At 38.4% G+C, this 144,179-nt stretch overlaps 1 protein-coding gene across 1 annotated transcript; it reads left to right on the top strand.

Moving 5' to 3' along the window:
• Nucleotides 1-64,324: 64,324 nt before the first annotated feature.
• Nucleotides 64,325-67,168, top strand: LOC135637210 (WRKY transcription factor 44-like). Its single transcript, XM_065149754.1, has 5 exons — nucleotides 64,325-64,666; nucleotides 64,791-64,934; nucleotides 65,088-65,720; nucleotides 66,220-66,378; nucleotides 66,523-67,168. Exons 1-4 carry the CDS (start codon nucleotides 64,463-64,465, stop codon nucleotides 66,226-66,228), a joined length of 990 nt encoding a protein of 329 aa, XP_065005826.1. The 5' UTR covers nucleotides 64,325-64,462; the 3' UTR covers nucleotides 66,229-66,378; nucleotides 66,523-67,168.
• Nucleotides 67,169-144,179: the final 77,011 nt, after the last annotated feature.

Here is a 144,179-nt window from a genome sequence, read left to right as displayed (position 1 = left end):
TTTGGCATAAAAGAATAGGGCATCAATCACATAAGTTGAAACAATAAAGAGGAAAGCATTTTTCTTTAAAATTTCTCAATCCCTACCTTATCGAGTTTTCAAAAAGGGATATTGTTGAATCTATTTATATCAATTTTATGAATCTCTTGGATTATGAAAGTGATTTTGATGATTATGAATTTGAATTTAATGGGTTTTATCAAAATCATGATGTTAATTTCTTGAGAATTATAACTTGAAATCTTTTATGAATCAAGATATCTTATTATGTGTTCTCGTATTGTTTAAGAGGAGATTTTTTTTTATTCATGATTTATTTAATTATAACTTGAGATTTTTTTTAATCATGAGTTTTTCTTATGCATGAATTGAAATATTTTTCTCCTATGTTTCTTTTTGTGATTTACTAATGAGAAAATAAATGATGAATGTTTGGTACCAACAATCATGAAGTGATAAATGTTTAAAAATATTGATTTAATATTTGGTATCATGAATGCTTTGGTATCATGCTTGAGAAAAAAAATGATGAATGTTTGGTATCATGATTAAATTGTTGATTTAATGCATGAAGTGAAAAATGCTTAAAAAAATTTAATGTCTTATTATAATGTATGATATGCTCATAGTGATGATTGATTTATTCGTAACATGCATAGTAGGATGTAATGTAATTTGACATTTCGATACCATCATGATTTGAAATATTTATGATTTGTATATCGCATGATATGATTGAATCATTGTTGTAAGAGAAAAAGGAAATTGTTAGCTTGCACATTGCAAAAGAGAATAAAAAAAATATGCTAGCTTGAATGATAAAACTTGAATTATGTTTATAATGCAAATTTATTGTTTATCATTGTCATGATGTCAAAATTGATGTCAAGGGAAAAGAATTATAAAATTATATTCTTCCCTTCTTTTTGACAACGACAAAGGGGGAGATAAAATGTACTAGCTTGCATGATGATATATGGAAGAAGCTAAAACTTGTTAGCTTGCACACCACAAAGAGACCAAATCTTGCTAGCTTGCTTATATAAGAAGAGAAGCAAATAATACTATCTTGCTTATCTCAAGAAGTAAAATATGCTAACTTGCACATCTAGCAAAATTTATAAACTTGAAAAACACAAAGTTATTGCTAGTTTGCATGTTCTAAAATGTCCTAAAGCTTACATATTAAATACTTGATAGTTGCACTTCTCCTTTTTGTTGATGACAAATGGGGAGAAGTATGATAATGTTATGGATAATTTTATCATAACATGTTTCTTGGATTTTTTTAATCCAAGAGTTCTATCAATATGGAATATTAATAGGGGGAGTTAAGATTAACTTCGTCATCAATTGGTTATCATCATCAAAAAGAGGAAGATTGTTAAATCTTAGATTTTGATGATGAAACCAATTGATAGTGTTTATGATTTGATCTGAGTTTTGAGTGATGCAAGAAGCTTCGATCAGGAAGAGACAATTAAAGCAGGAAGAATAATGTTGGGCCAGAGAGAAACGTGGCAGAAGATTGGACGTTGAGCCGAAGGCTCGGTCGACGTATTGGCAGAAGGCTTCGGGCCATGAGTTCGAGCATTGAGCCAAGAAGAGTGGAAATTATGCCAAGAAAATCAGAGTTGCAAAGGTCAACTGGCCGATTGGGCAATAGGCTTTAAGAGAGGACGATGCACCAAAGAATCGACGAAGCGTCGATTAACCAATGATATGTCGGACAACATTTGATTTAAGCCTTGTAATAATTGTCTAGAACGAAGTAGATTTTAAGTGTGCAGGATTAACTATGATAGTAAGGCATAAAGCAAAATGAAGTCCCGGAGTCAATAATGAGATTTCATTGGGAGTTCGAGAGTTCATCGGAAGTCCGGACATTTGTCGGAAGTTCTGTCGGAATCGCCCGAGAAGTCTAGGAGCTTGCCAAAGAAGCTCATCGGAACTTGCCAAGAAGATCGTCATGAAGTCCAGAAGCTTGTCGGGAGTCCATTGGAACATTGCCGAGAGATCATCGAAAGTTCACCGAAAGATCGTCGGAAGCTCATCGGAAGAAACCTAGACTTTTCAGATTTATTTAGCTTAGTGTATGCCTTAATTTCATAGTTATCATAAAATTGGGTTGGAATTGGGCCAACTCAATTAGGGGCCAATTGGGCCCAAGTTTGGGCTATGTTGGGCTAAGTTAGGGCTATGTTGGGCCAAGTTAAAAGGCCCAAGCAGTGACCAAATAGGTGGAACCATCGTAGCACAGTCTCCGAGACTATGTCAGGTAGTGGTATCGCCCAGACCCAGTCTCCGAGACTATCAGGCAGTGGTATCGCCCAGTGTTAGTGCTGTAGGCGGTGGTACCACTAAGACCCGGGAAACCCGGGCTGAGATCTTTTTAGGCTCCAAGTTTGAATCCACTTGAGGCCTATAAGTACCCCTCTCATCCCTTGTTAACTTACACAAGAATTGAGAGTGAAAAAGGAAGAAAAAACTATTGTAATCTTGTGTGAACTCCTCTAAAAGCTCTAAGTATTAGTGTAGTTTAAGAGAGGAGTAAATGGGGTTATAAAGGTTCTCTCCCGAACCTGTCAAAAGGAGAATCGAGTTGTAAGGGTAGTTGATCTTCGCCCATTGAAGGAAGATCGTTAATGGATGCCGATGGCCTCAATAGAAGAGGAATCAGCGGAGTGGATATAGATCACGATGATCAAACCACTATAAAATTCGGTTTGCTGCCTTTTACTTTGTTGTTTACCTGTGCTGCAAATCATTTTACCTACTCACTACTCTACTTCCTCATTACATGCTTACAAAAGTGTTTTTAAGTTAACATCTTTCTAATCGATTTTCAATGAATGAATATTTTTCGAAATCGATTTTTATCCTAAGAAGATTTTCAAACAGAAGTATTTTTATTCGCTGCACTAATTCACCCCTCCTCTTAGTGCCGACTCGTTCCTAACTGACATTGCTAGTCATAGGTGCCCCGCAAACCAATCAAGTGAGTGATAACACCTATGACATGACACACAGTCTTTTAGCTTATTATTATTATGATATTTTCTTACTTTATATTACTTATTGCATATATATATATATATATATATATATATATATATATATATATATATATATATATATTATGATGTCCATGGATTTGTGTAATGGGAATCGAATCGTGATGAGATCACGATAATGAGACCGATTCACCTTTAAATATAGACCATAAATAATCCTAATCATAGGTTACTCAAGAGGGACATCAAGATAACCGGATAGACTAGTGTGCTATATACCTATCCATATGATAGAGGTCGCTAGTCTTATAGATGGTCATATGGGGACACTAGGGCTATAGTACAAGTGTTCATTGGAGAATGAGTTAACTAATTAATCCGTTCATGGAATGCTAGATGGTTAATGATACCTCATTATTAGATAGTGATTCTATCATTCCAATAGTATACTTGATTCTTAGACTTATGACACCCAGGATGTCCTATATGAGTCTCCACTCTTTGATACTGGACTTACAGGTTTGGAAGTTCCAAATCTAGTACAACCGGTCATTGGGAATGACAGCCAATCTTACGATGGCTATTGAGTGTTGATAAAGGATCATTTGCTCTCAATATCATGAGAGGAATATCCCATGTATTCTTGCTCAAACAAATCCTTGGCCAAGATCATTTGGATTGAGAGAAAGAGTTCTTTAGATGAATCCAATTAGAGCAAGACTCAAGGAGAAACTATATGGGCTTAACAGCACCATGCCTAGTATACGGTCTCTAGGATATTAAATGGATAAGGGACTATAAGTATATGGTAATTGAGGATAAATAGGTCTAAAGGATTGGATTCCCTTATATCGTTTGGGGACTACTACATAGTGGCCTAATACGTTTGTAGTCGATGAGTCGAGTGAATTATTATAGAGATAATAATTCACTGAGCCAGAAGGAGTTCTGATAGGTATGACTCATGACCAGCTCGATATTGGGCCTAGAGGGTCATACACATATGGTAGGTGTTGCGACGAGTAGAAGTTCGAATATGAGATATCCGTCGGAGCTCCTATCCTATTGGGTATCAATTAAGCCACTGAATTATTGGATCCTATAGGTGAGATCTAATAATAGTTGATAAGAGATTATTGGGTAGATACTCACTAATCTAAGAGGCTTGGGTAATTGGATAGAGATCTAATACCCAATAGGGTAGGATTCATTTGGGTTAAGTTGACAAGGAGGGAACTAAAGGGCCAGAGGCTAGGATTCTTCATTGCATTCTCCTATTCTCCTCTCGCATTCTCCTCCTCAGCCAACAGGTTTGAAGATTTGGATAGTGATTTGAGGAGCGTCTTTGCAGACCTTGCCGTGTGGATCCCCGCTAGAGAGGAGGACACTTGACCTCCTTTATCCTCTCCCACAAATCTACAAGAATTCAAAGATATATGATCTCCCTAGCTAACACAACTATCTCACATGTGATTTTCATTTTTGTGAATTTTTGCGTACCAATCTTTGCACGATAATGAACCCCTTTTTTGAAATTTGGGATTTTTGCTTTATGTTTTTCTACTGCGCATGTAATGTCGCCTATAAATTTTTCTACAATGAAATCAGAGTCAGGTTGTTCATGCGAACATTAGATTTTAAAGTGCATGTGTTATGTTTTAGATAGGCTTTTGATATCAAAATTATTGATGCAAAAGGCTAGAGAGGGCAGCGCAACCGTAGCAGGTTGGCCAATGGCTACTTGTAGCCATGGCCGAGTGCTCCCAAGGGAGCTCTTAGCCTAGCCACCTACATGCAAGTGGCCGATGGCATGCGGCCTGTGGGTTGTAGGTAGGTAGCCGCATGGCCAGCACCTGTGGGCGCTGCACCTATGGGAAAAGGCCCTCGTGAGCATAACCGCACACAAGGGCGGTGGTGATCATCGGGGCGCCTGCCCATGGGGATGCCAGCATGCAGGGGTGGTGCCGCCCGCAACCACACCGCCTACAGGAAGGGGCGGTGCCTTCCCCCCTCCCCTAATGTAGTGGCCACTAACGGCAAGGTGGCAGTGGCCGCAACATAGAGGTAGGGGAGGACACAGGTTTTTTATAGACAAATGATAGTTTTGCCCCTTAGAATTTTAAAAATTTTGAGTTCTGCCCTTTCTATCTAAATTCCCTACATGTCTTGAATTTTAAAAAAAATTAGTTAATTAAAATATTTAATTATTATTATTATTATCTAGTAGTCCAACATGGTGATGTGTACATGTGATGTGTGATGTGGACGAATGATCATAGAATATGTGATGTGTGTGTACATGTGATCATTATTATTATTATTATTGAGACCTATAGGTATCTATTTTTTCTCATTTATTGTCGGACTTACATGCCTGTGATTATGTTGTAATTACAGAAAGAGGCATAGGGGGAGTGTGGAAGTGATAGCGGGACCAACGAGGCTGAGACGGACGATCGTGTGATGCATGGAGATGCACCGAGATGTCGACGGAACTGATGAGGATGAGATGGATGATCACATGGCATGGAGATGCACCATTACACACATAGATCTTAATGTGAGTGATTGGGCCCACTAGCTCGGGCCTGATCACATTAAGATGTGGTCCATGATCATTTATTGTGATTGCTCATGTAATGTGTGATTACTTATATACCTACTATATATGTATATATATTTGTATGCGATTTAGATATATATTAAATATGTATGTGTGTGACACATCATAGGAGATCGAATCAAAATACTCTTTCTCTATAATATTAAATCGGTAAACATGAGGCAATTAGATTGACCCATATGGCCTTCTATTATTATAGAAAGAAATCAATTCCTAACGTAAGTTGAGTTGTTCGAGTCCCTCGAGACTCACATATACCGTGATTTGAGATCTTGCCTATAATAAAGAGATGTCACTAATGAGTAACATATCCATGGCGAAAGAGGACAGTTTTAAACAAATAAGGTACTAAATACAAGGCAGGGATACAAGAGTTCATAGATAGCCACTTATCGAATGCAGATTTACAATTTCATTTCGTTCGAAGTATGTTATGTTCATAACAATTGAGTAAAGATTAGTTGGAGCAAATCATTAATGTAAGGAGCATTTTGAGGCATGTCAATAGCATATGAAATGTTATGGAGCATATCAATTGCATATGAAGCATTTTAGAGCATATCAAAGGCTTATGAAATATTTCAGAACATATCAATAGCATATGAAACATTTCGGAGCATATCAATAACAAATGAAATATTTCGGAGTATATCAATTGCATGAGAAGAATTTCGGAGTGTTGGGCCAGTGGAACATGTCAGAAGATTGGACGTCGAGCCAGAGAATCGGTCGACGTATCGACAGAAGTCTTCGGGCCATGGATTTGGGCATCAGGCCAAGAAGAGTGGATATTACACCAAGGATATCGGAGTTGCAGAGTCAAATGGCCAATTGGGCAATAGGCCGCAAGAGAGGACGATGCATCGAAGAATCGGACGAAGCGTCGATGGACCAATGACATGCCAAACAACATGATTCAAGCTTAGTAATAATTGTCTAGATCGAAGAGTGTTTTTAAATGTGTAGGATTAACTATGATAGTAAGGCATAAAGCAAAATGAAATCTTGGAGTCAAGAACGCGATTTTATTGGGAGTTCTAGAGTTCGTCGAAAGTCTAGATGTTCGTTGGAAGTTCTATCGGAACCAACCAAAAAGTCCAGGAGCTTGCCAAAGAAGCTTGTCGAAACTCGCCAAGAAGATCATTGTGGAGTCTAGGAGCTTGTCGGGAGTCCGCTGGAACATTAATAAGAGATCGTCGGAAGTTCACCGAAAGATCGCCGGAAGCTCGCAGGAAGAAACCTAGACTTACGGACTTGTTTAGCTTAGGAAATGTCTTAAATTTTGTAGTTAGCATGTAATTGGGATTGGATTTGGGCCAACCCAATTAGGGGTCAGTTGGGCCCATGTAAGGACTGTGTTGGGCCCAAATAGTGACCCAAGAAGTGGCACCATCGTGGCACAGTCTCTTAGGCTGTGTCAGGCGGTGGTAACGCTAGTCGGGGCAATGGAACCACCCCTGGCAGGGTGCCAAGTGATGGTACCACTAGTTTGGGTAGTGGTACCACCTAGTGCAGGGAGCCAGGCAGTGGTACCGCCCAGTGCAGTGTCAGTGTCAGACTGACACTAGTGGTGGTACCGCCCGAACCCAGGAAACCCAGGATGAGATATATTTAGGCTCCAAGTTTGAATCAACTTGAGGTGTATAAATACCCCTCTCATCCCTGGTTAAGATACACAATCATAGAGAATTTAAAAAGAGAAAAATGCTGTTGTAATCTATTGTGAGAATCCTCCTCTTCTAGTCTAAGTGTTAGAATAGTTTAAGAGATGTGTGAGTGCTTGTAAAGGTTGACTCCTAAACTTGTGAAAAGGAGAAGAGGGGTGTAAAAAGGAGATTGATCTTTGCCTATTAAAGGAAGATCAATATTCGATACCGGTGACCTCGACGGAAGAGGAATCGGTGAAGTGGATGTAGGTCACGATGACCGATCGACTCTAAAATCTGGTTTGCATTTCATCTTGATCAATTTACTTTATTGCAAACATTTTTACTTGCTTACTGCCTTCAATACATTTATGAACATGAGATTTCAAGTTATCTTCTAAGTTCGGTTTTTATCATACGAAAGGATTTTTCGAAATCGACATTTTTACCACTACACTAATTCACCCCCCCCCCCCTCTTAGTGCCGACTCTTTCCTCTTTCCGAACAATTGGTATCAGACCCTCACTGTTTCTCATTTGGTTTAACACCTAAGAAAAATGACTCTTTTCGGCTTTCAAGAGGGACTTTCTCTCATTCATCCTCCCTTTTTCAATGAAATGGACTATATATATTGGAAAACTTGAATGAAAATTTTCTTGCTTTCTTTGGATTTAAACTTATGGAACATTGTTGAAAATGATTTTCGAAGGTCTTCTCTTTGTTAGGATTGGAGCGGCACTAAGAGGGGGGGGGGGGGTGGGGGGTGAATTAGTGCAGCGGATTAAAACTCATAAGTTTGAAAATGATTTCATAAATGCATAGAGATTTCGATTCAACAATGAATGACTTGTTGAAAGTAACTCGAGTAAAGTGAGAAGATGAAAACCGAAAGCTTGCTACTATGTAAATAATAGTTTCAGAAAAGTAAATACTCACACATTCAAAGAAACATACCAATTTAAAGTGGTTCGGTCAAAATGACTTACATCCACTTGTTAAGCCTTATTCAATGAGGCTCCCAACTTCCACTAGCAAATCACTTTGAAGGGGGAGGACAAATACCCCTCTTATAACCTTTTACAAGTGGTTCACACTCTTACAAATTTTTAATGAGAAAGAAGGAGGTGAACACTCAAGCAGTTAAAAACAAGACTTGCTAAAGCCTTTGCTAAGGCTTTATCTTAATCTCTAACTTCTCAAAGGTTATATTCTCTACCGAGAATTGAGGGGTATTTATAGGCCCCAAGAGGATTCGTATTTAGACTCCAAATTTTGAATTCTCTTGGGTTCCCAATGCTGGCGGTGCCATCGCCTATCAGTGGTGGTGCCACCGCTTGTCAGTGTTTGACACTAATAGTGTACTGGCGGTGCCATTGCCCACTCTGGCGGTGCCACCGTTGGACCTCTCGGGTGCTGGGTGGTGCCACCGCCCAGTCCGTCAATACCATCGCCCAATCCTCGGGTTCTGGGCGGTGCCACCGCCCAGTCCGGCGGTTCCATCGCCCGGTCCTACGGGTCACTAGATGAGCTTCAAAACTGGCCCAAACTAGGTAATATCGGGCCCAGTTGGCCCCTAACCAGGAAATAGGATTATCCCTTAATCCTAACCCTAATTACATGCAAACTACGCAACTGAAAACATAGTCCTAAGCAAGTTTTCAACCGACAAACGTCGAGTCTCCTTCCGGCGGACTTCCTATACACCCTTGGATTTATACCGTCAGACACCCAATAGGCTCCCAATCTTGTGGCGAATTCAGCGAGTAGCCGAGCCTTCTCAGTGATATTCGCAAACCTCCGACGATCTCTTCGGCGGACTTCGGAAAACTCCAACAAGTCCCCGATTTCTTCTGGGTTGGTTTCGACAACATCTTCGACGAATCTTCGGACTCTCGAACACCCATCGAACTTGACTCCGATAGACTTGCTTTATGTCTTCAAGCTATCGTAGTTAATCCTGCATATATAAAACAAAAGTTCGATCTAGACAATTACTCTTAAGCAATTAATCAAGTTGTCTGGCATGTCATTGGTCCCTCGACGCTTCGTCCGATTCTTCGGCGCATCGTCCTCTTTTGTGGCCTATTGCCCAATCAGCCAGTTGACTCCGCAACTCCTATATCCTTGGTGCAATACCCGCTCTTCTTGGCCCGATGCTTGAATCTATAGCCTGAAGTCTTCTGTCGATACGTCGACCGATCCATTGGCCCGACGTCCAATCTTCTAACATATTCCTCCGACACAACATGATTTTCCTGCTTTAATTGTCTCATCCTGACCGAAGCATCCTACGTCACTCAAAACATAAATAAATTGTAAACACATATCAAGTGGTTTCATCATCAAAATATAAGATTCAATAATCTCTCCCATTTTGATGATGACAACCACTTGATGACGGAGTTAACCTTAACTCCCGAAGTTTAAACAAACTTCCCCTATCAATATGCCATATTGATAGAACCTTGAATTCAAGCCGAATTTAAGTCATTGTAAATATTCATCATGAATATTTACAACACGTCATCATACATAACATGATCATACTTCTCCCCTGTTAGGACTCTAGCTAGAGAGTCCTAATTGAGAGGGACATTCTGTTAGGATTCTAGCTAGGAGAGTCCTAATTAAGAGGGACACTCTGTTAGGATTCTAACTAGGAGAGTCCTAATTGAAAGGGACATTCTGTTAGGAGGTTTTTTCTTGGAGAAGAATTAGGAGTTGTAAGGGAATATGAGTCTTAAGTATGAGTCATATTAGGAGTTGGTTAGAAGTAAGAGTCTTAAGTAGGAGTCCTATTATGAGTTAGGGTTTAGAAGCCCTATAAATAGCCATGTATTCCTTCTCTTTTCTTAAGCAATAGATGAATATTTTCTGCAGCCTTTGAGCAGCAACTTGGAGGGAGGAACCCCTATAGAGTTCCAAGGAGGCCGATCCCCTAAAGAGATCAACCCCAAGTTTAGAATCTGCAAGGGTTCTAACACCTGGTATCAGAGTAGCGTTCTTGGCATCTCTCTGCCCTTCCACAGCCATCCATCAACCCTCCACAACCATCCAAAGCAATTCCCACAATTGCTTAAAAGATCGTCGCCGAATTCCACCATCATCTCCACCACCGCAGATCAACCTTTGATCTCCCCGTGAATTGCAACAGGTTCTGGTTTCCTACCTTACTACTGCTGCAATTTATTTATCCCTATCCGAAAATCCAAAAAAAAAAAAAAATTTCGTTCCTATATTGCTGCAAATTTTCATCGTAAGTTGCTGAAATTTTTCGACGAGAATTCTGCTATCGCAACTTACACCAATTTTCTTGCTGTTACTATCGAAATTTTTTTGATGGACATCCTTGCTATCATATAAACTAAGATATTGCTGTCAACTCTCTCCTCAAATCTCTCAAATTTTTTGTGGAGATTTCGTCGAGAAACCTCTATTTCTTCGACGATAATTCTGCTCTTACAAGACAACACAATTCTGTAGCAAACTTTCACTGATTTCTATCAAACCTATACATGCCTTTAACTCATCAACAAAAGAGAGATCTTAACATCACAAATTTGGAGTCATATACTATGGCATCTGAGGAGGCAATCAAGGGCTAAATTTGAAGCCTTTGAGGCACGAATGGAGGATAAGATTCAGACTCTCCTTACCGAATTCAGTTTGGGCCGACCACCAAGCCTGAAGAAATCACATCAAGGAGAGAGCTCTAACCAATCACATCATGCCCAAAGAGATGACTTCCAAGAGAGGGGAGGCTCTATGATCGACCCCAACTATTCGCGCATGAGAGTGGACTTCCCTAGATGGGAAGAAGGAGACCCAATTGGTTGGATCTCGCGCGCTGAGCGATATTTTCGGTACCATAAAACTGCGGATGCATCCATGGTGGAAATTGCAGCTATACATCTTGAAGGGGATGCCATACAATGGTTTGACTGGTTTGAACACACTTATGGAGCCCTTTCATGGCGACAATTCAAAGAAGGACTATTGATTCGCTTTGGACCAACTTATTACGAGAACATTGACGGACAACTAGCAAAGATCCGACAAACCTCCACCATTCAGGAGTACCAAACCAGGTTTGAAAGGTTATCTAATCAAACTTGTGATTGGTCTGAAAAACAGTTATTGGGGACTTTTATTGAGGGCTTAAAGCCGGAGATCCGGGGAGAAGTTAAGGCGCGACAACCATACATGCTTATGGCAGCCATCTCTTTCACACGACTTCAAGAGGAGCGATTGAACCATGAAGCCCGGAAGACAAGGATCACTCCACAACCTACAATACTAAAGCCCTCAGCCCCCCCTACTATCAACCGAGTCCCTGCACCGAAAAGGTTAACAAGAGAAGAACTTCGGGAGCGATCTGCAAAGGGGTTATGTTGGCATTGCGACGAGCCGTGGAGCCGCGAGCATCGCTGTAAAAAAGGTAGACTTCTTATGATTGAACTAGTAGAAGAAGAGGTCATTGAACATCTAGAAGAGAGCCTTGAACATGAAGAAGAAGATATGAAAGAAGAGCCACAGCCGACCGACATTACGGTACACGCACTAGCCAGCTATTCAAATCCGCAAACGATGAAAGTTGGAGGCCTTCTCAAACAACAGCCGATCACTGTTCTCATCGACACGGGTAGCACTAATAACTTCCTGAATAGTAAGGTTGCTGCTCGGATGGCACTGCATATTGAAGGTTGCAGCAAGTTCGATGTAAAGGTTGCTTACGGTAGAATCCTAAAGTGCGACCAAAGATGCCCGCAGGTGAAACTATTACTGCAAGACTAAGAAATTATCACTGATTTCTTCCTCCTACCAATCGATGACTATGAGGCAGTGCTTGGTATAGAATGGCTGACTACACTAGGTGATGTCTCTTGGAACTTTTCTAAATTAATTATGAAATTCTACTGTAAGGGCAAACAGATCATCCTACGCGGGAAGCGCGGAAGCAACGTTACCACTGTTTTGACCCAACGAATGGAAAAAGTTTTACACAAGGTAAATGGTGCCTTTTTGATGCACCTCCAGCAACAACCAAAGGGGAAGAAAATAGAATTTGAAGATCAAAATCTTGCCCAATTGCTTACTGAATTTGCCGACATATTTGCTGAATCGCACGGTCTTCCTCCTTCTCGGCAACATGACCATCGAATTCCAATCCTTCCGGGCAAGCCACCAGCGAACACTCGACCATACCGATATCCTCACCTCCAGAAAGATGAAATTGAAAAGATCGTAAAGGAGATGCTTGAAACAGGGGTGATTCGACCAAGTTGCAGCCCCTATTCCTCACCGGTGCTACTTGTATGCAAGAAGGACGGAACTTGGCGGATGTGCATCGACTACCGAGCTTTAAATGGCATCACCGTCAAGGACAAATACCCAATACCAGTGGTGGATGAACTTCTTGATGAATTGAAAGGAGCTCGAGTCTTCACGATGTTGGACCTCTGATCCGGTTACCACCAAATTCGGGTATGTAACGATGACATTCCAAAAACTGTATTTCGCACACATGATGGCCATTATGAATTCTTGGTAATGCCTTTTGGACTCACTAATGCTCCTTCAACCTTTCAAAGTCTCATGAATGATATATTTCGGAGCTTTCTTCGTAAATTTGTGCTAGTATTTTTCGATGATATTCTCGTTTACAGCCCTTCTCTTGAGACTCACTTTCAGCATTTATGGATTGTTTTGACGATCCTTCGGGAGAATACTCTTTTTGTAAAGCAACCAAAGTGTAGCTTTCTCCAGCAAAAAGTAGAGTACCTTGGGCATATAATATCAGAAGAAGGAGTGGCGGTAGACCCAACAAAAATTGAGACAATGCAAGGCTGGCCGAAACCTACAAACGTGAAATTACTACGGGGGTTCCTTGGACTAACGGGCTACTACCGAAAATTTGTTAAGGACTATGGGAAGATCAGTGCACCACTCACTTCTTTACTAAAAAAAGATGCTTTCCAATGGTCGGACAAAGCCTCTGCTGCCTTCGACAAACTTAAAGCAGCCATGACAACGACGCCGGTGCTTGCGCTACCAGATTTCAATAGACCCTTCATCATTGAGGCCGACGCATCTGGAGTCGGAATTGGAGTTGTTCTCATGCAAAATGATCGACCACTCGCATACACTAGCAAGGCATTATCTCCCTCTCATCAAAATATGTCAGTATATGATAAGGAGATGCTTGCCATTGTACACGCAGTAACGAGGTGGAGACCCTACCTGATCGGCCGGCGATTTCAAATTAAAACTGACCATAAAAGCCTCAAGTACTTTTTGGAGCAAAAGATATCATCCCCTGAGCAGCAAAAATGGGTAACCAAACTTCTTGGATTTGATTATGAAATTATTTACAAAAAGGGGAAAGAAAACGTTGTTGCAGATGCACTCTCACGGCTACCTGAACAAGCTAAGGTTTCAGCCATCTCCCTTCCTACCACCGGTCTCCTCGAGGACATTAGGGAAGAATGGAAGAAGGATCCAGAGATCAGCAAGATCATAAAAAAATTGGAGGAGGATCCAAGTGCAATAGCCCACTACACTTGGGATTTGAGGGATTTACGCTACAAAGGTTGCATTGTGCTTATACCTGACTCCCCTTGCATTGCAATCATCTTGCATGAAATGCACTCTATACCTTCAGCAGGGTACTCTGGATTCCTAAGAACCTACAAAAGAGTGAAGCAAAATTTTTATTGGAGAGAGATGAAAAAAATTATTACTGAATATGTGGCACAATGTGATGTATGTCAACAGCACAAGGGTGAAACTGTGGCAAATCCAGGGAAGCTACAACCACTACCCATACCAGACTCAGTATGGACTGACATCTCCATGGACTTCATTGAAGGGCTGCCATCTTCCAAAGGTAAAAGCACGATTCTCGTGGTGGTTGATCGACTTACGAAATATGCTCATTTTTGTACTGTGAGAAATCCCTACACTACTACTATTATTGCTCAAATTTTCATAGAAAATATTGTTAAACTGCATGGGATGCCAAGGTCCATCGTAAGTGATCGTGATAGGATCTTCACTAGTAAATTTTGGACCGAGTTATTTCAGTTACAAGGCACCAAACTCAAGATGAGCACAGCATATCATCCACAAACTGACGGCCAAATAGAGGTGGTAAATAGGTGCTTAGAGACGTACCTCCGGTGTTTCGCTAGCGACCGACCAAAAGAGTGGGCAAAATGGCTTCCCTGGGCCGAATGGTGGTATAATACTACATATCATTCATCTACAAAATGTGCCCCTTATGAAGCATTGTATGGTCGACCAGCACTTGTGATTCCAAAGTATGTAATTGGCTCGGCCAAGGTAGATCAGGTTGACCAAGAATTGATTGATAGGGATAAACTCTTACAACTGTTAAAAGACAATCTCTCTACCACTCAAGCTAGAATGAAGTAGTAAGCCGACACACGACGAAGTGAAAGAGAATTTTCAATGGGAGATTGAGTTTATCTTCGCCTACAACCATACAAGCAACTCTCTATCAACACTCGAGCCTCCATGAAGCTATCCACATGTTTTTATGGGCCCTATCAGATCACAGAGCGTATTGGAGCCATGGCATACAGACTTAAATTACCTGAAGATGCCAAAATTCACCTTGTCTTCCACGTATCATGCCTAAAGCCCAAGTTGGGAGAACACGAGTCACCCCAGATCCAACTGCCCAACACAACTGAGGATGGAGTTATTCAAGCCCAACCACAGGCCATCCTCGATCGCAGGATCGTGATGCGTCGCCGACATCCCTCTACTGAAGTACTAGTGCATTGGAATAATCTACCACTTGAAGACGCCACATGGGAACCATATGAGGAGCTGAAGACCCGGTTCCCTGAGTTCATGGAATCTCAGCCTTGAGGACAAGGCTGATTTGAAGAGGGCGGGTCTGTTAGGACTCTAGCTAGAGAGTCCTAATTGAGAGGGACATTTTATTAGGACTCTAGCTATGAGAGGGACACTCTGTTAGGATTCTAACTAGGAGAGTCCTAATTGAAAGGGACATTCTGTTAGGAGGTTTTTTCTTGGAGAAGAATTAGGAGTTGTAAGGGAATAGGAGTCTTAAGTATAAGTCATATTAGGAGTTGGTTAGAAGTAAGAGTCTTAAGTAGGAGTCCTATTAGGAGTTAGGGTTTAGAAGCCCTATAAATAGCCATGTATTCCTTCTCTTTTCTTAAGCAATAGATGAATCTTTTCTGCAGCCTTTGAGCAGCAACTTGGAGGGAGGAACCCCTATAGAGTTCCAAGGAGGCCGATCCCCTAAAGAGATCAACCCCAAGTTTAGAATCTGCAAGGGTTCTAACATCCCCCTTTGTCATCAACAAAAAGGAGAAGTGTCACTTTCTATGTGTTTGAGATATAAAGTTCAATACATTGTATGAAAAATATAGTGTTAAATTTTATCATCATGCAATCTAGCAATTAAAGATGTGCAAGTTTAGCATGTTTGCTTTTCTTGAGATAGCAACTGTTTGCTTCTCTTTAGACTACAAGTTAGTAATTTTTATGATATGCAAGTTTTGCTACATGCAAGTTAGCAAAAATTTCGAAAGTAAATGCAAGATAGCTTTCTTGTGTAAGCTCATGATTCTTGCTTCCTATTGCAATGTGCAAGTTGCAAGTTTTTGAAATATCCAAGTTCAACACATTGCATAATTAATATAATCTCCTAGTTTTATCATCATGCAATTTTGCTATCATCATAGATATGCAAGGTAGTATGATAGCAATTACTACAACATACAAGCTAGCAAATTTTACAACACTTTTAGAGCATGCAAGCTAGTAGTTTTGAAATGTTCAAGAAAGCAACTCTTTTGAGATAGCAATTTTAGCAAATTTTACATCATGCAAGGTAGCAAATTTTTATGATATTCAAGATAGTAAGTTCTTTCTTCTCTTTTGAGAAGTGCTATTTTTGCTTCATTTACAAAGTGCAAGCTAGTAAAGTGCAAGATAACAAGCTTGCACGAGACAATGTTTTACATGAAGCAAACTACATGAAGTATGTTTGTATCTTCTCTTGACTTGTGCAAGCTAGCTAGCAACATTTCCCTTTGAGATGACCCTTAACATCAATTCAAGATAGTACATTAGCAACTTTTTCTCCCCCTTTGTCATTGACAAAAAGAAGGGAAGACCCTTTACATTAATTTCAAAATTATGACAAAGGTAAATAGCATATATGAAAATTCAAGTCATAAATATCAAAACAATTATTTTATCATGAATATTTCATTTTTGCATGCATTATTATCATAAGTTAAAGTATTGCATGTATAATTCCAAATCATCATGTATATAAAATGTAAAATCATCATTACATACATAATTCCAAATCATTATTTATTTCACATCATGATGGTACTACTTTTGTCAAATTATATCCTACCATGCATGATTGAAATTTCTTATTTGTATACACCAAAACAAATTAATGAATATTTCATGTATTCATATCATCACATAAGGAATATCAAGAAGAGTTATTGGGTGATAAGATAAATATTTCATAAATATAAGGAATTGCATTTAAATCATATCATGAAAAGATAATCCAAAAGACATGTTTTCTTTTGAAAAAAATCTCCTCTTAAATAATCAAAGGAAAATCTTAGGAGATCATAATATAGATAAAATTCATTCAATTTTGTAGGAGAACAAGATATTAATTCAAGCATATCAAATATTCAATCATCAAAATCATGATTCATCTAAAAAATTCTCCTCTTTAAATATTCAAAGAGAGATCTTAGGAGATCAAATAATAAGAGATTTTCAAATAAAAGTTTAAGTCAAGAATTAAAAAAAAAAGATATTCTCTTTAGTAAATCACAAAAGGAAACATAGGAGGAAAAGATTTCAATTCATGCATAAGAACTCTTATGATTCATATTGAAAATTTTCTCAAAATGTAAGAGAATAAAGAGTAAGAAATCTTGATTCATAAAGGATTTCATGTTATAAATTTTCAGAGATCAAGATCGTGATTTTGATAAAACCCATTAGATTCAAACCATCAAAATCAATTTCAAGGTTTACAAAATTAATAAATAGATTCATGATTTTAAACCCAATAATATATTTCCCTTTTTATGTGATACTTTTTAAGTGATTGATTTCGTATAAGCATGCCTTTTTCATTTATGTCAAATAAAAACATGCATCAACATTTAGGATCGAAAAATAAATTTCATCATAAAAACCATCAAGATCAATAAACCATAAAGATTATCATGTATAACTTTAAAATCTCATGCATAAAATCATCAAATCATGGTATCAAAATTTTAATATTTTCATTATAACTTTATGCATCATTAAGTATACAATCGTCAAACGTCATTTTTAAAGTATACAATCATCAATCATCAAGCATGCCTATTTTATTTATATCAAATCAAAACATGCATTATTTTTAAAGCCACTTTTATCACGGTATAAATCGATAATCCATAAAACATAAAAGATCATTATGGAAATCATCAAAATCAATAAACTATAATTTACCCAAAACTCAACATCATCATGCATAGTTTCAAAAAAAAATAAATTTATTAGGCATGATATCATATTTTATAAGGCATTTTTAATCAAAATCATTTTGTTTATCATAAACATACAATTTTCATGATTATTTTCAAAAATACTAGCATGATTTCATTTATTTTCAAAATATTCATCATGATAGGACATATAAGGCAAAGAAATCATTAAACATAAATGATATTCATCAATCAATGTTTCATTGAGCATAAGGTATTTTCAACCAAAATCATTTTGTTATTTGTTGTAGTCATGCATTTTTCTTTTTAGGTGAATCTATCTTTTCATGCTTAGTTTTTCATACAAAAGTCATGCATTATCATTAAGCATGATATTAAACTTCTTAATATTTTCATTAAGACATCAAGCATGGTTTCAATCAAAATCGAAAATCATCAAGATACACATTTTTTCTTCTCAAGAAAAGCATACATATGATCATTAGATTTAAATCTAACATTTTATTCCATTAACATAAAACATGTAATTTTCAAGAAAAATAATTACTCAAAAAAAAAAATGTATCATGGAAAACATCAAGTAATTTCAAAATAAATTAAGGGGGTTTCGATTACCTCATCATTGAATGCCGTTGAGGCGTAGTTTGCCACCTCGCCTTTCTTAATTTTCTCCTCGTCTTCAGAAGCTTGATTCATCCCAATTTTTGTTCTTCTTCTTGCATTCAAAGTAAGTAGTTTCGTTCTTTTTGTTCTTTAATTTTTGTTTCATTTGTAGTTTAAGTTTACTATCACTTGAGCTTATGCTCGAGTGATCTTCAAATGTTCTATGTCTCAAATCCTTCCTATCCTTTGGAAGGTGGTTCTCAAGTTCTTCACGTGCATTACACGTTATTCTGTAGGTCATTAGAGACCCAATAAGTTCTTCGAAAGGAAATATTTTAAGGTCCTTGGCCTCTTGAATGACCGTAACTTTTGGATCCCAACTCTTTGTAAGGGACTTTAAATTTTAGTTACTAGTTCAAAGTTAGAAAAATCTTTACCAAGAGCTTTAAGTCCATTGATGACATCCGTGAAACGGGTGTACATGTCTCCGATTGACTCACTTGGTTTCATCCGGAAAAGTTCATAAGAATATACAAGAATGTTGATTTTGGACTCTTTCACTCGGCTAGTGCCTTCATTAGTGACCTCAAGAATTCTCCAAATATCAAAAGCCAAATCATAATTTAAAATATGATTAAATTCATTTTTGTTAAGTGCACAATATAAGGCATTCATAGCCTTTGCATTTAGAGAAAACATCTTCTTCTCCAAATCATTCCAATGGTTCATTGGAAGAGAAGACATTTCAAATCCATTTTTGACTATGTGCCATAAATTCAAATCCAAAGAAAGAAAACTCTCATTCGAGTTTTCCAATAAGTGTAGTCCGTCCCATTGAAAAAGGGAGGATGAATGAGAGAGTAACCCTCTTGAAGGCCGAAAAGAGCCATTTCTATTTGGGTGTTAAACCAAAGTAGAAAACCGTGGCTCTGATACCAATTGTTAGGATCGGAGCGGCACTAAGAGGGGGGGGGGTGGTGAATTAGTGCAACGGATTAAAACTCATAAGTTTGAAAATGATTTCATAAATGCATAGAGATTTCGGTTCAATAATGAATGACTTGGTGGAAGTAGCTCGAGTAAAGTGAGAAGATGAAAACCAAAAGTTTGCTGCTATGTAAATAACAGTTTCAGAAAAGTAAATACGTATACATTCAAGGAACACACCAATTTAAAATGGTTCGGTCAAAATGACCTACATCCACTTGCGAAGCCTTCTTCAATGAGGCTCCCAACTTCTACTAGCAAATCACTTTAAAGGGAAAGGACAAACCCCTCTTACAACCTTTTACAAGTGGTTTACACTCCTACAAATTTTCAATGAGAAAGAAGGAGGTGAACACTCAAGCAATTGAAAACAAGACTTGCTAAAGACTTTGCTAAGGCTTTATCTCAATCTCTAACTTCTCAAAGGTTGTATTCTCTGTTGAGAATTGAGGGGTGTTTATAGGCCCCAAGAGGATTCAAATTTAGGCTCCAAATTTTAAATTCTCTTGGGTTCTTGATGCTGGTGGTGCCATCGCTTGTCAGTGTTTGACAATAACAGTGTATTGGCGGTGCCACCACCCAGTCCGGTCGTGCCACCGTCGGACCTCTCGGGTGCTGGGCGGTGCCACTGCCCAGTCCGACGGTACCATCGCCCGATCCTTCGGTTCTGGGCGATGCCACCGCCCGATCCTACGGGTCACTAAATAGGCTTCAAATCTGGCTCAAACTAGGTAATATCGGGCCCAATTGGCCCCTAACTAGGATATAGGATTATCCCTTAATCCTAACCCTAATTACATGTAAACTATGCAACTGAAAACATAGTCCTAAGCAAGTTTTCAACCGACAAACGTCGAGTCTCCTTCCGGTGAGCTTTCCGGCGATCTTCCGGTGGACTTCTGTTACACCCTCGGATTTCTTCTAGCGGACTCCCAGCAGGCTCCCGATCTTGTGGCAAGTTCAGCGAGTAGCCGAGCCTTCTCGATGATCTCCATGAACCTCTGACGATCTATTCGGCAGACTTCTGAAAACTCTGACAAGTCCCCGATTTCTTCTCGATTGGTTCCAGCAACATCTCCGACGAATCTTCGGACTCTCGAACACCCATCGAACTTGACTTCGGTAGACTTGATTTATGTCTTCAAGCTATCATAGTTAATCCTGCATATATAAAACAAAAGTTCGATCTAGACAATTACTCTTAAGCAATTAATCAAGTTGTCCGGCATGTCATTGGTCCCTCGACGCTTCGTCCGATTCTTCGGCGCATCGTCCTCTCTTGCGGCCTATTGTCCAATCGGCCAGTTGACTCCGCAACTCCGATATCCTTGGCGTAATACCCACTTTTCTTGGCCCAATGCCCGAAGCCTTCTGTCGATACGTCGACCGATCCACCGGCCTGACGTATAATCTTCTGACATATTCCTCCGGCACAACATGATTTTCCTGCTTTAATTGTCTCATCCTGATCGAAGCATCCTGCGTCACTCAAAATGCAGATTAAATCATAAACACATATCAAGTGATTTCATCATCAAAATTTGAGATTCAACACTCTTTCGATGAACCATTGGAATGATTTGGAGAAGAAGACATTTTCTTTAAATGCTAGGGCTATGAACGCTCTATTTTGTGCCTTAGACAAAAATGAATTCAATCGAATTTCTATGTGTGAAACGGCTTTTGATAAATGGCACACTCTCGATATCATACACGAAGGCACTAGTAGATTAAAAGACTCTACGATAAACATTTTGATACATGATTTTGAACATTTTCGAATGAAGCCAAGTGAAAACATTGGAGACATGTACACCCGTTTTACGGATGTCGTCAATGATTTAAAAACTCTTGGCAAATGTTTTTCTAATTTTGAACTCATTAATAAGATTTTACGATCGCTTTCTAAAAATTGGGATTCGAAAATAATGGCTATTCAAGAATAAAAAAATTTGAATGCTTTCTTTATCAAAGAACTTATCAGGTCTCTAATGACCTATGGAATGACGTGCAATGCATGTAAAGAACTTGAGAACTGCCTTCCAAAGAACAGGAAGGATTTCGGACTAAAAACAATCGAAGACCACTCAAGCATAAGCTTAAGTGAAGGTGAACTTGAACTCCTCACTATGAAATTTAAAAAGTCCATGAAACAAAAATTAAAGAATAAAAAGAATGTAAATACTTGATATGAATGTAAAAAGAGGGAATCACTTTGGGATGAATCAAGCTCATCAGAAGATGAGGAGAAAATCAACAAAGGTGAGGTGGAAAACTATGCCTTAACGATTTTTGACGATGAGGTATTCAAAATCCACTTAGTTTATTTTGAAATTACATGATGCTTTTCATGAGTTATTTTTAATTTAGTTTAATTATTTTTAAAAATTATATATTTAATAATGTAATGAAAATGATAAAAAATTAGGATCATGCTAGTAATTGTGAAAATGATAATGAAAACTGCATATTTTATGATAAAGAAATAAAATATTAGATTTAAATCTAATGATAAATCCTATGCAGGTTTTTAAGAAGAAATAAAGTGTCTTAATGATTTCCGTATTTTTTTTTATTTTGATTGAAGATGCTTCATGTTTAATGAAATCATACTTAATGATTTAATGATACATAATGATGTAATGTCTTAATGAAAATGTTAAGAGGTTTGATATCATGCTTAATGTGAATCTATGCATGATGATTTGAAGAAATTATGATTTTTGGGTAATTTATGGTTTATTGATCTTGATAGTTTTATGATGAAATTTATTTTTCGATCCTAAACGATTGATGCATGTACTTATTTAGCATAAAAAGATAAAAGTATACTTGTATGAAACTAACAATTTAAAATGAAACATCTCTATCTTATCGAGTTCCGAATAAGATATTGAAATATATATTTATATTATTTTGAATCTCTTAAACTATGAAAGTGATTTCGATGATTTGATGATTTAAATTTGAATAAATTTTTATCCAAATCATGATCTTAATTCCTTAATATTTATAAATTAAGATTTATTATGAATCGAGATCGTTTGTGTTCTCTCATGACTTTATTTCCTATAGGAAAATCTTTATCTATATCATTGATCTTGAATTCTCGGAATCAAAACTTAATAATTTCTTTACATAAATCAAGATCCCTCACTTTTATTTTCGAACAACTTCTTATATTTTTATTAAAGAGAATACTTATCAAAATGAATCATGTCTATTAGTATTCACATGATATTTGATATTATCTTTCATGACATGATGTGTAAATTCCTTTGATTTGTGGTTGTAAACCTCATGTTATAAGTAGAGCATTGATGTAAAAATTGTATTCTTCCACTCTACTTCTTCCTTGATTCCAATAAAGGGGAGAAAGAAAATTACTAGTTTGAATGTTAAATTTAGCCAAATTGTAAAAAATGCATATACTCTCCTTATACATTCTTTTACGGATCATAATCTTGATTTCTCGAATTTTAGACTTGAATCTTCTTTTTAAATCAAGATTATTTTTCCTATCATGCTTGCTTGTTGAAAATGATATATGATCTTTTGACATTCATTTTTGTTGTTTACCTTTGTCATGCTTTGAAAATTGTTATAAAGGGAAAAGAATTACAACATTGTATTCTTCCCTTCTTTTTGACATTGACAAAGGGGGAGAAATATCGCTAGCTCATCTTGCGAAATTTAGAAACTTGCACTTTGCAAAGGAAGCAAAATTGCTAGCTCAAATATTGCAAAGGAAGCAAAAATTTGCTAGCTTGCAAATTGCATGGAGAAAGAAGTGCTATCTTGCTTATCTCAAGAAGAAAAATATGCTCACTTGCACATCTAGCAAAATTTACAAACTTGTATATTTCAAGAAGCAAGAGTTGCTTTCTTGAACATCTCAAAATTGCTAGCTTGCATGTTTTAAAATTTTGTAAAATTATTGATAGCTTGCATGATGATAAAACTGAAGATTATGCTTAGTATGCGATGATTTGAACTAATATCTAAACACTTGAAAGTTACACTTCTCCTTTTTATTGATGACAAAGGGGGAGAAGCGTGATCATATTATGCATGATGTCATGTTGCAAAAATTCATGATGAAATTTGTAATGACTTGAATTCAGCATGAATTCAAGGTTCTATTAATATGACATATTGATAGAGGGAGTTAAGGTTAACTCCATCATCAATTAGTTATTATCATAAAAAAAAGGGAGATTGTTGAATCTCGTATTTTGTTGATGAAACTAATTGAAAAGTGTTTTTGATTTGATCTGCGTTTTGAGTGACATAGGATGCTTCGATCAGGATGAGACAATTAAAGTAAGAAGAATCATGTTGGGCTAGTGGAACATGTCAGAAGATTGGACGTCGAGCCAGAGGATCGGTCGACGTATCTACAAAAGGCCTCGGGCCATTGATTCATCAAAAAGGCGGAGATTGTTAAATCTCGTATTTTGATGATGAAACTAATTTATAAGTGTTTCTGATTTGATCTATTTTTTGAGTGATGCAGGGTGCTTCAATTAGGATGAGATAATTAATGCAGGAAGAATCATGTTGGGCTAGTGGAACATGTCAGAAGATTGAACGTCGAGCCAGAGGATCGGTCGACGTATCAATAGAAGGCTTCGGGCCATGGATTCGGGCACCAGGCCAAGAAGAGTAGATATTGTGCTAAGGATATCAGAGTTGCGGAGTCAACTAGTCGATTGTGCAATAGGCTGTAAGAGAGGATGATGTGTCGAAGGAACGAATGAAGTGTTGATGGACCAATGACATGTTAGACAACATTATTCAAGCTTAATAATTGTTGTCTAGATCAATGTGTGTTTTTATATGTATAGGATTAACTATGATAGTAAGGCATAAAGCAAAATGAAGTCCTAGAGTCAAGAATGTGATTTTTTTAGGAGTTCGAGAGTTCGTCGGAAGTTTTGTCGGAACTAACCAAGAAGTCCAGGAGCTTGCCAAAGAAGCTCGTCGGAACTCGCCAAGAATATCATCGTGTAGTCCAAAAGCTTACCGAGAGTTCACTGGAACATTGCCGAGAGATTGTTAGAAGTTTATCAGAAGATCGCCGGAAGCTCGACGGAAGAAACCTAGACTTACGGACTTGTTTAGCTTAGGAAATATCTTAAATTTCATAGTTAGCACGTCCTTGGGATTGAAATTGGGCCAACCCAATTAGGGATCAGTTGGGCCAAAGTAAGGACTGTGTTGGGCCCAATGAAACGCCCAAATAGTGACCCAAGAAGTGGCACCATCGTGGCACAATCTTCAAGACTATGTTAAGCGATGGTACCACCAGTCTGGGCAGTCGGGTGCCAGGCAGTGGTACCGCTAGTTTGGGCGGTGGTACCACTTAGTGGCTGCGAGCCAAGTGGTGGTACCACTAGATGGGAGATGGTATCGCCCAGTGCAGTGTCAGTGTTAGACTGACACTAGCGGTTGTACCGCCCAAACCCAGGAAACCCGGGATGAGATGTTTTTAGGCTCCAAGTTTGAATCATCTTGAGGCCTATAAATACTCCTCTCATCCTTGGTTAAGATACACAAGCACAAAGAATTTAAAAAGAGAAAATCACTATTGTAATCTCTTGTGAGAACCCTCCTCTTCTAGTCTAAGTGTTAGAATAGTTTGATAGAGGAGTGCATGCTTGTAAAGGTTATCTCCTAAACCTGTGAAAAGGAGAAGAGGGGTATAAGAAGGAGGTTGATCTTTGCCTATTAAAGGAAGATTGATAATGGATGATGGTGGCCTCGACGGAAGAGGAATCAATGAAGTAGATATAGGTCATGACGACCGAACCACTCTAAAATCTGGTTTGCATTTCATCTTGAGCAATTTACTTTATTGGAAACCATTTTACTTGCTTATTGCCTTTAATACATTTACGAACATGAGATTTCAAGTTATCTTCTAAGTTTGGTTTTTATCATATGAAAGGATTTTTTGAAACCGACGTTTTTACCGCTACACTAATTCACCCCTCCCCCCTCTTAGTACCGACTCGTTCCTAACAAAAATATGGTCCATCCATTTCTGAATAACCACCAAAATAATCTAGAGCATAGTGGGCTCTAAGTACATCCCCTTTACCATTTCTAGCAAAGGTCCAAATATTCCATTATCCATTTCTGACAAAGTTTCATATTATCCCACAAATACCATAGTATAAAAGGGTATTGCGAACAACAAATTGGGACATAGGAAACACATGCGGAACAACGGAATGTATGTGCCTATATGAAACATTGTGATACAAACATGAACTTTAAATAATAGACTTAGGTATACAAATAATTGAAGGACAAGAGTATACAGAAATTCAAAGCAATAATGTAAAGCTTAACTGAAGTAAGGATGTTGGCTGAAATCAATTTCCAAAGAGATGAAACAAGAATAGGCAGAATCGATCAAACCTCGATTCTGACAGAATTTGAGAGGAATATTGCATGAATTATTTGGATAACCAATTATGTTCAAATTTGCCCAAAATGGGATAATTCGAAAGATGTATCAATCTAGATTTAGATAAATTAAGTTTTGTATGAATTAGAGATTCCAACATTAAGTTATCAATATTTTAGTAACCAAAGGTTAGAGAACATTATCTCTGTTTTATAGAATTCATAGAGTTGATTTAAACAGATGATTCAATAGACATTTATGCTCCAAATCATTTAAATCAGATATTCCCAAAATGATCTATGAGTCTTTTCTAATAAATTATGTTTAATAAAGATCAGAGTTTTCAACAAAGAGTTATAAGCAACAAAGTACTAAAAGGTCAAAACCGATAGTCTTTGTCTTATAGATTTCATAGGGTCAATTGAAATAATTTTTTAGATAGGCAAATATACTCCAAATTTATCATTCTAGTATCAAAAGAAATAATTTTGAGTCTATTTTCATATATATTTAGTTTCGCTAGAATCCAAAATTGGTGCAGACAGTTATGGCTATAACAATACATAAAGGTCAAATCTTTAAAAAATTTCAGATTCACAGTTTTGCTCCCAAATGAAAGAAATATAAAGCCAAAATCTTCCAAAATTTTTTAGGATTATGATGAAATGAGAGATCAAGAGTTATGTAGGAAGGGGTTAGAATATTTGCCTTAGAAAAGTTTCATTCCCAAATGTGGGGAATTGATGCAAAACCTCAAGCAAAGCAAAGCTTCTTATCCTTCTTCTACTTCAATTCCTCTTCCCTTCTCCTCTCAAATCCATGTTGGCTACAGCTCTTTAGTTTTCCTTTAGTTGCTCCTTTAATTACTTAGGTTTGGCTAACACAAGAATTTGCTAGGTGGTAAGCATGCATGAAAGGAGCTTATGTCTCATCTATAGAACAAACATATGTGGCACATCCTTAGGTTAGCTAGTGACACATATCCACCATTTTTATTTTAACTTAATTTGAATCTTTCAAAAATTATATCCAATTTCTAATATTTATATTTAGGTCCCTACATTACAAATAAGACCTTACAAAATTTTCAAAAATGAGGGGTGTTACAGGTGGCGGCTAGGAAACCCTAGCCGCCTATTCTCACCCGGGGCCATGTCAAACGGTGGCACCACCAGGGCTGGCAGTGGAATTGCTTGAGGCTCAGCCTCCCAAGTATTATTTGGGCGGTGGTACCATCGGCTATTAATGCTGATAGGTGATAGTACTACCAGACAGGTAGTTGTACCACCATAGCCTAGTCTCCGAGGCTTTATCAAGCAGTTATACCACTTAGACTAGCGATAGTACGCTAGACCAGGGTTGTCGCCCAATAATGGTGGTGGTACTGCTAGTACCCTAGAAACATGGGATAAGACACTTTTTGACTTTATTTTTGAACTCATTTGGAGCCTATAAATACTCGAATCTTTCCTGCTTGGCTAAGCATGAAAAGGGAACAAAAATCTTGTGATCTAACTGAGAAAACACTATTGTAATCCTTTGAGAGTTCCCCTCCTCTTCTCTAAGTGTAATTTCTATTTAAGAGAGGGCTGAGAGAATTGTAAAGGTTATCTCCTAAACCTATGAAAAGTATAATAGAGCTATAAGAGGGTAGTTGACCTTCACTCATTAAAAGTGTTGAATCTCATATTTTGATAATGAAACCAATTGATAATTGTGTTTATATTTTAATCTGCGTTTTGAGTGATGTAGGATGCTTCGATCAGGATGAGACAATTAAAGCAGGAAAAATCATGTTGGGCCAGAGGAACATGTCAGAAGATTGGACGTCGGGCCGGTGGATCGGTCGACGTATCGACGGAAGGCTTCGGGTCGTGGATTCGGGCATCGGGCCAAGAAGAGCTGACATTGCGCTAAGGATATCAGAGTTGCAGAGTTAACTGGCTGATTGGGCAATAGGCCGCAGGAGAGGACGATACGTCGAAGAATCGGACAAAGCATCGAGGGACCAATGACATGCTAGACAACTTGATTAATGCTTAGTATTAATTATCTAGTTTGAAGTTTGTTTTACATGTGCAGGATTAACTATGATGGCAGTAAGACATGCAGTAGGTATTGAGCCGGAGTCAAGACAAAGATCATGTTGGGGGTTCGAGAGTTCGTCAGATGTCCGAACGGTCGTCGGAGGTTCTACGGGAACAAATCTGAGAAGTCCAGGAGCTTGACAAAGAAGCTCGTCGAAACTTACCAAGTGGATCGTCGCAAGTCCAGGAGTTTGTCGCAAGTCTGCCAGAGCATCACCGAGGGTTCGCCGGATGTTCGCCGGAAGCTCGCCGGAAGAAGCGATTGACGCATCGGAGCAAGTTACAGTATTAATATCTTAAATATTGTAGTTAGCATATAGATTAAGTTAGGAATGGAAGGTGATCCCATTAACTTAATCTAGGAGCAATTGGGCCCTTAATGACCCAAATTGGGTCCAATGGATTAGCCCATTCGGACCCAGAATTCCTGGCCGACGGTGGCACCGCCTAGGAGCTCAATCTCCCAAGAATGCTCAGCGGTGGTACCGCCCCTATCAGGCGGTGATATGTTAGAACCCTTGCAGATTCTAAACTTGGGGTTGATCTCTTTAGGGGATCAGCCTTCTTGGAACTCTATAGGGGTTCCTCCCTCCAAGTTGCTGCTCAAAGGCTGCGGAAAAGATTCATCTATTGCTTATCAAAAGAGGAGGAATACATGGCTATTTATAGGGTTTCTAAACCCTAACTCCTAATAGGACTCCTACTCAAGACTCCTACTTCTAACCAACTCCTAATAGGACTTCTACTCAAGACTCCTATTCCTTTACAACTCCTAATTCTTCTCTAAGAAACAACCTCCTAACCCTAGCCAGCCTCTTCACCTCTTTAATAGGGGTCGGCTTAGGTAGATTTTACATGAATGCCCCTCTCAATCAGGACTCTCCTAGCTAGAGTCCTAACAGACCCGCCCTCTTCAAATCAGCCTTGTCCTCGAGGCTGACGATTCATGAATTTTGGGAATTTGATCTTCAAGTCGTCATAGTTCTCCCAAGTGACATCTTCTGTTGGTAGGTTCACCCACTGCATTAGCACTTTAGTAGTGGGTCGTCGTCATCGAGTCACGATCCATTGATCAATAATGGCACTTGGCTGGGTCTGGAGTTCTCCTTGGATAATCATATTTGGTGGGTGGTTTTAGGTTGTCTCTAAGCACCTATTTACAACTTTTGTCTGGCCGTCGATTTGTGGGTGATATGCCATACTCGTTATCAATTTAGTACCCTACATATGGAATAACTTTGTCCAAAATCTGCTCGTGAAGATGCAAGTAGAATTTATCATAAGCACAATGCGTCCCTTATAGTGTAATTCTTTTGAGTCTCAATTATAATGAGTCACGGAGCTTGGTGCTTCCTCCAATTTTTTTATAATCTTACTAGTCTCTGAATCTTCCTGCCATTCCATCTTAATATACTCAAGGAAGTCGCTGGTCAGAAGTGAAACAACCGAAACTTCAGTTTGCTCGGGTAACTGTGAAAGCGCATCTACAAGAACATTCTCTTTCCCCTTTTTGTAAGTTATTTCATAATAAAATCCAAGAAGTTTTGTTACCCATTTTTGCTGCTCAAGGGATGATATCTTTCGCTCCAAAAAGTACTTGAGGCATTTATGGTCGGTTTTAATTTGAAATCGTCGACCAATCAAGTAGGGTCTCCACCTTGTTGTTGCGCGCACAATAGCGAGCATCTCCTTATCATATGTTGACTTATTTTGATGGGAGGGAGATAATGTCTTGCTAGTGTATACGAGTGGTTGACTATCTTGCATGAGAATGGCTCCAATTCTGACTCCAGGTGCGTCGACCTCAATAATGAAGGGTCGGTTGAAATCTGGTAGTGTTAGCACAGGCGTCGTCGTCATGGCTGCCTTAAGTTTGTCGGAGGCAGCGAAGGCTCTGTCCAACCATTGGAAGACATCTTTTTTTAGTAAGAAAGTAAGTGGTGCATTGATCTTTCCATAGTTTTTCACGAACTTATGGTAGTAGCCTGTTAAACCCAGAAAGCCATGTAGCAATTTTATATTCCTCGGGGTCGGCCAGTTTTGCATTGCTCCAATTTTGAAGGGGTCCACTGCCACACCTTCCTCTGATATGATATGCCCAAGATATTCCACCTTCTATTGAAGAAAGCAAAAATTCGTAGTGGTTGTTGTGTGTTCAAAAGGTGGTTTTCGGTATGTCTTCTTTGCACGCTCGTATTTGATGATACTTGGATCAAAGGTCCAGCTTTGTGAAGATTTGTGCTCTCTTTCATCTAGCAATTCATCTATTATTGGAATAAGGTATTTGTCCTTGATGGTTATGCCATTGAGAGCTCGGTAATCAACATATATTCGCCTTGTTCCGTCCTTCTTGTGTACAAGTAGCACCGGTGAAGAGTAGAGGTTGTAACTTGGCTGAATAACTCCTGTTTTGAGCATCTCTTTTACAATCCTTTCTATTTCATCCTTCTAGAGATGTGGATACTGATATGACTGAGCATTTGCTGAAGATTTGCCCGGAAGAATCGTTATACAATGATAATACCGATGGGTAAGATGTAGGTTGCGCAGTTCGTCAAATATATTGGAAAATTTAGTAAGCAAAGGAAGTAGATTTGGATCTTCAAATTCTGTTGGCTCTCCCTTAGTTTGCTGCTCAACTTGTACCAAAAAGCCACTGCATGCTTTATGCAAAACCTTCTCCATTTGTTATGTGCAAATCGTTGTTATGTCGCCCCCACGTTTCCCGTGCAATGTCACCTGTTTCTCCTTACTGTAAAATTTTATAATTAGTTTCAAAAAATTCCAGGAAACATCACCTAATGTCATCAACCATTTAATTCTAAGCATGGCCTCATGATTGTTAAGAGGGAGAAGGAAGAAATATGCAATTATCTCTTGGTCCTGTAGCAATAGTTTCTCCTGCGGGCGCCTACGATCACAATTCAAAATCCATCCATCGGTAACCTTAACGTCAAACCTGTTGCAATTCTCGATAGGTAAGGCCATTTGGATAGTAACCTTACTATTTAGAAAGTTATTAGTAATGCCCGTGTCGATGAGAATAGTGATCGGTTGTTGTTCGAGAAGGCCTCCAACTTTTATCGTTTGCGGGTTTGAGCAGACGGCTAGTGTATGTATCGTAACTTCGATCGGTTGTGGCTCTTCTTCTGCATCTTCTTCTTCATATTCAAGGCTCTTTTCTGGATGTTCAATGACCTCTTCTTCTATTAGTTCAATCGTAAGAAGTCTCCCTATACTACAGCGATGCTCACAGCTCCACGGCTCGTCACAATGCCAACATAACCCCTTCACATATCGCTCCCAAAGCTCTTCTCTTGTTAACCTCTTTGGTGTAGGGACTTGGTCGATAGTAGGGGGGCTGAGAGCTTCAATATTACTGGTTGAGGAGCAACCCTAGTCCTCTGAGCTTCATGGTTCAATTGCTCCTCTTGATGTCGTGCGAAAGAGATGGCTGCCATAAGCATATATGGTTGTCGCGCTTTAACTTCTCATCGGATCTCCGGCTTCAAGCCCTCAATGAAGGTCCTCAATGGTTATTTTTGAGACCAATCATGAGTTTGATTAGATAACCTTTCAAACCTGATTTGGTACTCCTGAATGGTAGAGGTTTGTCGGATCTTTGCTAGTTGTCCGTCAATATTCTCGTAATCGGTTGGTCTGAAGCGGATCAGCAGTCCTTCTTTGAATTGTCGCCATGAAAAGACTCCATAAGTATGTTTAAACTAGTCAAACCACTGTATAGCATCCCCTTCAAGATGTATAGCTGCAATTTTCACCATAGATGCATCCGCGGTTTTATGGTACCGAAAATATCGCTCCGCGCATGAGATCCAACCAATCGGGTCTCCTTCTTCCCATCTAGGAAAGTCCACTCTCATGCATGGATAGTTGAAGTTCATCATAGAGCTTCCCCTCTCTTGGAAGTCATATCTTCGGGCTTGGTGCGATTGGGCAAAGCTCTCTCCTTGATGTGATTTCTTTAGTGGTCGGCCCAATCTGAGTTCGGTAAAGAGCGTCCGAATCTTATCCTCCATTCGCGCCTCGAAGGCTTCAAATTTAGCATTGATTAACTCCTAAAATGCCATAGTATATGCCACCAAATCTGTGACGTTAAGATCTCTATTTTGTTGTCGGGTTAAAGACATGTATTGGTTGAGAGAGGTGATGGTCGAAAGGGTTGGTGGATTGGTGGATGTAGGCTACGGTTTAGGCTTGTTTTGTGGCTATTTTCGGTGCAGTTTGAGGGTGTGGTTTGATGGAGTTTTAGGGATGTAGATGAAAGTTTTGGATCTGTGGTAGATGGTAGCAAAGGTTTGATAGAAATCAGTGGAAGTTGCAACAAGTATGTGCTGTCTTGTAAGAGTAGAATTATCGTCGAAGAAACAACGGTTTCTCGACGTAATTTCCACCAAAAACTTAGAGAATTGAGGAGGGAATTGATAGCAAAATTACAGTTTATATGACAGCAAGGATATCTAATTTAATCAAGAAAATTTCAGCAGTATAACAGCAAGGAAATTGGTGCAAGTTGCAATTGCAGAATTCTCGTCGAAAAATTTCAGCGGGTTACGACGAAAATTTGCAACAACACAAAATCATTTTTAGAGATGAATTTCTTAATAGATCAATCTTAGATGGAAGCCAAGATGATCTATGAAAGTGTATAAGAAATTTCATTCAAAAAAGATTACAAAGAGATGGGTTAAGGCAACAATATGCGGCTGAAATTTTCTACAGCACAGATTTTTAAGTATAGCATATTGGACGTAAAAGATCAGTGGTTTATATTGAGAATTTTTTGATGAAACTAAAGAGAAATCCACTGTTAGGAAGTGTCAAAGCTATCATAAAAATTTTGTTGAGATTTGGATAGAAACAACATAGTATCAAGATCAAACAAATAGTGCTATGCGGCTGAAATTTTACAGTGCAGATTTTCAAGTATAGCAGATTAGATGTAAAATATCAATGGTTTATATTGAGAATTTTTTGAGAAAACCAAAGGAAATCTGCTGTTAGGAAATGTCAAAGATGTCAAAAAAATTTCGTAGAGATTTGGATAGAAAAAACACAGTAGCAAGATCAAATAGACGGTGCTATATGGTTGGAATTCTGCAATGTATCTTTCGTCGTAGAGATGAAAACTTTATGACAAAAAGTTTATGCAGCAATATAAGAATAATTTTTTTGGGATTTTCAAATAAGGATAACTAAATTGCAGCAGCAGTAAGGTAGGAAACCAGAACCTGTTTCAATTCACGGGGAGATCAAAGAATGATCCGCGGTGGTGGAGATGATGGCGGAATTCGGCGACGATCTTTTAAGCAATTGTGGGAATTGCTTTGGATGATTGTGGAGGGTTGATAGATGGCTGTGGAAGGGCAGCAAGACGCCAAGAACGCTACTCTAATACCAAGTGTTAGAACCCTTGCATATTCTAAACTTGGGGTTGATCTCTTTAGGGTATCGTCCTTCTTGGAACTCTATAGGGGTTCCTCCCTCCAAGTTGCTGCTCAAAGGCTGTAGAAAAGATTCATCTATTGCTTATCAAAAGAGGAGGAATACATGGCTATTTATAGGGTTTCTAAACTCTAACTCCTAATAGGATTCTTATTCAAGACTCCTACTCAAGACTCCTAATAGGACCCCTACTCAAGACTCCTATTCCTTTACCACTCCTAATTCTTCTCTAAGAAACAACCTCCTAACCCTAGCCGGCCTCTTCACCTCTTTAATAGGGGTCAACTTATGTAGGTTTTACATGAATTTCCCTCTCAATTAGGACTCTCCTAGCTAGAGTCCTAACATGGTACCACCTAAGCTCAGTCTCTGAGCGAAGCTGAGCAGTGGTACCACCCTTGTCAAGCGGTGGTATCACCTGAGCTGGGTCTCCAAGCAGTGTTAGGCGGTAGTACTGCTAGGACCCCGGAAATCCGGGAGATGACACTTTTGAGCTCCAAATTCAAACTGATTGGGGCCTATATAAACCTCACCCTTTTTGCATGAAAGGGCAACCGAAAACTTGCATTTATTCTGAGAATTTGAGACCTTAAAAGTGTTGTAAAAGGCTAGATGTTCTTCTCCCTCTTTTCTTCTAAGTTTTGATCATTCAAGAGAGGCGTGGAAATTTATAAGGGTTGTCCCCTAAGCCCGTCAAAAGGAGTAAAGCTGTAAAAGGGTGGTTGGCCTTCGTTTATTGAAGGAAGGCCTCTAGTGGACGTCGGTGACCTCATCGGAGGAGGAAGCCAAAAGTGGATGTAGGTCAAGATTGACCGAACCACTCTAAATCTTGGTTTGCATTTACATTCTGCTCTCTATCTTAATTGCAAACTGCCTCCATTGCTTTACTTCAACTATACTTTTATTTGATCTTAAGTTAAAGAACTTTCCAAAATGGTTTTCATCGAAAACGCTTTCATCGTACAAACGTCGTTTTAAACCAACGAAAGTTTTCCGATGCACTAATTCACCCCCCCATCCCCCCCCCCTCTTAGTGCTTTTGATCCTAACAATTGGTATTAGAGCCTCGTTATTTCTCAATTGGTTTAACACCCAAGAGAAATGACTCATTTCGGCTTTCAAGAGGGTTACTCTCTCATTCATCCTCCATTTTTCAATGGGACAGACTACACTTACTGAAAAACTCGAATGAGAGTTTTCTTGCTTTCATTGAATCTTAATTTATGGCACATAGTCGAAAATGGATTTGAAATGTCTTCTCTTCTAATGAACCATTGGAATGATTTGGAGAAGAAGACGTTTTCTCTAAATGCAAAGGCTACGAATACCTTGTTTTGCACCTTAGATAAAAATAAATTCAATCGGTTTTCTTTGTGCAAAACGACTTTTGATATTTGACACTCTTGAAATCACACACGAAGGTACAAGTAGTGTAAAAAATTCTAAAGTAAATCTTTTGATGCATGATTTTGAGATGTTTTATTTGGAACTAAGAGAGACTATTGGAGACATGTGCACCCACTTTACGGATGTCGTCAATAGTCTAAAAGTACTTGGTAAAAGTTTTTCGAATTTTGAACTCGTGAATAAGATTTTGCGTTCTCTTTCTAAGAAGTGGGATTCAAAAGTAACAGCTTTACAAGAAACAAAAGATTTAAATATTTTTCCACTTAAAGAACTTATCGGTATATTGATGACATATGAAATGGTACACAATGCACTTGATGAACATGATGAACAAAACCACCTTCCAAAGAACAGGAAGGATTTGGGACATAGAACATTTGAAGACCACTCGAGCATAAGCTCAAGTGATGGTAAACAAGAACTACTAACTAAGAAATTTAAAAAGTTAATGAAACAAAAATTAAAGAACTAAAGGAACAAAACTACTTGCTTTGAACGCAAGAAGAAGAACAAAAATCAGAATAAATCAAGCTCCTCCGAAGACGAGGAGAAAAATCAAGAAAGGCGAGGTGGCAAACTACGCCTTAACGATATTTAACGATGAGGTAATATAAACCCCCTTAATTTATTTTGAAATTACTTGATGTTTTCCATGATGCATTTTTCTTTTTTTTGAATAATTATTTTTCTTGAAAATTACATGTTTAAAAAAAATAAAAATGCAAGAATATGATCATGCTCGTAATTTTGAAAATAATAATGAAAATTACATGTTTTATGTTAATAAAATAAAATTTTAGATTTAAATCTAATGATCATATGCATGTTTTTCTTAAGAAGAAAAATTGTGTATCTTGATGATTTTCAATTTTGATTGAAACCATGCTTGATGTTTTAATGAAAATATTAAGAAGTTTAATATTATGCTTAATGATGATGCATGGCTTTTGTATGGAAAACTAAGCATGAAAATATAGATTCACCTAAAAAGAAAAATGCATGACTACAACAAATAACAAAATGATTTTGGTTGAAAATATCTTATGCTCAATGAAACCATAATTGATGAATATGCTTTATGTTTAATGATTTCTTTGCCTTGTATGTCCTATCATGATGAATATTTTAAAAATAAATAAAATCATGTTTGATTTGAAGTAATGTATAATGATCATGCTTAATGAGTTTTCTTTCAAAATGATGCATAATGATTTATGTGATTTATGGATTATCGATTTTCACGATAATAAAAGTGGTTTTTTTTATTTAAAAAAAAATGATGTATGTTTTGATTTGATATAAATAAAATAGGCATGCTTATATGAAATAGTGTATGTGTTATGACGATTGTATACTTAATGATGCATAATGTTGTAATGAAAATATTGAAATTTTGATACCATGATTTGATGATTTTATGCATGAGATTTTAAAGTTATACATGATGATTTTTGTGGTTTATTGATCTTGATGGTTTTAATGATGAAATTTATTTTTTAATCCTAAACGATTGATGATATATATTTTTTTTGGCACAAAAAGGACAAAGGTATGCTTGTATGAAACAACAAAATAGAGAAAATTATTTTTCTTAAAAATTATTTTTCTATCTTATTGACTTTGATGAATCTATTTTATCATCTTTTTATTAATCTCTTGAAAATGATTTTGATTTGATGATTTGAATTTGAATGAGCTTTATCTTGATTTTTTAAGATTTATAACTTGAGATTTACTCTATAAAAATCGACGAAAGTTTTTCGCTGCACTAATTCACCCCCCCCTCTTAGTGCTTTTGATCCCAATAAAAAGAAGATCAATAGTGGAAGCCAATGACCTCAATGGAGGAGGAATCAAGGGTGGAAGTAGATTACGACAACCGAACCACTATAAAATTGGTGTGCCTTCTCTTCTTTACCTTTTTCTTTATATTGCTTAATGATTTGGCTGCTTACTCCACTTTTCACTTTCTATAAGTTCAAATGCATTTCCGATATAATTTTATCGAATAAATTTTTTTCAAATCGACGTTTTTATGTAAGCACTAATTTTGTCCTAACAGTTGCTATTAGAGCCAAGATTTTTCTCATTTGGTTTAACACTCAAGAGAAATGACTTTTGCTGGTAATCAAGAGGGTCTTTCTATCCCTCGTTCTCCTATGTTCAATGGGACAAACTACATGTATTGGAAAACTCGAATGAGAATTTTTTTGGTTTCTATGGATTTCGATTTATGGAATATTATTGAAAGTGATTTTCAAAAGTCTTCCAAACCAATGAATGAATGAAATGATTTAGAGAAGAAGACTTTCTCATTGAATGCTAAAGTGATGAATGCTTTGTAAGCGATAAATGCTTTGTTTTATGCTCTTGATAAAAATGAATTTAATTAGGTTTCTATATATGTGAAACTGCGCATGATATTTGACACATACTCAAAGTCACACATGAAGGCACAAGTAGGGTTAAAGAATCAGAAATTAATCTTTTGGTATATAGCTATGAGTTGCTTTGAATGAAACCAAACGAGACCATTAGAGACATATACACCCATTTTACGGATGTCATCAATGGTTTGAAAGCACTTATTTAAAGTTTTTTTAATTTTAAACTTATTAACAAAATACTAAGATCCCTTCTAAAAAGTTGGGATCATAAAGGAACGACAATATTGTTAGGAACGAGTCAGCACTAAGAGGCGGGGGGTGAATTACTCAAAAGAAATGCAAACCGATAAAAACTGATTTCGGAAATGTTAGTTTAACTTGAAAGCATATGGAAGCATAGTGAAAGTAAAGTGGTTTGCAGTAAAGGTAAATTACTCAAAAGAAATGCAAACCAGATTTTTATAGAGGTTCAGTCGTTGTGACCTATATCCACTCTACCGATTCTTCTTCCGTCGAGGCCACCAGCATCCACTAACGATTTTCCTTCAATGGGCGAAGATCAACTACCCTAACAACTCGATTCTCCTTTTGACAGGTTTAGAAGAGAACCTTTACAACCCCCTCAAACCTCCTCTCTTAAGCTTCTCTAACACTTAGAGTTTGAGAGGAGTTCACACAAGATTACAATAGCGTTTTATTTCTTTTTCACTCTCAATTCTTGCGTATGTCAACCAGGGATGAGACGGGTATTTATAGGCATCAAGTTGATTCAAACTTGTAGCTGATAAAGGTCTCATCCCAAGTTTCCTGAGTCCTGGTGATACTACCGCCTACAGCACTGACACTAGGCGGTACCATCGCCTAGTCTAGTGGTACTACTGCCTGGAAGACTATGTCTCGGTAGTACCACTACCTAACAGTCTCGGGGTCTGAGTTTGGGCGATACCACCGCTTGACACAATCTTGGAGACTATGTCACGATGATTCCACCTATTGGGTCACTGTTTGGGCATTTCACTTAGCCCAACATAACCTAACCTTGGGCCCAATTGGCCCCTAATTAAGTTGGCTCAATTCTAACCCAATTATGGGCTAACTATAAAATTTAAGACATACACTAAGCTAAATAAGCTTCCGGTGATTTTTCGGCGAACTTCCGACGATCTCTCGGTAATGTTCCAGTGGACTCCCAACAAGCTCTTGGACTTCAAGGCAATCTTCTTAGCAAATTCCAATGAGCTTCTCTGGCAAGCTCCTGACTTCTTGATCAATTCCGATAGAACTTATGACGAACGTTTGGACTTCTGATGAACTCTCGAACTCCCAATGAAATCTTGTTCTTAACTCCGGGTCTTCATTTTGCTATATGCCTTGATCGCTATCGTAGTTAATCCTGCATAATTAAAACCTACTTCGATCTAGACAATTATTACTAAACTAATCAAATGTTATCCGGCATACCATTGGTTCATCGATACTTCATCTGATTCTTTGGCGTATCGTCCTCTCTTGCAGCCTATTGCCCATTCGGCTAGTTGACCCTCACAACTTCGAATTCCTTGGCGTAATTTCTGCTCTCCTTGGACCGATGCCTAAACTCATGGCCTGAAGCATTCTACTGATACGTTGATTGATCCTTCAGCTTGATGTCTAATCTTCTAATATATTTCTCTCCGGCCTAACATGATTCTTCCTACTTTATTTGTCTCTTTTTGATCGAAGCTTCCTACGTCACTCAAAATGTAGATCAAATCATAAACAATATGAATTGGTTTCATCATTAAAATCTGAGATTCAACAGATATAAGAAGTAAAGGACTTAAACAACTTTCCGCTTGAAGAACTTATCGGGTCTTTAATGACCTATAAAATGATATTTATGGCACATGATAAACATGAGAATAACCTTCTAAAGAACAGGAAAGACATGGTACTTAGAACCAAAGAAGATCACTTAAGAGAAAACTCAAGTGATAATGATGATGATAATGATGTTGATGATGATTATGACTTGGCACGTTTTATAAGAAAATTTAAAAATATTAAAATAGAATAAAACAAAACAAGATATTATGAACAAAAATGAACTAAAAAAGGATACAGTGATATGATATGAATGCAAGATGCTAGGACACTTCAAAAATAAATGTCCTAGATGAAAAAAAAGCTACCAAAGATAAAGAAAGCACTCAAAACAACTTGGGATGATTTAAGTGCATCCAAAGATGAGGAGTCAACCAACAAAGAAGAAGTTACATTAGTGGCATTTGGCAACGAGGTATGTAACTTGAACAAATCTTCCTTATCTTACGATGAATTATTCAATACATTTAATGATGTATTTGATGATTTTAAATTAGTTAGTAAAAAGTATAAATTGTTAAATAAGGATCATGCTTCTCTTGCTAGTGAATTTAAAAAATTCAAAAATTAGCATGATAATTGTATGTTAGCTCTTTGCACTAAATGTGAAAAGTTAGATTCACATAAGAAAGAAAATATTTTACTATAAGAAACATTATAAAAATTTAAAACAGGTAACAAATCTTTAAACATGATCCTTGCTAATAAGGGTTATGTTCATAGAAAGAAAGGAATTGGTTTTGTGAGTAACACTCAACAAAAGCCAACTATCTTCATTAAAGGACCCCCATTACATATTTCACCCAGAAATAAATGTAATTTTTATGGTAGATTTGGACATTATGCCTATAGATGTTCTTTTAAAAAGTATAGTCCACACAAATTAGTTTGGGTTCCTAAAGGAACTATGAATAACTCAATGCCAATAGTTAAGATAGGTAGATCTAGTAGTGAGGGATCCAAAATTAAATGAGTACCTAAAAGAAAACCCCCCTTTCTTGTAGATATGTTTACAATCAAAAGCTAGAGCAAGATATGGTACATCGATAGTGGATACTCAAGGCATATGATCGGAGATCCAACACACTTCTCTAGGCTACTCACTAACCAAGATGAAGGATATGTTACCTTCAGAGACAACAATAAGGGAAAATTTATTGGCAAAAGAACTATAGATTCAAACCTCTTGATTGAAGATATATTATTAGTAGATAGTTTAAAATATAATCTACTAAGTATTAGTCAATTATGTAATAAAGAATATATTAGCATATGATCGGAGATCCAACATATTTCTCAAACCTCACTAACCGAAATAACAATAATAAAGGAAAGATAATTGGAATTGAAATTATTGGTAAAAAATCAATTTTTTTATTGAAGATGTTAGTAGATGGTTTAAAACAAAACTTATTATGCATTAGTCAATTATGTGGTAGATGATATAAAATTAAATTTAAATCTAATGCTTGTAGCATAGAGAAACCACTTAAAAAATCTATTATCACCTTAAAGAACGTTAATGGTTATACTATTAATCATGATGATTGTCATAAGGAAACTTGTTTTTTGATTTTAAATGATTATATATGGCTTTGGCATAGAAGACTAGGGCATGCTAGTATGAAATCAATCGCATAAATTGAAACTAAAAGAGGAATCCATTTTTCTTGAATTTTTTTATCTCTAAAGCTTATTGAGTTTTCAATAAGAGATCTTTATCCATTATAAAGATCCTTTGTGATGAATCTATTTATGTTTTTTTAATAAATCTCTTGAACTAAGAAAATGATTTTGATGATTTTTAAATTTTATAATTTGATTTCTTCTCTCTAAAGCAACTTGGATACATTTACTTTCAAAGAATCTTTACAGAAGGAATGGAAGTATGTAGATGCACATTCTAAGGAGCTAATCATTAGAGATATACCAAATGTGTTCATACTCGCTCTTCATTACAAAATATTTATTCAAATGCATGAATCGAGAACTTTTACTATTTATTCTCATATGTTTCTTTTTTTTATTAATAAGAATATTTATACAAACGAATCATAAATTTTCTCTTGATTTCTTGATATTTCTAACTTGAGATTTATTCTATATGAATCAAGATCTTTTATTATTTGTTCTCATATGATTCTTTTTGTTATTTACTAAAAAGAATATTTATCCAAATGAATCATGATTTTTCTCTTGATTTATCAAAATTTATGATTTAAGATTTCTTTTGTATGAATCAAGATCGTTTACTATTTGATCTCATAAGATTTCTTTTCACTAAAGAAGAGATTTATCAAAATGAACCATAATCTTTCGATATTCACAATTTGAGATTTATTTATTTCATATGACTCCTTTATGTTTGACATATATACCTTATCATCGAATTGATCTCTCATAATTTAAATTTATCTTTGATATTAACATCTTTCATGTTATGATTTAAATATTAATATAAATTTTACACCATTGTATCCTTCTCTTCTTTCTGATAATGACAAAGGGGAGAAAGAGAAGTGCTAACTTGCACATCTCAAGAGAAGTAAAAAAATTGCTAACTTGTATATCTCAAAGAGACTAGCTTGCATATCTCAAAATGAAACAAAAACTTATTAGCTTGCATACTTCAAAGAGAAGTAATAAACTTGCACATTTCTCCTTTTTGTTGATGACAAAGGGGGAGAAATTAAATATAATCTTTGATGATTTGAATTAAAATTTTGATGATTTGGAATTATGCATGCAATGATACTTTAACTCATGTTATGATAATTTGGAATTATGTATGCAATAATATCTTAACTCATGATTTGATATTATAATGCATGCAATGATAGTTTAACTATGCATATCAAGTGTAAAATGATTAATTTGATATGACCTTTGCAAAGAAAGTTACTATCATTATTTCGGCTTGAATTCAAAAATTAGCATTAGAAGATTATCTTTTTCTGAATTCAAATTTATTTTCATACTACATATAGACGGGGGAGTTTAGTTAAAACTCTATCATCAATTGGTTGTCATCATAAAAAAGGGAGAGTTTATTGAATCCTAGAATTTGATGATGAAATCAATTGATGAGTTTATGAACTAATGAGTATTTAAAATGAGTGACATAGTTGAAACTTCGATCATAGACTTGAATAATTAAAGTAGAATCAGACGTTAGGCCAGAGATCATCATGTCAGAGATTGGACATCGGGCCCAAGGATTGGTCGACATGCTAGATGATGGACTTCGTGCAATGAATTCGAGCATTGGGCTAGAAGGATCGGGCATTGCTCTAAGAAGATCAGATATTGCGAGAGGTCAACATATCGATGGTCGAACAATACGCCAAAACAGAGGACGATGCAATGAAAGTTTGAACAAAGTGCTGGATGAACTAATGATACGCCGAACAATATAGGGTTCATGATTTGTAATCTTTGTATCTTGATTAAAATAGCTGAAGTGTCTAATTGGGTTGGTTTTGGATGTAACCATGCTAACTTAATTAGGAACCCATTAGGCTTGAATCAGGGCTGAATTAGGCTTATTGGAAGGCTAATTCAGTGACCTAAAGTTGGGCCAAGTGGTAGCATAGCCAGACTAGAAGGTGGAACCGACTATAAGCTGGAAAGTATGAGTTGTACTTTACTAAAAACCTCGACGGTTGTACCACCAGGGTCAACGGTGGTACTACCTAATGTTAGGCCCGTGGTACTGCCCAAACTGGCGATGACACTACCAGGATACAATCTCCTAGACTGTGTCAAGCAATGGTACCACCCAAGCAAGCAGTGGTACTACTAGTGCTCAAGGTGGGAAGCAGTGGTACCGCTAGTATCAAAAAACCCAAGGATTTTGAATTTTTGGCTCTGTTTTTTAAGTCATTTGGGGCCTATAAATACCCCACTCATTCTTGCTTGATGTACTAAGAAACATGAAAGAATTGTTAAGGATAAAAGTATTGTATAGTCTTGAAAAGTGTTGAGTCTCCTCCTCCTTGTGTCTACAAGTTGTTTTAAGGGAGATGTGAGGTCTTTTGTAAAAAAAGGGTATAAAGGTTCTCTCCTAAGCTTTTGAAAAGGAGAAAGGGTTATAATAAAGGTAGTTGATCTTTGCCCATTAGAAAGAAGATTGGTAGTGAAAGCTAGTTGCCTCGAGGGAAGAAGAATCAAGAGTGTACATAGGTCAGGACGATCGAACTATTATAAATCTGGTTTGCATTTTTCTTTATACTTTTCATTTTTATTACTATCTAATCTAGTTGCTCACTACCTTTACTCACCTTATAAGTTAAACATATTTCCGATACAGGTTTCATCGTACAAACTTTCAAATCGAAATTTTTCGAAAGCACTAATTCACCCCCCTTCTTGGTGCCTTTATGATCCTAACATGAGCCTCTAATAGACCCATGATGGAATGCCCACCCCTTCAAAAAGGGACTGGACCCATGGTAGGATAGGTCCTAGGAAGGACTCTATTGATAGTTCCAAGAGGATGGGGGTCCTTCGACCCATCTCCCGCGAACCCAACAACTCTAGGAACAAAGGGACAACCTCCCATAGGTTATGAGGATCCATGTCAGCCAGCCAAGGAAGAAACAAAGAGCAAGCACTAGTAGTGCCTATGCATTTGGGCCAAAGTGGAGGTGTCGACATGCTAGAAGGAAGGTGCATTTCAAGGCGTCGAGTAGTGACAAGGAGAAATAGTGAAAGAAGGTTGCACCGAATTGGGGACGTACCATCTACCATATAAAGACCTCCGAACAACTCAACAGATGTCAACGATGACTCAACTTCTGCAAGGCAACGTCCACATGTATCCACTTAGGGACAATGCGAGATCCTGCATTAGAGGCATCTGTCATAGAAGTTGTGCCTTCAATCACCACATGACAGCAAGGCCTGAGAAGAGAGCATGAACCCCAAAGCAGATCAAGCCTTGGAGCAGCATAGGATCCATACCAAGATTCTAAATCATAGGCAAGACAAATCCCAAGGGCGGATAGTGTATTGCACCAGTGTCCATGTTGGAAAAAGCATCATGGCAGGAGTAGCATTGCCTGCCGCAAGCGTCACCTACACCCACCAATTGAGCACCATGATGGGTCCATTCTCTCACTCACGCGGTCAAGCCAAAACCCACCATGATGGGTCCTTCCTCCTACGGACATGGTTAAGCCAAGACCCACCATGATGGGTCCCTTCTCCCATTCGTGTAGTCGAGCCAAGACCAACTACGATGAGTCCATTCTCTTGCTTACGTGGTCGAGCCAAAACCCACCATGATGGGTCCTTTGTCCTACTAACATGGTCAAGCTAAGACCCACCATGATGGGTCCCTTCTCCTGCTCATGTAGTCGAGCCAAAACCTTCCACAATGGTCCCCCCTATTGAATCTCGTATTTTGATGATGAAACTACTTGATATGTGTTTATGATTTAATCTGCGTTTTGAGTGACGTAGGATACTTCGATCAGGATGAGACAATTAAAGCAAGAAAATCATGTTGCACCGAAAGAACATGTCAGAAGATTGGACTTCAGGCCGGTGGATCGGTCGACGTATCGACAGAAGGCTTCGGGCCATGAATTCGGGCATCGGGCCAAGAAGAGTGGAGATTGTGCCAAGGATATCAGAGTTGCAGAGTCAAATGGCCGATTGGGCAATAGGCTGCAAGAGAGGATGATGTACCGAAGAATCGGATGAAGCATCGAGGGTCCAATGACATGCCAAACAACTTGATTAATTGCTTAGGATTAATTATCTCGATTGAAGTTTTGATTTAAATGTGCAGGATTAACTACAATAGCTTGAAGACATAAAGCAAGTCTACCAGAGTCGAGTCTGATGGGTGTTCGAGAGTCCACCAAGAGTCCGAAGATTCGTCGGAAGTGCTATCGGAACCAACTGAGAAGAAATCGGGGACTTGCCGAAGTTTTTGAAAGTCCACCGAAGAGATCGTCGAAGGTTCGCGGAGATCACCAAGAAGATTTGGCTACTTGCCAGAGACTCGCTGAACTCGCCACAAGATCGGGAGCCTACTGGGAGTCCATTGGAAGAAATCCAAGGGTGTATCGGAAGTCTGCCGAAAGGAAACTCGACGTTGCCGGTTAAAAACCTGCTTAGGACTATGTCTTAATTTCGTATTTTTCATGTAATTAAGGTTAGGATTAAGAGTTAATTCTATAACATGGTTAGGGGCCAACTAGGCCCTAATATGAACTGGTTTGGGCTAAATTTGGAGCCCAACCAGTGACCCGTAAGGACGGGCGGTGCCACTGTCGGACTAGGTGGTGGCACCGCCCAGCACCCGAAAGGTCAAGCGGTGGCACCGCCACCGATAGGCGGTGGCATCGCCAGTAAATGATCAATGTAACATTGACAGGCGGTGGCACCGCCACCAACAGGTGGTGGCACCGCCAGCTCCGGGAACCCAAAAGGAATTCAAAATTTGGAGCTCAAATTTGAATCCTCTTGGGGTCTATAAATACCTCCCAATTCTCAGTAGAGAAGACACCTTTTTGAGAAGTTAGAAATTGAGAAAAAGTTTTAGCAAAGTCTTGTTTTCAATAGCTTAAGTGTTCACCTCCCTCTTTTTCTTTGAAAAATCTGTAGGAGTGTGAACCACTTGTAAAAAGGTTATAAGAGGGGTATTTAGTCCTTCCCCTTCAAAGTGATTTGCTAGTAGAAGTTGGGAGCCTCATCGAAGAAGACTTCACAAGTGGATGTAGGTCATTTGACCGAACCACTTTAAATTGCGGTGTTCTTTGAATGTGTGTATTTAACTTTCTAAAATATTTATTTACTAAGCAGTAATCTTTCGGTTTTCATCTTCTTCCTTTACTCAAGCTATTTTTACTGAGTCATCCTTCGTCGAATCAAAATCTCTACACATTTACGAAATCGATTTTAAACTTACAAGTTTCAATCCACTACACTAATTCACCCCCCTTTCTTAGTACCGCTCCGATCCTAACAATTGGTATTAGAGCCACAATTTTCTACTTTGGTTTAACACTCAAATAGAAATGACTCTTTTCGACTTTCAAGAGGGTTACTCTCTCATTCATCCTCACTTTTTCAATGGGACAAACTACACTTATTGGAAAACTCGAATAAGAGTTTTCATACTTTCTTTGGATTTGAATTTATGGCATATTGTCGAATCCGGCTTTAAAAGATCTTCTTTTCCATTTAAAGATTAGAATGATTTGGAGAAGAAGACTTTTTCTTTAAATGCTAGAGTTATGAATGCTCTATTTTGCGCTTTACATAAAATAGAGTTTAATCAGATTTCTTTGTATGAAACGGCTTTCGATATTTGGCACTTTCTTGAAACCACACACGAAGGCACAAGTAGTATTAAGGTTTCAAAGGTCAATCTTTTAATGCACGATTTTAAACACTTTTGAATGAAACTAAGCGAAACTGTTGTTGATATATACACCTGTTTTACGGATATCATCAATGGTTTAAAAGCACTTGGTAGAAGTTTTTTGGATTTTGAACTTGTAAACAAGATTTTACGTTCTCTTTCTAAAATTTGGAATTCAAAAGTAACTACGATACAAGAAGCTAAAAACCTAAACAACTTACCACTTGAAGAATTAATTGGTTCATTAATGACATATGAAATGGTGCACAATGCACATGATGAACATGATAAACAAAACAACCTTCCAAAGAACAAGAAGGATTTGGGACATAGAACACATAAAGACCACTTGAGTATAAGCTCAAGTGATGGTAAATTTGAACTTGCAAAGAAATTTAAAAAGTTAATGAAACAAAAATTAAAGAATAAAAAGAACGGAACTACTTGCTTTGAACCCAAGAAGAAGAATACAAATTGGGATGAATCGAGCTCCTCCAAAGACGAGGAGAAAATCAACAAAGGCGAGGTGGCAAACTACGTTTTAACCGCTTTCAATGATGAGGTAATCAAAATCCCCTTAATTTACTTCGAAATTACATAATACTTTTCATAATGCACTTTTTTTTTATAATTTAGTTTTGAATCAATTTTCTTAAAAATTAAATATTTAAAAATAAAAATGTAAAAAATATGATCATACTCGTAATTTTAAAAATGACAATGAAAATTACATGTTTTATGTTAATGCAATAAAATGTTAGATATAAATCTAATGCTTGTACACCTAGTAAGATTAATCTTATATATGTGCTTAAGAAGCAAGAATGTGTATTTTGATGATTTCCATATTGATTTTCAAAGACGATGCATGGCTTTTATATGGAAGGCTTGATGATTTTTTTATGAACCTTGTCTTTGGTTTTTAAACATGATATATGGTTTTGACATAAGAATAAAATTTGAGCATACTAATATAAAGTCAATCACATAAATTAAAACTAAAGAAGCTTTAGTTATCTATAAGAATCATTCAAAATTATGTTCAGTGAAAACAATGCATAATGATGTAATAAAAATATTAAATGTTCTGATATTATGATTGACTATTTTATGCATGAGATTTCAAAAGTTATACATGATGATTTTTGTGATTTTTTTTCGATCCTAAACATTGATGCATGTTTTTATTTGCCATAAAAAAAAAGAACATGCATGTATGAAATAAATCACATGAATTAAAACAACTAAAAAGTAGAAAGGTTTCTTCTTAAAAAAATTATTTTTCTGACTTTATCGATTTTTCAAAAAGGGAAATTAATGAATCTATTTGTATAACTTTTGTGAATCTATTGAAAATGATATTGATTTGATGATTTAAATGAGCTTTATCTTGATTTTTTGAAATTTGTAAATTGAGATTTCTTATGCTTAAGTCAAGATTCTATATGCATGAATTAATGTCTTGTTCTCTTAAAAGATTGAATGAATTCTATCTTTTTCATGATTTCCTAAGAATTATTTATATTATTTATTTAAGAGGAGATTTGTTAAAATTAATCATGGTTTCTCTTGATTTTTCAGAATTAAAACTTGAGTATTCATTTTATAAATCAAGATTGTTAATCATAATTCTCTCGTTTATCAAAGAGAACATTTTTCAAAATGAATAATTAAGTTGTTTTCTCCTAATTTTTCGATACCCAAAATTTGAGAAAATGTACCTTGAGGCTTGGAACATTTTATGTATAAATTGTCTTTTTTATGATTCAATACTCCTTTGTAATTATGATATATTTATTGCATGATATGATTGAATCAATGTTATAAAAGAAAAAAGAAATTGTTAGCTTGCTAATTGCAAAAATACATGCTAGCTTGAACGATAAAACATGAGATTGTCTATAGTGCAAATTTATTATTCTCATGACGTGTAGATTGAAATAATTATTAGAATCTTAATAGTTTTTATGATAAAATCTATTTTTTGGTCCTAAATGATTGATGATATATATATATATATATATATATATATATATATATATATATATATATATATATATATATATATATATATATATATATATTGGCACAAAAAGGACAAAGGCATGCTTGTATGAAACAACTAAATAGAGAACTATTTTTCTTGAAAATTCTTTTTCTCTATCTTATTGACTTTGATGAATCCATTTGTATTATTTTTATGAATCTCATGGATTAAGAAAATGATTTGAATTTAATGGTTTTATTGAAATCATGATCTTGATTTCTCGTAATTATAATTTGAATTTTCTATTGAATGAATCAAGATTGTTTTCTATTTAAAAGGAGATTTGTCAAAATGTTTCATGGTCTTTTAGTATTAATGATCTTAATAATTATGTTTTGAAACTTTATGTAAATCAAGATTGTTCATTATGATTCTCTCTTTGAATATTTAAAGAGGAGAATTTTCTAGATGAATCATGATTTTGATGATTGAATATTTGATATGCATGAATTGAGAACTTGCTCTCCTACTATTCTTTTTGCTATTCACCAAAAAGAGACTAATTCTAATAAACTATGATATGCTATATGAATTTTATTATATTCACAAAGTAATATCTCATCACCAAATTTTTTTTTATATTTCTTCATGTGATAATATGAATGCATGAAACACTTATGATATGACTTTTATACAATTCCATGTATTCATAAAATATTTATCTCATTACCCAATTAATTCTTCTTGATATTCCTAATGTGATGAAATGAAATTATGCATAAAATACAAATTGGGAGAAGTTTTGATCATGCATGGTAGGATGTAATTTGACAAATTAATACCATCATGATTTGGAACATTTATGATTTGAAATTATGCATGCAATTGCTTTTTATTGTGATGATATTTGCATATAATGTGTATCATGAATGCTCTAAATGATGAATGCTTGGTATCATGATCAAAATATTGATAAATGTTATGATTTGTTATCAAAATGATGTATCATGTATGATATGCCCTTAGTGATTAATTTATTTGTATAATGCATGAAGTAAGGATACAAATGTATAGTTTTGAAATTATGCATATTTTAATTTGAAAACATAATGATGCACAAATAAGATTGATACTTATGTTTGTCATGATTTAAAAATTGATATAAAGGGTCTTTTTTCTTTTTGTGAATGACAAAAGTGGAGAAAGAGTTGCTAATGTGCTATCTTGAATTGATGTAAAGGGTCATCTCAAAGAGAAATTAGCTAGCTTGCATAAGTCAAGAAAATGTAAAAACTTGCTTACCTTCTTACACATCTAAAGAGAAGATGCAAAGGTAACACTTGCCAAATTGTTTGCTTGCCTCATGTAAAACATTGTCTCTTGCTAGTTTGGCATTTTGCTAAAGAAGCAAAAATGACACTTCTCAAAAGAGAAGAAAGAGCTTGCTATATTGAACATCACAAGCTTGTCTATCTTAAGAAACAAAAATTACAAATGTGCTATCTTGCCTATCTCAACAAGCAAAACTTACAACTTGCACATTGCAATAGGAAGCAAGAATCATGAGCTTGCTTACACAAGAAAGCTATCTTGCATTTGCTTTCGAAATTTTTGCTAGCTTGTATGTAACAAAACTTGCATATCGTAAAAATTGCTAGCTTGTACCCTAAACAGAAGAAAACAGTTGCTAAACTTGCACATCTTTAATTGCTAGATTACATGATGATAAAATTTTATACTATGTTTATTATGCAATGATTTGAACGTTTTATCTCTAAACACATAAGAGTTGGAACTTCTCCTTTTTGTTGATGACAAAGGGGGAGAAGTATGATAACATGACATGTTATGCATAAGTTTATGATGACATGTTGATTGGAGTTTTGAATCCAAGAGTTTCTATCAATAAGCCAAATTGATAGGGGGAGTTTGTTTAAACTCCGGGAGTTAAGGTTAACTCCGTCATCAAGTGGTTGTCATCATCAAAAAGGGGGAGATTATTGAATCTCATATTTTGATGATAAAATCACTTGATATGTGTTTATTGTTAGGATCGAGAGCACTAAGAGGGGGGGGGGGGTGAATTAGTGCAGCGGAAAACTTTCTGCGATTAAAACCGAAAGCTGCGTTTGAACGATAAAGACAACTCTGTATGAAAGTTGATACTAAGCAAGGTTACAGTCAATCTATGCAGGTAGTTTGTAGTTATGATGAAAACCAGAATATCAACGTAAACTGAAATCCGACGTTCGTACGAAGAAACAGATTTACGTCTAAGTGCCGATTCGTAAATCACTTGATTAGATAAGACGCAGTTTAAGCAGAAGTATAAAGGTAATGTGCTGCTATTGTACAGCTCAAAACGTAAATGCAATCTGCAATAAGATCATCATACGAAAAACCAGATTTACGTCTAAACGCAGATTTACGTCTAAATGCAGATTATGTCTAAACGCAGATTTACGTCTGAACCTTGAAACTCGTTCGTAAAATCGCAGAGGGCAGTAGCTATTGAGAAGTTTGCAGTGAAGGTAAAATGCTCAAAGGAAATGCAAACCGAGATTTAGAGTGGTTCGGTCAATCTTGACCTACTCCACTTTTGGCTTCCTCCACCGACGAAGTCACCGACGTCAACTAGAGGCCTTCCTTCAATAGGCGAAGGCCAACCACCTTCTTACAGATTCACTCCTTTTGACGGGCTTAGGAGACAACCCTTACAGAAGTTTTCTCTCCTCTCTTTACAACTCAAACTTTGAAGAACAGAAAGAGGAGAACTAGCCGTTTTGAGCTCTAAGAACCACAGAAAGACAGTAAGATTTCGAGTGTGTGTTCTATGCTTTTAGTGCTGAATGGGTGGGGTATTTATAGGCCCCAACCCAGTTCAAATTTGGAGCTCAAATCTGTCAATTCCCGGAATTCCGGGACCAGGCGGTTGCACCTCCTGACTGGGGCGGTTGCACCGCCTGGCAGAGCTCGAAGACTGAGCCTCTGGGCGGTGCCACCTCTGTCAGGGGCAGTTGCACCTCTCTGCCAGAGCTCGAAGACTGAGCTCAGGCGGTTGCACTGCCTGACTGGAGAGGTTGCACCGCCTGGCTGAGCTCGAAACTTGAGCTCTGGCGGTGCTACCTCTTGACAGAAGAGGTTGCACCGCCCAGTCTCGTTCGGAGACTGAGCCTGGGGCGGTGCCACCTCTTGGCTGGGGCGGTTGCACCGCCCAGTCTCGCTGGGAGACATAGCTTGGGCGGTGCTACCTCCCTGCCTAGGCAGTTGCACCTCCCACAACAACCTGGGTCCGAATGGGTTGATCCATTCGGCCCAATTTGAGTTCTTCAGGAGCCCAATTGCCCCAAGATTAAGCTAATGGGATCACCTCCCATTTCTAACTTAATCAATGTGCTAACTACGATTATTTCCTAAGACATATTCTGCAGCTTGCTCCGGTGCGTCAATCGCTTCTTCCGGCGAGTTTCCGGTGAACTTCCGTCGATCATCCGACGAACCCTCGGTGATCCTCCTACGGACTTCCGGCAAACTCCTGGACTTGTGACGATCCACTTGGCAAGTTCCGACGAGCTCCTTTGCCAAGCTTCTGGACTTCTCGGATTTGTTCCCGCAGAACCTCCGACGACTGTCCGAACTTCCGTCGAGCTCTTGAACTCCCAACGTGATCATTGTCATGACTCCAGCGTAACTCCTACTGCATGTCTTACTTTCATCGTAGTTAATCCTGCACATGTAAACAAAATTTCGATCGAGACAATTAATCCTAAGCAATTAACCAAGTTGTCCGGCATGTCATTGGTCCCTCGACGCTTCGTCCGATTCTTCGGCGCATCGTCCTTTCCTGCGGCCTATTGCCCAATCGGCCAGTTGGCTCCGCAACTCCGATATCCTTGGCACAATACCCGCTCTTCTTGGCCCGATGCCCGAGTCCACGGCCCGAAGCCTTCTATCAATACGTCGATAGATCCACCGGCCCGACGTCCAATCTTCTAACATGTTCCTCCGGCACAACACGATTTTCCTGCTTTAATTGTCTCATCCTGATCGAGGCGTCCTACGTCACTTAAAACGCAGATTAAATCATAAACATATATCAAGTAGTTTCATCATCAAAATACGAGATTCAACAATCTCCCCCTTTTTGATGATGACAACTACTCGATGACGGAGTTAAACTTAACTCCCGGAGTTTAAACAAACTCCCCCTATCAATATGCCATATTGATAGAATCTTGAATTCAAACTGAATTCAAGTCATTGCAATATTCATCATGAATACTTGCAACACGTCATTATGAACATATGCATAAACTTATGCATAACATGTCATGTCATCAACATACTTCTCCCCCTTTGTCATCAACAAAAAGGAGAAGTACCACAATCAAGTGTTTGTGATTTTGGTTCAACTCATTGCATGAAAAACATAATATCAAGTTTTATCATCATGCAGTTTTGAAGCCAGAAAATTTAGCAAATGTTACATCACGCTTAGAACATTCAAGCTATCAAGTTTTAGATATGCAAGTTTTATAGCATACAAGATAGCACTTTTATAACATGCAAGCTAGCAATGTTGCAACATTTTAGAACTTGCAAGCTAGCAATTTAGAGATGTTCAAGAAGGCAACTCTTGCTTCTTGAAATATGCAAGTTGCAAGCTAGCAAATTTTTACGATATGCAAGTTTTACTTCTTGAGATAGGCAAGATAGCACTTTTGCAATTTTTGTTTGGCAAGCTTGTGATGTTCAAGATAACAAGCTCTTTCTTCTCTTTTGAGAAGTGTCATTTTTGCTTTCTTTGCAAAGTGCAAGCTAGCAAAATGCCAAACTAGCAAGAGATAATGTTTTACATGAGGCAAGCAAACAATTTGGCAAGTGTTACATTTGCATCTTCTCTTTAGATGTGCAAGAAAATAAACAAGTTTTTGCATTTTCTTGACATTTCAAGCTAGCAATTATCGGTGATGTTCAAGATAGCAATTTCTTCTCTTTTGTAATTTTTGTCTTTTTCTTGAATTGTGCTAGCAATCTATCTCCCCCTTTGTCATTGTCAAAAAGAAGGGAAAAACCCTTTACATCAATTTCTAAATCATGACAAAGGTAAGTAATCATTCTTATTTGTGCATCATTATAGTTTCAATGCACAAATTCATTAACATTACATTTCATTTTTTTATGCATGATACCGAAAAATCAATCATCATCATAAGCATATCAAACATGATATTCAAGCATTCATGATATATCATTTTGGCAACATGATCATAGATATTCAAATGATGGTATCTAAATGTAAGAATTCATTACATCCTATTATGCATGATCATTAACTCCTCATTTGTATTTCATGCATTATTTCATTTCATCTCATAAGGAATATCAAGAAGAGTTATTGGATGATGAGATAAATATTTTATGAATACACGGAATATCATAAGTGTTTCATGTATTCATATTATCACATGAAGCATATTATCATTTTTAAGATTCATAACATGAATAACGTTATTACTATTTCATCAAAATCAATTTCGAGATTCACACAATATCATGAAATCATTAATCTCGATAAGATGGGAAAAGCATTTTCTTTTTAAGTGATTCTTTTAACACATCATAAAAAACTCATTCATAATTCAAGTGATTTACAAGATATCATAAATGAATTTATCACTTTTATTTCATCAAAATCGCGAACTCTAGAGATAGAAAATGATTGAAGCATTTAACATGATTGAAGCATGATTCATATTTAAAGTGTATCTTATGTCGTAAATACGAATCAAGCATTTGTCAAATCTGAAATCATTCTCAAAATTACATTCAATAAATTCATGTATGACAAGCATAGATTTATTAAAAAATCAATAAGATAGAGGATTACATTTCAAGTGTTCATCAATTGTAGCATTTCATCATATGGTAAGATATCAATGCGTAAAACTGTGTAGCAAGATTTTGTTTGATATCTTGATACAGGGCATGATGTACACATTTCGAATATTTTAGCAAGTGTAGCATTGCATCACATGGTAAGATATCAGCTCGTATGATGCAAATTTTTGTTTGATATCTTGATATAGGGCATATAGCAATGATAGCAATCATATATTTCTTAATGATGCAAGCATGGGATAATCATAGCATAGTGTTTATAGCATCAATTCATATATTTCTCCCCTTTTTTAAGTGTTTCATCTTAAGTGATCGATTTCATGTTAGCATGTCTTTTCATTTATGTCAAATGAAAACATGCATCAACGTTTAGGATCGTAAAATGAATTTCATCATAAAACCATCAATCACAAAAATCATCATGTATAACTTTAAAATCTCATGCATAAAATCGTCAAATCATAGTATCAAAACTTTAATATTTTCATTGCAACATTAAGCAAGGTTTCATTGAACATAATTTTGAATGATTCTTATAAATGTCTAAAACTTCTTTAGTTTTAATTTATATGATTGACTTTATAATAGCATGCTCAAATCTTTATTCTTATGTCAAAATCATACATCATATTTAACAAACAAAGACAATGAAAAATATCAAGCCTTCCAGACAAAAGCCATGTATCGTCACTGAAAAGCAATATGAAAATCATCAAAATATACATTCTTGCTTCTCAAGCACATAAATAAGATTTAATCTCACTAGGTGTACAATCATTAGATTTCTATCTTGCATTAACATAAGACATGCAATTTTCATTTTCATTTTCAAAATTACAAGCATGATCATATTTTTGCATTTTTATTATTAAATTATTAAAAATATAATTTTCAAGAAAATTTAAAGAAAATGAAAAATGCATCATGAAAAACATCATGTAATTTCGAAGTAAATTAAAGGCATTTTGATTACCTCAGCGTCGAAAGGCGTAAAGGCGTAGTTTGCCACCTTGCCTTTGTTGATTTTCTCCTCGTCTTTAGAGGAGCTCGATTCATCCCAATTTTTGTTCTTCTTCTTGCGTTCAAAGCAAGTAGTTCCATTCTTTTTACTTTTTAATTTTTATTTCAATTATAGTTTAAGTTCACCATCACTTGAGCTTATGCTCGAGTGGTCTTCAAATGTTCTATGTCCCAAATCCTTCCTGTTTTTTGGAAGGTGGTTCTCAAGTTCTTCACGTGCATTGCACGTCATTTCATATGTGATCAAGGAACCAATTAGTTCTTCAAGTGGAAATTGGTTCAAGTTTTTCGATTCTTGAATAGCAGTTACTTTTGAATCCCAAGGTTTAGAAAGTGAGCGCAAAATCTTGTTTACGAGTTCAAAATCCGAAAAACATTTTCCAAGAGCTCTTAAACTATTGACGACGTCCGTGAAACGGGTGTACATGTTGCCTATAGTCTCGCTTGGTTGCATTCGAAAAAGCTCAAAATCATGCAATAAAATGTTAACTTTCGAGTCTTTGACTCTACTAGTTCCCTCGTGCGTGATTTCAAGTGTTCGCCAAATGTCAAAAGCCGTTTCGTACGTAGAAATCCGATTGAACTCATTTTTGTCCAAAGTGCAAAATAAGGCATTCATAGCCTTTGCATTTAAAGAAAAATACTTCTTCTCCAAATCCGACCATTCGTTCATCGATTTAGAGGGAAGTTGAAAATCATTTTCAACGATATTCCATAAATCCAAATTCAAAGAAATCAAGAAAACTCTCATTCGAGTTTTCCAATAAGTGTAGTCCAATCCGTTAAACAACGGTGGACGAAAGACCGATAAGCCCTCTTGAAAGCCTTGAAGAGTCATTTCTCTCGGGTGTAAATCCGAAATGAGAAATACCCCGCTCTGATACCAATTGTTAGGATCGAGAGCACTAAGAGGGGGGGGGGTGAATTAGTGCAGCGGAAAACTTTCTGCGATTAAAACCGAAAGCTGCGTTTGAACGATAAAGACAACTCTGTATGAAAGTTGATACTAAGCAAGGTTACAGTCAATCTATGCAGGCAGTTTGCAGTTATGATGAAAACCAGAATATCGGCGCAAACTGAAATCCGACGTTCGTACGAAGAAACAGATTTACGTCTAAGTGCCGATTCGTAAATCACTTGATTTGATAAGACGCAGTTTAAGCAGAAGTATAAAGGCAGTGTGCTGCTATTGTACAGCTCAAAACGTAAATGCAATCTGCAATAAGATCATCATACGAAAAAGGAGATTTACGTCTAAACGTAGATTTACGTCTAAACGCAGATTTACGTCCTAACCTTGAAGCTTGTTCGTAAAATCGCAGAGGGCAATAGCTATTGAGAAGTTTGCAGTGAAGGTAAAATGCTCAAAGGAAATGCAAACCGAGATTTAGAGTAGTTCGGTCAATCTTGACCTACTCCACTTTTGGCTTCCTCCACTGACGAGGTCACCGACGTCAACTAGAGGCCTTCCTTCAATAGGCGAAGGCCAACCACCTTCTTACAGATTCACTCCTTTTGACGGGCTTAGGAGACAACCCTTACTGATGTTTTCTCTCCTCTCTTTACAACTCAAACTTTGAAGAACAGAAAGAGGAGAACTAGCAGTTTTGAGCTCTAAGAACCACAGAAAGACAGCAAGATTTCGAGTGTGTGTTCTGTGCTTTTAGTGCTGAATGGGTGGGGTATTTATAGGCCCCAACCCAGTTCAAATTTAGAGCTCAAATCTGTCAATTCCCGGAATTCCGGGATTAGGCGGTTGCACCTCCTGACTGGGGCGGTTGCACCGCCTGGCAGAGCTCGAAGACTGAGCCTCTAGGCGGTGCCACCTCTGTCAGGGGCGGTTGCACCTCTCTGCCAGAGCTTGAAGACTGAGCTCAGGTGGTTGCACCGCCTGACTGGAGAGGTTGCACCGCCCAGTCTCGCTCGGAGACTAAGCCCGGGGCGGTGCCACCTCTTGGTTGGGGCGGTTGCACCGCCCAGTCTCGCTGGGAGACATAGCTTGGGCGGTGCTACCTCCCTGCTTGGGCGGTTGAACCTCCCACAGCAACTTGGGTCCGAATGGGTTGATCCATTCGGCCCTATTTGAGTTCTTCAGGGGCCCAATTGCCCCAAGATTAAGCTAATGGGATCACCTCCCATTTCTAACTTAATCAATGTGCTAACTACGATTATTTCCTAAGACATATTCTACAGCTTGCTCCGGTGCGTCAATCGCTTCTTCAGGCGAGTTTCCGGTGAACTTCCGTCGATCATCCGACGAACCCTCGGTGATCCTCCTACGGACTTCCGGCAAACTCCTGGACTTGCGACGATCCACTTGGCAAGTTCTGACGAGCTCCTTTGCCAATCTTCTGGACTTCTCGGATTTGTTCCCGCAGAACCTCCGACGACTGTCCGAACTTCCGTCGAGCTCTTGAACTCCCAACGTGATCATTGTCATGACTCCGGCGTAACTCCTGCTGCATGTCTTACTTTCATCGTAGTTAATCCTGCATATGTAAACAAAATTTCGATCGAGACAATGAATCCTAAGCAATTAACCAAGTTGTCCGGCATGTCATTGGTCCCTCGACGCTTCGTCCAATTCTTCGGTGCATCGTCCTTTCCTGCGGCCTATTGCCCAATCGGCCAGTTGGCTCCGCAACTCCGATATCCTTGGCACAATACCCGCTCTTCTTGGCCCGATGCCCGAGTCCACGGCCCGAAGCCTTCTGTCAATACGTCGACAGATCCACCGGCCCGACGTCCAATCTTCTAACATGTTCCTCCGGCACAACATGATTTTCCTGCTTTAATTGTCTCATCCTGATCGAGGCGTCCTGCGTCACTTAAAACGCAGATTAAATCATAAACATATATCAAGTAGTTTCATCATCAAATTACGAGATTCAACACTTATGATTTAATCTACATTTTGAGTGACGTAGGATACTTCAATTAGGATGAGACAATTAAAGCAGGAAAATCATGTTGCACCGAAGGAACATGTCAAAAGATTGGACGTCAGGCCGGTAGATCGGTCGACGTATCGACAGAAGGCTTCGGGTCGTGGATTCGGGCATCAGGCCAAGAAGAGCGGAGATTGTGCCAAGGATATCAGAGTTGTAGAGTCAACTGGCCGATTGGGCAATAGGCCACAAGAGAGGATGATGTGCTGAAGAATCGGACGAAGCGTCGAGGGACCAATAACATGCCGGACAACTTAATTAATTCCTTAGGATTAATTGTCTCGATCGAAGTTTTGTTTTAAGTGTGCAAGATTAACTACGCTAGCTTGAAGACATAAAACAAGTCTATCGAAGTCAAGTTCGATGGGTGTTTGAGAGTCTGCTGAGAGTCCGAAGATTCGTCGGAAGTGCTACCGGAACCAACCGAGAAGAAATCGGGTACTTGCCAAAGTTTTCGGAAGTCTACCGAAGAGATTGTCAGAGATTCGCGGAGAACACCGAGAAGGTTGGCTACTTGCTAAAGACTCGCTGAACTCGCCACAAGATCGGAAGCCTACTGGGAGTCCGCCGGAAGAAATCCGATGGTGTATCGGAAGTCCGTCGAAAGATCATCGGAAAGCTCGCTGGAAGGAAACTCGATGTTTCCGGTTAAAAACCTACTTAGGACTATGTCTTAATTTCGTAGTTTACATGTAATTAGGGTTACGATTAAGAGTTAATATTATAACCTCGTTAGGGGCCAACTAGGCCCTAATATGAACCGGTTTGGGCCAAATTTGGAACCCAACTAGTGACCCGTAAGGACGGGCGGTGGCACCGCCAGACTGGGCGGTGGCACCACCCAAAACCTGAAGGGTCGGGCACTGGTACCGTCGAACTGGGCGGTGGCACCGCCCAACAACTGAAAGGTCGGGTGGTGGCACCGCCATCGATAAGTAGTGGCACCACTAGTAAACGATCAATGTGACATTGACAGGCGATGGCACTACCACCGATAGGTGGTGGCACCGCCAGCTCCGGGAACCCAAAAGGAATTCAAAATTTGGAGCTCAAATTTGAATTCTCTTGGGGTCTATAAATACCCCTCAATTCTCCACAGAGAAGACACCTTTTTGAGAAGTTAGAAATTAAGAAAAAGTTTTAGCAAAGTCTTGTTTTCAATAGCTTAAGTGTTCACCTCCCTTTTTTTCTTTGAAAAATCTATAAGAGTATGAACCACTTGTAAAAAGGTTGTAAGAGGGGTATTTGGTCCTTCCCCTTCAAAGTGATTTACTAGTGGAAGTTGGGAGCCTCATCGAAGAAGGCTTTGCAAGTGGATGTAGGTCATTTGACGAAACCACTTTAAATTGCAATGTTCCTTATATGTGTGAGTGTTTTAACTTTCTGAAACATTTATTTACTTAGTAGCAAACTTTTGGTTTTTATCTCCTTCCTTTACTCGAGCTATTTTTACTAAGTCATCCTTTGTCGAATCGAAATCTCTACCCATTTACGAAATTGATTTTAAACTTATAAGTTTCAATCCGCTACACTAATTCACTCCCCCCCCCCCCCCCCCCCCTCTTAGTGTCACTCTGATCCTAACACCCCCCTCCCGCTTACGTGGTTGAGCTATAACCCACCATGATGGGTCCTTCCTCTTGTTGACGTGGTCAAGCCAAGACACACCACAATGGTTCCCTTCTTTTGCTCATGTGGTCAAGTCAAAACCTGTCATGACGGGTCCCTCCTCCCGCTCACGTGGTCTAGCCAAGACTCACTATGGCAGATTGATATCCCTATTATGGCATCCTCCTGCTCATGTGGTCGAATCAAGACCTACGATGGAAGCCATTATGGTAGACTAATACCTTTGCTACGGCACAATCATCCTCCTGCTCATGCAATCGAGCCAAGACCCATCATGGTAGAAGTCGCTATGGTGAACTAATACTCTAAAACTGCTATTGTGGATTGATACCCCTGAAACCCGATACTATGGACCTACACACCTGCTTAAGCGATTGAGTACCTACTCCTAGAAGCGAAAGAAGGGGCATGCCTAAAAAAAGACCCAACCTCCTAAGCATAAGGGGGAGGTAAAAACGAAGAAGAAAACCTCCTTGAGAAGAAGGGGGAGGTTGAAAAATGAGAGAGAATGAACTCCTATGTGGAAAGGGGAGAATAAAGATAGAGAGGGAGAAAGAAGAGAGGGTCCCTTAGGATAATATATGTCTACCAACAACGTAGAGATCACCCTAGTAAGAGAGCACAGCCCGCCTCACCAAATCTCACAACATCCACCATAGCCTCAAGAATAAACTAGCTGCCAAAACAATGCTTGCATAAACACGTAGGGATACATGACAAATGATGTCCTTCTAGGCCTATGTTCGAAGCTTCGAAGAATGTCTTTTTTTTTGGGGGGGGGGGGGGGGGGGGGGCGGGGGGGAGATGAATGATGGTGATACTCCTAGCACTACCAGCTCCCCCTTACCACGTACGCCAAGGAATGGGGGGGGGGGGGGGGACAAATAATAGGGATAATCCTAGCACTATCAACTCCCCCCTACTGTGTAGGCCAAGGAAGCCGCACCTAAGCACCAACATGGGAGCCATCTACTCCCGCAACTGCCAGTAGGAGATCACGATGCCTATCCCGACCTCCTAAAATGGGCTCACAAGACCCTCTCCTCACTAGTACTACAATCGAGAAGGGGACCATGCCCCCTCATTAATGGCTAGCGGCATAGCTTGGCTCAATGAGCCAACCCTTCCGGATTGCTAATAGAGGGACCATTCCCTATTTGACCCAAAAGTGTAAGGGGGTCATACCGGAGGAGCCACCCCGATAGTCCACCCCAAGTGACGCCCTTGGGGGCATATGCCGATAAGCTACCCTCATTAAATACCTCCGGCATGTTGAGGTGGGGGGGGGGGGTGGGGCACTTCACGAGCACCCGTCCATGCCACCAAGCGCTCAAGTATAAAAGCTGAGCCTTAGGCCATATAGGGGCAAGCAGGTAAGAGCTCGTCACTCTCTCACTTACATTATTAACTTCACTCTTTATTTCTTTGACTTAAGCATCATAGAGACTGAGCTGGGATGCCCCCGGCACAGGCCTATTGTGCAGGACCTCCGGTGCCATCCAGAGACATAGCCAGGAGATGACCCAGCAATAAGGATGACCCAGCTTTCTAACCCAACTTCACTATACGAGGGTTGGACCACCCTTGGCAAACCACCTCCCCTAACAGGGTCCCTATAGAAGATCGCTATGCCAACCCCTTGTGTCAGCAAGGAGGAATCATCACGAAGGACATGCACTTTTGGTAGTGGACCAACTAGGCTGACTCACTAATCAATAATTTTCGTGTGTTAATAGGTATAAAAAATTTTGTAATATTTTATAATGATGAGCGCAAATTATGTGTACATGCGGTTCAGTAATGTCAAAAATATTATAGCACTTTGTAATGATAAGTCCAAATCATTTTATGAGCCAAACCTACTATATATAGTCTAACTCTTCTAATCATTAATGATACGAGACTATCTTCTCAAGATATCACTTTTCCTCTTACACATAAATATTTCTATTAGGCAAAGCATTATTATATCAAGTTACATGGTTTTATCATTATCTTATCAAACGTTTGGCATGATCATGGGCTCAAGTGTGATAGGATTTTTTATGAATGAACTTAGAGACATATTGCAATATGAAATCATCATTGAATTAGATATCACCATGCACCATGTAAGGTTTGATTTTGTGCTATATTAATATGAATCTTTAGGAGTAACTATAATACTCTAATTTAATCTCATATCACTTTAGTGAGTAAAAATCTAAATTAGAAGTTGGGTGATGTCCTAATATCATAAACATTTTGCACCACGTGGCTACATATCTATCAAATTATCGGATGAATAAATCCATCCCATATTCTAGATTCTAATATACGGTACGCTCTTTATAGAGACGTCACGTTACGTGGAAAAGCATAGGTGTTCCCAAAGTTTTGATGATACTCCTTTCAAGCCTAACGGTCCTCATTCCCGAAGTCTCATACAGATCTTGTCTCTTTCTTCGGCTGTTTCTATCGTCAGTCTTCCACCCCATTAAAACTACAAGTCTACTCCCCACTTCCTGTCTCTCTTCCCTTTTCCTTCATTTTATCCCTATCTGTCTCTCGAAAGAATTTAACTAAAGCTAAACACTTGTGTATCTCTTTCTTTCTTGACATAATTGCGTTTACCAACTTTATGCGATGGGCAGACAAATTCATATTCCTGTTCTCACTTTCTGCAACTTCTCAATTCTTGTTGTCATCTTAAATATTTGATAAGCTTTTCTAGGAAAAAGGTCTGAGAAAGTTGCTTCGGTAGGTAATGCGTTTGCTGATTGCTCCTGTTCTATATATTTGTATATTTCGTTCTTTCTTTTATTGGAGTCCTTTTTGGTTAGGGAACGCTATCAATTGTATGAGCTTCTAAAGTAATAAACGTGAAAAACTTGAATATATTGGTAACTTCACATTTTTGGTCCTTTCCATACAAACAATCTGATTTATGGCTATCGAAGTGAAAAAGCATCATTAGTGTTCGAGTTGATTCCTAGAGTCATATTGTTTGAACAATGCATGGTCCATAATTTGCAACATGTTCCACATGTTATGACAAACGACAATCGTAGAGAAGATTTGTTTTTGAAAGCTGCCCGAGTGCGGAATAAATACTCTTGACTTTTGTTGGTCATCCTACTCGGGCGATCTTGATTTTTTTGGAATAATGCAAAATATTATGAGAAAAAGAATCCCAAAATAAGTGTTAAGAGAAAATTAAGAATAATAAATTATGTGAATGTCAGATGAACTTATAGTAAGATTTTAATTACTATGAGATTATGCAACATCTTCTACTTCTTTGGTTACATAAGATAATAACTCTAGAGGTTGTGATCTTTTGTAGTCATCAGTGCTAGTATTTCATATCATCATCATCATCAATCTTCTTTTTCTTCCTGTTTATATGAAGTTGTTAGTATTGATTCTGATTGTCTGAGTTCAAATTGGTTTCATATCTAACCGAAATCCTTCTTGTGTCAATCTCAGTTCAAGTCATTGCTTAAAAGAGTAGAACCTATGAAAATAAGTCGAGAGTGTTCTCAACGAATGCCTCTCGGATGATCAAATTGATTTCGACTTTGGACTATTCAGATTACTTGGATAGCTTTCTTGAGGAAAATTTTCATTTTGTGGAGAACGTAATTGAAAAAATCCATTTTATAGGTAGCTCTAATAGTCATTACTGTAGGAATCATCGAGAGTAATAGGGGTGATTGTGTTTTGGAGCCCAATCAAGATAGTGTCATTGTGTCTATCGAATTCAGAGCATTATTTGATTGGCTCATTCTAAGTTGGAGATACGTGGCATTAGTCACATGTGATTGATGTGGCCTCGGGTGGTCGGCCATGCGTATTCATGTAGCACTAGTGTGCTCTCCAAATCATTTGTCACTTGTTGACCGCATGTGGTAGATGTGACCTTGGGCAAACGACATGTCGATAATATGTATCAACGTGACAGCCATTTCGCTGGTCACATATTAAAAGTTAACTATGCGGCATATATTAAAATATAGTATGCAGTTTTATCCACAAAAATTGAACTTGTGATTGAACCTCAATCCGCGTAAACTCGACAAAGTTTGTCCCAAATATCAGCACTGGATGTAGGCAGAGGAAAACTTGACGAGAACAAAGAAAGGCTGCTTGACAATAAAAAAGGTCTATGCTATTGGTTACAAATTAAGCTCGTGAACCAAGGGAGTAACTTTCCCAAGTTACTGCCGGTCAGGACGAGTCCAGCAGAAGAGGAAAACAACAAGCATTGCTGGGCGGTGCAAGGTTCATCTCAAAAGAATAAATAAGTGTGTTCTCTGGTGATGGTGTCTACTTTTGCTGTTTTGTTTCATTGCAAGATAATTTTTTATTGCAAGCTTATTGTCCAACAGTATAATTATTTCCTGGTAATTTATTTTCTCTATGAGAGACAGGGTTTGGTAGCTAACTATCATCCTAATTTTCATTTCTTCTGACATTAACCTTCCCATGTTTCAGAATACCATCAGTTGTAGAGTAGCTGAAGTCTCTTCTTGATCGGGTTCTACTGGATCTAAATGGTGTTTGGTGATATGTTCAGGTGAAAAATGCAAGATGCAAAGAAGATTGAGATCGCTAAACCTATGGCAGCAAGGCCTTCCAAATTCAGATCCATCCCCGACCTCCTTGCAAGAGGCGCAAGTTCTCCTCCTGCATCTTCTTTTCCTGAGGAAACAGTTGCCATCAAACCAAAGACTACGAGACTTAAATCCTCATCACATGATTCTGCAGCTAGAGTTGTTTCTCCAGCCGTGAGTTTAATTATAATGATGCAGTAGTAGATTTTGTTGTTTCTGGCGGCTTTTGCTTTGTAATCGATCAGCAGGAAATATTTGTTGATACTTCACACTTGACTCATAATGAAAACACTTGCAGGATGATGAATCAGAATCAGTTCCCTCTCGTTTGTCGGAGAAGGTATCTGTGACAACCATGAGAGCAGAGTCTGAATCAAATGTTTTATACAAACCTACTGCAAAATTTATTTCGAGGGCCACTGCTTCTCTCTTGGCGAATCTGGTCAGTATGTCTTCTACTATATTTTTCCCTTGTGTAGGTAGTATTTAGCCGGCCGTAGCAAGTCAAATTAATATGATCTTCTCGTGCATTTTTAGACTCACAAGAACACAAAAACTTTTCGGAAAAATGTTATCTTGTATTTCCTTTGAGCAGGGAAACGTAGATGCCGTTCATCAACAGCCTGCTGCGAATAATCAACTCCCAGTTTTAGTTCTAGAGAAAGTAAAACCAAATTACAATTACCATCCTACCTACAGCCGTCAGCGGATTTCACCTTCGCAGTTTGATACGAAGCAGACTTACGAGCCTTCAAACTTGGTGCCTCAGAACATGGAACCTGATATGAGGACTCAGGAATCCATAGGTAGTGGAGATCGGCCGTCTTACGATGGTTACAATTGGAGAAAGTATGGGCAGAAGCAAGTCAAAGGTAGCGAGTACCCGAGAAGCTACTACAAATGCACACACCCTACATGTCCTGTCAAGACGAAAGTGGAGAGATCATTTGATGGACAAATAGCCGAAATAGTCTACAAGGGTGAGCACAATCATCCAAAGCCTCAACCTCCCAAGCGACAGTCATCAGGTCCACAAGAGCAGGTCTTCGTCGCCGAAGAGTATGGGAGGGAGACTCTCAATTCATTATGGAGTAATTGTGTGTTAGAAATGAGTGTGTCCACTGGAAGTATGGATAACCATAACGAAGTCAGTTTGTGTGGGATTCTTACCTATCCAGGGCAGATGACGTTTTCCCATGATCCTCATGCCGCTAGCTCGCAAGAGAAGGTATGTTTAAATCCACATCCATGGATATCCTGGTGATATATAACTGGAAAAATGGATCAAATTTGTGAACGGAACCAGTAAAAACCTTTGCATACAGAAGGAAATGGAAGAACATCCAGATGATCTGAAAGTTTATATGATAATAGTTTCTTCATTTTTTTTTCTCCAGAAAATAGTTTCTTCTGAACAAATAACATCTTAGGTGTTATGAAGCTATGATCTTGCCACACCTTTTACCCATTTGGAATTGTACATTTCGTATAGAAAAATTAAAATGAGAATAAACTTGGATTAGTGTGATAGTCTGGTGGCACTGTAGTCAAACAGATAACACAAGGACCAGTGATATTTTGTTATGATATGTCACGCTTGGAATTAGGCTTGCATTTGGTTATATTATAAAATCTTATCTGCTACTAGAAATTATGATATTTATTAAGCGTATATCTGCTACGATTTTTTTTTTTTCACTTGATAAATTCTGAAGTACCTGTCCTAGGAAGAATGATGATCAAGTTAGTGGAGTGAACGGTGCTGCAGAAGGTGTCGTAGAACGTCACTCAGGGATGCATACCTCCACGGAATCTGAAATCTCTGGAGATGGCTATCACTGGAGAAAGTACGGACAGAAAGTGGTGAAAGGAAATACTTATCCAAGGTAAATCCTGCCAGAAACTCACTCGAAAACTCATTTTGTTTAATTTATTGAGTTATTTTTCTTCAGTATCATATTGTTGTATTTTTGTGGATGTTCTAATGCATCTCCACAGTACAACATTACGGAATAAAGTTGTTCTTGCAGAAGTTACTACCGATGCACCGGCCCCAAATGCAATGTGCGTAAGTACGTCGAGAGGGCTTCAGATGATTCAGGTTACTTTGTCACTACGTATGAGGGGAAGCACACTCATGAGATGCCGGCTAGAACAATGAACTTTGCTGCTTGTGACCCTGACGCAGCAGCTCCTCATCACCCATTTATAACATGAATCCATACCATCACCCAACAATTTTCATCTTACGCTCTGCATGAGAAGATGATGAAGAAGTTACTCCCCGGTCACAGCAAAACTACTAACATCTACGTTGTGTCTATATGTCAACTGTGGTCTTAGGAAGCCTTTTAGAATTACTTCCATTCCCTCTTGCTACTTCTTCACTATGAACACAGATGATGCTTCATAGTACTTACTATAAGCTAAATAGGCCTCACGCCTCACACAGGTAACTTACTTTTTGATGCGTCAAAGGTGTATTGATATATGAATTGTACTTTTTTATATCATTTTGACGTAGTTTCATTACAATAACTCTGTTGGGATATAAACCCTCTACGAGGTTGAATTTTATGTTCATTTCCAGTGGACTCTACCTACAGATTTTTTTACTCCAGTTCATTTTTGGGTAACTTGTATTGAGTTGTTGTACACAATAAACACAAGTGTAAGTTGTACGAACTAATTGTTGTATCTGAAATTTGCAATCAGTTAATTTCATATCTTGGAGGGTCATAGGGATAATCCTGTCTTATTTCTGCTCATCCATCATAAAAGCAGGCACATAAGGACTCTAAATCATCAGCTCCCCGACGATGCCAATGAGCATGTCCTAATCTATCCTGCATTAATGGTTGGCGATATGATGTAACCTCAATAATTCTTCATGCTAGACAAAGGATGAAAAAATCATTCCATGCCTATAAGAAAGGAGGAAGGGAATTTGACCATAGGGTGATAGATTCGATAGTCCTTCGGGCATAGCTTGTCGGCAAGCTGCCCACCTTAATTCCCTCGCCTCACTAGGATTAGAGGACGAGAGGATAGAGAGTGATTTCCGCTAACATGTACAATCAGTTAACCTGATCTTATCTTTGATCAACCGGTACGAAGGTTAGTAGGTCGGGCAAGCACCTAGGTATAAAATACTAGTCATAGGTGCTCTGTAAGATAATCATATGAGTGATGACATGTATGATATGATATGCATTCTTTCTATTTATTATACTATTTGATATTTTCTCACTTTATATTACCTGTTATATAAATATATTATGATGTCTATAGATCTGTGTAATGAGAATTGGATTGTGATGAGATCAGAATAATGAGACCGATTCGCCTTTAAACACATATCCAAAATAATCCCGATCATAAGTTACCCAAGAGGGACATCGAGATAACCAAACATATAGGTGTATTGTATACCCATATATATAATGAAGGCTGTTGGTCTCATAGTTGCTCATGTGGGGACACTACGAATATAGTACAGGTGCTCATTGGAGAATGAGTTCACTAATTGTTTTGCTTATAGAATGCTGGATGATTGATGATGCCTTATTGTCAGATAGTGATTTCATAGTTACAATGGTGTACTTGATCCTTAGACTTGAGACACCAAAGATGTCATAGAGTTCTCCACTCTTTGATACTGAACTTATAGGTTTGGAAGTTCCAAATCTAGAACAACTGGTCATCGGGAATGGTAGCCAACCTTACGAGAGCTATTAAGTGTCGATAAAGGATTATCCGCTCTCGGTGTCATGAGAAGAATATCTCATGTGTGCTTGCTCAGACAAATCCCTAGCTAGAGTCATTCGGATTGAGAGAAAAAGAGTTCTTCGGGAGAATCCAATTAAAGCGAGACTAGAATAGAAACTACATAGGTCTGATAATACCATGTCCGATATATGGTCTTTGGGATATTAGATGGATGAGGGACTATAGATATACAGTAAAAGACAAGCCCAATTGATTGGCTTCTCCTATATCGTCTGGGGACTATGGCGTAATGACATAGTACGTCCGCAATTAATGAGTCGAGTGAATTATTATGGAGATAATAATTCACTAGGCCAGAAGGAGTTCTAACAGGTATGACTCACAACTAGGTCGATATTGGGCCTAGAGGATTACACACATATGGTAGGTATTGCGATAAGTAGATGTTCGGATATGAGATATCCGTCGGAGCCCCTATCTTATTAGATATCCAATAAGCCTCAAAATTATTGAATCCTATGGATGAGATCCAATAATCTAAGAGGCTTGAATAGTTGGATGGAGATTTAATACCCAAAAGGGCAAGATCCATTAGGGTTAAATTGACAGGGGGCCTTTGTAAATAAGAGGGAACCAAACACCCATAGGCTAGAGGTTTTTGGTTGCCACCTCTTATTCTCCTCTCCCCTTCTCCTCCTCAAATAGTAGGCCTAGAGGTTTAAGGAGCATTATTGCAGCCCTACTATGTGGATCACCGCTAGAGAGGAGGATGCTTGACTTCCTTCATTCTCTCCTATAGATCTATAGAGATTCAGGGATATACAATCTCCTTAGGTAAAACATAATCTATTACATATACGCAGTTTTTGTTTGTATAGATTTTGCACACCGCACGATGAAGAATACATAATTGGGAAATTTAGGGATTTTTGTTTTACGTTCTTCTACTGTGCATGTGATATCGCCCCTAGAATTTCCTACAGTGGTATCAGAGTCAGATTGTTTGTGCGATAAATTGGTTTTGAACTGCGTGTGTTATGTTTTAGGTAGATTTTATCGTTAAAATCATTGATGCAAAAGGTAAGAGAGGGCAGCAACTGTTGCTGCCCTCACAAGTTGGCTAAGGTTGCTTGTAGGGGCCGCAAGCGGTCGTTAGGGGGCGCCGTCCGCCCGCAAGTAGGCTGCCTACAAGCAAGCCACCTACACGTGGGCAATATGCCCACGCACGAGGGTAGCACTTGTGGGCATTGGATCCGCAGGTGAGCCCCCTTGTGGGCGCCACCCGCAAGGGGCAATTGCCGCCAGTGGGCGAGGCGCCTATGGGGACAGCACCCATAAGGGCAGCCACCTACAAGGGCACTAGCCCAAGGGGCAACACCGCCCGCGGGCACACTTTCCCGTAGGGGTGCACGCGCATAGGGGTGGCGCCACCCGTAGGCACACCGCCCATGGGCAAAGGCAGTGGCCCACAATGTAGGAGGTAGTGAGGGGAACTAGGGTTATTGAGCAAAATACATTTTTACCCCTTGAAATTTGAAATTTTTTTTATTTTTGTCATTTCTATCCAAATTACCAAAATACCCCTCATAACTCAAAAAATTTTGTGCATGTCCCCAATTTCAAAAAATTAATTAATTAAAGTTTAATTAATTATTATTATTATTTGGTAGTCCTACATAATGATATTTACATATGATGTATGATGTAGACGGATGATCATAGATCGTGCGATATGTATGTACTTGTGATTATTATTATCATTAGGGCCTGCGAGTCTCCATATTATATCTCGCTTATTGTCGGGCTTGCATTTATATGATTAAGTTATAATCAAACGAGGAGGCGTATTGGATGCGTGGAAGTTATAGCGGGACCCATGAGTCTGAGACGGAGGATCACGATGCATGGTGATATGTCGAGATACCGACATAACTTACGAGGACGAGATGAATGATCATAGGGCATGAAGATGTACTACTATACATATAGATCTTGATGTGAGTGATTAGGCTCACTAGCTCAGGCCTGATCAAATTAGGCTATGGTCCATGATCATCTGGTGTAATTACTCAAGTGATGTGTGATTGCTTGTACACCTACTAGATATATATATATATTTGTATGTGATGTAGATATATATTAAATATATATATATATAACATGTCATATTAGGAAATTAAATTAAAATCTCCTCTCTCGATAATATTAAGACGGTAAACATGAAGCAATTAGATTGACCCATGTGGCCTTCCATTGTTGTAGGTAGGGATCGATTCTCGATATAGGTTGAGTTGGTCGAGTCCCTCGAGACTCACCTATATCGTGATTCGCTATCTTGCCTATGATATAGAAATGTCACTGGTAACCTAAGGACATGATATGCTTGGTCGAATCCCTCATGGATATATCATCGAATCAAACTCATCATGTAATAATGGTGTTGACTTAACCAAACATCATGGCTGGTCGAGTCCCTTGACACCATGGTGGTTCGATGGTCGAACAGGATAGGAATAACAAGGATTATGATCGACAAGAGTTGCCTACCTTTTGGGCTTAGTGTGATTGGTCTAGTCCCTCGAGGTTACGCTAAGACACTGATTGGATCCCGATCCCCACTAGAAGTCTGCCGGAGACTTCTAGTGATCATGTGACTCGCTAGAAAAATAATGTCACTTTATTTATTTATTTATTTAAGATAGATGTTCATATTTTATTTATTTATTTATTTTATGAAATTTACATGTTATTTATTTATGCTGCATCTTTATTTTCCGAAAATATCACTTTCAAATCCCTTACATGGCATACTTGATGTCAATTGCCTCACTGGTCCAAATTATATGGATTAGCTCCATAACTTAAGAATTGTTCTCACGGTGGAGAAAATCGCATATGTCCTTGATATAGTGATGCCTACACCCGATGAAGGGGCAAGCGAGGATGTGATCGCTCGCTACGTGAAGTACATAAATGACTCCACTCTTACTCAGTGTTATATGTTGGGCTACATGACTCTTGAGTTATAGAAGCAGTATGAAAAGATGGATGCCAATCCATTCTCCTATAATTCCACAAACTGTTTGAGGAACAAGGAATGACTCAGTGATATGAGATATCCAAGTGTCACTTCCGTCCCAAAATGACTAAGGAGACACCGGTTCAGAATGTTAGAACCCTAGCGGATTCTAAGCATGGGGTTAATCTCTTTAGGGGATCGGCCTCCTTGCAACTCTATAGGGGTTCCTTCCTCTAAATTACTACTGAAAGACTGCTAAGAAGATTCATCTATTGCTTGTCAAAAGAGGATGAATACATGACTATTTATAGGGCTTCTAAACCCTAACTCGTAATAGGACTCCTACTAAAGACTACTACTTCTAATCAACTCCTAATAAGACTCCTACTCTAAGAAGCAACCTCCCAACTAACCCTAACCCTAGCCGACCTCTTCGTCTCTTTAATAGGGGTCGGCTAGGTAGGTTTTACATGAATGCCCCTTTAAATAAAATTTAATTAGGACACTTCTAGCTAGAGTCCTAACATACCTGTTCTCCTCAAATCAGCCTTATCCTCGAGGCTAACGATCCATAAATTCTGAAAATTTGATCTTCAAGTCGTCATAGTTTCCCAAGTGGCATCTTCTGTTGGTAGGTTTGCCCACTATATTAGCACTTTAGTAGTAGGTCATCGTCATTGAGTCACAATCCGTCGATCAATAATGGCACTCGGCTAGGTCTGGAATTCTCCTTGGGTAATCATATTTGGTAGATGGCTTTGGGCTGTCTCGTTTTGTCCCAGCTTGAGCTTTAAACTTGACACATGGAAGACTGGATGAATTCAAGAGCTAGCGGGTAAGTCCAATCTATATTCTACTGCTCCGATGTGCTCTAAAATTTGGTAGGATCCATAGAATCAAGGTGAATGCTTCATAGATGTACCGGTCTGGATTAATGTTTGATTGAATAGTTGGAGCCGTAGGAAGACACAATCTCCTACTGAAAATTCTCTTTTGCCTTTGTGTTGATCATATTATTGTTTCATCCTTTCTTAGGCTATAATGAGATTATCTTTTAGTAATTTCAGCATTTTATCTTTGTCCTATAGTTCCTTGTCTACTTGTTCTACTTTAGAGGTGCCCAACACATATTTTGGGATCACAGGGGGAGGTCTACCATACATAGCCTCAAAGGGAGTACATTTTGTAGATGAATAATAAGTTATATTATACCACCACTCCGCCTAGGGAAGCAACTTTGTCCACTCTTTTGGCTAGTCACTGGTGAAGTATCTGAGGTATATCTTCAAGCACCTGTTCACCACTTCAGTCTGGTCGTCGGTTTATGGGTAATATTCCATACTCATTTTCAATTTAGTGCCCTACATTTAGAATAACTCTGTCCAAAATTTATTTGTGAAGACCTTATCATGATCACTTACAATAGATCTCGGCATCCCATGTAATTTTATAATATTCTCCATAAAGATTCGAGCAATACTAGAAGTAGTGTTGGGATTATGAACAGCGCAAAAGTGAGCATACTTTGTAAAGCGATTAACCACTACAAGAATTATACTTTTTTTTATGATGAGGGAAGCCCTTCGATGAAGTCCATTGATATATTAGTCCATATTGAGTCCGGGACGGGTAGAGGTTATAGCTTTCTGGGGCTTGCCATTGTCTCGCCTTTATGTCGTTGACATACATCACATTGTGCCACAAATTTAGCAACAATATTTTTCATCCCTACTTAATAGAAATTTTACTTAATTCTTTTATAGTTTATAAGGAACTTGGAGTGCCCAACCATAGGTATGGAATGCATCTCTTTAAGGATGGTCTTTATGCAAGTAGAATTTGGAATAAGCACAATGCATCCCTTATAACGTAATTCTTTTGAGTCTCAACTGTAATGAGCCACGAAGCTTGGTGCTTCCACCAATTTTTTTATGATCTTACTAGTCTCTGGATCTTCCTACCATTCTCTCTTAGTATCCTCAAGGAAGTCATTGTTCAGAAGTGAAATGACAAAAAAATTAGCTTGCTCGGGTAGCCGCGAAAGCACATCTACAATAACATTCTCTTTCCCCTTTTTGTAAGTTATTTTATAATCATATCCAAGAAGCTTTGTTACCTATTTTTGTTGCTCGAGGGAAGATATCTTCTGTTCTAAGAAATATTTTAGGCTTTTATGGTTGATCTTGATTTGAAAGAGTCGCCCGATCAAGTACGGTCTCCATTTGGCCATCGCATGCACAATCGCGAGCATCTCCTTGTCATAAATAGTCATCTTGAGATGGGAAGGAGATAATGCCTTACTGGTATAAGCTAGGAGGCAACCATCTTGCTTTAGTATAGTACCAATTCCAACTTCGGAGGCATCGGCTCCAATAACAAAAGTCTTGCCGAAGTCTGGTAGTGCTAGTACGGGCGTTGTCATCATTGCGGCTTTAAGTTCATCAAAGGTGGTGGTGGCTTTGTCCGACTATTGAAAAGCATCTTTTTTCAGCAAGGAAGTAAGAGGTGCACTGATCTTTCCATAGTTTTTCATAAACTTGCGGTAGTAGCCTGTTAAACCGAGAAAGCTGAGTAGCGATTTTATGTTCCTCGAGGTCGGCCAATTCTATATTACTTCAATTTTAGAGGGGTCCACCGCCACACCTTCCTATGATATGATATGCCCAAGAATTTCACTTTCTATTGAAGAAAGCTGCTGTAACATCCCTTATTTTTTAAAAAAATTATAAGGACTTATTTGTAAATATGAGGAATTTTTAAAATAATTCTTTAGCACTAAATATTTTTTTATATATTGAAAATATTGTGGGGGACCAAAATGTGAATCTCATTAATTGAAGGTGATTTGTAAAAGATTCACACTAAGAAAAAAAATAAAAATAAAATGGAGGACATGTGTCATTAGCGAGGATGAGCCACTTACATTTATTCTAAAGATGACACCTAAACCTCCATGTATGCTTGCCACCTCACTATTTTCACATGAGCCAAATCTAAATAATTTAAGGCACAATTGAGGGAAACTTTGCAGCCAACATAACTTTAGAAGAGGAGAAGGAATTGAAGGAGAAGAGAAAGAGAAAGAATTGAAGAAGAAGAAGTTTTATCTTGGCTTAAGGCTTTGCATCAAATCTCCCACATTTGGAAATCAAAACTTTTTAAGGCAAGTGTTCTAACCCATCCTAGAGATAAATTTTGATCCTTGTTTTCACTTTAATTTTGAGAAAATTGGGAGATTGTGGCTACATGTAAGATATCTACGCCGTTTATACATCAAATGTTGAATCTGAAATTTTTCAGATTTTGACCTTTCAATACTCTATATGGCCATAACTTTTTGTACGAATTTTGGATTGAGGAAAAACTTCTTTCATATGAAAGGAGACTTACATAGCTTTCATTTGACATAAAAATTGAAAGATTTGGAGTAAATTAACCTATCCAAATAATTGAATGAAAAGACCTCTTATATTTGGTAAAACAGATACTATGATTCTGACCTTCTGTTACTAAATTGCTCATAATGTTAGGATCGGAGCGGCACTAAGAGAGGGGGGGGTGAATTAGTGCAGCGGATTAGAACGTCGGTTTTGATAAATCTTTCGTACGATAAAAATCAGAATCGAAAGTGCTTAACTTGAAAGCGTATTCGCAAAGTTGTGCAGCAAATGTAATGAGGAAATAAAGCAAGTAAGAAGGTTTGCAGTAATGTAAATAGCAGTAATGAAATGCAAACCAGAGATTGCGCCAATTTTAAAGTGGTTCGGTCAAATGACCTACATCCACTTGCGAGGCCCCTCTTCGATGAGGCTCCCATCTTCCACTAGCAAATCTCTTGAAAGGGAAGGGTAAATACCCGTCTTACAACTTTTTACAAGCGGTTCACTCTCTTACAGATTTTCAGCAAGAAAGAAGGAGGTGAACACTAGCAAATTGAAAACAAGACTAGCTAAGACTTTTCTAAGGCCTTTCTCTCAAACAATTGCTTCTCAAAAAGTTGTAATCTCAGCTGAGATTTGAGGGATATTTATAGGCCTCAAGAGGATTCAAATTTGGGCTCCAAAATTTGAATTCTTTTTGGTTCCCGATGCTGGCGGTGCCACCGCCTGTCAGTGTCTGACACTGACAGTGCTGGGTGGTGCCACCGCCCAGCTCTCGGGTGCTGGGCGGTGCAACCGCCCAGTCTGGTGGTGCCACCGCTAGACCCTTCGGTTCACTGGTTGGGCTTCAAATTTAGCCCAAACCAAATCTAATTTTGGCCCAGTTGGCCCCTAACTAGGATATAGGATTATCTCTTAATCCTAATCCTAATTACAAGTGAACTACATAACTAAAAACATCCTAAGCAAGTTTTCAACCGCGAACGTCGAGTCTTGTTCCGACGAGCTTTCCGACGGACTCCCAGCAAGCTCCCGATCTTGTGATGAATTTAACGAGTTGCCGAGCCTTCTCGGTGATCTCCGTGAACCTCCGACGATCTCTTCGGCGAACTTCCAAAAATTCCGACAGGTTCCCGATTTCTTCTCGGTTGGTTCCGGCAGCATCTCCAACGATTCTTCGGACTCTTAAACGTCCATCGAACTTGACTCCGGTATTCTTGCTTTGTGTTTTCTGGTTATCGTAGTTAATCCTGCACACTTAACTCAATAATATGGATTAGATCAATTAACCCATCAATTGATTTTATCATCAAAATCCGAGATTCAACAATCTCCCCCTTTTTGATGATGACAATCAATTGATGACGGAGTTAAACATAACTCCCCCTATCTATATGCTATATTATGAGAAGATAAAAATGCTTGAATTCCATCCCATTGAATTCAAGCATAAACCGATAAGTTCTAACTGTAGAACTTATCGTTATTCTCATTAAGCATAAGTAAATGCGAAACTTCGATGAAAATCATTTTCAAGTCGAATGATAAGAGACAATTTTTACTGCGACAAGAGATAAAGATTTTCAACATGAATTTCATGATATAAATGTAAGGCATGCTTTCAATATGATCAATCAATCTTGCGATATTCTTAAGGATTTTGCAAGGCATATAAGACATTCATATCACACAAGCTTTTGTAATTCATATAAGTCATGCTATCAAAATGGTACAAGTCATCACTTTTCTCCCCCTTTGTCATCAACAAAAAGGGAATGAAACTTGAATCATATAGTTTATGATTATAACATCAGGAATTCAGCATTGATCATACAAAAATTCATCATCCAAAATTAAGTATGCTAAAATATTTACGCAGAGTTCATCATAAAGGAAAATTCAGCATTCATCCATTTTATCAAATCACTTCTTTCTATAAATAATAAAAATTGTAGGTGTACAAGGAAGAGATTGTGATTAAAAAAAATTTCAAGTAGAAACTCCAATAAGTCAAGATCATAATTCGAATACAAACTCATTCAAATTCAAATTGTCAACTTGAAACTCATAATCAAGCCATCAAAATCAATTTTGAGATTCACAAAATATCATAAAATCATTAATCTTGATCAGATGGGAGCGGTGTTTGACTCAAGATAGGATAAGATAATTTAACATATCATTTAGAATCGAAAGAGAAGGATTAGATTCACCGAGAAACGGAGAGAGGATGAAAAACTTTACGGAAAATCCATTCAAACAAGTTTATTCTTAGGGACAATTTAACATACCTAATTCCCTTCTAATGAATTCAAATTGGTCTTCATTCAAAGCTTTTGTAAATATATCTGCTAATTGATGCTTTGTGTCAATGACTTCTAGAACAACATCATTGTTAAGGACATGATCGCGTATAAAATGATGCCTAACGTTGATGTGCTTAGTTCTAGAGTGCTGAATTAGATTTTTAGTAAGACATATGACACTAGTATTATCACATTTTATAGGAATATTTTTAAAGTGAATTCTATAGTCTTCTAATGTATTTTTCATCCAAACAACTTATGCACAGTATGCACTTGCAGCAATGTACCCAGCTTCCGCCGTAGATAGTGCAACTGAATTTTGTTTCTTGGAAGTCCAAGAAACAAGTGCATGTCCTAAAAATTGGTATGTTCCGGATGTACTTTTTCTATCTATCCTGCATCCGCCAAAATCGGCATCTGCATAAGCTATTAAATCGAATTTTTCAGATTTTGAATACCATAATCCTAGATTTGGAGTTCCTTTAAGATACCTAAATATTCTTTTAACACTTTTAAGATGAGATAATTCAGGATTTGATTGAAACCTAGCGCAAAGTCCTACACTAAACATAATATCCGGTCTAGTCGCGGTGAGGTAGAGTAGACTACTTATCATTCCCCTATATGTTTTTTGATCGAAATTTTCACTATTTTCATCCATATCTAACTTAGTCGCAGTACTCATAAGGGTGTTTATTGCTTTTGAATTATCCATGTTAAATCATTTTAACAATTCTAATGTATATTTAGATTGGTTAAGAAATATACCATCCCTAAGTTGTTTGATTTATAATCCTAAAAAGAAAGTTAATTCACCCATTAAACTCATTTCAAATTCATGACTCATACATTTGGCAAATGATTCACATAGTGATTTATCCGAAGAGCCAAAAATAATATCGTCAACATAAATTTGTACAATAAGAATATTATTTTCAAAATATTTAATAAATAATGGAGTATCAACCTTGCCTTTGGTAAAATTATTTAAAATAAGAAAGGAACTAAGCCTTTCATACCAAGCTCTAGAAGCTTGTTTCAAGCCATAGATAGCCTTAGTCAATTTGAATACATGATTAGGAAGAAGAGAATTTTCAAATCCGGGAGGTTGTTCGAAATATACTTCTTCGGAAATAAAACCATTCAAGAAGGCACTTTTGACATCCATTTGAAATAGTTTAAAATTATTACTACTAGCATAGGCAAGGAGCATCCTTATGGCTTCTAATTGAGCCACGGGAGCGAAGGTTTCTACGTAATCGATACCTTCTTCTTGGTTGAAACCTTTGGCCACTAATCTAGCCTTGTTTCTAACCATGATACCATTTTCGTCTTACTTGTTTCGAAAGACCCATTTAGTACCAATGACTAAATGGTCACTAGGTCTAGGAACAAGCTTCCATACCTTATTCCTCTCAAATTGATTCAATTCCTCTTGCATTGCAATAACCCAAAAATCATCTTTTATGACCTCGTCAATGCATTTAGGTTCGATTTGAGAAAGGAAGGCGGTGTTAGCACAAAAATTCTTGAAAGAGGAATGAGTTTGAACCCCTTTTGATGTATCTCCTATAATTAGCTCCTTTAGATGAGCATCTATATACTTCCATTCCTTGGGTAAGGAAATTTCGGAAGAAGGTGCATCCAAGTTGCTATTTTGAGGAGGGGGTTCATTTAAATTCAAATTATCAAAACCAAGATCATCATCAAAATCATTTTTCTTTAAATTAGAAATTTCATTAAAAACTACATAAATAGACTCTTCTATTACTAAGGTTCTTTTGTTAAAAACCCGAAAAGCCTTAGAAACGGAAGAGTAACCAAGAAAGATGCCTTCATCGGATTTAGCATGAAATTTTCCTAAGGCATCCCTTTCATTCAAAATAAAGCATTTACAACCGAAAACTTTAAAATAGGAAATATTTGGTTTTTTGTTATTTCATAATTCATAGGGAGTTTTTAATAGGGATGGTCTTATTAGGACGCTATTCATGATGTAGCAAGCCGTATTTACGACTTCGGCCCAAAAATACTTGGGTAGACTATGTTCATTTAACAACGTTCTTGTCATTTCTTGTAGGTTTCAATTTTTTCTTTCAACTACTCCATTTTGTTGGGGATTCCTCGGAGTGGAGAAGTTGTGATTGTATCCATTAACTTCACAAAAATTTTGAAAGTCATGGTTTTGAAATTCGCCACCGTGATCACTCCGAATTGATGAAATCATGAAACCTTTTTCGTTTTGAGTGAGTTTAGAAAATTTAGAGAAACACTTGAAACAATCACTTTTATGAGCTGAGAAATAGGTCCAAGTGTATCTAGTATAGTCATCCACAATTACAAACACATATTTGCTTCCTCCTAGACTTGTCGTGTCAATTGGTCCAAATAAGTCCAAATGAATCAATTGTAATGGTCTAGAGGTGCTAATTTGAGTTTTTGGTTTGAAACTAGTTTTTATTTGTTTACCTAGTTGACATGCGTCGCATACTTTGTCCTTAATAAACTTTATATTTGGAATTCCTCGCACTAATTCTCTAGATGAGATCTTAGATATTAGTTTCATGCTTGCATGGCCTGGTCTCCTATGCCAAAGCCAAGCATCATCATTTAAAGCGGAGAAGCATATTTCATTACTTAGTTCATCAAGGTTGATAGTGTAGACATTATTTTGTTTTAATGCAATCATAGTTATGTTATGGTTTGGTTTTTCAATAATACACACATTTGATTCAAATCTAACGATATAACCTTTATCGCATAATTGACTAACACTCAAGAGATTATGTTTCAATCCATCAACTAGTAAGACATCATCAATAGAAAATTTTAATTTGTTACCTATGGTTCCCTTGCCAATGATTTTGCCTTGGTTGTTGTCTCCGAAGGTGACGTACCCTTCTTCTTTGCTAGTGAGCATAGAGAAATGAGATGGATCTCCAGTCATATGTCTTGAGCATCCACTATCTAGATACCATCTCTTACTCCTAGCTTATGATGGTGTATGTTTCTACAAGAAGGGATTATTTTTAGGTACCCATTTTCTTTTGGGTGCCTTAAAAACTGATTTAACTTGTTCATCATATTGCATAGAATTGATCATGGTTCCTTTAGGTACCCAAATTAGTTTGTTCGGAATAATTTTCTTGAATGGACATTTATAAGTTTTATGTCCATATTTGCAATAAAAGTTGCAATTGCTTTGGTGCCGAACATGTAAGACGGGGCCTTTAATGAAGGTGGTAGGATTTTGGTGAGGACTTCTCACAAATCCGATTCCACTTCTTTTAGGAACGTGACCCTTATTTGTAAGGATCATGTTCAAAGATTTGCTACCAACCTCGAATTTCTTCAAGGTGTCCTTAAGTAGCAAGTTCTCTTTTTGGAGAGATTCTAGATTATAGCATTTTATACATGGAGCTAAACTATCATGATATTCAATTTTTAATTTATCGATATCACAAGTGAGATTATCATGCTCCTTTTTTAGCAATTTGTATTTTCTACTAAGTGTCTTACATTCATCAAATAACTCATGGAAAGCATTTAATAATTCATGATAAGGTAAATCTGCATCAATTAAATCCGTTACCTCTTCTCCGATGGCCATTAGGGCATAATGAGCAACTTGCTCGGTGTTGGACTCCTCTTCTTCGGACGCGCTTGAATCATCCCACGTTACCTTGAGTGCCTTCTTCTTTGATGTTCTCTTTTTGGCTTGAGGACAATCATTCTTGTAGTGTCCCGGTTTTTTGCACTCATAGCAAATCACTTGGTCCTTCTTGTGTTCAAATTTATTTTTTGTATTATTTTTAAATTTGTTCTTTCTTAAATATTTTTTAAATTTTTGAGTCAAAAGTGCAATGTCATTGTCACTGTCCTCATCACTTGATGTTCCTTTCAAGTGGTCTTCTTGTGATGTGAGTGCCATATCCTTCATGTTCTTTGGAAGGGGGTTCTCGAGCTTGTCAGGAGCTTGACATGTCATTTCATAGGTCATTAGAGACCCAATAAGTTCTTCAAGAGGGAATGTTTTAAGGTCTTTAGCCTCTTGAATTGCCGTAACTTTTGGATCACAACTTTTAGGGAGGGATCTTAAGATTTTAGTTACTAGTTCAAAGTTAGTAAAATCTTTACCAAGAGCTTTGAGTCCATTGATGACATCCGTAAACCGGGTGTACATGTCTCCGATGGACTCACTTGGTTTCATTCGGAAAAGTTCGTAAGAGTGCATAAGGATGTTGATTTTGGACTCTTTCACTTGGCTAGTGCCTTCATGAGTGACCTCAAGAGTTCTCCAAATATCAAAAGCCGAATCACAAATTGAAACACGATTAAATTCATTTTTGTCTAGTGCACAAAACAAGGCATTCATAGCCTTTGCGTTTAAAGCAAAAACCTTCTTCTCCGATTCATTCCATTTGCTCATCGGAAGAGAAGATTTTTGAAATTCGTTTTCAACAATAGTCCAAAGCTCAAAATCCATGGAAATGAGGAAGATCCTCATACGAGTCTTCCAATAAGTATAATCCGACCCATTAAACAAGGGTGGACGTGTGATAGAATGACCCTCATGTATGTCGGAGTAAGCCATCTCTCTTGGGTATCAAACCAAATATGAGAGTGAGCCTAGCTCTGATACCAATTGTTAGGATCGGAGCGGCACTAAGAGGGGGGGGGTGAATTAGTGCAGCGGATTAAAACGTCAGTTTTGATAAATCTTTCATAAGATAAAAATCGGAATCGGAAGTGCTTAACTTGAAAGCGTATTCACAAAGTTGTGCAGCAAAGATAATGAGGAAATAAAGCAAGTAAGAAGGTTTGTAGTAATGTAAATAGCAGTAATGAAATGTAAACCAGAGATTGCGCCGATTTTAAAGTGGTTCGGTCAAATGACCTACATCCACTTGCGAGGCCCCTCTTCGATGAGGCTCCCACCTTCCACTAGCAAATCTCTTGAAAGGGAAGGGTAAATACCCGTCTTACAACTTTTTACAAGCGGTTCACTCTCTTACAGATTTTCAGCAAGAAAGAAGGAGGTGAACACTAGCAAATTGAAAACAAGACTAGCTAAGACTTTTCTAAGGCCTTTCTCTCAAACAATTGCTTCTCAAAAAGTTGTAATTTCAACTGAGATTTGAGGGGTATTTATAGGCCTCAAGAGGATTCAAATTTGGGCTCCAAAATTTGAATTCTCTTTGGTTCCTGATGCTGGCGGTGCCACCGCCTGTCAATGTCTGACACTGACAGTGCTGGGCGGTGCCACCGCCTGTCAGTGGCGGTGCTACCGCTTGTCAGTGTCTGACATTGTCAGTGCTGGGCGGTGCCACCGCTAGACCCTTCGGTTCACTGGTTGGGCTTCAAATTTAGCCCAAACCAAATCTAATTTTGGCCCAGTTGGCCCCTAACCAGGATATAGGATTATCTCTTAATCCTAATCCTAATTACAAGTGAACAACATAACTAAAAACATCCTAAGCAAGTTTTCAACCGTGAACATCGAGTCGTGTTCCGGCGAGCTTTCCGACGAACTTCTTCCGATGGACTCCCAACAAGCTCCCGATCTTGTGATGACTTTAACGAGTAGCCGAGCCTTCTCGGTGATCTCCGTGAACCTCCGACGATCTCTTCGGCGAACTTCCAAAAATTCTGATAGGTTCCCGATTTCTTCTCGGTTGGTTCCGGCAGCATCTCCGACGATTCTTCGGACTCTTAAACGTCCATCGAACTTGACTCCGGTATTCTTGCTTTGTGTTTTCTGGTTATCGTAGTTAATCCTGCACACTTAACTCAATAATATGGATTAGATCAATTAACCCATCAATTGATTTTTTTATCAAAATCTGAGATTCAACACATAACTCTCTAATAAAAATTCTGAATTATAGAAAACTTAGTTCTTTAGAAACTAGATTTGTATATCTTTCGTTTGACACCTAATTTAGAAATTTTGAAGTATGTTTGCCTTCTAAAACATCTATTGAAATTGATTCTATCAATTCTACAAAACAGAGATGATCAATTCTGACCTTCTATTACTAAATTGCTTATAACTCTCTAGTATAAATTTTGAATTATGCAAAATTAGTTATTTGGAAACTAGATTCGTATATCTTTCTTTTGACATATAATTTAGAAATTTTGAATTATGTTTGCCTTCTAAAACATCTGTTTAAATTGATTCTATTAATTCTACAAAACAGAGATGATCAATTCTGACCTTCCATTACTCTATTTGTTGTAACTTCCTGTTTTTAGTTCATCTAAAAATAAATTCATACAGCTTTCTACTAACACCCATTTTTAGTGAATTGGAGTTTGCTTGGTCACTCAAACAATTCAGAAAATGTACCATTCAAATTCTGTCATAATTGAAAACTTTGTTGGGTTTTGCCTATTCAATTTTCATCCTATTGGAAATTTGATTTCTACTAAATTCTTCTTTAATTGAGCTTTATATTAGTCCTTTGAAGTTCTTGTATTGTTCATCCTGAAATTGTTGTATGTCTGAAATTTATTATGTAATGCTTTGTTTGCATTTCCTTGTTTGATGAAGGCACATGCATATCTCCGTTGTTCCGCATGTGCTTCTGATATATGCCAATGTTATTGTTCATACTACCCTTTTGTACTCTGGTGTCTTGTGGGATATTGTGAATCTTTGCTAGAAATGATCGGCCCCCATTGACTTCACTCAGACATGGGTGGATGGAGCTCCCAAACGTGGGAGACATATGCTTGGTGGTCATCCAGAAATAGATGAATCACATTATGTATGTGGTCCCATAGCGCCCTCTATGTTTTTGATATGATATCCAAAGCTTTGCTTATGAGTTTATATTTATGCTTTGGATAAAAATGGAATGCATGCTACATCAAAAATGACATACAAGCTTGTGTTTATTATTCGGTTTACTTGTTATACTTTGAAGTGTTTCGTATGTCATTGTTATGCCCCCAAACACTCTTCACCTTTGATATGCACCTAAATGCTTCATGTGTCATCTGATACATGCCTAAATGCTTCTTTTGCTAATGAAATGCTCCAATTTCCTTTCTCCTATTGTTATGTCTAACGCCTATTTTCGAATGAGGTAACACTTTGTGATTTTTTATATCAAATGAGATGATTCCAAATGAACACTTGTATTTCTGCTTTTGTTATCTTGATACTAAGCCTGCTTGAACTTCTCCTATTGCCATGGATATGTTAGTCGCTTGCTGAGCTCTTTATGCTCACCCCGTTGCTATATAAATTTTTCAGGGTAGCTTGTCACGCACTGAAATCCTAGAATTGGGTTGAAACAATGAAAGGCTAGAAGATGTTTGAGCTAATCTTTGTTGGATGATAGGTTTTTGTTGTATAGTATACTTTACTTCTTAGGTAATGTTAAGGATATGTTGATACTTATATGTTGTAAAAGTTTAAAGGACAGCTCAAGTTTATGGAATGATAAGTTTAAGTTGTATAAGGATAAGAACTCATAGTAAATAATTATCTTTTTGTGATTGTATATATTTCTATGATTATGGATTTGTGTTATGGTTGATGTTTAGTTGAGTTGCCTTTGGATTTTGTGAATCTCTGAGTGAAGTGGATTATGATTTATGTAACATACATGTTTATGAATTGTGAATATTGATTTTGAATGATTCTTAGTATCCTCAAATTGTTAGATTGGATCCTGGATTGAAATGATGCTGAATTATAATATTATTGATTTTAGACAGGGTCGCATCTCCTGAATGTGATAATTCGAGGGGCGTGACAGTTGCGCTTCAATTTTTTGACAAAAAGAACATGTTCTTGTTGAATCTCGGATTTTGATGATGAAATCAATTGTCATTTGTTATCTAATCCATATATTGAGATAAGTGTGCAGGATTAACTACGATAAAAGTAAGACATACAGCAGGAGTTGCGCCGGAGTCAAGACAATGATCACGTTGGGAGTTCGAGAGTTCGACGGAAGTTCGGACAGTCGTCGGAGGTTCTATAGGAACAAATCCGAGAAGTCCATGAGCTTGCCAAAGATGCTTGTCGGAACTCGCCAAGTGGATCGTCGCAAGTCCAGGAGTTTGCTAGAAGTCCGTAGGAGCATCACCGAGGGTTCATCGGATGATCGACGGAAGTTCGCCGGAAGCTCGCCGGAAGAAGCGGTTGACGCACCGGAGCAAGTTGCAGTAAATGTCTTAGGGAATATCGTAGTTAGCACAATGATTAAGTTGGAAATGGGAGGTGATCCCATTAACTTAATCTTGGGGCAATTGGGCCCCTAAAAAACCCAAATTGGGCCGAATGGATCAACCCATTCGGACCCTGATTTCTGCTAGGCGATTGAACCGCCCAAGGCAGGAGGTTGCACCACCTGGGCTCAGTCTCCGAGCGAGACTGGGAGGTGCAACCACTCCAGCCAAGCGGTGGCACCGCCTGGGCTCAGTCTCCGAGCGAAACTGGGCGGTGCAACCTCCCCTAATAGGAGGCGGCACCGCTTGGGCTCGGTCTCCGAGCATTGGCTAAGCGGTGCAACCACCTCTGTCAGGAGGTTGTATCGCCTGAGCTCAGTCTTCGAGCTCTGGCAGGAGGTGGCACCGCCCAGAGGCTCAGTCTTCGAGCTTTGCCAGGCGGTGCAACCGCTCCAGTCAGGATGTGTAACCACCTAATCCCGGAATTTCGGGAATTGACAGTTTTGAGCTCCAAATTTGAACTGGGTTGGGGCCTATAAATACCCCACCCATTAAGCACTGAAAAAGCATAAAATACACACCGAAATCTTGATCTTGTTATGTGATTTTTAGAGCTCAAAATTGTTGTAAAGGCCAAAAGTTCTTCTCTCTCTTTTCTTCTAAGTTCTGAGCTGTAAAGAGAGGAGAGAAAATTCTGTAAGGGTTGTTTCCTAAGCCCATCAAAAGGAGTGAAACTGTAAAAGGGTGGTTGGCCTTCGCCTATTGAAGGAAGGCCTCTAGTTGACGTCGGTGACCTCGTCGGTGGAGGAAGCCAAAAGTGGAGTAGGTCAAGATTGACCGAACCACTCTAAATCTCGGTTTGCATTTACTTTGAGCATATTATCTTTACTGCAAACCTCCTCTAAAGCTTACTGCTTTCTGTGCATATACGATCGGGTTTCAAGCTTTGCACTTTCCGAATCAGCATTTAGACGTAAATATGTTTTTTCGTACGATCATCATATTTCAGTTTGCGTTTTCATTTTGATTTCTATCTTAACTACAAACTGCCTTTATATCCTTGCTTAAGCTGCATCTTGCCTAATCAAGTGATTTACGAATCAGCATTTAGACGTAAATCAGTTTCTTCGTATGAACGTCATATTTTAGTTTGCACTTATATTCTGGTTTTCATCATAACTGCAAACTGCCTTCATAGATTGACTTTAACGTCATCTCCCTTGATCTTAAGTTAAAGTAATCTTAGAATCGGCTTTCACACTAAAATTATTTTTATCGTTCGAACGTTTTTTTATCGTCGAAAGATTTCCGCTGCACTAATTCACACCCCCCTCTTAGTGCTCTTGATCCTAACAATTGGTATCAGAGCGGGGTTAACTCTCAAACGGATTAAAACCCAAGAGATATGGCATACGCCGAAAAACTAGAGGGCCACTCTATTACACGTCCACCCATGTTCAATAGGATGGACTACACCTATTTGAAGACCTGAATGAGGATCTTTCTTATTTCTATGGATTTTGAACTTTGGAATCTTGTTGAAAATGGATTTTCGAAGTCTTCTCTTCCAATGATCGATTGGAATGAATTGGAGAAGAAGGCTTTCGCTCTTAATGCAAAGGTTATGAATGCCTTATTTTATGCACTTGATAAAAACGAGTTCAACCGTGTTTCGGTTTGTGAAACCGTATTTGATATTTGGCACACACTCGAAGTGACTCACGAAGGCACAAGTAGAGTGAAAGAGTCAAAAATCAACCTTTTGTTACACTCTTTCGAACTTTCCCGGATGAAATCGAGTGAGACTATTGGCGACATGTTTACCCGTTTCACGAATGTCGTCAACGATCTAAAAGGACTCGGAAAAAGTTTTTCGGATTTTGAGCTCATAAATAAGATTCTAAGATCCCTTCCTAAGAGTTGGGATCCTAAAGTCACTGCTATTCAAGAAGTGAAAGATCTAAACAACTTCCCTCTTGAAGAACTAATCGGGTCATTAATAACCTACGAGATGACTTGCAAAGCTCATGAAGAGCAAGAAGACATCCTTCCAAAGAACAGGAAGGATATGACACTTAAAATTTTAGAAGACCACTTGAGAGAAAACTCAAGTGATGAGGACTGTGACGATGACTTGGCACTTCTAACAAGAAAATTTAAAAAATTCATTAAAAGAAACAAGTTTAAGAATGAAACAAAAAATAAATTTGAACCCAAGAAGGACCAAGTTATTTGCTATGAGTGTAAGAAGCCGGGACACTACAAGAGTGATTGTCCTCAAGTCAAGAAGAGAACATCAAAGAAGAAGGCGCTCAAAGCAACATGGGATGACTCGAGTGCGTCCGAAGAAGAGGAGTCCAACACCGAGCAAGTTGCTCATTACGCCTTAATGGCCATCGGAGAGGAGGTAATGAATTTAATAGATGCAGATTTATCATTTGATGAATTATTAAATGCCTTCCATGACTTATTTGATGAATGCAAGATTATTAGTAAAAAGTACAAATTGCTAAAAAAGGAGCATGATAGTCTTACTTGTAATTTCGATAAGTTAAAAACCGAATATCATGATAGTTTAAGTTCATGCATAAAGTGTCATGATCTAGAAACTCTCCAAAAGGAAAACTTGCTACTTAAGGACACCTTGAAGAAATTCGAGGTTGGTAGCAAGTCATTGAACATGATCCTTGTAAACAAGGGTCACGTTCCCAAAAGAAGTGGAATCGGATTTGTGAGAAGTCCTCACCAAAATCCAACCACCTTCACAAAAGGCCCCATCTTACATGTTCGACACCAAAGCAAATGCAACTTTTATTGTAAACTTGGACACAAAACGCATTATTGTCCATTCAAGAAAATTAGTCCGAACAAATTAATTTGGGTTCCTAAAGGAACCATGATAAATTCTATGCAACATGATAAACAATGTAGATCTTTTTTTGAGGCACCCAAAAGCAAATGGGTACCTAAAAATCATCATTTCTTGTAGAAACCTATACCATCGCAAGCTAGGAGCAAGAGATGGTACCTTGATAGTGGATGCTCAAAGCATATGACCGGAGATCCATCTCAATTCTCTAAGCTCACTAGCATAGACGAAGGCTATGTCACCTTCGGAGACAACAACAAGGGTAAAATCATTGGCAAAGGAACCATAGGTAACAAATCCAACTTCTTTATCGAAGATGTTTTGTTAGTTGATGGTTTAAAACATAACCTCTTGAGCATTAGTCAATTATATGATAAAGGATATATTGTCAGATTCGAGTCTAATGCTTGCATCATTGAAAAACCACACAAAAACACGTCTATGATTGCATTAAAACAAAATAACGTACACACTATTGACATCAATGATTTGTGTAATGAAATGTGTTTTTCGGTTTTGAATGAGGATGCTTGGCTATGGCATAGAAGATTAGGTCATGCTAGCATGAAACTAATCACTCAAATATCATCTAAATAACTTGTAAGAGGTATTCCTCATATCAAGTTCATCAAAGATAATGTATGTGATGCTTGCCAATTAGGTAAACAAATTAAGGGCAGTTTCAAATCTAAGAATCAAATAAGCACCTCTAGACCCTTGCAATTGATCCATATGGACTTGTTCGGACCAATCTCTACATCAAGCCTAGGAGGTAGTAAATACGCCTGCGTCATTGTGGATGACTATAGCAGATACACATGGACTTACTTCTTAAAACAGAAAAATGAATGCTTTAGATATTTTACCAAGTTTTGTAAACTTGTTCAGAATGAGAAGGGTTCTATGATTTCGTCAATTAGAAGTGATCACGGTAGTGAATTTCAAAACCATGATTTCCAAAAATTTTGTGAACTCAATGGATACAATCATAATTTCTCTACTCCTAGAAATCCTCAACAAAATGGAGTAGTAGAAAGAAAAAATCAAAATTTACAAGAAATGGCAAGAACCATGTTGAATGAACATAGCCTACCCAAATATTTTTGGGCCGAAGTCGTAAATACTGCATGCTATATTTTGAATAGAGTTCTATTAAGACCCTTACTCACCAAAACTCCCTATGAGTTATGGAACAACAAAAAAACCTAATGTTTCATATTTTAAAGTCTTCGGGTGTAAGTGTTTTATCTTGAATGAAAAAGATAACTTAGGAAAATTTGATGCCAAATCCGATGAAGGAATCTTTCTTGGTTATTCTTCGGCTTCTAAAGCTTTTCGTATCTTCTATAAAAGAACTTTAATTATTGAAGAATCTATTCATGTTATCCTTAATGAGATTTTCGAAATCAGGAAAAACGATTTTGATGATGATGTTAATTTTGATTCCTTGAATTTAAATGAAACCCCGTCTCCAACTAGCAACTTGGATGCATCCACTTCTGAAACATCCTTACCCAAGGATTGGAAGTATGTAGATGCTCATCTTAAGGAGCTAATCCTAGAAGACACATCAAAGGGGGTTCAAACACGTTCTTCTCTTAAAAATTTTTGTTCCAACGCTGCTTTTCTCTCCCAAATTGAACCCAAATGTGTTGACGAAGCCATGAAAGATGATTCATGGATTATCGCAATGCAAGATGAATTAAATTAATTTGAGAGAAATGAGGTGTGGAAGCTTGTTCCTAGACCAAATAACCATTTAGTTATTGGTACTAAATGGGATTTTAGAAACAAGCAAGATGAATATGGTATCGTGGTTAGAAACAAGGCTAGATTAGTGGCCAAAGGTTTCAACCAAGAAGAAGGTGTCGATTACGAAGAAACCTTCGCTCTTGTGGCTCGATTAGAAGCCATAAGGATGCTCCTTGCCTACGCTAGTAGTAATAATTTTATGTTGTTTCAAATGGATGTTAAAAATGCTTTTCTTAATGGCTTTATTTTCGAAGAAGTCTATGTTGAACAACCACCTGGATTTGAAAATAATAGCCTCGCTAATCATGTGTTTAGATTAACTAAAGCTCTCTATGGTTTAAAACAAGCTCCGAGGGCTTGGTATGAGAGACTTAGTTCGTTTCTTATTGAAAATAATTTCACAAAAGGCAAGGTTGATACTACATTGTTCATCAAGAATTTTGAAAATAATTTTCTCATTGTTCAGATTTATGTTGATGATATTATCTTTGTTTCTACGAATGAATCTCTTTGTGAATCTTTTGCTAAAACTATGAGTCTTGAATTCGAAATGAGTTTAATGGGAGAATTAACATTCTTCTTAGGCTTACAAATCAAACAACTAAGCAATGACATCTTTATTAGTCAAACTAAATATGCTATGAATTTGCTAAAAAAGTTTAATATGAATAACTCAAAAGCTATTAACACTCCTATGAGCACCTCCACTAAGTTAGAAATTGATGAAAGTGGAGAAAGCTTCGATCAAAAAACTTATAGGGGTATGATAGGAAGTTTACTTTACCTCACTACAACTAGACCAGATATCATGTTTAGTGTAGGACTTTGTGCTAGATTTCAATCAAACCCTAAGATATCTCATCTCAAAGCAGTTAAAAGAATACTTAGATATCTTAATGGTACCACAAATCTAGGATTATAGTATCCAAAATCAGAGAATCTTAAGTTAATTACTTATGCTGATGCGAACTTTGCTGGTTGTAGACTAGATAGAAAAAGCACATCAGGAACATGTCAATTTTTACGACATGCCCTTGTTTCCTGGTCATCTAAGAAACAAAACTCGGTTGCACTATCAACAACCGAAGCTGAATATATTGCAGTAAGTGCATGCTGTGCACAAGTTGTATGGATGAAAAACACCTTAGAAGATTATAAAATTCATCTTAAAAATATTCCTATTAAATGTGATAACACAAGTGCAATATGCTTAACGAAAAATCCTATACAACACTCAAGAACAAAATATATTGATATTAGACATCACTTTATATGAGATCATGTTACTAATCATGATGTAATCATAGAATTCATTGATACTAAACATCAACTAGCTGATATTTTTACAAAACCTCTAAGTGAAGAACAATTTGATTTCATAAGAAGAGAATTATGAATGTTGATGTGTCCGAGTACATAAACTAGTTACAATTATCTTTCGGACTTTATTGAATGATCAAATCACTTGATTGCCATTACATGCCAAAATAACATGTTGGAAATTATGTGCTGAATACAAAAAATTTCCATAACAATAAGCATGTTTTGTCTTCATGATTGTATTTGCAAATCTGTATCATAGTCTTGTCCGAATGCATGAAAGTGTTCATTTCATGTTTGGATTCGCTTAATAATTGATATCCTAAAAATCGGATTTTCTCATACACTTATATGTGAAAAATATTTTTCTAAAATGGATTTGATGAAATGATTCCTGCTTATGAATTCCATCTTGAAATATGAATGATAGTGTTTTTACTTGCAAAGATTTGCTTCACATACATATCTTGATACCTGAAGCATGATTTAATCTCTCATCGGTTTTAACTTCACTCAGTGTAAACTCACAAATAGCTGGTATCACAAATGGCCTTCCTCCTTCATGCAAAAAGATTATAACAAATAAAAAGGAAGAAGTATTCAAAGTGATATACATATCATGCTTGTATAATTGATTTTCTATCCTTTACTATTAGAAAATAACATGAACCAAGTAAAGGCATGAACAATTATCACACTTATGCTTAAAATTTGCTTATATTGTTCTCCTGGTATCACAATTACCATGCTTTTTGTTGATGACAAAGGGGGAGAAATATATGAGTATTAATGCCATGCTTGCATCACCAAGAGATGCTATGATTGCTATAATTTGCATTATGCCTTGTTTGTATCAGGTCAAGATATCAAACAAAAAACTTGCATCGTAATTTTATGTATTGATATCTTACCATGTGATGAAATGCAATAATTGCTAAAACATTTGAAATGTGTGCATCATGTAATGATATCAAAATCTTACTTCGCAGATTTACATGTTGATATCTTACAATATGATAAATTGCTACTATTATCATTCAAACTTGTAATGTAAAATTTGAAAATGAATGTCAAGCCTTGACATCATCTTCAGAGAGATACATCATGATGGGAATCATGATGGGAGTATTGATAAGTTTAAATGATTTTAACTTATCAATATGTCTCTTGAATTCAAAGGTTTTGAATTCAAGAAAGACTTATCTCAAATATGGCATATAGACAGGGGGAGTTAAGGTTAACTCCATTATCAATTGATTGTCATCATCAAAAAGGGGGAGATTGTTGAATCTCGAATTTTGATGATGAAGTCAATTGTCATTTGTTATCTAATCCATATGTTGAGATAAGTGTATAGGATTAACTACGATAAAAGTAAGACATGCAGCAGGAGTTGCGCCGGAGTCAAGACAATGATCACATTGGGAGTTCGACGGAAGTTCGGACAGTCGTCGGAGGTTCTGCAGGAACAAATCTGAGAAGTCCATGAGCTTGCCAAAGAAGCTCGTCGGAACTCGCCAAGTGGATCATCGCAAGTCCAGGAGTTTGCCGGAAGTACGTAGGAGCATCACCGAGGGTTCATCGGATGATCGACGGAAGTTCGCCGGAAGCTCGCCGAAAGAAGCGATTGACGCACCGGAGCAAGTTACAGTAAATGTCTTAGGGAATGTCGTAGTTAGCACAATGATTAAGTTGGAAATGGGAGGTGATCCCATTAACTTAATCTTGGGGCAATTGGGCCCCTGAAAAACCCAAATTGGGCCAAATGGATCAACCCATTCGGACCCTGATCTTTGCCAGGCGGTTGAACCACCCAAGGCAGGAGGTTGCACCGCCTGGGCTTAGTCTCCGAGCGAGACTGGGAGGTGCAACCGCTCCAGCCAGGCGGTGGCACCGCCTGGGCTTAGTTTCCGAGTGAGACTGGGCGGTGCAACCTCCCTTGACAGGAGGTGGCACCGCTTGGGCTCGGTCTCCGAGCACTGGCTGAGCGGTGCAACCGCCTCAGTCAAGAGGTTGCACCGCCCGAGCTTAGTCTTCGAGCTCTAGCAGGAGGTGCAACCGCCCCTGACAGGAGGTGGCACCGCCCAGAGGCTCAGTCTTCGAGCTCTGCTAGGCGGTGCAACCTCTCCAGTCAGAAGGTGTAACCGCCTGATCCCGAAATTCTGGGAATTGATAGTTTTGAGCTCCAAATTTAAACTGGGTTGGGGCCTATAAATACCCCACCCATTCAGCACTGAAATAGCATAGAATACACACCGAAATCTTGATCTTGTTCTGTGATTTTTAGAGCTCAAAATTGTTGTAAAGGCCAAAAGTTCTTCTCCCTCTTTTCTTCCAAGTTTTGAGCTATAAAGAGAGGAGAGAAAATTCTGTAAGGGTTGTCTCCTAAGCCCGTCAAAAAGAGTGAAACTGTAAAAGGGTGGTTGGCCTTCGCCTATTGAAGGAAGGCCTCTAGTTGACGTCGGTGACCTCGTCGGTGGAGGAAGCCAAAAGTGGAGTAGGTCAAGATTGACCGAACCACTCTAAATCTCGGTTTGCATTTACTTTGAGCTTATTATCTTTACTGCAAACCTCCTCTAAAGCTTACTGCTTTCTGCGCATATACGATCGGGTTTCAAGCTTTGCACTTTCCGAATCAGCGTTTAGACGTAAATCTATTTTTTCGTACGATCATCATATTTCAGTTTGCGTTTACGTTTTGATTTCTATCTTAACTGCAAACTTCCTTTATATCCTTGCTTAAGCTGCATCTCGCCTAATCAAGTGATTTACGAATCAGCATTTAGACGTAAATCAGTTTGTTCGTACGAATGTCATATTTCAGTTTGCGCTTATATTCTGGTTTTCATCATAACTACAAACTGCCTTTATAGATTGACTTTAACGTCATCTTGCTTGATCTTAAGTTAAAGTAATCTTAGAATCGACTTTCACACCGAAATCGTTTTTATTGTTCGAACATTTTTTTATCGTCGAAAGATTTCCGCTGCACTAATTCAACTAATTCACCCCCCCCCCCCCCTCTTAGTGCTCTTGATCCTAATAGTTCTCACAACATCGTCAAAACAAGTCGTAAGTGATGAAAATGACTTTCAAGAGAAGGGTTGTTAATAAGGATATCATCAAAGAAAACCAACACAAACTTACAAAGATAATTCTAGAAAATATCATTCATAAGGCTATGGAAGGGGGAGAGAGCATTGGGGAGACTACACGGCATTATCAAAAATTCGCAGTGGTTGTTATGTGTTCAAAAGGCGATTTTCGGTTTGTCTTCTTCACACACTCATATTTGATGATACGCAGATTGAAGGTCCAGCTTTATAAAGACTTATGCTCTCTTTAATTCATTAAGCAATTTATCTACTACTAGAATAGGGTATTTGTCCTTGATGGTTATGCCATTGAAAGCTCGGTAATCAACACACATTCGCCATGTTCCATCCTTCTTTCAAACGAGGAGCACCGGTGAAGAGTAGGGGCTGCAACATGGCTGAATAACTCCTGTTTTGAGCATCTCTTTTATAATACCTTCTATTCATCCTTATAGAGATATGGATACTAATATGACTAAGTATTTGCAAGAGGTTTGCCTGGAAGAATCGGTATATAATGGTTATGCTGACGGGTAGGAGGTAGGTTGTGCGGTTCGTTAAATATATTTGAAAATTTAGCAAGCAAAGGAAGTAGGTTTGGATCTTCAAATTCTATTGGCTTTCCCTTAGTTTGCTGCTCAAGTTGTACCAAAAAGCTTTAGGATCAAGAGCTATTGCACTAAGACGGGGGGGGGCGGGGGGGGGGGGGGGGGGGGAGGCGTGGGGGGCGGGGTGGGAAGTGGGGGTGGTTGCACAGCGAAAAATTATTGATTTCATAAAATATTCATTTCGATTCAAACCATTTCAGAAGGATGTTGAACTTGAGAGCTTTCATAAAAATGTAAAGAGAATCTTAAAGATGTTTGCAGTAATGTAAATTGCACAAAAAGAAAAGCAAACTAGAATTTATAGTGGTTCGGTCGATGTGACCTACATCCACTTCGAATTCCTTCTTTGTCGATGTCACCAACGTCCACTAAAGGCCTTCGTTCAATAGGCGAAGACCAACCACCTTTTATAGCTCTTTCTCCTTTTTTTGGGTTTAGAAGATAACCCTTACAAGCCTCACTCCTCTTTCTTGGATGTTTATAAAGCTAAGAGAGGGAAGGGAGGACTCTATCTCACTTTTATGACACTTAACACCCCAGTGATTGAAGAATATGTTAAACACTTTCGTGCCCTTTCATGCAAGAAAGGGTAGGGTTTTTATAGGCCCCAATAGCTTCAAAATTGGAGCCAAAAGTGTCATATCCCTGGATTTTGGGATACTGGCGGTACCACCGCCATTACTAGGTGGTACCATCGCTTGCAGTCTGACACTAGGCGGTACCACCGCCTAACAGAGTTCGGAGACCAAGCTCTAGCAGTACCACCGCCTGACAGAGGTTGTACCACCACTGGCAGCATTAGACTTCTTGGTTGGTTCGGGCTAAACTCCGACGAACGTCCGGACTTCCGACGAACTCTTGAACTCCCAACGAGATCTTAATCTTGACTTCGGCACAACACCTGTTTTATGTCTTACTGCTATCATAGTTAATCTGACACACTTTTCTTAATATATATATTAGATCTAACAATTTATAATTAATTTTATCATCAAAATATGTGATTTAACAAAAGTCGCTATATGCTTTGTGCAAAACCTTCTTCATTCATTGTGTGCAAATTATTGTTACGTTGCCCTCACATTTCCCATGAGTATCACCTGTTTCCCCTTACTATAAAATTTCATAATTAATTTATAAAATTTCAAGAAATATCACCTAATGTCATCAGCCATTCGATGCCAAGCATGACCTCATAATCATCAAGAGGGAGGAGGAAGAAATCTGTAATTATCTCTTAATCCTACATCAATAGTTTCACCCACGGGCACTTATGATCACACTTCAAAATTCTTCCGTCGGCGATATTAATGTCAAACCTGCTGTAGTTCTCGATAGGTAAGGCTATCCAAACAACAACCTTGCTGTTCATAAAATTATTAGTGCTCCTAGTGTCAATAAGAATGGTGATAGGTTGTTGCTTCAGAAGTCCTCCCACTTTCATCGTTTGTGGGTTCGCGTAACTAGCAAGGGCATGCATCGTAATATCGACCTTTTCGTCATGCTTCTGGACCTCCTCCTCCATATCTTCAAGAGGTTTAATCAGTAGGAGGTGGCCCCTTTTACAACAATGATCGCGGTTCCATGGCTCGTCGCACTGCCAACAAAGACCTTTTGCTGATCGGTCAAGTAGTTCTTCTCGTCAATTTTTTTGGTAGTGAAGGATGGCTGGGAGAAGATGGATGTTTATATGTCATGGGCTTAGGAGAGGTTCTTATCATCCTAGCATCTTGGTTGAGCCATTCTTCTTATATTCGTGTGAAAGAAATCGTAGCTGTCATGGTATGGGGCTATCGCGCCTTAACCTCCCCTTTTATCTCTGGCTTGAGTCCTTCGATAAATGTTCCTAACAATTGATGGTTAGTCAAATCATGAGCAAGGTAGGATAGCTTCTTAAACCTAGTTTGATACTCTTGAATCATAGAGGTTTGTCGAATCTTTACGAGTTGGCCATTGATATTTTTATACTCCGAAGGTCTGAAATGATTCAGTAGTGTGTTCTTAAATTGATTCCACGTTGGAGCCTCATGATTATATTCCAGCTAATTTCACTATTGAATAGTATCTCTTTCAAGGTGGATGACAGCAATTTTCACTATAGCATCATTCGACATTCGGTAGTAGCGAAAGTAACGTTTGGCGTGTGAAATCCACCCTGCCGGGTTTCCTTCTTCCCATCGTGAGAAGTCCACCCTCATGCATGGCTGAAGCATGTCTGAGGGCTATCTCCCCTTCTTTGGAGGCCTCTCTAAACTCTCTCCTTACTGAAATTTAGTTGGACTCAGCGGTTGTCCAATTCTGAATTCTGAAACCAAAGCACGCAAGTTGTCCTCCAAGCGTGATTCAAGCCGTCATTCAATCTGAGATTCCTATGCTTCAAATTTAGCATCAATTTGATCTTGAGAAGTCATAGCATATACCTATAGATCAGAGATATCCCTATCTTTTTTCTATTGACAGGTTAATGGGATGGGGTTGTGGAAGGTTTGAAAAAATTGAAGATCACGAAAAGGTACTACAATAGATTTTTATATCTAACGTGTAGTAGTTTGGACGTAAAAGGTCAGTGGTTTATATTAAGAATTTTTTTGATGAAACCAAAAGAAAATCCACTATTAGAAAGTGTCAAAGCTGTTGTAAAAATTTTGTAGAGATTTAGGCAAAAAAAATGTAATAGCAAGATCAAATAAATTGTTCTATGAAGTTGGAATTCTGCAATGCATCTAGCAGTTTGAAAAGTAAAAGATCAGTGGTTTATATTGAAAATTTTTTGACAAAACTAAAAAGAAATCTACTATTAGGAAGTGTTAAAGTAGTCATAAAAATTTTGTAGAGATTTGGATAGAAAAAACATAGTAGCAAGATCCTGTGCTATGCGGTTGGAATTCTGTAGTATATCTAGCAATTTGAAAAATAAAAGATCAGTGGTTTATATTAGAAATTTTTTGATGAAAATAAAGAAAAATATGCTGTTAGGAAGTGTCAAAGTAGTCATAAAAATTTTGTAAAGATTTGGATAGAAAAAATGCAGTAGCAAGATCAAACAAATTATGCTATGCGGTTGGAATTCTACAGTGCATCTTTCGTCGTAGAGATAACAACTTTGTGATGAGAAGTTTATGCAGCAATATAGGAATGAATTTTTTGGATTTTTTAATAAGAATAACTAAATTACAATAGCAATAAGGTGTGAAACCAGAACCCGTTGCAATTCATAGGGAGATCAAAGGATGACTTGCGATGGTAGAGATGATGGTGGAATTTAGCGACGATCTTTAAAGCAATTTTGGGAATTGCTTTGGGTGGCTATGGTGGGCTGATGGATGGCTGTGGAAGGGCAGCGAGATGCCAAGAATGCTGCTCTGATACTAAGTGTTAGAACCCTAGTGGATTCTAAGCTTGGGGTTGATCTCAATAGGGGTTCCTTCTTGGAACTCTATAGGGGTTCCTTCCTCCAAGTTGCTTCTCAAAGGCTGTGAAAGAAGATTTATCTATTGCTTGTCAAAAGAGGATAAATACATGGCTATTTATAGGACTTCTAAATCCTAACTCCTAATACGACTCATACTCTGGACTCCTATTTCTAACCAACTCCTAATAAGACTCATACTCTAAGAAGCAACCTCGTAACTAACCCTAACTGTAGTCGGCCTCTTCACCTCTTTAATAGGGGTTGGCTAGGTAGGTTTTATATGAATGCTCCTTTCAATAAAATTCAATTAGGACTCTCCTAGCTAGAGTCCTAACACAAAACCATGTCCTTAAGATGATTGAATGGATAGAGAAACTCACAAGTCTAGGAATGGTCATAGAGGATGACCTATGTGTATAGACTTTGTACTTTAGTCCCTACTAGATTCCTTTTCTCGATTTATAATGAATTTTAATATGAACAAGCTTGAGGTGACTCTCCCTGAGCTCCTTAATATGTTGAGGGAGGCAAAGAGCACCATCAAGAAAGAGAAGTCAATTCTCTATACTAGTGAGTCCAAAAAGAAAAGGAAGGCAAAAAAAAAAGTCCCTTAAGAAGGGCAAGGGCAAGGGTAGATCGGGTAAAGCAAAGATTGCTAAGAAAGACTTAGAAAAGGATAAAGGTCTGTGCTTCCAATGCGGCAAAGATGGGCATTAGAAGAGAAACTACAAAATGTACCTCGCAGAGAGGGCAAAATAGAAGCTTGGAGAAGCTTCAAGTATATTCATGATCAGTCTCCATTTATTAAAATCTTATGATAACACATAGGTATTAGATATTGGTAGTGCATATCATATCTGCAATTCGTTGCAGGTTCTAGCATGACCTAGGAGATTGGCAAGAGGCGAGATGGACCTCAAGATGGTCAATGGAGCAAAAGTTACTATAGTGGCTATTAGCAAGGTCACCCTACATTTGCCTGGTGAGCTATTATTACATTAGATGCTTGCTATTTTGTTCCTTCTATTATCAAAAACATTACTTCCATTTTATATTTGACAGTTAGTGGATATAAATTAGTTATTGAAAACAATGATTGTTTAATACTATTAGATGATGAGATCATTATGAGAGGAACATTGTATAATAGTTTATTTATACTGGATACTACTCCACATATCATGAATATAAGTGTGTCGAAGAGGAAACAAGATGAGGTGAATAGTGCATACATGTGATATTGTAGGCTAGGTCACATCCACGAGGGAAAGATTCAAAAGTTATAATAGGATGAATATTTAGATCCATTCGACTATGAGTCATATGCAAATTAGCAGCCTTGCCTTCGTGAAAAACTAACCAACTCTCCTTTTAGTGGAAATGGAGAGAGAACCACTGAACTGTTGGAATTCACACATAGTGATGTATGTGGACCGATGTCAACTCATTCCATAGGTGGTTACTCCCACTTTATTACTTTTATTAATGATTTCTCAAGGTATGGATATGTGTACTTGATGAAGTACAAGTCCGAGGCCTTTGAGAAATTCAGAAAGTATAAGAATGAAGTGGAAAACCATATTGGAAAAAGTATTAAGACTCTTCGATCAGATTGAAGAGGTGAGTACTTGAGTATAGAGTTCACCCAATTCCACAAGGATCATAGGATTCTATCCCAATAGACACCTCCTTATACACCTCAGCTCATTGGTGTATCTAAAAGGAGGAAACATACACTATTAGACATGGTGCGATCCATGATGAGCTTCATCGACCTACCCATCTCATTCTAGGGATATGCTCTAGAGACCATAGTTTACCTTCTAAATAAAGTTCCAATTAAGTCGATAATATACACACTATATGAGATTTAGAAAGGGAAGAAGCCTGATCTTAAGGTTGTTAAGATTTGTGGCTGCTCTGCCCATATTAAAAGATATAACCTTGATAAGTTAGAATAAAGGATGGAGCGGTGCAAGTTCATAGGTCACCCCAAGGAAACTTGTGGGTATTATTTATATCATCCCGAGGATAAAAAGATCTTTGTAGCTAAGAGAGTGGTGTTCCTTGAGAAGGAACACATTCTTGGCGGAGAAAATGGGAGCATGATAAAGTTCAGCGAGGTTGGAGAACCTAGCTCAAGCACTACTCCACAGCCCGAGTTTGTTCATGCACCTAGCACATAAGTTCCGACTTTACGTATGTCCAATAGAGTATCCCATCATCCTAAGAGATATGTGGGACATATTAGAAGAGAAGATGTTGAGGATATTGATCCTCAAATGTACAAGAAGGCTATTACGAGTACAAACTCCAAGAAGTAGCAAGAAGCCGTGAATTCTAAGATGGATTCCATATATTCCAACAAGGTTTGGAACCTAGTTGAAGCACCCGAAGGTATTATACCCATTGGTTGCAAGTAGATCTTCAAAAAGAAGATCGGAGTATATGGAAAGGTAGAGACCCATAAAGCAAGGCTAGGGGCTAAGGGATATCGTCAAAGGAAAGGTGTTGACTATGACAAAACCTTCTCACTTCTAGCCATGCTAAAATACATCCGAATTCTATTGGCTATTGCTATTAGGATCAAGAGCAGCACTAAGAGGGGGGGTGAATTAGTAAAGCATAAAACTTTCACAATTTCAAAAGTCTACGTTTCGATTAAAACCGATTCCGACGAAAATTGTTTCATAAGGAGTTTAACTTGAAAGCATATGTAAGTGTAGAGAAGGCAGTAAGAAGGTAATGTAGCTTGCAGTAATGAAACTTGCATAAATTGAAAAGTAAACCAGAATTTAGAGTGGTTCGGTCTTTGTGACCTACATCTACTTTCAGATTCCTCCTCAGTGGAGGTCACCAGTGTCCACTAAAGGTCTTCCTTCAATAGATGATGACCAACCACCTCTTATGGTAGTTTCTCTTTCCATGGGTTTAGGAAAGAACCCTTACAAGTCTCACACATCTCTTAAATGATCTCAAAACTTAGAAAGGGAGGAGGAGAACTCTAGCACTTGTATACAACACTTTTATACCCCAACAACTCAAGATTATCTCAATGCTTTAATGCCCTTTCATGTAGAAATTTGTGGGGTTTTTATAGGCCCCAATGGCTTCAAAATTGGAGCAAAAAATTATCTAATCCCGGATTTCTGGGGTCCTAGTGGTACCACCGCCATTACTGGGCGGTACCACCACTGGTAGCAATAACTACCAACGGTACCACCACCCAATCTGGGTGGCACCATTGCCCAAAAATCCTAGGGGGGCACTGCTTTTCGACGGTGCCATCGCCGGCCCTCGTAGTGCCACCATCATCCAAGAATTCAAGGGCTGAATTGGGTGCTCAATTCGGCCTAATTCAGCCTTATTAAGGGCCTAGTTGGCCCCTAATTAAGTTAGTGGGATCACCTCCCAATCCTAACTTAATTTACACTCTTACTATGATAACTAAGACATTATTACAGTGCTGCTTGTTCCGGTGCGTCAATTGCTCTTTCGGCGAGCTTCCGGCGTACTTCCGTTGAACATCTGACGAACTTTCGGCAATGTTCCAATGGACTCCCGGTAAGCTCCTGGACTTTACGACGATCTTCTTGGCAAGTTCCAATGAGCTTCTTTGGCAAGCTCTTGGACAACTCGATTGGTTCCGGCAAAACTTCCGATGAACGTCCGGACTTCCGTCGAACTCTCGAACTCCCAATGAGATCTCGATCTTAACTCCGGCACAAACCCTGCTTTATGTCTTATTGCTCTCATACTTAATCCTGCACACTTTTCTCAACATATAGATTAGATCAAAAAAGTTACAATTGACTTCATCATCAAAATCTAAGATTCAACAATCTCCCCTTTTTGATGATGACAATCAATTGATGACAGAGTTCACCTTAACTCCCCCTATCTATATGTCATACTAGAGAAAAAACATTCTTGAATTCAAGGCATTTGAATTTAAGAAACAAACTAGTAAGATAAGTTCATTAAACTTATCAACATGCACATCATGATTCCTATCATGATCTAATATTCTCAAAATGATGTCAAGTTATGATATCCATTTTCAAATATGATATTTCAAACATGAAAGATGACAAAGATAGCAATTCATCATTCTATGACAAGATATTACCTATAAAATAGCAAGTTAAGCTCTAGATATCTTATCATAATGAAGAAAATTTATCAAGCAAACATTTCAAGTATATATGATAAAATACATTGCATGCATTTGTCATCAATTTATCACATTTTGGTATTATTTTATGACATTCATTTTCAAGTATGATATTTCAAATATGAAAGTTGAAAAAGATAGCAATTCATCATTCTATGGCAAGATATTAATTGTAAAATAGTAAGTGAAGCTCTAGATATCTTATAATAATAAAGGAAATTTATCAAGCAAACATTGCATGCATTTGTCATTAATTTATCATATTTTGGTATTATTTCTCCCCCTTTGTCCTCAACAAAAAGGAGAATGATTTAACAATACAAGTGTGGTAAAAATTCATACCACATTTCAATTTGTATTTGATGATACCAATCATATCATTCAAAAGTTCTCACATTAAAAGTTTTAAACATTTAAAGAGATAGCTTCCATCAACTTCTCCCCTTTTTTATCATCAAAACTTTGCATGAAGAAGGAAAGTAAGGAGGAAATATATTAAGAACAAACTTTGTGAAATGATTTGAATCAAGTCAAAAACGATAACAGAGTTTCGTTAAATCATGATTCAATTTTCATAAGGATCAAGATATTCATGTGAAATCAACTCCTCACTCTTGCAAGTGTTCATCTCATAAAAAAAATAAAAATTTTTCCTTCATTAAGAAATAATTCATGTGAAAGAATCATCATATGAAGGATAAAAGAAATTCCATGAATAAACCTTTATAATGAGAGGAGCATCACATCAAATCCATTTCTCATTAAAAATTCATAAGAGATAAATTCGTGAGAGATGCATTTGTCAATAAAATCCTTGGAGTGATTGAGTGTATGAAGTATCAAAAATCATTAAGTGATGGAGCAAGGGTATGAAGTAAACTTGATACCAAGGAAGATAAAAATGAAATAAGTTCATGAAAGCTACATTTATGAGATACAAAAATATAGTATAGAGAAGATATACATCAAATTCATGCATTTGGACAAATTAACATTCCTAACACTCTTCTAATAAAATTATATTGTTCTTTACTTAAAGGTTTTATAAAGATATTAGCTAATTGATGTTTTGTATCAATAAACTCTAAGATTATATCATGATTATTAACTTGATCTCATATAAAATGATGCCTAATATTAATATGTTTAGTTCTAGAGTATTGAATGTGATATTTTGTTAAATATATTGCACTTGTGTTATCACATTTTATAGGAATATTTTTAAGATGAATCTTATAGTCCTCTAAAGTATTTTTTATCCACACAACTTATGCATAACATGCACTGGCTGAAATGTACTCACCTTCAATTGTAGATAGTGCAACCGAGTTTTGTTGCTTGGAAGACCAAGAAACAAGTGCGTGTCCTAAAAATTGATATGTTTCAAATGTGCTTTTTCTATCTAATCTACATCCAACAAAATCTGCATCAGCATATGCAATTCGTTCAAAATTCTTAGATTTTGGATACCATAATCCTAGATTTGTGATACCTTTAAGATATCTAAGAATTCTCTTAACTTCTTTAAGATCAGATATCCTAGGATTAGATTGAAACCTAGCACAAAGGCCTACAATAAACATGATATCCGATTTAGTTGCGGTGAGGTATAGTAAACTTCCTATCATACCCCTATAAGTTTTTTGATCAAAGCTTTCTTCACTTTCATCAATGTCTAACTTAGTGGAGGTACTCATGGGAGTATTGATAGCCTTTGAGATATCCATATTAAACATTTTTAGCAAATCTAAAGCATATTTTCTTTGACTAAGAAAAATGTCACTACTTAGTTGTTTGATTTGTAAGCCTAAAAAAAAGTTAATTCCCCATCAAACTCATTTCAAATTCAAGACTCATACTTTTAGCAAATGATTCATAAAGAGATTCATTCGTGGAACTTAAAATAATATCATCAACATAAATTTGAATAATAAAAAAATTATTTTTAAAATTTTTGATAAACAATGTAGTATCGATCTTGCCTTTAGAGAAATTATTATGAATTAGAAATAAGCTAAGTCTCTCATACCAAGCCCTTAGGGCTTGTTTCAATCCATAGAGAGCTTTAGTCAATTTAAACACGTAATTAGGGAACTCATCATTCTCAAATCCAAACGGTTGTTCAACATAAACTTCTTTGAAAATAAAGTCATTAAGAAAAGTATTTTTAACATCCATTTGAAATAATTTAAAATTATTACTACTAGCATAGGCAAGGAGCATCCTTATGGCTTCTAATCGAGCAACAGGAGTGAAGGTTTCTTTATAATCAATACATTCTTCTTGGTTAAAATCTTTGGCCACTAATCTAGCCATGTTTTTAACTACGATACCAAATTCATCTTGCTTGTTTCTAAAGACCCATTTAGTACCAATAACTAAATGATCATTTGGCATAGGAACAAGTTTCCACATCTCATTTCTCTCAAATTGATTTAACTCATCTTGTATTATGATGACCCATGAATCATCTTTTAAGGCTTCGTTAATGCATTTAGGTTCAATTTGGAAGAGAAAAGCGGTGTTTGCATAAAAAATCTTAAGAGAGAAACGAGTTTGAACCCCTTTAAATGTGTCTCCTATTATTAGCTCCTTAGGATGAGCATCTACATACTTCCAATCCTTGGGTAAGGATGTTTCAGAAGTAGATGCATCCAAGTTGCTAGATGGAGAAAGGGTTTCATTTAAATTCAAGGCATCAAAATTAACATCATTATCAAAATCATTATTCTTAACTTCGGAAACTTCATTAAAAATAACATGAATAGATTCTTCTATAATCAAAGTTCTTTTATTAAAGATATGAAATGCTTTAGAAATAGAAGAATAGCTAAGAAAAATTCCTTCATCGGATTTAGCATCAAATTTTCCTAAGGCATCTTTTTCATTCAAGATAAAACACTTACACTCAAAAACTTTAAAATATGAAACATTGGGTTTTTTATTGTTCCACAACTCATAAGGAGTTTTGGTGAGTAAGAGTCTTCCTAGAACTCTATTCATGATATAGCATGCCATGTTTACGGCTTTGACCCAAAAATATTTGGGTAGGCTATGTTATTTTAACTTGGTTCTTGTCATTTCTTATAAATTTCTATTCTTTCTTTATACTACTCCATTTGTTGAAAATTTCTTTGAGTAGAGAAGTTATGGTTGTATCCATTAGATTCATAAAATTCTTGGAAATTACAGTTTTGAAATTCACCACCATGATCACTTCAAATTAATAAAAATCATAAAACCCTTTTTATTTTGAACAAGTTTACAAAACTTAGAGAAATACCTAAAGCATACACTTTTATATGTCAAAAAATAATTTCATGCATATCTACTATAATCATCCACGATGACAAATGCATATTTGCTACCTCCTAGGCTTGATGCAGAAATTGGTCTGAACAAGTCCTGGATCAATTGCAAAGGTCTAGAGGTGTTTATTTGGTTCTTAGGTTGGAAGCCATATTTTATTTGTTTTCCTAGTTGACATGCATCATACACATTATCTTTGACGAACTTGATATGAGAAATTCCTCTTATAAGTTCTTTAGATGAAATTTGAGAGATTAGTTTCATGCTAGCATGACCGAATCTCCTATGTCAAAGCTAAGCATTGTCATTTAAAATCGAAAAACACATTTCATTACAAAGATCATTAATGTCGATAGTATATACATTATTTTATTTTAGAGCAATCATAGATGTGTTTTTGTGTGGTTTTCTATAATATAAGCATTAGATTCAAATCTAACAATATATCCTTTATCACATAATTGACTAATGCTCAAAAGGTTATGCTTTAAGCCATCAACTAACAACACATCTTCAATAAAAAAGTTAGATGTGTTACCTATAGTTCCTTTGCTAATGATTTTACCTTTGTTGTTGTCTCCGAATGTGACATATCCTTCGTCTAGGCTAGTGAGCTTAGAAAATTAAGATGGATCTCTGGTAATATGCTTTGAGCATCCACTATCAAGGTACCATCTCTTGCTCCTAGCTTGTGATGGTATACTTTTCTACAAAAATGATATTTTTTAGGTACCCATTTGACCTTGGGTGCCTCAAAAACCGATCGGCTTAACTTATCATTTTCCATGGAGTTCTTTACGGTTCCTTTAGGAACCCAAATCAATTTGTGTAGACTACACTTCTTAAATGGACAATGATAAGCTACATGTCTAAGTTTGCAACAAAAGTTGCATTTGTTTTGGGGTGAAATATGTAAGATAGGGCCTTTAACAAAAGTGGTTAGATATTGGTGAGAGCTACTCACAAATCCGATTCCACTTCTTTTATGAACATGACCCTTATTGGCAAGGATCATGTTCAAGGACTTGCTACCAACCTCAAAATTTTATAAGGTTTCTTCGAGTAGCACGTTTTTCTTTCTAAGTGTTTCTACTTCATGACATTTCGTACATGGAGCTAAACTATCATTATGCTCCACTTTTAATCTATCGAAATCACTAACAAGAGAGGCATGCTCTTTTTTTAACAATGTATATTCTTTTACTAATCAATTTACATTCATCAAATAAATCATGAAAAGCATTTAATAGTTCATCAAAGGATAAATTAGCATCAAATGAACTACTCACCTTATCTCTAGTGGCCATTAGTGCATAGTGAGCAACTTGCTCGGTGTTGGTAGGCTTCTCTTATTCGGATTCACTTGAGTCGTCTCATGTTACTTTGAGAGCCTTCTTCTTTCATGTTCTCTTCTTGGCTTGGGGACATTCACTCTTGTAGTGTCCCGACTTCTTGCATTCGTAGCATATTACTTGACTTTCTTGGGTTCAAATTTATTTTTAGTGTCATTTCTAAATTTATTCCTTCTTATGAATTGTTTGAATTTCCTTGTTAAGAGTGCCAAGTCTTCATCAAGGTCCTCATCACTTAAGTTTTCTTTCAAGTGATCTTCTTGTATTCTTAGTGCCATATCCTTCCTGTTATTTAGAAGGGTATCGAACTCAAGCTCTTCGTGAGCTTTACAAGTCATCTTATAGGTCATTAGTAACCCAATTAGTTCTACAAGAGAAAAATTATTTAAATCTTTAGCCTTTTGAATGACCATGACTTTAGGGGCCCAACTTTTTGGAAGGGATCTTAAAACTCTATTAACGAGTTCAAAATCTGAGAAACTTTTACCAAGTCTTTTTAGACCATTGACGACATTCGTAAATCGGGTGTACATGTCTCTAATGGTCTCACTTAGTTTCATCTGAAATAATTCATAAGTGTGTACTAAAAGATTAATTTTTGACTCCTTCACTCTACTATGCCTTCATGAGTCACTTCGAGTGTGTACCAAATATCAAAAGCTGTTTCACTAATTGACACTCGATTAAACTCATTTTTATCTAATGCACAAAGCAAGACATTCATAGCCTTGGTATTTAAAGTGAAAGTCTTCTTCTCCAACTCATTCCAATCGTTCATTGGAAGAGAAGAATTTTGAAAATTGTTTTCGACAATGTTCCAAAGCTCAAAATCCATTGAAATTAGGAAGATCCTCATTCTAGTCTTCCAATATATATAATTCGTCTCATTGAACATGGGTGAACGTGTAATTGAATGACCCTCTTGATTGTCGGCAAATGTTATCTCTCTTGGGTTTTAAACCAAATGAGAGTGAACCGTGCTTTGATACCAATTGTTAGGATCAAGAGCGACACTAAGAGGGGGAGTGAATTAGTGCAGTGGAAAACTTTCACGATTTCAAAAGTCTACATTTCGATTAAAAACAATTCTGACGAAAATCATTTCGTAAGGAGTTTAACTTGAAAGTGTATGTAAGTGTAGAGAAGGTAATATAGCTTGCAGTAATAAAACTTGCACAAATTGAAAAGCAAACCATAATTTAGAGTGGTTCGATCTTTGTGACCTACATCCACTTTCGGATTCGTCCTTCGTCGAGGTCACTAGAGTCCATTAAAGGCCTTGCTTCAATAGGAGAATACCAACCACCTCTTATAGTGTTTTCTCCTTTTTACTGGTTAAGGAGAGAACCCTTATAAGTCTCACACCTCTCTTGAATGATCTCAAAACTTAGAAAGGGAGGCGGAGAACTCTAGCACTTGTTTACAACACTTTTACACCCCAACAACTCAAGATTATCTCAATGCTTTCATGCCCTTTCATGCAGAAAAGGGTGAGGTTTTTATAGGCCCCAATGGCTTCAAAAATGGAGCCAAAAAAGTCTATTCCCAGATTTCCGGGGTCCTGGCGGTACCACCGTCATTACTGGGCGATACCACCTCCTGACACCTGACACTAGGCAGTACCGTTGCCTGATAGAGCTCGGAGATTGAGGTCTAGCGGGACCACTGCCTGACAAGGACGGTACCACCACTGGCAGCAATAACTGCCGGCGGTACCATCGCCTAGTAAGGGCGATACCACTGCCCAGAAATCCTGGGGGGCACTGCTTTCCAGGTGGTGCCACTATCGGCCAAAAATTCAAGGGCTGAATTGGGTTCTCAATTCGGCCTAATTCAGCCCTGTTAAGGGCCCAATTGGCCCCTAATTAAGTTAGTGGGATCACCTCCCAATCCTAACTTAATTTATGCTCTAACTATGATAACTTAGACATGATTATAGTGATGCTTGTTCTAGTGCATCAATTGGCTCAATTGGCCCCTGCTTGTTCTAGTGCGTTAATTTACGACGATCTTCTTGGCAAGTTCCGACGAGCTTCTTTCATAAGCTCTTGGACTTCTCAGTTAGTTATGGTAGAACTTTCGACGAACGTCCGGACTTCCGTCGAACTCTCGAACTCCCAATGAGATCTCGATCTTGACTTCGGCATAAACCCTGCTTTATGTCCTACTACTATCGTAGTTAATCCTGCACACTTTTCTCAACATATAGATTAGATCAAACAATTTACAATTGACTTCATCATTAAAATTTGAGATTCAACAATTGTAACACTCTATGATTATGAGATATAGCAGACAGATGTAAAAACCATATTCCTCAAAAGCAACTTCGAGGAGGTGTATATGATATAGCTTGAGAGATTCTATCTAAGAACTACCTAGATTATGTGTGTAGGTTGCTTAGGTCTATTTATGGAATGAAGCAAGCTTCCCGAAGTTGGAACATATGATTTGTTGAGGCAATCAGATATTATGACTTCATTAAAAATGAAGATAAGCCTTGCATATACAAGAAGGTAAGTGTGAGTGCTATTACCTTCTTGGTATTATATGTAGATGATATTATGATCATTGGGAATAATGTAGGAATGTTATTCACAGTAAAGGCTTGGTTATCTAGACAATTCTCCATGAAGGACTTAGGAGAAGCATCTTATATCTTGGGGATTCGAATTTATCGAGATAGATCCAAGAAGATACTGGGCTTGTCCTAGTATAGGTACATAGACAGCATTATCAAAAGGTTTGGCATAGAAAATTCGAAGAGAAGTCTCATACCGATGAGATATGGGATATCGCTTTCTAGGAATATGTCTCCAAAGACACTTAAAGAAAGGGATAACATGGATAGGATACCCTATACCTCAGTGATAGGGTCTATCGTGTATGCCATGCTATATACCATAGCTGATATAGTGCATACTTTGAGTGTCACGAGTAGGTATCTGGTAGATCCAGGCTTGGAGCACTAGAAAGTAGTAAAGTGTATCCTTACGTACATGCGAAGGACTAAGGATCTTTTATTGGTATATAGAGGTAGTAGCCTCAAGGTTGAAGGCTACACAAACTCGAGTTTCCAATATGATATCGATGATAGTAAGTCGAATTCAGGGTATGTGTACACCTTGAATGACGTAGAGATATAAGTAAGTGTAGAGATATGAGCATCGATTCGAGGACCATCTTTGCAGCCCCTGCCATGTGGATCACTACAAGAGAGGAGAACACTTGACCTCCTTCATCCACTCCCATAGATTTATAAGAATTCAGGGATATACGATCTCCTTAGGTAACACAACTATCTCACACATGGTTTCAATTCCGTGGGTTTTGGTGCATCAATCTTTGTATGACAATGAATACCTTTTAGGAAATTTAAGATTTTTGTTTTATGTTCTTCTGCCATGCTTGTGATGTTGTCCCTATGTTTCTATATAGTGGTATCAGATCTAAGTTGTTTATGTGAAAGATTTGTACGTGAGTGAAGGCATATGTGACATGATACATATTCTTTTTGCTTATTATATTTTGGCATTTTATCACTTTATATTGCTTATTGCATATATGCATATATATTGGGATGTTCATGGATCTGTGTAATGGGAATCAGATCATGATGAGATCACGATAATGAGACCGATTCACCTTTAAATATAGGTCCTAAATAATCCTAGTCATAGGTTACTCGAAAGGGATATCAAGATACCTAGACAGACTAATGTGTTGTATATCCATCCATATGAGACTAAGGATATAGTGCAGGTGCTCATTGGAGAATGAGTTCACTGATTGATCCGCTCACATAATACTAGATGGTTGATGATGCCATATTGTCATACAACGATTATGTAGTCGTAGTAGTATATCCAGTCCTTGGACTTGAGACACCAAGGATGTCCTGTATGAGTACTCCACTCTTTCATACCGAACTTATAGGTTTGGATGTTTTAAATCTATTACAACCGATTATTGAGAGTGGTAGCCAACCTTACGAGGGCTATTAAGGGTCAATAGAGGATCATCCACTCTTAGTATCATAAGAGGAATATCTTGTATATTCCTGCTTAAACAAATCCTTGGCCAAGGTCATTCGGATTGAGAGAAAAAGAGTTCTTCGGGAGAATCCGATTAGAGTGAGACTCGAGGAGAAACTATATGGACCTAACAGCACCATGCTTGTTATGTGGGCTTTGAGATATTAGATGGTTGAGGGACTATAGATACATGATAATTGAGGACAGATAGGTCCAAAATATTGGATTCCCCTATATCATCTTAGGACTATAACGTAATGGCCTAGTATATCCATAATCAATGAGTCGAGTGAATTATTATGGAGATAGTAATTCATTGAGCCAGAAGGAGTTCTGATAGGTATAACTCATGACCAGCTCGATATTAGGCTTAGAGGGTCATACACATATAGTAAGTGTTGCGAAGAGTAGAGGTTCGGATATGAGATATCTACTAGAGCCCTTATTTTATTGGATATCCAATAAGCCCCTAAATTATTAGATCCTATGGATGAGATGTAATAAGAGCTAATAAGAGATTATTGGGTAAAGACCTTTTAATCTAAGAGGATTTGGTAATTAGATGGAGATCCAATGCCCAATAAGGTAGGATCCATTAGGGTTAACTAGGGACCTCTATAAATAGGAGGAAACTAAAGGCCCATAGGCTAGAGCTTCTTGGTCATCACCTTATATTCTCCTCTCCCCTTTTCCTCCTTAAAATGTAGGTGTGGAGATTTTAGGAGCATCGTCATAGCCCTACTATGTGAATCACCACTAGAGAGGAGGACGCTTGACCTCTTTCATTATCTCTAACAAATTTATAGGGATTCAAGGATATACGATCTCCCTAGATAACACAGCTATCTCACACGTTTTTTGTGTCATGGGTTTTGCATACCAATCTTCACATGACGATGAATACCTTTTGAAAAATTTAGGAATTTTGTTTTCTATTCTTCTGTTGTGCATGTGATGTCGCCCCTAGATTTCCTTACATTAGAGAGGCTTTTGATGTTAAATTTTTTTGATGCAACAACGAGAAAGGGTAGCAACTATTGTTGCCCTTACTACATGGCTGCCATTTGCTTGCAAGGGGCTGATGATCGGTAAGCAATGGTCGATGACTTGCTTGTAGCTGGTGCCACTTATGGGTTAGGCACCCGTAGGTAGAGCTGCCTGCAATGACAGCTACACTGGTAGTACATGAAGGCAGGGCCACTTGCAATGGTGGTCGTGTGCAGCTACGAGCGCTGGGCCCATGGGCAAGCCCCACACGGGTGGCGCCTACAAGCGTTGGGCCTACGAGTGAGCCCTAACGGGCGGTGTGCCCCTCCCCCCCCCTCGGCAATGGATATCGTCGAAGTTGAAATATAAGATTGATGAAGCGATCAGATTTTATGACTTCATTAAGAATGAAGATGAGCCTTGTGTGTACAGGAAGGTAAGTGGGAGAGCTCTCACCTTCTTGGTGCAGTATGTGGATAACATCCTGATCGTTGGGAATGATGTAGGAATGCTCTTCATAGTAAAGACATAACTATCTAGACACTTCTCCATGAAGGACTTAGGAGAAGTATCCTATATCTTGGGGATTCAGATCTAGAGAGATAAATCCAAGAAGATATTTGGCTTGTCCCAGTCCAAGTACATAGACACCATTGCTGAAAGGTTTGACATAAAAAATTTCAAGTGAGGTCTCATATCGATGAAACATGGGATATCACTTTCTAGGAGTATGTCCCAAATGACTCCTAAAGAAAGGGCAGGCATGGATAAGATACCCTGTAGCTCAACGATAGGATCTATTAAGTATGCTATGCTATGTACCAAGCCTGATATAGTGCATGCTCTAAGTGTTTCAAGCATATATCTCAAGCAAATCCAGGTTTGGAACACTAAAAGGTAGTAAAGTGTATGGAGGAAGTAGCCTTAGGGTTGAGGGCTATATGGACTCTAGTTTCTAGTCTAATATCAATGATAGCATGTATAATTCAGAGAATATGTTCACCCTGAATGGAGGAGCAATATGCTAGAAGAGTTCTAAGTAAGATATTATTGCTAACTCAACCACAGATGTAGAGTACATTATTGGACTAGAAGCAATAAAAGAGAGATTTTGGATAAAGAAGTTTATCATATATCTCAGAGTCATGTCGAGTCGTAAGGAGCTAATTCCCTTATATTGTAATAATAACAAGGCATTTTCTCAAGCAAAGAAACCCAGGTCTCATCAAAAGTCTAAGCACGTTCTAAGGAAGTTTCACCTAATCAAAGAGATTGTGGCCCGAGAAGATGTAGTAATGGAAAGAGTTCCATCTAAAGATAACATTACAGATCCACTAACAAAAACTTGAAGATTTACGGAGTGTCGTCACTGCTAGTCATATGTGTCCTACTGTTAGGACTCTAGCTTTGAGAGTCCTAATTGAGAGGGACATTCATGTAAAACTGTTAGGACTCTAGCTAGGAGAGTCCTAATTGAGAGGGACATTCTGTTAGGACTCTAGCTAGGAGAGTCCTAATTGAGAGGGGCATTCATTTAGGAGGTTTTTTTTTATAGAAGAATTAGGAGTTGTAAGGGAATAGGAGTCTTGAGTAGGAGTCCTATTAGGAGTTGGTTAGAAGTAAGAGTCTTAAGTAAGAGTCCTATTAGGAGTTAGGGTTTAGAAGTCTTATAAATAGTCATGTATTCCTTCTCTTTTCATAAGCAATAGATGAATCTTTTCTGCAGCCTTTGAGCAGCAACTTGGAGGGAGGAACCCCTATAGAGTTCCAAGGAGGCCGATCCCCTAAAGAGATCAACCCCAAGTTTAGAATCTGCAAGGGTTCTAACACCTGGTATCAGAGCAGCGTTCTTGGCATCTCGCTGCCCTTCCACTGTCATCCATCACCCTCCACAACCGCCCAAAGCAATTCCCACAATTGCTTAAAAGATCGTCGCTGAATTCCACCATCATCTCCACCACCGCGGATCATCCTTTGATCTCCTCGTGAATTGCAACAGGTTCTGGTTTCCTACCTTACTGCTGCTGCAATTTAGTTATCCTTATTCGAAAATCCAAAAAAAAAAATTGTTCCTATATTGCTACATAAACCTTTCATCACAAAGTTTTCATCTCTACGACGAAAGATACATTGCAGAATTCCAGCCGCATAGTACCATCTGTTTGATCTTGCTATTATGATTTTTCTATCCAAATTTCTATGAACTTTTTATGACATCTTTGACACTTCCTAACAGCAGATTTCCCTTTGGTTTTTTCAAAAAATTCTCAATATAAACCATTGATCTTTTACGTCTAATCTGCTATACTTGAAAATCTGCACAGTAAAATTTCAGCCGCATAGCATTGTTTGTTTGATTTTGATACTATATTGTTTCTATCCAAATCTATACGAAATTTTTATGACAGCTTTAACACTTCCTAACAGTGGATTTCTCTTTGGTTTCATCAAAAAATTCTCAATATAAACCATTGATCTTTTACGTCCAATCTGCTATACCTAAAAATCTGTGCTACAGAAAATTTCAGCCGCATATTGTTGCCTTCACCCATCTATTTGTAATCTTTTTTGAATGAAATTTCTTATACACTTTATAGGTCATCTTGGCTTCCATCTAAGATTGATCTATTAAGAAATTCAACTCTAAAAATGATTTTATGTTGCTGCAAATTTTCGTCGTAGCCTGCTGAAATTTTTCGACGAGAATTCTGCAATCGCAACTTACACCAATTTCCTTGCTGTTATACTGCCAAAATTTTCTTGATTAAATTAGATATCCTTTCTATCATATAAACTATGATTTTGCTATCAATTCCCTCCTCAATTCTCTCAAGTTTTTGGTGGAAATTATGTCGAGAAACCGTTGTTTCTTCGACGACAATTCTACTCTTGCAAGACAGCACATACTTGCTGCAACTTCCACTTATTTCTATCAAACCTTTGCTACCATCTACCATAGATCCAAAACTTTCATCTACAGCCCTAAAACTCCACCAAACCACACCCTCAAACTGCACCCGAAATAGCTACAAAACAAGCCTTAACCGTAGCCTACATCCACCGATCTACCAACCCTTTCGACCATCACCTCTCCCAACCAATACATGCCTTTAACCCGACAACAAAAGAGAGATCTTAACATCATAGATTTGCAGCATATACTATGGCATCTGACGAGGTAATCAATGCTAAATTCGAAGCCTTCGAGGCGCTAATGGAGGATAAGATTCGGACGCTCTTTACCGAACTCAAATTGGGCTGACCACTAAGCACGAAGAAATCACATCAAGGAGAGAGCTATGCCCAATCGCACCAAACCCAAAGATATGACTTCCAAGAGAGGGGAAGCTCTATGACTGACCCCAACTATCCATGCATGAGAGTGGACTTCCCTAGATGGGAAGAAGGAGACCCGATTGGTTGGATCTCGTGCGCGGAGGGATATTTTCAGTACCACAAAACCGCGGATGCATCTATGGTGAAAATTGCAGTTATACATCTTGATGGGGATGCTATACAATGGTTTGACTGGTTTGAACATACTTATGGAGTTATTTCATGGCGACAATTCAAAGAAGGACTGCTAATCCGCTTCAGACCAACCGATTACGAGAATATTGACGGACAACTAGCAAAGCTCCGATAAACCTCTACCATTCAGGAGTACCAAACCAGGTTTGAAAGGTTATCTAATCAAACTCATGATTGGTCTCAAAATCAGCTATTGAGAACCTTCATTGAGGGCTTGAAGCCGGAGATCCGAGGAGAAGTTAAAGCGCGACAACCGTATATGCTTATGGCAGCCATCTCTTTCGCACGACATCAAGAGGAGCAATTGAACCATGAAGCTCGGAGGACTAGGGTCTCTCCTCAACCAGTAATATTGAAGCCCTTAGCCCCCCCTACTGTCGACCAAGTCCCTACACCAAAGAGGTTAACAAGAGAAGAGCTTCGGGAGCGATATGCGAAGGGGTTATGTTGGCATTGTGACGAGCCGTGGATCCGTGAGCATCGCTGTAGTAAAGGGGGACTTCTTATGATTGAACCGATAGAAGAAGAGGTCATTGAACATCCAAAAGAGAGCCTTAAACATAAAGAAGAAGATGCAGAAGAAGAGCCACAACCGACCAAAGTTACGGTACATACACTAGTTGGCTACTCAATCCCACAAACGATGAAAGTTGGAGGCCTTCTCAAACAACAACCGATCACTGTTCTCATCGACACGGGCAGCACTAATGACTTCCTAAATAGTAAGGTTGCTGTCTATATGAACTTACCTATTGAGAATTACAGCAGGTTTGTCGTTAAGGTCGCCAACGGACGGATTTTGAAGTGTGATCATAGGTGCCCGCAGGTGAAATTGTTGTTGTAGGACCAAGAGATAATTGCAGATTTCTTCCTCCTCCCTCTTGATGATCATGAGGCCATACTCAGAATTAAATGGTTGATGACATTAGGTGATATTTCTTGGAATTTTATGCAACTAATTATAAAATTTTACAGTAAGGAGAAACATGTGATACTGCACGGGAAATGTGAGGGCGATGTAACGACGATTTACACACAACAAATGGAGAAGGTTTTGCATAAAGCATGCAGCGGCTTTTTGGTACAACTTGAGCAACAAACTAAGGGAGAGCCAACAAAATTTGAAGATCGAAATCTACTTCCTTTGCTTGCTGAATTTTCAGATATATTTGACGAACTGCGCAACCTACCTCTTACCCGTCAACATGATCATTGTATAATAATTCTTCCAGGCAAATCTCCAAAAAATGCTCAGCCATATCAATATCCACATCTCCAGAAGGATGAAATAAAAAAGATTGTAAAAGAGATGCTTAAAACAGGAGTTATTCGGCCATGTTGCAGCCCCTACTCTTCACCGGTGCTCCTCATACGAAAGAAGGATGGAATATGGCGATTATGTGTTGATTACCGAGCTCTCAATGGCATAACCATCAAGGATAAATACCCTATTCCAGTAGTATATGAGTTGCTAAGGGAGCACAAATCTTCACAAAGCTGGACCTTCGATCCGGGTATCATCAAATACGAGTATGCGAAGAAGACATACCGAAAACCACCTTTTGAACACACAACAACCACTATGAATTTTTGCTTTCTTCATAAGAAGGTGGAACATCTTGGGCATATCATATCAGAGGAAGGTGTGGCAGTAAACCCCTTCAAAATTGGAGCAATGCAAAACTGGCTGATCCCGAGGAACATAAAATTGCTACATGGCTTTCTGGGTTTAACAGGCTACTACTGCAAGTTCGTGAAAAACTATGGAGAGATCAGTGCACCACTTACTTCCTTACTGGAAAAAGATGTCTTCCAATGGTCGGACAGAGCCTCCACTGCCTTCGACAAACTTAAGGCAGCCATAACGACGACACCGGCGCTAACACTACCAGATTTCAACCAACCCTTCGTTATTGAGGCCGACGCATCTGGAGTCAGAATTGGAGTCATTCTCATGCAAGATGGTCGACCACTCGTATACACTAGCAAGGCATTATCTCCCTCCCATCAAAATAAGTCAACATATGATAAGGAGATGCTCGCCATTGTGCGCGCAGCAACGAGGTGGAGACCCTACTTGATTGGTCGACGATTTCAAATTAAAACCGACCATAAAAGCCTCAAGTACTTTTTGGAGGGAAAGATATTATCCCCTAAGCAGCAAAATTGGGTAACAAAACTTCTTGGATTTGATTATGAAATAACTTACAAAAGGTGGAAAGAGAATGTTGTTGCAGATGCGCTTTCGCAGCTACCTGAGCAAGCTGAATTTTCGGTCGTTTTACTTCCAACCAACGACTTCCTTGAGGATATTAAGATGGAATGGCAGGAAGATTCGGAGACCAGTAAGATAAAAAAAAAAAATTAGAGGAAGCACCAAGCTCCATGGCTCATTACAATCGGGACTCAAAAGAATTATGCTATAAGGGACGCATTGTTCTTGTGACAAATTCTACTTGCATCTTCAAGAGCAGATTTTGGACAAAGTTATTCTATATGCAGGGTACTAAATTGAAAAGAAGTACGACATATCACCCATAAACCAACAGCCAGACGAAAGTTTTAAATAGGTGCTTGGAGACAACCCAGAGCCACCCACCAAATATGACTACCCAAAGAGAACTCCAAACCCAACCAAGTGTCATTATTGATCGACTGATCGTGACTCGATGACGACGACCCACTAATGAAGTGCTAATATAGTGGGTGAACCTACCAATAGAAGATGCCACTTAGGGAGAACTATGACGACTTGAAAATCAAATTCCCAGAATTCACGAATCATCAGCCTCGAGGACAAGGCTGATTTGAAGAGGGCGGGTATGTTAGGACTCTAGCTTGGAGAGTCCTAATTGAGAGGGACATTCATGTAAAACTGTTAGGACTCTAGCCAAGAGAGTCCTAACTGAGAAGGACATACTGTTAGGACTCTAGCTAGGAGAGTCCTATTTGAGAGGGGCATTCATGTAGGAGGTTTTTTCTTATAGAAGAATTAGGAGTTGTAAGGGAATAGGAGTCTTGAGTAGGAGTCCTATTAGGAGTTGGTTAGAAGTAAGAGTCTTAAGTAGGAGTCCTATTAGGAGTTAGGGTTTAGAAGCCTTATAAATAGCCATGTATTCCTTCTCTTTTCATAAGCAATAGATGAATCTTTTCTACAGCCTTTGAGTAGCAACTTGGAGGGAGGAACCCCTATAGAGTTCCAAGGAGGCCGATCCCCTAAAGAGATCAACCCCAAGTTTAGAATCTGCAAGGGTTCTAAAACTTGCAAGCTAATTATGTGAGTGATGACATGTGTGACTTGACACACAGTCTTTTTGTTTATTATATTTTGGCATTTATCACTTTATATTGACTATTGCATATATGCATGTATATATTATAATGTCCTTGGATCTGTGCATTGGAAATCTGATCATGATGAGATCACGATAATGAGATCGATTCGCCTTTAAACATAGATCATAAATAATCCCAGTCATAGGTTACTTGAGAGGGATATCGAGATAACCAGACAAACTAGTGTGCTATATACCCATCTATATGATGGATGCAATTGTTCTCATAGCTGCTCGTGCAGGGACACTAGGGATATAATACAGGTGCTCATTGGAGAATGAGTTCACTAATTGATCTGCTTACGAAATATTAGATGGTTGATGATACCTTATTGTCAGATAGTAATTATGTAGTGCCAATGGTGTATCTGGTCCTTAGACTTGAGATACTAAGGATATCCTCTATGAGTGCTCTATTCTTTGATACCAGACTTATAGGTTTGGATGTCCCAGATCTAGTATAGTCGGTCATCGGGAGTGATAGTCAACCTTACGAGGGCTATTGAGTGTCGATAGAGGTTCATCCACTCTCGGTATCATGAGAGGAATATCTCATGTATTCTTGCTCAGACAAATCCCTAGCAAGGGTCATTCGGATTGAGAGAGAAAGGGTTCTCTAGGAGAATTCGATTAGAGCAAGACTCAAGTAGAAACCATATAAGTTTGACAACACCATGCCCGGTATATGGTCTTTGGGATATTAGATAGATGATAGAGTATAAGTACATGGTAATTGAGGAAAAATAGGTCCAATGGATTGGATTCTCCTGTATCGTCTAGGGACTGCGACGTAGTGGCTCAGTACGTTCGTAACCGATGAGTCGAGTGAATTATTATGGAGATAATAATTCACTGAGCCAGAAGGAGTTCTGACAAGTATGACTCATGGCCAGCATGATATTGGGGCCTAGAGGGTCACACACATATAGTAGGCATTGCAATGAGTAGAGGTTTGGATATGAGATATCCAATAAGACCATGAATTATTGGATCCCATGGACGAGATCCAATAAAATCCATGATAGATTATTGGATAGAGATCCACAAATTTAAAAGGCTTATGTAGTTAGACGAAGATCCAATACCCAATAGGGGAGGATCGATTAGGGTTAAGTTGATAGGGGACCTCTATAAATAGGAGGGATTCAGTGGTTCATATGCTAGAGCCTTTGCTTGCCTCTCCTATTCTCCTCCCCCCTCTCCACCTCAAAGTAGGCATAGAGTTTTGAAGAGCGTTGTCACAGCCCTACTGTGTGGATCACCATTAGAGAGGAGGGCGCTTGACCTCCTTCACCCTCTCCTAGAGATTTGCAAGGATTCAGGGATATATGATCTCCCTAGGTAACACAATCTTTACTATACGCAGTTTTATATTTCGCAGATTTTATGCACCAATCTTCGCACAATGACGAACAAATATTTGAGAAATTAGGGATTTTGTTTTCTGTTTTTCCACTACATATGTGATGTCGCCCCCAAGATTTCCCAACAGTGGTATTAGAGCTAGATTGTTTATACGATAGATTTGTTTTGAACTATAAGTATTGTGTTTTGGAAAAGATTTTAGTGTCAAAATTATTGAAATATAATTTAGAGATAACATCATTGATAATTTCTCAAGGTATGGATATATGTACTTAATGAAGTATAAGTCTAAGACATTTCAAAAATTTAGAGAGTATAAGAATGAAGTGGAGAATCAGATTGGAAAGAGTATCAAGACTCTTCGATCAGATCGAGGAGGTGAGTACGTAAGTATAAAGTTTACCCAGTTCCTTAAGGACCATGGGATTTTATCCCAATGGACATCTTCTTATACACCTCAACTCAATGGTGTGTCTAAAAGGAGGAATCGTATGCTGTTAGACATGGTATGGTCCATGATAAGTTTCGCTGACCTACCCATCTCATTCTGGGGATATGCCATAGAGATCACAGCTCACCTTTTGAATAGAGTTCTAACTAAGTTGGTAGTGTCTACACCATATGCAATATGGAAAGTGAAGAAGCCCGATTTTAAGATTGTTAAGATTTGGGGCTGCCCTACCCACGTTAAAAGACACAACCCCGATAAGTTGGAATCAAGGACAGAGCGGTGCAAGTTCATGAGATACCCTAAGGAGACTTATGAGTATTATTTCTATCATCTTGAGGACCAAAAGGTCTTTTTAGCTAAGAGAGTGATTGTTCCTTGAGAAGGAACACATTCTTGGCAGAGGTAGTGGGAGCATGATAGAGTTGAGCGAGGTTAGAGAACCTAGCTCTTGCACCACTCTACGGCTTGAGTCTATTCAAATACCTAATACATAAGTTCCAACTTTACGTAGGTCTGGCAAAGTATCCCATCCTCCTAAGAGATTTGTGGGACATATTAGAGGAGAGCAAGTTGAGGATATTGATCCACAGACCTACGAGGAGACTATTATGAGTATAGACTCCGGAAAGTAGCAAGAAGTCATGAATTCTGAGATGGATTCCATGTACTCCAACAAGGTTTGGAACCTAGTTGATGTGCCCGAAGGTATTCCATCGGTTACAAGTGGATCTTTAAGAAAAAGATTGAAGTAGATGGAAAGGTAGAGACCTATAAAGCAAGGCTAGTGGCTAAAGGATATCGTCAAAGACAAGGTGTTGACTATGACGAAACTTTCTCACCCATAGCAATGCTAAAATCCATCCGAATTCTATTAGCTTTTGAAGCTCACTATGATTATGAAATCTGGCATATGGATATGAAATCTGAATTCCTCAGTGGGAACCTCGAGGAGGAGGTGTATATGATACAACCCGAGGGATTCGTGTCCAAGGACTACCTAGATAAGGTGTGTAGGTTGCTTAGATCCATTTATGGACTAAAGTAAACTTTCCGAAGTTGGAACAAAGATTTCATGAGGTAATAAGATCTTATGACTTCGTTAAGAACGAAGATGAGTGTTGTGTGTATAGGAAGGTAAGTGGGAGTGCTATTACCCTTTTGGTGTTATATGTGGATGACATCCTGATCATTGGGAATGATATAGGAATGCTATCCACAATAAAGGCTTGGTTATCTAGACACTTCTCCATGAAGGACTTAGGGGAAGCATCCTATATCTTGGGGATTCGGATCTATAGAGATAGATCCAAGAGGATGCTTGGCTTATCCCAATCCAAGTACATAGAAACCATTGTCAAAAGGTTTGGCATGAAAAATTCCAAGAGAGGTCTTATATCGATGAGACATGGGATATTGCTTTCTAGGAGTATGTCCCCAAAGACTCCTAAAGAAAGGGCAAACATGGATAGGATACTTTATGCCTCAATGATAGGGTCTATTATATATGTCATGCTATGTACCAGGCCTGATATACGGCATGCTCTGAGTGTTAAGAGTAGGTATCAAGTGGATTCAAGCTTGGAGCACTAGAAAGTAGTAAAGAGAATGACTAAGGATCTTTTACTAGTATATAGAGGTACAATCCTCAGGGTTGAAGGCTACACGGACTCGAGTTTTCAGTATGATGTCGATGATAGCAGGTCAAATTCGGGGTATGTGTATACCTTGAATGGAGGAGCAATGTGCTGGAAGAGTTCCAAGCTAGATACTACTGCTGACTCGACTATAGAGGTAGAGTACATTGTTGCAATAGAGGTAGCAAAGGAGGGAGTCTGGATGATGAAGTTCATCACAGATCTGGGAGTCATGCCAGAAAACAATGAGCCAATTTTCTTATATTGCAACTATTAGGATCAAGAGCACTAAGAGGAGGAGGGGGGGGGGGTGTGTGTGAATTAGTGTAGTGGAAAACTTTCGTTGGTTTAAAATAATGTTTGTACGATGAAAGCATTTTCGATGAAAACCATTTCGGAAAGTTCTTCAACTTAAGATCAAACAAAAGTATAGTTGAAGTAAAGCAAAGTCAGTTTGCAATTATAATAGAGACCAGAATGTAAATGCAAACCGAGATTTAGAGTGGTTTGGTTAATCTTGACTTACATCTACTTTTGGCTTCCTCCTCCGATGAAGTCACCGATGTCCACTAGAGGCCTTCTTTCAATAGGCGAAGGCCAACCACCCTTTTACAGTTTTACTCCTTTTGATGGGCTTAGGAGACAACCCTTACAGATTTTCACTCCTCTCTTGAATGATCAAAACTTAGAAGAAAAGAGGGAGAAAAATTTCTAGCATTTTATAACACTTTTAAGTTATCAAATTCTTAGAATAAATGCAAGCTTTCGGTGCCCTTTCATGCAGGAAAGGGTGGGGTTTATATAGGCCCCCAACTGGTTTGAATTTGGAGCTCAAAAGTGTCATCTACTGGATTTTTGGGGTCCTGGCAGTACCACCACTAGAACTGGGCGATACTATCGCCTGACACTGCTCGGAGACCGAGCTCAAGTAGTACCACCGCCTAATAGGGGCAGTACCATCACCTGACTTCGCTTGGAAGCCAAGCTTCTAGGTAGTGCCACCGTCGGCTAGGAAATCTGGGTCTAAATGGACTGATCCATTCGGCTCAATTTGGGTCTGTCAAGGGCCCAATTGGTCCCAAATTAAGTTAATGGGATCACCTCCCATTCTTAACTTAATCTTCATGCTAACTATGACATTTAAGGCATTAATATTGTAACTCGTGTTCCGGTGCGTCAATCGCTTCTTTCGGCGAGCTTCCGACGATCTTCCGATGAACATCCGACGAACCCTCGACGATGCCCCGGCGGACTTCCAGCAAACTCCTGGACTTGCGACGATCCTCTTAGTGAGTTCTAACGAGCTTCTTTGACAAGCTCCTGGATTTCTTGGATTTGTTCCCACTGAACCTCCGACGACCGTCTAGACTTCCGTCGAACTCTCGAACCCCCAACGTGATCTTAATCTTGACTCCGGCGCAACACCTGCTGCATGTCTTACTGCCATCGTAGTTAATCCTGCACACTTATCTCAACATATGGACTAGATAACCAAATGATAATTGACTTCATCATCAAAATCCAAGATTCAACAATCTCCCCCTTTTAGATGATGACAATCAATTGATGATGGAGTTAACATTAACTCCCCCTATCTATATGCCATACTTGAGATAAGTCATTCTTGAATTAAAAGCCTTTGAATTCAAGAGACATTAATAAGTTAAATTCATTTAACCTTATCAATACTCCCATCATGATTCCTATCATGATGTATCCCTCTGAAAATGATATCAAGGCTTGATATCCATTTTCATGTCTTACATTTCAAATATGAAAGATAGCAATCGTAGCAATTCATCATATAGTAAGATATCAACATGTAAAATTATGATGTAAGCTCTTGATATCTTAACATAATGCAAACATTTCAAGTGTATAGCAATCATAGTATTTCATCACATGGCAAGATATCAACATTGTAAAATTACGATGTAAGCTCTTGATATCTTAACACAATGCAAACATTTCAAGTGTATAGCAATCATAGCATTTCATCACATGACAAAATATCAACATTGTAAAATTGCGATGTAAGCTCTTGATATCTTAACACAATGCAAACATTAGTGTATAACAATCATAGCATTTCATCACATGGCAAGATATCAACATTGTAAAATTGCAATGTAAGCTCTATATATCTTTTCATTAATGCAAACATTTCACATGTATAGCAATTCTATCATTAATTTACCACATATTTTAAGATATCAATATCGTAAAATTACGATGCAAGCTTTTGATATCTTAACATAATGCAAATATGGCAATTATAGCAATTCTATCATGAATTTACCATTTATTTCTCCCCCTTTGTCATCAGCAAAAAGGAGAACGATTTAAGTAAATTTTAAACACAAGTGTGGTAATGATTCATGTCATAAAAAGGTTCATGTCATTTTTCAACAATTAGTGATAGGATACCAATTATACAAAATTTTCAAGCAAACATGACATGAAGATAGCTTTCATTACTTCTTCCCTTTTATTTGTCATTAACATTTTGCATGGAGGAAAGCCATTGTGAACTTACTTGAATGAAGTTCAAATGATAAGAGATTAAATCATACTTCATTTTAAAAATCTTCCTTCATCAAGAAGGAATTCATAAGAAGGAATCATTTCATCAAATCTATTTCTCGAAAAAATATTTTTCACAAGGTAAATCTATGAGAGATGCATTTGTTAATTGATTCCATATGTCAAAAATTAATGATATGAAACAAACTTGATATGACATAGGCTTATGAAAGCTACATTAAGTCCGGAAGAGAAATACTAAATCATGTATTGTTAGGATCAAGAAAATCCGAAAGTGAAATTTAACACATTCATTCATTCGGACAAGGTTTTGCTATGGATTTTCAAACAAAATCGTGAAGGTAAAACATGCTCATAATCCTGGAAGTTTTACATCCAAAACACATAATTTCTAACATGTTATTAAGGCATGTAATCATGTAAAATTCTCATTATAACAATTAAGTGATTGATCATTGAATCAAGAAAGTCCAAAAAATAAATTTAATAAGTTCATGCATTCGGGCACATCAATATTCCTAATTCTCTTCTAATAAAATCAAATTGTTCTTCACTTAAAGGCTTTGTAAAAATATCAGCTACTTGATGTTTAGTATCAATAAACTCTATAATTATATCACGATTAGTGACATGATCTCATATAAAGTGATGTCTAATATCAATATGTTTTGTTCTTGAGTGTTGAATGAGATTCTTTATTAAACATATTGCACTTGTGTTATCACATTTAATGAAAATATTTTTAAGATAAACTATATAATCTTCTAAGGTGTTTTTCATCCACACAACTTGTGCATAGCATGCACTAGCTACAATATACTCAGCTTCGGTTGTTGATAGTGCAATCGAGTTTTGTTTCTTAGATGACTAGAAAACAAGGGCATGTCCCAAGAATTGACATGTTCCTGAATTGCTTTTTCTATCTAGTCTATACACAGCAAAATCTGCATCAGCAAAAGCAATTAACTCAAAATTCTTGATTTTTGGATACCATAAACCTAGTTTTGTGGTAGCTTTAAGAAATCTAAGTATTCTTTTAACTGCTTTAAGATGAGATATCTTAGGGTTCGATTGAAACCTAGCACAAAGTCCTACAATGAACATGATATCTGGTTTAGTTGTAGTGAGGTAAAGTAAACTCCCTATCATCAATTCCCAAAGTCCAACACTGAAAACAAAATCTCCGATTCCCAAAGAGATGTTCGTCGTCGTGCGAAGATTGGTGCGCAAAATCCGCGAAACTTAAAACTGTGTATAGAGTAGATTGTGTTACCTAGGGAGATTGTATATCCCTGTTTCCTTGCAGATCCTTAGGAGAGAGTGAAGGAGGTCAAGCGTCCTCCTCTCTAGCGGTGATCCACACAGTAGGGTTGCGACGACGCTCCTCAAAACTCCAAGCCTGCTCTGAGGTGGAGAGGGAGAGGAGAATAGGAAAGGCAAGCAAAAACTCTAGCCTATGAGGCTCTGAATCCCTCCTATTTATAGAGGTCCCCTATCAAACCCTAATGGGTCGACCCCTAGTGGGTATTGGATCTGCATCCAATAAGACAAGGGCTTCGTCGGATATCTCATATCCAAACCTCTTCTCATCGCAATGACTACCATATGTGTGTGACCCTCTAGGCCTAATATCGAGCTGGCCGTGAGTCATACCCGTCAGAACTCCTTCTAACTCACTGAATTATTATCTCTGTAATAATTCACTTGACTCATCGACTACGGACGTACTAGGCCACTACGCCGTAGTCCCCAAACGATACAGGAGAATCCAATCCATTGGACCTGTCTGTCCTCAGTTACTGTGTACCTATAGTACCTCATCCATCTAATATCCCAAAGACCGTATATCGAGCATGGTGTTGTCAGACCTATACGATTTCTACTCGAGTCTCGCTCTAATCGGATTCTCCCAGAGAACTCTTTCTCTCTCAACCCGAATGACCTTGGCCAGGGATTTGTCTGAGCAAGAACACATGGGATATTCCTCTCATGACGCCGAGAGTGGATGATCCTCTATCGACACTCAATAGCCCTCGTAAGGTCGACTACCACTCCCAATGACCAGCTGTACTAGATCTGGGACAATCAAACCTATAAGTCTGGTATCAAAGAGTGGAGCACTCATATAAGACATCCTTGGTGTCTCAAGTCTAAGGACCAGATACACCACTAGGACTACGAAATCGCTGTCTGACAATAAGGCATCATCAACCATCCAGCATTCCATAAGCGGATCAATCAGTGAACTCATTCTCTAATGAGCACTTGTACTGTATCCCTAGTGTCTCTACACGAGCAGTTATGAGACCAACTGCATCCATCATATGGATAGGTATACAGCACACCAGTCTGTCCGGTTATCACGATGTCCCTCTCGAGTAACCTATGACCGGGATTATTTAGGATATGTGTTTAAAGGTGAATTGATCTCATTATCGTGATCTCATCACGATCCGTTTCCCATTGCACAAATCCAAGGACATCACAATATATATATATATATATATATATATATATATATATATATATATATATATATATATGCATTTATGCAATAGTTATAAAGTGATATACGCCAAAATATAATAAGCAAAAATATTCTGTATCAAGTCACACGTGCCATCACTCACGTGATTGGCTTGCTGGGCACCTATGACTAGCAATCTCCCACTTGACCTAAAGCCAATCACCTATGTGTCTGATCCCCATCAGACCCCTGTGATGCTCAAAGACAATCTGAGACAACGGCTTTGTCAGTGGATCTGCAATGTTATCTTCGGATAGAACTCTTTCCACTGCTACATCTCCTCGGGTTAAGATCTCTCTGATAAGCTGGAACCTCCTCAGAACACTTCTGATGAGACCCTAGTTCCCTTATTTGAGTAATCGCCCCATACTTGTCGCAATATAAGGAAGTCGACTTCTCGCTATCCGGCACGACTCCTAAATCTGTGATAAACTTCTTCAACCAAACTCCCTCCTTTGTTGCATCTGATGCAGCAATGTACCCCGCCTCTGTGGTCGAGTTAGTAGTGGTATCTTGCTTGGAACTCTTCCAGCACACTGCTCCTCCATTCAAGGTGTACACATACCCTGAATTTGACTTGCTATCATCGACATCATACTGAAAACTTGAGTCAGTGTAGCCTTCAACCTTAAGGCTATTACCTCCATATACTAGTAAAAGATCCTTAGTCCTTCTCAAGTACTTAAGGATACACTTTACTGCTTTCCAATGCTCCAAGCCTGGATCCGCCTAATACCTATTCGTGACACTCAGAGCATGCACTATATCAGGCCTAGTACATAGCATGGCATACATGATATACCCTATTGCTGAGGCATAAGGTATCATATTCATGTTCGCCCTTTCTTCTGGAGTCTTTGGGGACATACTCGTAGAAAGTGATATCCCATGTCTCATCGGTATGAGACCTCTCTTGGAATTTTTCATGCCAAACCTTTTGACAATGGTTTCTATGTACCTGGACTGGGACAAGCCAAGCATCCTCTTGGATCTATCTCTATAGATTCTAGTCCCCAAGATATAGGATGCTTCCCCTATGTCCTTCATGGTGAAGGGTCTAGATAACCAATCCTTTATTGTGGATAGCATTCCTACGTCGTTCCCAATGATGAGGATGTCATCCACATATAACACCAAAAAAGGTAATAGCACTCCCACTTACCTTCCTGTGCACACAAGGCTCATCTTCGTTCTTAACGAAGTCACAAGATCTGATTGCCTCATCAAATCTTATGTTCCAACTTCGGGAAGCTTGCTTTAGTCCATAAATGGATCTAAGCAACCTACACACCTTATCTGGGCAGTTCTTGGACACGAATCCCTCAGGTTGCATCATATACACCTCCTCCTTGAGGTTCCCATTGAGGAATGCAGTTTTCACATCCATCTGTCAGATCTCATAATCATAGTGTGCTGTAATAGCCAATAGAATTCTGATGGATTTTAGCATTGCTACGGGTGAGAAGGTTTCGTCGTAGTCAACACCTTGCCTTTGACGATACCCCTTAGCCACTAGCCTTGATACTCTTTCTAGTCTGGTTCTCCACCTCATTCTTATACTCTCTGAATTTCTCAAAGGCCTCGGACTTATACTTCATTAAGTACACATATCCATACTTTGCAAAATCATCAGTAAAGGTAATGAAGTAGGAGTAACCACCAATGACATGAGTTAACATGGGTCTACATACATCACTATGTATGAGTTCCAATAGCTCAGTGGCTCTCTCTCCAATTCCACTAAATGGAGAGTTGATCAGTTTTTCACGAAGGCAAGGCTCGCAAGTTGCATATGACACATAGACGAATGGATCTAGATATCCATCATTTATCAACTTTTGAATCATTCCCTCATGGATATGACCTAGCCTACAATGCCATAGGTATGCACTGTTCACCTCATCTCGTTTCCTCTTAGACACTTACATTCATGATATGTGGAGTAGTGTCTTGCATAAACAAACCTTTATGCAATATTCCACTCATCAATCTCCCCTCGGTTTTGTTAGAATTTACAATAAATTGTAGATGTAATAAGCAATACTGGTATCCAATACCAATGCACTATCACAAAAATCTGCCAATTGGAGATTGATCATGAATGTACCTGAAACTTCATCAAGCTTTTGTTTCGCCCTTTCTACAAGGTACTCTTTGTAGTTTCTCTTCCAGTGCCCATCTTTACCATAGTGGAAGCACTGGCCTTTGTCCTTTGCTGGGTCTTTCTTAGCAACTTTTGCTTTACCTGGTTTGCCCTTGCCCTTTCCCTTCTTAAGGGACCTTTTTGCTTTCCTTTTCTTTTTGGTCTCACCAGTATAGAGAATTGGCTTCTCTTTCTTAATAGTACTCTCTACCTCCCTCAACATATTGAGGAGCTCTGGGAGAGTCACCTCAAGCTTGTTCATATTAAAATTCATTATGAATTGTGAAAAGGAATCTGGTAGGGACTGAAGCACAATGTCCACACACAAGTTATCCTCTAGGACTATTCCTAGACTTGTGAGTTTCTCTATCCACTCAATCATCTTTAGGACATGGTTCTGAACCGGTGTCCCCTCAGTCATCCTGGCGCGGAAGAGGCTCTTGGATATCTCATATCGCTGAGTCCTTCCCTGTTCCTCAAATAATTTACGGATATATAGGAGAATGGATCTGGCATCCATCTTTTCATGTTGTCTCTGTAACTCAAGAGTCATAGAGCCTAACATATAGCACTGAGCAAGAGTGGAGTCATCAATGTACTTCACATAGCAAGCGATCTCATCCTCGCTTGCCCCTTCTTCGGGCGTAGGCATCACTGTATCAAGGACTTACACGATTTTCTCCGCTGTGAGAATAATTCTCAAGTTACGGAGCCAATCCGTATAATTTGGACCAGTGAGGCGGTTGACATCAAGTATGCCACGTAAGGGATTTGAAAGCGACATTTTCTGAAAATAAAGATGTAGTAAAAATGAATAACATGCAGATTTTGCAAGAACTAAACTATTAAGATATGGACTTCTATCTTAATATGCTCCCACTATTTTACTAACGAGTCACGCGACACCCTCAACACATGAAACGGAAGTCTCCGGCAGACTTCTAGTGGGGATCAGGATCCAATCAGTGTCTTAGTGTAACCTCGAGGGACTCGACCAATCACACTAAGCCTAAAAGGTAGGCAACTCTTGCCGATCACAACTCCTTGTGATTCCCATCCTGTTCGGCCTCGGAATCACCATGGTCTCGAGGGACTCGACCAACCATGATGCTCGGTTAAGTCAACACATTTGTTACAAGATGAGTCTGATTTGATGATATACCCTCGAGGGACTCGACCAAGCATACCATGCCCTCAGGTCACCGGTGACATCTCTATGTTGTAAGCAAGATAGTGAATCGCGATATAGGTGAGTCTCGAGGGACTCGACCAACTCAACCTACACCGGGAATCGGTTCCTACTTATAACGATGGAAGGCCACGTGGGTCAATCTAATTGCCTCACGTTTACCGACTTAATATTATCGAGAGATGTTTCTATGATTTGGTCTCCTAATATGACATGTCACACATATACATATTTAATATATATCTACATCGCATGCAAATATATATACATATCTAGTATGTGTATAAGCAATCACACCAGATGATCATGGACCAGAACCTAATATGATTAGGCCCGAGCCAGTAGGCCTAATCACTCACATCAAGATCTATGTGTGCAACGGTGCATCTCCATGCCCTGTGATCGTCCATCTCGTCCTCGTCGGTTCCGTCGACATCGTGATGCATCTTCATGCATCACGATCATCCGTCTCGTGGGTCCCGCTATCGCATCCACGCTCCCGCTGCGCCTCCTCATGTGATTACAACTTAATCATAGGCACGCAGGCCCGACAATAAACGAGAAATATAATTGAGGCTCGCAGACCTCAATAATAATAATCACAAGTACACACATCACACCGTCCATGATCGTCCGTCCACACATCTGTTAGGACTCTAGCTAGGAGAGTCCTAATTGAGAGGGACATTCATGTAAAACTGTTAGGACTCTAGCTAGGAGAGTCCTAATTCAGAGGGACATTCTGTTAGGACTCTAGCTAGGAGAGTCCTAATTGAGAGGGGCATTCATGTAGGAGGTGTTTTCTTAGAGAAGAATTAGGAGTTGTAAGGGAATAGGAGTCTTGACTAGGAGTCCTATTAGGAGTTGGTTAGAAGTAAGAGTCTTAAGTAGGAGTCATATTAGGAGTTAGGGTTTAGAAGCCCTATAAATAGCCATGTATTCCTTCTCTTTTCATAATCAATAGATGAATCTTTTTTGCAGCCTTTGAGCAGCAACTTGGAGGGAGGAACCTCTACAGAGTTCCAAGGAGGCCGATCCCCTAAAGAGATCAACCCCAAGTTTAGAATCTGCAAGGGTTCTAGCACCTGGTATCAGAGCAGCGTTCTTGGCATCTCGCTACCCTTCCACAGCCATCCATCAACCCTCTACAACCATTCAAAGCAATTCCCACAATTGCTTAAAAGATCGTCACCGAATTCCGCCATCATCTCCACCACCGCGGATCATCCTTTGATCTCCCCATGAATTGCAACAGGTTCTGGTTCCTACCTTACTACTGCTGCAATTTAGTTATCCTCATTTGAAAATCAAAAAAAAAAAAATCGTTCTTATATTGCTGCATAAACTTTTCGTCACAAAGTTTTCATCTCTACAACGAAAGATACATTGCAGAATTCCAGCCGCATAGCACCATTTGTTTGATCTTGCTACTGTGCTTTTTCTATCCAAATTTCTACAAAATTTTTATGACATCTTTGACACTTCCTAACAGTAGATTTCCCTTTGGTTTCATTGAAAAATTCTCAATATAAACTACTGATCTTTTATGTCCAATCTGCTGCACTTGAAAATCTATGCTGCAGAAAATTTCAGCTGCATATCATTGCCTTAACCCATCTATTTGTAATCTTTTTTGAATAAAATTTCTTATAGACTCCATATATCATCTTGGCTTCCATCTAAGATTGATCTATTAAGAAATTCATCTCTAAAAACGATTTTATGTTGCTGCAAATTTTCATCGTAACCCGCTGAAATTTTTCGACGATAATTCTGCAATTGCAACTTGCACCAATTTCTTTGCTATTATATTGCCGAAATTTTCTTGATTAAATTAGATATCCTTACTGTCATATAAACTGTGATTTTGCTATCAATTCCCTCCTCAATTCTCTCAAGTTTTTGGTGGAAATTACGTTGAGAAAACATTGTTTCTTCGACGACAATTCTACTCTTACAAGACAGCACATACTTGCTGCAACTTCCACGGATTTCTGTCAAACCTTTGCTACCATCTACCACAGATCCAAAACATTCATCTACAGCCCTAAAACTCTACCAAATCACACCCTCAAACTGCACCCAAAATAGCCACAAAACAAGCCTAAACCGCAGCCTACATCCACCAATCCACCAACACTTTCGACCATCACTTCTCTCAACCTATACATGCCTTTAACCCAATAGCAAAAGAGAGATCTTAACATCATTGATTTGGGGCCATATACTATGGCATCTAAGGAGGCAATCAATGCTAAATTCGAAGCCTTGGAGGCGCGAATGGAGGATAAGATTCTGACGCTCTTTACCGAACTCAGATTGGGCCGACCACTAAGCCCGAAGAAATCATATCAAGGAGAGAGCTTTGCCCAATCACACCAAGCCCGAAGAGATGACTTCCAAGGGAGGGTAGGCTCTATGACCAACCCCAACTATCCATGCATGAGAGTGGACTTCCCTTGATGGGAAGAAGGAGACCCGATTGGTTGGATTTCGCACGCGGAGCGATATTTTCGGTACCACAAAACCGCGGATGTATCTATGGTGAAAATTGCAGCTATACATCTTGAAGGGGATGCTATTCAGTGGTTTGACTGGTTTGAACATACTTATGGAGTCCTTTCATGGCAACAATTTAAAGAAGGACTGCTGATCCGCTTCAAACCAATCGATTACGAGAATATTGATGGACAACTAGCAAAGATCCGACAAACTTCCACCATTCAGGAGTACCAAACTAGGTTTGAAAGGTTATCTAATCAAACTCATGATTGGTCTCAAAAATAGCTATTGAGGACCTTCATTGAGGGCTTGAAGCCGGAGATCCGAGGAGAAGTTAAAGCGCGACAACCGTATACGCTTATGGCAGCCATCTCTTTCGCACGACATCAAGAGGAGCAATTGAACCATGAAGCTCGAAGGACTAGGGTCGCTCCTCAACCAGTAATATTGAAGCCCTTAGCCCCCCGTACTATTGACCAAGTCCCTATACCAAAGAGGTTAACAAGAGAAGAGCTTCGAGAGCGATATACGAAGGGGTTATGTTGGCATTGTGGCGAGCCGTGGAGTCGTGAGCATCGCTGTAGTAAAGGGAGACTTCTTATGACTAAACCAATAGAAGAAGAAGTCATTGAACATCCAGAAGAGAGTCTTGAACATGAAGAAGAAGATGCAGAAGAAGAACCACAACCGACTAAAGTTACGGTACATACACTAGCCGGCTACTCAAACCCGCAAACGATAAAAGTTGGAGGCCTTCTTAAACAACAGCAGATCACTGTTCTCATCGACACGGGCAGTTCTAATAACTTTCTAAATAGTAAGGTTACTATCCAGATGGCCTTGCCTATTGAGAATTGTAGCAGGTTTGACGTTAAGGTCGTCGACGGACGGATTTTGAATTGTGATCGTAGGCGCCCGCAGGAGAAACTATTGCTGCAGGACCAAGAGATAATTGCATATTTCTTCCTTCTCCCTCTTAATGATCATGAGGCCATGCTCATAATTAAATGGTTGACGACATTAGGTGATATTTCTTGGAATTTTATGCAACTAATTATGAAATTTTACAGTAAAAAGAAACAGGTGATACTGAACGGGAAACGTGAGGGCGACATAACGACGATTTGCACACAACAAATGAAGAAGGTTTTGCATAAAGCATGCAGCGGCCTTTTGGTACAACTTAAGCAGCAAACTAAGGGAGAGCCAATAGAATTTGAAGATCCAAACCTACTTCCTTTGCTTGCTGAATTTTCAGATATATTTGACGAACCGCACAACCTATCTCTTACCAGTCGGCATGATCATTATATAACGATTCTTTCAGGCAAACCTCCAGCAAATAATCGGCCATATCAGTATCTACATCTCCAGAAGGATAAAATAGAAAGTATTATAAAAGAGATGCTCGAAACAGGAGTTATTCGGCCAAGTTGCAACCTCTACTCTTCACCGGTGCTACTTGTACGTAAGAAGGACGGAATATGGCGAATATGCATTGATTATTGAGCTCTCAATGGCATAACCATCAAGAACAAATACCTTATTCCAATAGCAGATGAATTTCTAGATGAAAGGGAGCACAAATCTTCACAAAGCCGGACCTTCGATCCGGGTATTATCAAATACGAGTGTTTGAAGAAGTCATACCGAAAACCGCCTTTCGAACACACAACGGCCACTACGAATTTTTACTTTCTTCAACAAAAGGTGAAATATCTTGGGCATATCATATCAGAGGAAGGTGTTACGGTGGACCCCTTCAAAATTGAAGCAATGCAAAACTGGCCTACCCCGAGGAACATAAAATTGCTACATGGCTTTTTGGGTTTAACAGACTACTACCGTAAGTTCGTGAAAAACTACGGAAAGATCAGTGCACCACTTACTTCCTTACTGGAAAAAGATGTCTTCCAATGGTCGGACAGAGCCTCCAGTACCTTCGACAAACTTAAGGCAGCCATAACGACGACGCCGGCACTAACACTACCAGATTTCAACCAACCCTTCGTTATTGAGGCCGACGCATCTAGAGTCAGAATTGGAGTCATTCTCGTGCAAGATGGTCAACCACTCGTATACACTAGCAAGGCATTATCTCCCTCCTATCAAAATAAGTCAACATATGATAAGGAGATGCTCGCCATTGTGCGCGCAGCAACGAGGTGGAGACCCTACTTGATTGGTCGACGATTTTAAATTAAAACCGACCGTAAAAGCCTCAAGTACTTTTTGGAGCGAAAGATATTATCACCTGAGCAGCAAAAATGGGTAACAAAACTTCTTCGATTTAATTATGAAATAACTTACAAAAGGTGGAAAGAGAATGTTGTTGCAGATGCGCTTTCGCAACTACTTGAGCAAGCTGAATTTTCGGTCGTTTTACTTCCAACCAACTACTTCCTTGAGGATATTAAGATGGAATGGCAGGAAGATTCAGAGACCAGTAAGATAAAAAAAAAATTAGAGGAAGCACCAAGCTCCGTGGCTCATTACAATCGGGACTCCAATGCTATAAGGGACGCATTGTGCTTGTGACAAATTCTACTTGCATCTTCAAGAGCAGATTTTGGACAAAGTTATTCCATATGCAGGGTACTAAATTGAAAACGAGTACGACATATCACCCACAAGCCAACAGCCAGACGGAAGTTTTAAATAGGTGCTTGGAGACAGCCCAAAGCCACCCACCAAATATGACTACCCAAAGAGAACTCCAGACCCAACCAAGTGCTATTATTGATCGACGGATTGTGACTCAACGATGACTACCAACTATTATTAGAAGATGCCACTTGGGAGAACTATGACGACTTGAAGATCAAATTCCCAGAATTCATGAATCGTCAGCCTCGAGAACAAGGCTGATTTGAAGAGGGCGGCGGGTCTGTTAGGACTCTAGCTAGGAGAGTCCTAATTGAGAGGGACATTCATGTAAAACTGTTAGGACTCTAGCTAGGAGAGTCCTCATTCAGAGGGACATTCTGTTAGAACTCTAGCTAGGAGAGTCCTAATTGAGAGGGGCATTCATGTAGGAGGTGTTTTCTTAGAGAAGAATTAGGAGTTGTAAGGGAATAGGAGTCTTGACTAGGAGTCCTATTAGGAGTTGGTTAGAAGTAAGAGTCTTAAGTAGGAGTCATATTAGGAGTTAGGGTTTAGAAGCCCTATAAATAGCCATGTATTCCTTCTCTTTTCATAAGCAATAGATGAATCTTTTCTGCAGCCTTTGAGCAGCACCTTGGAGGGAGGAACCCCTATAGAGTTCCAAGGAGGCCGATCCCCTAAAGAGATCAACCCCAAGTTTAGAATCTGCAAGGGTTCTATCAACATCATACATCACATGTATAAATAATTATCATCATGTAAGACTACTAGATAATAATAAAAATAATAATCAACTAAACTTTTTAATTAATTAATATTTTCTAAAATCAGGGACATGTAGGAAATTTCTCAATTCCTAAGGGTATTTTCATAATTTGGATAAAAGACCGAAACTAGAATTTCTCAAATTCACAGGGGCAAAACTATCTTTTTGCCTAAAACCCTAATTCCCTCTTACTACTGCCACCGCCGCCACCCTGCTGGCGGTTGCCTGTGCGGCTGGGCGAGGGCGTTGCCCTCGCCTGCAGGCGGCACGCCCGCTGGCGGCGCTGCCGCTGCTGGTGCGCGCCCCCGCGGGCGGTTATGCCGGTGGGGCAACGCCCGCAGGCGGTGCTGCCCCTGTAGGTTGGTGCCCCTACGGGCGCCGCCGCCCCCACGGGTGGCTCTGCCCGCGGGGCAACGCCTGCAGGCAGTGCTGTCCCGCCGGGCGGCCACCCTTGTGGTAGGGTTTCGCCCGCGGGAGAAGCAGCCGCAGGCGCCTTTGCCCGCGGGCTGCCAGCCCTACCGGACGCAAGCCTACTGCAAGCAGGCCGCCGGTTGGCTGCTGCAGACGCAACCCCTGTGTTGCCTTCGACTGCACTACACGCACGTAGATCGAGGGTAGCAACTGTTGTTGCCCTTCGTTGTTTTTGCGTCAACGATTTTGACGTCAAAATTCTTCCTAAACACAACACATGCAGTTCAAAACCAATCATTCGCATGAACAACCTGGCTCTGATACCACTGTTGGGAAATCTTGGGGGCGACATCATATGCACAGCGGAAGAACAAGAAAACAAAATCCCCGATTCCCAAAGAGATGTTCGTCGTCGTGCGAAGATTGGTGCGCAAAATCCGTGAAACTTAAAATTGCGTATAGAGTAGATTGTGTTACCTAGGGAGATCGTATATCCTTGTTTCCTTGCAGATCCTTAGGAGAGGGTGAAGGAGGTCAAGCGTCCTCCTCTCTAGCGGTGATCCACATAGTAGGGTTGCGACGACGCTCCTCAAATCTCCAAGCCTGCTCTGAGGTGGAGAGGGAGAGGAGAATAGGAAAGGCAAGCAAAAACTCTAGCCTATGAGGCTTTGAATCTCTCCTATTTATAGAGGTCCCCTATCAAACCCTAATGGGTCCTCCCCTAGTGGGTATTGGATCTGCATCCAACAAGATAAGGGCTCCTTCGGATATCTCATATCCGAACCTCTACTTATCGCAATGCCTACCATATGTGTGTGACCCTCTAGGCCCAATATCGAGCTGGCCGTGAGTCATACCCGTCAGAACTCCTTCTAACTCAGTGAATTATTATCTCTGTAATAATTCACTTGACTCATCGACTACGAACGTACTAGGCCACTACGCCGTAGTCCCCAGACGATATAGGGGAATCCAATTCATTGGACGTATCTATCCTTAGTTACCGTGTACCTATAGTCCCTCATCCATCTAATATCCCAGAGACCGTATATCGAGCATGGTGTACCTATAGTACCTTAGTTACGGTTTCTACTCGAGTCTCGCTCTAATCGGATTCTCCCGGAGAACCCTTTCTCTCTCAACCCGAATGACCCTGGCCAGGGATTTGTTTTAGCAAGAACACATGGGATATTCCTCTCATGACACCGAGAGTGGATGATCCTCTATCGACACTCAATATCCCTCGTAAGGTCGACTACCACTCCCAATGACCAGCTGTACTAGATCTAGGACAACCAAACCTATAAGTCTGGTATCAAAGAGTGGAGCACTCACACAGGACATCCTTGGTGTCTCAAGTCTTAAGGACCAGATACACCACTAGGACTACGGAATCGCTGTCTGACAATAAGGCATCATCAACCATCCAGCATTCCGTAAGCGGATCAATCAGTGAACTCATTCTCCAATGAGCACCTGTACTGTATCCCTAGTGTCCCTACACGAGCAGCTATGAGACCAACTGCATCCATCATATGGACGGGTATACAGCACACCTGTCTGTCCGGTCATCACGATGTCCCTCTCGAGTAACCTATGACCGGGATTATTTATGATATGCGTTTAAAGGTGAATCGATCTCATTATCGTGATCTCATTACGATTCGATTCCCATTGCACAAATCCAAGGACATCACAACATATATATATATGCATTTATGCAATAGTTATAAAGTGATATACGCCAAAATATAATAAGCAAAAAGATTCTGTATCAAGTCACACGTGCCTCACTCACGTGATTGGTTTGCTGGGCACCTATGACTAGCAAAAACACTTACACCCAAAAACATTAAAATATGAAACATTGGATTTTTTGTTGTTCCAAAACTCATATGGAGTTTTGGTGAATAAGGGCCTTACTAGAACTCTATTCAAAATATAGCATGTCGTGTTTACGGCTTTAGGCCAAAAATATTTGGGTAGGCTATGTTCATTCAATATGGTTCTTGTCATTTCTTGTAAATTTTTATTTTTACTTTCTACTACTCTATTTTGTTGAGGATTTCTTGGAGTAGAGAAGTTGTGATTTGTTAGGAAATCTGAGAGCGACATCACATGCGCAGCGGAAGTACAAGAAAACAAAATCCCCTATTCCCAAATAGATGTTCATCGTCGTGCAAAGATTGGTGCGCAAAATCTGTGAAACTTAAAACTACATATAGAGTAGATTGTGTTACCTAGGGAGATCGTATATCACTGTTTTCTTGTCGATCTTTAGGAGAGGGTGAAGGAGGTCAAGCGTTCTCCTCTCTAGCAGTAATCCACAGAGCAAGGCTGCGATGATGCTCCTCGTAACTCCATGTCTCCTCTGAGGTGGAGTGGTGGAGGAGAATAGGAGAGGCAAGCAAAGGCTCTAGCCTATGAAGCTCTGAATCCATCCTATTTATAGAGGCCCTCTGTCAAAACCTAATGGATCCTCCCCTAGTGGGTATTGAATCTACATCCAATTACCCAAGCCTTTTAGATTAGTGGATCTATATCCAATAATCTCTCATGGGCTCTTATTGGATCTCATCGATGGGATTCAATAATTCAGGGGCTTATTGGATATCCAATAAGACAGGGGCTCCGACGGATATCTCATATCTGAACCTCTACTCATCACAATGCCTACTTTATGTGTGTGACACTCTAGGCCCAATATCAAGCTGGCCGTGAGTCATACTTGTCAGAACTCCTTCTAACTTAGTGAATTATTATCTCTATAATAATTCACTCGACTCATCGACTACGGACGTACTAGGCCACTACGTCGTAGTCCCCAGACGATATAGGGGAATCCAATCTATTGGACCTATCTGTCCTCAGTTACCATATACCTATAGTCCCTCATCCATCTAATATCCCAAAGACCATATATCGAGCATGGTGCTATCAGACCCATATGGTTTCTACTCTAGTCTTGCTCTAATCGGATTCTCCCGAAGAACTCTTTCCCTCTCAACCCGAATGACTCTGACTTGGAATTTGTCTGAGCAAGAACACATAGGATATTCCTATTATGACGCCGAGAGTGGATGATCTCTATCGACATTCAATAGCCCTCGTAAGGTCGACTGCCACTCCCAATGACCAACTGTACTAGATCTAGGACATCCAAACCTATAAGTCTGATATCAAAAAGTGGAGCACTCATATAGGACATCCTTGGTGTCTCAAGTCTAAGGACCAAATACACCACTAGGACTATGGAATCGCTGTTTAACAATAAGGCATCATTAACCATCGAGCATTCCAAAAGTGGATCAATCAGTGAACTCATTCTCCAATGAGCACCTGTACTATATCCTTAGTGTTCCCACACGAGCAGCTATGAGACCAACTGCATCCATCATTTGGATGGGTATACAGCACAAGAGTCTGTCCGATTATCATGATGTCCCTCTTGAGTAACGTATGACCGGAATTATTTATGATTTGTATTTAAAGGTGAATCGATCTCATTATTGTGATCTCATCACGATCTAACTCCTATTGCAAAGATCCAAGGACATCACAATATATACATGCATATATGCAATAATCAATATAAAGTGATAAATGCAAAAATATAATAAGCAAATAGATTCCGTGTCAAGTCACACGTGCCATCACTCACGTGATTGGCTTGTTGGGCACCTATGACTAGCAATCTCCCACTTGACCTAAAGCCAATCACCTATGTGTTTGATCCCCATCAAACCCCTATGACGCTCAAAGATAATATGAGATAATGACTTTGTCAGTGGATCTGCAATGTTATCTTCGGATGGAACTCTATCTACTACTACATTTCCTCGGGTTATGATCTCTCTGATAAGGTGGAACCTCCTCAAAACATGCTTAGATTTTTTATGAGACCTGGGTTCCTTCGCTTGAGCAATCGCCCCGTTGTTGTCACAATATAAGGAAATCGGCTCCTCGCTATCCTGCACGACTCCCAAATTTGTGATGAACTTCTTTACCCAGACTCCCTCCTTTGTTGCATATGATTTAGCAATGTACTCCACCTCTATGGTCGAATCAGTAGTAGTATCTTGCTTGAAACTCTTTCAGCACACTGCTCCTCCATTCAAGGTGTACATATACCCTGAAATTGACTTGCTATCATCGACATTAGATTGAAAACTCGAGTCTGTGTAGCCTTTAACCTTGAGGCTACTACCTCCATATACTAGTAAAAGATCCTTAGTCCTTCTCAAGTACTTAAGGATACACTTTACTGCTTTTCAGTACTCTAAGCTAGGATCCGCTTGATACCTGCTCATGACACTCAGAGCATGTGCTATATCAAGCCTAGTACATAGCATGGCATACATGATAGACCCTTTCGCTGAGGTATAAGGTATCATACCCATGTTCACCCTTTCTTCTAGAGTCTTTGGGGACATACTCCTAGAAAGCGATATCCCATGTCTCATCGGTATGAGATCTCGCTTGGAATTTTCCATGTCAAACCTTTAGACAATGGTTTCAATGTACCTGGACTAGGATAAGCCAAGCATCCTTTTGGATCTGTCTCTATAAATTTTAATCCTCAAGGTATAGGATGCTTCTCCTAAGTCCTTCATGAAGAAGTGTCTAGATAACCAAGCCTTAATTGTGGATAGCATTCCTACATGATTCCCAATGATTACGATGTCATCCACATATAGCACCAAAAAGGTGATAGTGCTCCCACTTACCTTCCTGTACACACAAGGCTCATCTTCATTCTTAACTAAGTCATAAGATCTGATTACCTCATCAAATCTTATGTTCCAACTTCGGGAAGCTTGTTTTAGTCCATAAATGGATCTAAGCAACCTGAACACCTTATTTGGGAAGTTCTTGGACACGAATCCCTCGGGTTGTATCATATACACCTCCTCCTCGAGGTTCCCATTAAGGAATGCTGTCTCCTTGTGTTGTTCATTTTTCTCTACTACTACTAGAGCCATAGCATAACCTCCCTTGTCAAATTCAGCTTTGCATTCACCATAGGACATAAAAGCGCTAAATTTCTTCTTTGGTGCACTGATTTCGGATGGTTGTAATGGAGCTAAGATAATCTTCTTTTCATTCACCTTGAAAGAATAAGTATGTTTGTAGCCGTCATACAACACACTTCTATCATAATACCAAGGTCTTCCCAATAGCAAATGACAAGCATCCATAGGAGTAACATCACACCATACTTCATCTTTATAATACTTGCCAATAGAAAATGAAACTAAACATCTCTTAGTTACATTGATGTCATTTCCTTTTTGCAGCCAACATAACTGGTATGGATGTGGATAAGGGATGGTATCCAACTTTAGCTTCTACACCATCTCCAAAGATACCACATTCTCAAAGCTGCCGCTGTCGATGATCACCGAGCACAACTTGCCAAGAGAAGTGCATTTAGTGTGAAACACATTTTTTCTCACCCAACTTTCATCGTCGGCCACATAAGACACTTGTAAACTACATTGCAATACAATAGACAAACTATGATCATCTTAAGTAATCTCTTCCTCATCATCATCGTATTTTGGTTCATCCTCAGCTTCATCCTCTCCTCCATCACTATGAGCTTCAACCAAAGTTACAATCCTCTTATTTGGACAATCTGAAGCAATATGCCCAAAACCATGACATTTGAAGCATTTTCGGCCACTTGAGGCAGAAGAATTAGGTGTTTTTTTGCTGTCAGAAGATTCTTCACCCTTTTCTTGCACCTTCGATATCACCTTGCTTTGGAAAGTAGGCTTGGAACTTACTCCTTTTGCATAGCCTTCTTTTAAGCCATACCGAAAACTCTTTTCAAACTTCTATTGCTTTTCAACTTTTAATGCCAGCTTGCTCACATCATTTAAAGACCAATATGGCTATAGCTGAACAACTTTAGCAATCTCATACTTCAAACCTCCTAAGTATCTTGCAATTGTTTGCTCTTCTGGTTCCATAAGCTCTCCTTTTAACATCAAATTATCAAATTCTGTAGTGTACTCCTCCACACTAAGATCTTTTTGCTTGAAATCATGTATTTTGAGAAAGATCTCTTGCCTATAATTATAAGGTAAATATTTTCTCTTCAGCTCCCTTTTCATTTTCTCCCATGTAACGATCTTACTCTTCCCCTCACGTTCTCTTTGTTTCTTCAGATTTTCCCACCAAAAAGATGCATTCCATCTGAGTTTGAGTGCCACAAGTTTGATCTTCTTTTGTTCTGGTGGTTCATGAAAATCAAAAATTCTTCCTACTATATTAAGCCAATCAATAAAGTCATCAACATTTATTTTACCTTCAAATTCTGGAATATCTAATCTGGGGTTATATTTATTCTGCCACTCGTCTTGGACTCCATTTCTTCTCCGACATCTTCTCGACTCCCTTGGAAGAGGAGGTGTATCATCATTAGAAGTAAACTCTCGAGCGTCATTTTCATGCTGGTTGTGTCTACTTTGAAGTTCGTCGATTATTTCACTTTTTTCTTATAGACTACGTAGCAATTTTCGTAGCTGCAGCCTCAATGACAAAGCGTCATCTTCATGGTCGCTACCTTCACCAACTATATCTTTTTCATTCCGCCTTGCCATGATCTCTAGCCTTTAGCTCTGATACCAAACTGATACCAAGGAGGGTAAAAATGCAGAATAGATTTCGAAAGAACACCGATAGAATAATTGTTCAGATAGAAAATGTCACAGAAGGCAAGGAACGAACTCTTGAAGAAACTTTGGTAAAAACGAAAAATAGCTCACCACCAAGTTTAAAATCAAAAGGGATATAGAAAGATCACCACCCTAATGATAATAAACAAGGATACAGAACTAAAAGCAAAAGACTCACCACTCAAGGATGCATCCAAGAGATACAAAGTTCAAAAGAGCACTCCAAGAGAGCTTTTGCCAATATCCTCAATTGTTTTAAAGTCCTTACTAAGCCCTAAACATCAAAATAAATACTATTGGATGAAACAACCCTATAGGGAATTTCGAAATTAAGTGCTTTACAACTGCCAACTAACTCTATTAATGTATTCCTTAGCCATAAAGAAAAGCACCATGATACAGCTTTACCTTTGTGTAGGGAATATGCTGATGAGCTATCTTATCTAAGTAGGCTGAGTTGAAGATTATG

The sequence above is a fragment of the Musa acuminata genome, chromosome BXJ1-3 (assembly GCF_036884655.1).
Source record: "Musa acuminata AAA Group cultivar baxijiao chromosome BXJ1-3, Cavendish_Baxijiao_AAA, whole genome shotgun sequence".
Classification (NCBI taxonomy): Eukaryota; Viridiplantae; Streptophyta; class Magnoliopsida; order Zingiberales; family Musaceae; genus Musa; species Musa acuminata.
This window is presented reverse-complemented; position numbering and strand designations above follow the sequence as displayed.

Excerpts from the sequence above, each read along its gene's own strand:
- LOC135637210 (XM_065149754.1), top strand. The coding sequence starts at position 64,463 with ATGCAAGATGCAAAGAAGATTGAGATCGCTAAACCTATGGCAGCAAGG. Across the intron at positions 64,667-64,790 it reads CTAGAGTTGTTTCTCCAGCC|GATGATGAATCAGAATCAGT; the intron begins GTGAGTTTAATT and ends AAACACTTGCAG. Across the intron at positions 64,935-65,087 it reads CTTCTCTCTTGGCGAATCTG|GGAAACGTAGATGCCGTTCA; the intron begins GTCAGTATGTCT and ends TCCTTTGAGCAG.